Consider the following 144,179-nt stretch of genomic DNA (forward strand, 5'->3'; position numbering starts at 1 on the left):
TATTGCTCATTAACTCCACACATTGCAGGAGGCACTAAGAATATCAGTGAACTAACTTCAACTCCTTTCCTTCAAGGAACTCGCAATCTAACAGCATCAATGATAAATTAGGAAAAGGCAGCACTGGAGATAACCATACCCTATTGGGGCACCTCTAAACCAGTTTGAGGTGAGGTGCTTGAAAGACTCTCTAAAGGCAGGAGCAAAAAAATTGAGCAGGATTAACCAAGATGGAGTGAGTGATGTTGGGGAGGAGCCTTCATAGCGAAAGCCTGAGGTAAAGGGCTGAGTGGGGAGAATTCAAAAATGTAGAAATGAAGTGTCAGAGGTGCATCACTGAGGAATATTGAGAAGAATGTTCCCCTTCCAGTCCCTCTGCACAGAATTCTCTCTTGCATCTTTTCACTAGGTTTTGCTTCCAATGTCCTTCTGTGTCTACAAACCTGAACTGAGCTCCCCAACTAGGTCAAACCCCATCTTTCATACTTTCACAGCACCAGGTACCTGTCCTTTGCAGCAAGAGCATGCTCACATTGTTACATTTGTGTGACTGTCAGCTTCTGTCAGCTGCGTGATAGAAAGGCCATGTCTGTTTTCATTGCTTCCCCAGCATCCAGTTGATTTAACTCTCAATAAATGTTTGAATGAATGAATGGACTTAGGAGAACTAAATAAAAGCCAGGCTGCAAATGATCCCTAGATTTCATTGCAAAAATGCTGCTCCCCACTTTTGTTTCCTAGAAGGTTACCTCCTTTATTCTGAGCAGTTTCTGTCTTGCTCTCTCCTGACAGTCAGCTATTGATCTTGGTTCTCCTGGGTGTGTTGGGAATGGAAAGTCACTGATCACCATGTGCCTGTCAAACTTGTTTACCCTACAGCTTAGCCTTGTCTTATGACGTTGATTTCCAGCATTAGTTCCCCTCCTCCCCACTGGCTGTTAATTTCGAAAGTCTTCCTATAATTGGTACTCAACCAGCAGAATTAAACAATTTATTTCAACTTTTCTTGGTTTATTTTCTTATGCCAGTCTTTCACGCTTTTAAGAAAAATTATACCCAGAAATAAAACAGTATGTTTAAAACTTAAACTCAGAAGCAGATTGTAAAAATAGTTTCTATTTTTGCCCTCTCAGAAATAAGGCAAGTGTTTCTTGCCACCATGAGAGTTGTGTAAATTTTCCAATGGATGAGGAGACAGTTGAAAACTGCCACTCAGTGCTCTCTCCATTTGTTTTTATTATCAGTTATAATGACCCTGGTGGGTGTGAGTATGGAGGACAGCAGCTACGGTGCGCATGTGGCTTTATAAAAACCAGAAGCCAGCAATCTTGTCTAGCTTCAACTGGATTAAAATCCGAACCACCTGGTGTTTGCTTGCCTGGGGCTGAGAGTTCAGGCTGACATCTACTCATACCTACCTTCATCTCGGTTACTTGTTTCTAGTCTGGTCGCTTTAGGGGACTCTACTTTTACTTCCTGTTCTTACAAGGTTTCCAGTCACTGACTCATTTTGAGGCTGCGTCTTAGGAATCACATTCACTTCTGAAAGTCTTTCTTTCCCATCACCTCTGTTCTGTCCTGCCCTTTCAAACCCATTCTGCTGTCAGAAATCAGGCCTGGACCCAGAATAATGGAAAACTCTTTTTACTGCCTTCTTCTCTCACACGGCTGATCCTAAAGAAGTCAAAGCTGAAAAGCCAGGGAAAACTGACTTGATTAAATTATTAAAATTACAGATGAGCATAGGTAAAGCTCCGTTAAAGATGAGCTCTGGTAAACTATGACTTTCAACACATAATTTATGCTTTTATGCAAAAGGTATTTACTAGTCATGTCCATGGATGTTTTGACATCTGAGAAATAAAATACACCTGAGGTGAAGGAAAATGGGAATACAATTTTCAAGGACTTATTTCAATGTTATATAACCTCTAGGAATCTGCTCTGCTTTTATCTGGTTTCAAAAAAAATAAGTTATTCAATTTCAGTAACTGAAGAATCTAAAGGACATCTTTGTTCATTGCCTGAATCTGCAGGTCAGCCTGGCCTCAGATAGGCCTGTCTCTTTCTTTTCAAGGAGCCTGCTTGTGTAGAGCCCCAGGCAATGTGAATAAACCATCTAGTTGGTGTCTGAGAAGTGAGGAGATTTGACATCTTGACGAGTCAGAGAAAGTTTTGAATCTTTTCAGTCTTTTTTTCAACAATTCTATTTAAAAAAAGAAAGCAGAGATGCTGTGCGGTTGGGCTATAAAGCTTATGGGCTAATTTGGTTTATGAAATGAACCAAAGTAGAAGTGAGAAAAATTATAAAACTCAAGATATAAACAGAATTGAAAAGTTTGCCAAGGGCCCCGGTGGCACATCTTGTACTACCTTTTTCTCATTCCCTTGAAATTTACACACATTTTCAGAGCAACGGAATGAAGCAGATGGTCCACACAAGGCCTGAAAACATTTATATCTGTTGAATTACTATCACGCCCAAAGTATGGAGATCAAAACAAAAGGTGAGATATAATAAAATTTAAACACAGTACTTTGCATGTGAATAAACCAAGCAATACCTGTAGGTAATTCCTTGAGGGCCTCGTAATGGAAAGATCCCAAAATTAAACAAAACATCTTACAGGGTGGAAGGAGGCATTGAATTTATATATGGTACATGGGATAAAGACTTGGGAACCCCAGAGATTATTAGAGATAACTCCTCATGTTAGTACAGTGCTTTACAATTTTCAAAGCACCTCAATATTTACTTTATCTCATGACTACACGAACTTGTGAATCCTTCAAAATTCACAGAAGTAGTAAAGGTTATTATACTTTTTGAGGATCATTTAAATGAAGTCTCTCTTGGATACAAAGATGAAATTTAGTTCATGGTTTCTCTAAAAATCATTCTGTGCATATCAGGGGAGTGTACCATGAAAAGGACAGGAGATATTGTTTCTATATATCACTTAAACTCTTGGCACTTGATTTCTTCAACTCTCAAACAGGTTAAGCTACATATGGCATATGTTTTACATACTTCAACATGGCAACAACAGATTACTTTATTACGCACACATACAACCACACTGAAATTTTGCTGAAATCAATGGAAAACAAGAATGACTATTAATGACAACTCAATGAAGAAAATGGGAGGAAGGCTATGAAAAAAAACCCTCATTTGCAAAGTGGGCAGAAAACTGCTATACAATACTGTTTTCATGCATTACGTAGAATATAGCATTAGTTTTCAGAGAAGAAAAAAGAGAAAATAGAAATGTAGGGGAAGGTATTAAGGAGATGAAAAACAACCAGAGAGACTGGGAGAACGGTCCTAGAAGTAGCGCAAGCTCTTGACTCTGTTTTCCCCCCTAGTCTCCACTTCTGTTCTATTCCTGCTCTGTGACTGCTCTCAGTATGACTCTGAGACCCGGAGGCTTTGCTAGATTCTCCTGCTGCCTCCAGTCCCACTCACAGGGAATGGTAAGACTTACTGCTTTTTTTCCTCTGCTTCTGCTGTTCTGTTAAAACCCAGCCATCCCTGTGAGCAGCTCAACCACTTGAAATCTGACAACTGGAGAATTAGGGCTCCCTCTTCAGTTTCTGGAGTGCAGCTATCTGGAGGCGTGAATTTCCAGAAGGAAATGGCAGCAAATAGAATGAACTACCCAAAAGCTCAATAGTGGTCTTTCAAAATTTCATTGAATAAAATTAACAAGCAACTCCAGGAAGCTTTAAAGGAATTCAAACTCGAAATAATCTCCCAGGTAAAAGATGAAATGATAAAAGAAATGAAAGAGATTCTGAATATATCTAAAGAAAACACAGTTTAAAAATTGGAGGAACTAAACAAAAAGGTAGAATCCCTAGATGAGCAATGTAAGAAACAAACAGAATACACAATGCAGATGCACAGAGATATACAGAAAATAAAAAAACTCCACTGAAAGTTGTAAAAACTGCCTCAATCAAAGTGAAGATAGAATTTCAGACCTTGAAGACAGGATTGCAATAGTGAACAGGAAAAGAAAGATCTTTTAAAAATAACAAGGAATCAGGAAATAGCAATTCAACAACTGCAAGTTGATGCAAAGAAAAATAACGTAAGATTGATAGGGATTAATGAAAAAGAAGGGGACAGCATAAAGGATGTCAAGAGGATATTTAGAGAAGTAATAGCTGCAAATTTCCCAAGCGTGAGATCAGAAACCAACATCAGGATCAGTGAAGCATAAAGAACTCCAAATAGTCATAACCAAAATAAAACTACACCCAGACATATAATAATCACCATCCCAGAAATCCAACACAAGAATAGATTATTAAAAGCTGTCAGAGAGAAAAGACAGATCCCTTTTAAAGGAGGAAAACCTATCAGAATCACAGCAGACTTAGTACAAACAATAAAGTCAAGAAGAACAGGGAAGGAACTATTTCAGATCCTAAAGCAAAATGATTTCCAACCTAGACTGATGTACCCTGCAAAACTATCATTCAAAATTGATGGTGAAATACGATACTTCCATGACAAAGAACAGCTGAAGAACTTCATGAACACCAAGCCAAACCTGCAAAAAATATTGAAAGACAGTTTAGATACACAAAGGAAAAAAAAAAGTGAAGCAGACAATTAAACAGAACAGAAAGATAAAGAGGCAACAACAGAGAGATAACATATCAACAATAAACCAGCATTTAACAGTTATAACCATTAATGTAAATGGTCTCAATGCACCAATCAAAAGAAACAGACTAGCAGAATGGATCAAGAAACAAAATCCAACCATATGCTGTTTGTAGGAAACCCATCTAACCCAGAAGGATACTCACAGACTGAAAGTCAAAGGATGGAAAACAATACTTCATGCAGCAGGAATCCAAAAAAAAAAAGCAGGAGTAGCCATTCTGTTTGCAGACAACGTGAACTTTAAACCAACAATGACCATAAAGGACAAAGAAGGTCACTACATACTCGTTAGGGGAAAACTCCAAGAGGAAGAGATAACTATCTTAAATATATACACCAAACTCCAGAGCACCCAGTTATATAAAACAACTATTAACAGAAATGAAAACTCAAATTATCAGTAACACAATTGTAACAGGAGACCTTAATACGTCATTGACATCAAGGGACAGATCAATCAGACAGAAAATGAGCAAAGAAATAACAGAACTGAACCACACCTGCGAACAAATGGATTTGATAGACATATACAGAATGTTCCACCCAACAACATCGGAATACACATTCTTCTCAGCAGTACATGGATCATTCTTTAAAACAGACCATATATTAGCTCGCAGAACATATTTAAACAAATGCAAAAGAGTTGAAATCATCCCTTGCATGTTATCGGATCATAGTGCTCTGAAATTAGAAATTAATGATAAAAGATACTGCAAAAATCCCACAAACACATGGAAACTGAATAACACACTCTTGAGTAATCAGTGGGTCACAGAAGAAATTAAAGAAGAAATTAAACAATACTCACAAGAAAATGAAAATGCAGATACAACTTACCGGAATCTGTGGGATACAATGAAAGCCGTCCTCAGAGGAAAATTTATTGCACTCAGTTCCCACATCAGGAAAACAGAACGAATACAAATAAATAACCTAATGCTACACCTCAAACAACTAGAAAAGAAGAGCAAGTCAAGCCCAAAGCCAAAAGAAGAGAGGAAATTATAAAAATCAGAGCAGAAATCAATGCAATATAGACTAAGAAAACAATCCAAAGAATCAACGAATCAAAGAGTTGGTTCTTTGAAAGAATAAATAAAATTGATAAGCCCCTAGCCAACCTTATTTTAAAAAGGGAAGAAAAAGCTCAAATTCATGCAATAAGAAATGAAAAAGGTGAAATCACTACAGACTCTACAGAAATACAGAAGATCATCAACACCTATTTCGAAAACCTCTACTCTCAAAGGTTTGATAAAACAGAAGAAATAGACAGACTCTTAGAAACATATGAAGTACCCAAGCTAGATCAAGAGGGTATAAAACTGCTGAATAACCCAATCTCTGTTAATGAAATTGAAAATGTAATTAAGTCCTTACCTACAAAGAAGAGCCCAGGCCCAGATGGATTTACCACAGAATTCTACAAGAAATACAAAGAAGACCTAATGCCGACACTCCTCAAACTATTCAATGAAATCAAAAGGGAAATAATTCTTCCCAAGTCATTCCTGGAAGCAAATATTACTCTAGTACCAAAACGTGAGAAAGACCCAACTAAAAAAGAGAACTATAGACCAATCTCTCTAATGAACACAGATGCAAAAATCCCAATAAAATATTGGCAAATAGGATGCAGCAAATCATCAAGAAGATTATACACCACGACCAAGTGGGATTCACCCCAGGAATGCAGGGATGGTTCAACATACGTAAATCAATAAATGTAATCCACCATATCAATAAAGCCAAAAATAAGAATCACATGATCATTTCTATAGATGCAGAAAAAACCTTCAATAAGGTCCAACATTCATTCATGATAAGAACCTTACAGAAAATTGGAATAGATGGTCTTTACCTCAATATAATAAAGGCCATTTATGACAAACCAACAGCCAGCATCATAGTAAATGGCCAAAAATTGAAAGCCTTTACTTTAAAATCAGGCACAAGACAAGGATGCCCTTTATCACCACTCCTATTTAATATAGTACTGGAAGTACTAACCAGAGCAATTAGACAAGAGAGAGAAATAAAAGGGGTAAAGATAGGAAAAGAAGAAGTTAAATTATCATTGTTTGGAGATGACATGATACTCTACATAGAAGACCCCCTAAAGTCCATTGAAAGACTCTTAGATATAATAAATAAATTCAGTAATGTAGCTGGATACAAAATCAATACTCAGAAATCAATTGCATTCCTATACACTAACAACAAAATCACAGAGAGGGAAATAAGAGAAACCACACTCTTCACACTAGCAAGCAAAAAAATGAAATATTTAGGAATTACTCTTACGAAAGGAGTGAAAGACCTATACAGGGAAAATTATAATACACTGAAAAAAGAAATTGAAGATGATCTCAGAAAATGGAAAGATATCCCTTGCTCATGGATAGGAAGAACAAACATTGTGAAAATGGCCATTCTCCCAAAACGGTTATACAGATTAAATGCAATCCCACTAAAAATACCATCAACATACCTTATAAATCTAGAGAAATCACTCCTAAAATTCATCTGGAACCAGAAGAGACCTAGAATAGCAAAAGCAATTCTAAGCAGCAAAGGCAAGGCAGGAGGCATCACAATCCCTGACTTGAAGTTATACTACAAAGCAACTGTAGTAAAATCAACATGGTACTGGAATCAAAACAGAGACGAAGATCAGTGGAATAGATTAGAAGATACAACCACAACTACAAACACATTCAACCACCTTATCTTTGATAAAGGAGCCAAGCAGGTTCACTGGAACAACAACAGTCTCTTTAATAAATAGTGCTGGAAAAACTGGCTCTCCATTTGCCGAAAACTAAAGCTAGACCCATGCCTATCACCATGTACTAAATTAAAATCTAAATGGGTCAAAACAGAAACACTAAATCTATTGGAAGACAAATTGGGTAGAAACCTTGAAGACATAGGGGTAGGTAGAGAATCCATGAACAGGACTCAAACCGCATGAGAAATATTTCCCAGAGTCAATAACTGGGACCACTTTTTATTAAAAAATAATTCTGCATGTCAAAAGAAATCTCCAGCATAGTGAAAAGAAAACCCACAAACTGGGAAAAGATTTTAGTGAACTCCCTCTCAGACAATGGACTCTTGTCTAAAACATATAAAGAATTAAAAAAACTCAGACCCCCAAAATTCAAAGATCCAATCCAAAAATGGGCACCTGAGATGAATACACACTTCTCAGATGAAGAAATACAAATGGCAAATAAATACATGAAAAAATGTTCATCATCATTGGTCATTAGAGAAATGCAAATTAAAACCACACTGAGATTCCATCTCACTCCTGAAAGAATGGCCAGGATCAAGAAAACCAACAACAACAAATGCTGGAGAGGCTGTGGGGAAAAAGGAACTCTCCTACACTGTTGGTGGGAGTGTAGACTAGTACAACCTTTGTGGAGGTCAGTCTGGAGATTTCTCAAAAAGCTGGGATTGGAAGTCCCATTTATTCCAGCTATTCCACTTCTAGGCATATTCCCAGAAGAACTGAAAGAATCATGCCACAGTGATATATGTGCACCTATGTTTATAGCAGCACAATTTGTAATAGCCAGATCTTGGAAACAACCTAAGTGTCCATCAACTGAGGAATGGATAAAAAAAGTTGTGGTATTTCTTACATTGGAGTATTACTCAGCTATAAAGAAGGATCACATTGAGATATTTATCAATAAATGAGCACAGCTTGAGACCATACTCATAAGTGAAATAAATCAATCTCGCAAGCGTGAATACCGAATAGTTTCCCTAATGTAAGTAATGATTCAAATATATAAAAGTATGTGGTAATCATGATTCCCCATTATGTGGCCTTGAAGCCTTATAAAGTTTTCAGTTATTAATTGAAATGGCTTTATTCTGGGCTTCTTGATATGGAAATACTTGAAGCTATAGTATATGAAGTTATATTCAAATATTTCAAGGAAAAAGACAGACACTATGGTAACTACTATTAAGTCGGGTTATTTGGTGATGAAGCACTAGTTTGCTGAAACAGTCATGCTTTGACCTGTATTGTTATGTTGTTATGTCCTCTTTTATCTCAATCTCTCCCTTATTCATTGAAAAACTTATTTAGTTATTTTTTATGGTTTTTTTAATTAAGGGGAAAAATTTAAAAAAATAGCAGGATATATTATAGTAACTTTTTTTTGATTTCCTATTAACTTGATTTGAAGTCCTGTAATACTCCCACTATCTTGTTTTGACTGATTAGACTCTGTTCCATTCTATATGATAGTATCAATTTTGAGGGTATAGGCAACTTCTTTGAAGGCAATAAGATTCACTAAGATGCCCATTCTGGTTTGACTATTATCTCCTTTGGAAGCCTGTAATGTTTATAATGTTTAAGTTTTATCGGTCTTGTTCTCTACTGTTTTGTTCAACTTTATAATACCTATGAGATAGACAATTCTTTTTAAGGAAGCAAGAGGCATTATGGTAACCATTGTTGATAACCTTGTACTCTGTTTTTACATCATGTACTATGTCTATCCTTGGTTTTGACTGACAGCTTTGTTTTACCATATTTGACTTTATTCTCTTCCCCCCAAAAAAGTATTAAGAACTAAGGAGTAATAAAACCCAAAATGTGTAAATTTTGTTGTAAAAAAGAGAGGGAAAAAAAGTGCTCTAAAGGATACAACTGCACGTGTGTTTAGGGGTGTTAAATAGCTGACCATATTAATGTTTTTGGTTGGATCATTGAACACAACTGTTTGCAGTGTCACTGTTTGAATGTCCACTTTGTATGCTTTGATACTGTGACTTGAGCAACTATCTCTAAGATGATAATGTGTAATTTCTTACTGGTTTTTTTTTTTTTGTAGTTCTGTATTACTTGTACCCTTACACCACTTTGTTTTGTTTTTTCTCTTTTTCCTTTTAAATAAAATTTAAAAAAAATTTCATTGAACTTAAGAATTATCATGTTTAAATGAAAATTCTTATTTTATAGCTCAAGGTGAGATCAATATTCAACAAAACCTCTATACATTTCTGATACAAACATAAATGTATGACTATTTTATAACTAATACCTGCTGTGTGTGAATCTGGAATGTGCCCCTAAAATGCATGCATTGAAGGGTAGTCCCTAATGCAGTAGTGTTCAGAGATGGGGCTTTTGGGAAATTTGATCATGAGGGCTCATACCTCACCGATGGATTAACTCATTCATTTCTTCATAAATTAATGGAATAGAGAGGTGGCAGAAACTGTAGAAGATGCAGCATAGTTAGGAAACTAGATCACTAAAGGGCATGTCCTTGAAGGATATATTTTGTTGCTGGTTCTTTCCTCTCCCCCTCCCCCTCCCCCGTTCCTCCTCTCCCTCTCTGCTTCCTGGCTGCCATAACATGAGCAGTTTGCTCCACCAGGCAGTGCCTGCCATGATGTTCTATCTCAGCAAAGGCCCATAAACATAAATCCATGTGACCATGAACTGATACCTCTGAAACTGTGAGCCGAAATACATAGTCCCTCCTTTAAAATCATTTTCTCAAGTATTCTGTTGCAGTGTCAGAAAGCTAACATACTACTTAAACATGAATTCCAAGTTGAGAGATTAATTTTACCTCTGTCAGTAAGAACTTGAATCGGCAAGCATTGCCTATAAAGAACCAGTGAATCATGATGGTAAATATTAATAACTTATACTAAGCTCAGTGGGACTGATGTACAGGATATGTAATGGGAATGTTTTTATGTGACTGAGGTCCTTGGGCCACATTTGGCACAGTTTCTCTATCGGAAGAGAGCTTCGAAGATGTGTGATGATGTAACGTCTGAGTACATCCATTATAGTAGAAAGAGGCCTCTGTGCAAACTACACACTTCTTCACCTTCTACAGAAAAGATTTTTTTGCCTGTGTTTTCTTCAGCACTCAGGGAAAAATATTTCATTATGTATTGTTATTAAATATTCTTCATAAAATACCATGTTAAGAAATATCACACAGGGGATTTAGCTCAGTGGCATAAGCACCTGTCTGGCAAGTGCAAGGTCATGAGTTTGATCCCCAGCATCAAAAGAAAAAAAAAAAAAAAGGAGTACCACACAGATGTAGATTTTAGATTCTTAAAACTTTCTATTTTGAATCATTTCTTTCATTCAAGCCCTGCCTCAAATTTCATCCAGTTACATTCTTTTTGCTCATTATGTGAGCCATAGTAAGATTGTTTTAATAGAACATTTTGCTTTTTTCTCTCTTCTTTTTCAGCAATTCCCCACATGTCGCTTTAAGAAAGTAATTCTCAGGATTTACCTTAGTCATGCTCCTGTAACTTTTCCTTCAAAATAAAATATTGTCGATGATATTTCTTTTTCTTTCTTTCTTTTTTTTTTTTTTTTTTTTTGTCTTTTTCTTTTTTATCGGTACCAGGGATCCAACTCACGACTGCCTGCTCGCAAGGCAGGCGCTTATGCCACTGAGCTAAATCCCCAGCCCCTGTTGATGATATTTCAATACAGATGTTAAGCCATGTTCCTTCCAGATGCTAAGACTTGTTTTAAATGTGGATATGGGTGAACAAAACCAACCAGTGCACAACATTGTCCTGATAGAATTTATATTCTAGAGAAGAGAGACGAACAACAAATACAACTATGATACCTAGTGAAGGTGTCATGGAGACTTAATCAGGTGGGGGCAGTGGGAGGTGGAGGTTGGGCTTTGCTGTGTTGTCAAGTGGTCCAGGAAAGCCTCACAGGTGAGATTACCAGGAATGCAGGAATAATTCTGAGAGAGACAGAGAGAGATAGAAAGAGAGAGAGACAGAGAGAGAGAGAGAGAGAGAGAGAGAGAGAGAGAGAGAGAGAGAAAGAGAGAGAGACAGAGAGAGAGAGAGAGAGAGAGAGAGAGACAGAGAGAGAGAGACAGAGAGAGGATGGAGAGAGTGAACAGAGTGAAGGGTGAGGTGGAGAAACCCTGGGATTGGAGGGTCCCTTGGCATGGAGGTGCCTCATGAGCACGGGTCATGTGAGGCTTGCAGCTCATGGAGTTCACTCTGCAAAATGGGGAAACATCAGTGGCTTTGAGAGTGACGCAGTCTTACTTTCAGACCTTCTTTGTAAGGCCACCCCAGCTGCTGTGTGAATAGGTAGGCAGAAGTCAAGAGCGAAGTAAAGGCCACCTGGGGGTTTTTGATGGGGTGTGACTGAGGGCAAGGTGGACAGTCTCAGACCACTGGTTTGAGCACATTTTCTTGGGTTTTTTTTTTTAAGTCTCCCTCTAGCTTTCTAGAAACTTCCTTTTCCCTCTCCGTTATTACTGTGTGTGAAATAAAAACCCCTCTGTTTTGCAGGCTTTTTAAAGGGAAGGAATCCAGTTATCTTTCTTTGCTTGCCTTGAGGTGCCTAATAGGAGCATGAGTGACAAGAGATAAAATGAGACATCATGATGTGAAAATGATCTGAGACTCACAGTTTTTTGTTGCCAAATGACGACACAGCCCACATTTAAGTTTATAGCATAAAGCCTCATTCACAAGGGCTCAATAAACGGCAGCTTTTGCTATCAAAGTTAATATAACTATCAATATTGTCCACTGAGGTTCTCTTGTTCAGCAGAGATCTAAATATAATTGGTTTTTATCAGTCACTTCTGCAGCCTGTAGAAAAGCAAGCCTCTATACTATCACCTATAATAAAATCCAATAAGATACAACATAATAAAACTAATGGAGACAGAACAACAGCTTGATGGGACTTCAAACAAAATGATATTAAATCAGCACTAGCTATTAGGATGTCTTGTTTTCTTAAGAATACCTGTTCATACTATCACAGACAATAAAGTCATACTTTTTATAGGCAAAGAAATAATATAGAAACCATTGTTCATTTTCTTTTCTTTTCTTTTGTGTTTTTCGGTACCCGGGATTGAACTCACGACTGCCTGCTTGCAAAGCAGGTGCTTATGCCGCTGAGTTAAATCCCCAGCCCCTTGTTCCTGTTCACTTTCTTTTAGCTGGTTCTAAATACCCTGTAATACTTTCATTCTCTCGAATGGTTTCACACTCTCTTGATACGTTTGATGCTATAGTATATGAAGTTATCCTCAAATATTTCAAGGAAAGAGACACTATGGTAACTACTATTATGTCAGGTTATCTGGTAGTGAAACACTATGTTGCTTAAATTGTTCTGTTCTGACCTGTGTTGTTATATCCTCTTTTATCTCAATCTCCCCTTTTTCTAAAATTATTTTTTATTATTTTTTAATTAAGGGGAAAATAAATTAACAAATAGCAGGATATATTATAGTAACTTTTTTGTTTTCCTATTAGCCTGATTTGAACCCCTGTATTGCTCTCACCATCTTGTATTGACTGATTTAACTCTATTCTGTTTTGTTTGATAGTATCAAGTTTGAGGGTTTAGGCAACTACTTTGAAGGCAGTAAGATTCACTATGATGCCCATTCTGGTTTGACTATTATTATCTTCTTTTGAAGTCCTGTAAGGTCTCTGATGTTTAGGTTTTATTGGTTTTCTTTTGTACTGTTTTGTTAATTTTATTATACCTGATGATATAGGCAACTCTTTTTAAGATAGCAAGAGGCATTATGGTAACCATTGTTGATCACCTGGTATTCTGTTTTCACATCATGTACTATGTCCAGCCTTTTGTTTTGATTGACTCCGTTTTGTTTTGTCACATTTGGTTTTATTCTCTTCAAAAAAAAAGTAATAAGAACTGTGGGAGTAACAAAACCCAAAATGTGTAATTGTTATTGTAAAAAAGAGAGGAAAAGAAAGTGCTCTAAAGGATATAACTGCATGTATATTTAAGCGTGTAAGATAGATAACCATATTACTAAGTTTTTGTTGGATCATTGAACAGACTGTTTGCAGCCTCACTGTTTGAATATCCAATTTGTATGCTTTAATTTTGTAACTTGAACAACTATTTCTAAGATGACAATATGTAATCGGTTAGTGATTTCTTACTGTTTACTTTTTGAAATTCTGTATTACTTATACCCTTTTACTGTTTTTTTCTCTTTAAATAAAAAAAAATTAAAAGAAAAAAAGAAAAGCAAGCCTCCTCCTAGATTTCTGCCACCACCCAGATGCTTGGCTTTCTAATAAGTAGATCTGAGCTGTTTCATTGCTCTACTATCTTGCCTAAACATAGTGACGGCGAATTTTCCTAAGAAATATATACGTTTATATGCAATTCAGACTTCATGAAAGAGTTCATAGGGAGGTTAGAGATATTTATGTCATAGAAAATGTATTTTACCAGTCACTGACGGTATTGACATTCTTTAAATAATTCTTCATAAATGTGTGGATACTTGGGCTCCTAATTTATATTTGCTTCCTCCTGCCTTGAAGGACTGCTACCTCTTGTCCTTTTTCTCTTTTCCTTACTTTGATGAGCAAATGAACCAACTAAGCACTACCACTGAAATCTGCCTGGCCTCAGTGGGAGCCCAATGTCTTCTCTGGGTACCAATCAATAGCTGGGCAGGACTCAGGAGACTGGGGTGGGATTCCCGCAGGTGTAAGTGTTTCCTTCAAGAAGGGCTCTTCAGTAACAAGTTTGACAGAGTATCGTAGTTCAGTCTTCCTGGGTATTTCAAAGGGCACTCTAGCTCATTTCTATTGCCTGTCCTCTGAATTCAAAGTTAGAATACTCCTCTACAGTGTTTTTCTTGTGACATGTACATTTGGGTCTCTTAAATGGCTATTTTCCCTTTAACTTTCTGTGTTTAGCCAAGGCTCCTTTCAATATCCCACAGAGCAGAGCAGTTTACCTTAATCACAGTTCTCGTGAATAAGCTCCTACTGTGGTAATTTCAAGAATTTTGCTGTGGCTTGCTTGCAAATTCCAGTGAAGGTTCCACTTACACTGCGACACTTTTTGATCTTCTTTCTCTGTTCTTTATTACTATTAATTTTTGTCTCCCATGTGAGTACTTTTGTCTCTTTTTTTCTATTTTCCTAAAAGGATAGATAGGAACTTTAAAAATTTATTAGCATATATATATTTATGACATATTATTTTCATTTTTAAAGCACTAGAAAGTACTGTAACAGTATGTTTTCTAAGTAAGAATTATTCAGTTACACACATAGGAAAAAATGAAAATCAATTCTTTAATGTAATGCTATAATTGTTTAATAAAATATAATTATTTAAAAACAAGAAGTACACAGTGGGTGGTACATTTTAGCCAAGACAAAATATTAATATTATAAAATATTAAAGTGTTTTAAATTCATATTTATGGACTACTAACATGTGTCTGGACACAATTTTTTTCAAAAAGCATTTTGTCTTTTGTCCAAGAATAAAATAATGAACTGTCATAATTTATCATAAACGTCATAGTACATTTATGTCTTAATTATTATTGGATAAATTATTATAGTCTATAGCAGTAAGCCACACATTTTAATTAGTTATTTGGCAGGAAATAAAGTCAAAATATGTATTAAAATTCCAGAGTCTAAGAATACATTAAAAATTTCCATCATTTCCAGTCACAGAATTTTCTATTCACATCTACCTGCTGAGATGGATTGATAGCTGGTCCATCACTTGCAATACCTACTGACCTGAATCGGTGTGTGCTGAGCCTGTATGGCCCCCCTGAGGGATGTTTCTAACAACACGAAACGGAGGACTGGAGAGGAAGGAGAAGAGTTGTTGGTTCTCCATGGTGTTGTTAGTTCTCCTATTGTCCTTCGCTCTCCTGGAGGAGCTTGTCAAGTTTCTTTTCTGATGTTTCAGTATTTTTTTAGTTGTTGTTGTTCACTTTGGGGGAGCTCTGGTTCTTACTTCGAGTATGTCTGCTGGTTCCAGAGGGAAGATGGTGTGCTCTTAAAACTCCTAGAGAAGCTTGTCATGCTGGCTTCCTGATGTGAGGTGGGCTTTTCTCATTGTCACAGGAGCTCCAGACCTTGTCACTGAGGATGGCTCTGATACTTTTCAGGGAAACCCTTGGCCCTCTTTGAGCATTGCTTCCTGGCTCCATGCAGAACCCTCAGCTACTGGCACAGATCCTTCATCCTGCTGGCACAGACTTTTAGCTTCCACTGCTGACCTTTGGATCTTCCCAGTGCAGATCTGTGAAACAGACTTGCATGAGATATTTTCGTGGGTTCTAGGCCTCCAGTTGGACCCAAGTGGCATTTTCATGGGCTCTAGGTCTTCAGCTGCACCTATACAGGGCATTGCCAGAGAATCCAGACCCTCAGCTGAATTCTTTGGGTGTTAGTATGTTGCCAGATTCCCTGCACTCTTGTTTTTGTATTTAACTCTTTGGGTGACTATTACAAAACAATTCTGTAAATTATGTGTCCTGTATTGTCTCGTTCTCTTTGCAGACCCTGACTACACCACCTGCTCATCCTGGATTGCCATAATTGTATAGGAGCAGTGGTTAAATGGTTAAGCAATTAAGTTTTGCAGTTTAGACAACTCAAATTGAAATTCTAACTGCCTTTCACAGGCTGCATAGCCTTTGGTAAGTTATTAAACCTGTATCAGTAGCTACACCTATAAAATTGGTGTGATAAACAAGTGGTAAGTGTATTGACTTCAACTATACTTAGGACAGCATAAGAGTTTAATAAATATTCATCCATGTTAATTTATGAACTTTTCCTGGAATAGGCAGCACATTAAAAGGCACCGCTATTTGTCTACCCAACAGTCATTACCATTCCTTCTTTATTGCTGGCAGAATGCATCTTGGACAGCAGAAGTCAAAATATCTAATGCTCGGGGCTGGGCATTTAGCTCAGCGGCACAAGCACCTGCCTTGCAAGCAGGCGGTCGTGAGTTCGATCCCCGGGACTGATAAAAATAAAAAAGACCAAAAAAAAAAAAATCTTAATGCTCATTGTTCCAAACCTCTCTTAAACTGGAGCATGAGTATGTGACCAGACGATCAGACCTAGATTCTGCTTATGGGAGAAAGGTGAAGAAGGAGGTGGTGACGTTGAGCTTATATATATATATATATAGGAAAAAAGATTCTCTCTGAAAAAGAATCTGGGGAAACCCCACCCTTCTTTTCTATAATGGTGCCAAAGGCTGATGAAAACTCTGTAACCACCACTGGAAAGATAAGGATGGTAATCAAAAACAAAGGATACTACAGCTGAAAGGTACACAAAGCCCAAGTCCCAGGTGACACGGGTAACTGTTGGGGTACCCCTGTGGCTGCCAACTCTAGTTCTTCCTTTGTGATGCAGTGAATGTTCCTAGGGTACAGTATTTGGGAAGGCCAGCTTAGCTTTAGCTGAATATTGATTGTTTCCAGCAGAAACTGTTACAACCGATAAAAGGCACTCAAGAAAACAGCACTGACATTTCTAAAAGAGCCAAGTGTGGAAATATGTACATAAAGAGTTTTACTCTGTAAATTACACAATAATTTGAATAATATTACTGTACTGGCAGTCCTAGGCAAAATTTTGACCAAGTGATTGTCTCTCTTATACTAAAGAATCTTGTTTAACTGAGTAAGGCAGAATGGGCAGAGTCCTATTCAAAGATGTTTATCCATAATAACCAAGTTTATATTAAAAAAGGAAAAAGCTGATAATTTATGTTTTGAAAGCTTTTCTTAAAGTTTATACAAGACCATAACTGTGCTGCCATGGTTTCATATTTGTATCACTGAATTATTCAGCTTCTGTTTCCAAAGAACTACATTTTGTCTTACCCTGAATGTTTTTCTTTGTATTTGGCACTTGACAGGGCATCATTTTCTGAGCCTTCTTTAAAATATCTCACTTAATCTCAGATTACTTGTCTGGGGTGTATTTGGAATTTTAAACAATACTAGAATAATAAAATGCTGTCTGTTCTCTGTACAGTTACATGACACAATGTCAGACTAAACATACATTCTTATAGTCTTTAATTGCTAAATCTGAGACAAACAATAATGTATTTTAAAGAGGAAATTTTATACTTTGTATCAGTTTTCCTGTGAAAGCCAAAGAAATGGATACAGTATTGAGTTAAAATGTAAGAATAAGCAGTGTTTTCTGCATGGCATTAAAACAAACATACAATTATGTAGCATAATGCATGAAATGTTCCATACATGAGTTAATTTCCTTGAATGTAGACACCGAACAGATGCTACAGTGTGAGCTAAACTTGACATTGTTTAACTGGTAAAACATTCTTGATTTTTGCAATTTTTGGTAATTACTTGCATTATTAACAGTTTAGAGGGAAAATAGATTCGCATATGCTATCGTGCTTTTTTTTAAAATGAAAGGTAATCCTGAAGACACTGACTCTGGAAAATAGCTGGATAAGAAGAGATAATTGTTCTTGATTTTTGTATCCTGTACTTTGTACCTTAAAGCAGTCATTATTCACTAATACCTACCACTTGCTTACAGGATATTTAAGATGTCCATTGATAAGGACTCTGTTCTACAAAAATGAGCTGAAATACTACAGTAATTCTACTAGAGCTTAGAATTATTCTTTTTTTTTTTTAAAAAGAAACAAAGCTCAAAGAAATAACTTGCCGAAGGCTTACTGCTACATATGAATAGATTGATCTGACTTCAAAGTCCTTGCTGCTAACCAGTGTGTTATAATAGCAACTCCTTTCAATCCCAACCCTATCCACACCCAGGGAAGGACCTCTGTTCAATAACAGCGAGCATGTCGCTCAGTGATATGGAGTGAATGTTTTAAACTTTGTATTTTGAAATCCTAACCTCCAATGTGATGAAATTTGGAGGTTGAGTAATTAGATCATGAGAGTGGCGGCCTCCGGATTGGATCAGTGCCCTGAGTCATGACAAAGCTTGATATTTTTCCTCTCTTCCATGTGAGGATACAACCAAGAAGGCATTCATCTGCAAACACCAGGATGAGGGACCTCACCAGGAAGCAAACCGGTTGGCTCTTTATCATGTACTTTCCAGACTCATACTGTAAGAAGTAAATTTCTGCTAAGCCAGTGGTATTTTTGTTACAGCAGCCTGGATAGGACACCTACTGACAGTCCATCTAGTAAAAGTGATGCTGATTTGTTCTACTAGAGTTAGTCAGTTCTTCTCTGACTTACTCTGTGGTCTACTATCCTTGATGTCAGTAATGTCTACCCAATTATTTTTTAACACTTATAGAAAACCAAAATAACTAGAAGAATGTGAAATTGGTAAATATCAATTGATATATTTTATTTATATCTATATATGAATACAAAGTTCAGAAAAAGGACTCCCATAGATATAGTTTAGTTGTTATCAACAAAAGCATCAAGTTAATTTAACAAAGGAAAAGAAATTCCTAAATGATGGTAGAACAATGGATATATGTATATAACAAATTGAACTTTGAACTCTACTTAATTGCTTACAAAAATCACAACTTAAATATAATAATTTAAGAACTATGAAACTAGCTGAGATTTAGCTGGTGGCACAAGCACCTATTTGGCAAGTGCAAGCATAAGGTCAATCCGTGGTACAAAAACAAAACAACAACAACAACAACAAAGGCAAGAATCATAAAACTTCTAGACAAGATTATATAACATTTTCACAAATGTGGATTTGTAAAGCACTAAACTATAAAAGAAAAATATTATCAAACTATACTTTTCTTCTTGTCAAAAAGACACCTTTAAGAAAATACTCAAGATATAAATCGGGAGACAATATTAATCATGTGTCACAAAGTACACTGTAAGAATAAAGAACTCTTAAAATCAATTTAATAAAAAGACACGCATGAATCTGATGTAACTCAGGGCTGCAGCACCTCCATTGCCCAGCAAGTGAGAGGGCATGGATTCCATCCCTGGGGGTAGGGTGAGGCTGTCTGCCAACATATTGGGTCAAGACCAGCCCAAAGTACCTAGGGAGATCCTGTCACCCCAAACAACAACAACAACAAAACAATAAAAAGGAAAATAAATACGAGTAATATGTAAAATGGGCAAAAGGCTTGAATACTATTTCATGAAAGATACACAAATGACCAATAATTATCAATAGGTGTTTAACACTGTTAGTTACCAGGGAAATGACAATGTGCATCATGATGAAATGCCACAGTCCTAGAACAGCGAACATAAAAATAATGCCTCCAATAAATGTTGTCAAGAAGGTAAAGCAAATGAAATCTTCATATGAGGCTGGTGTAGCACTTTGAAGATGAGTACAGTATTTTCTTATAAAATTAAGTTCATGTATGGCTCATGACCAGCAATTCCATTCTTAAGAAAGAAAAATAAAAACATGTTTACAAAATGCCTTTTACAATAATGTCATGAATAGCAGCCTTAATTTACAATAATTAAAGGCTGCAAAAAACCTATCAACAGAAAATTCAAAATTGTATTATATTCATACAGAATACTACTCATCAATAAAAAGGAACACCTTACTAAAATATGCAAAATTTTGCCTCTTTATTAGATCTTCAGCTTCTTTTTTATATCTTGGGACATTCATTCTTCATGAGTTGCTATTATACATGCCACATAGGTAGAATAGGAGAGATTTTCAGGTACTGAATGATCTCGCCAAGTTACTAGAGATACCCTCAGGTGAAATATGGCTGAAAATTGATATCTCCTGAGATATCCCTATGCAGGAAGTTTACAAAAACTCAGCCTATTTGTCATTCATACATATTTGTTGCTTTGAGGGAGGCAATCACATTTTCTATCCAAAAGGTTGTAGTGGTGTATGTTATACTCAATGTATAACTACAGAGTTGTTTATTAGGTACTTGGTATTTTAATTTTTTTGGTACTTGGACTCAAACTCAGTACCTTGTACTTGCCAGGCAAGCACTATGCTGTTGAGCTATAGCCTTGGCCCAGGTACTTGATATTTTATATGCTATCAGGAATCTGTGCATAATATTCTGTGGGTCAAATCCACAGAAATTTTTTTTTTCTTGGTAAATAAAGTCTTACTGGAACACAGCCAAGAGCATATGCTTATGTACTCTCCATGGATTCTTTTGTATATATGTAGTTGAATGCAGTATGGTCCCTGTCATACTATTTACTACTCAGGCCTTAAGACTAACAATGCTGCTCTACATTTCCATTGGGTGGCAATCTTGTTTTTTTTTTTTTTTTTTTTTTTTATAGGTACTTAAAGAGTCAAATAATTTTGGGGGAAATGATAGTTCTGAGACAGTCTAGAATGAATGCCTTTTCTAGCTTACATAATAATGGAGTAAAAATATCCTCCTATTCAAAAAATTAATTATCTAAACAGATTTTAGGAATAAATGACTTTGCTTGGACAATTCAGTTAAAATAGTCAACTTGAAACTCTTATATACTCATTTACAATTCTGACTTTAGATTTGGTGAATGTTTTTCTTTGACTGTCATAAAGTTGGTGATATCGAATGCCAATGCAATTAAATATGTTTTAAATGGAGCTTAACTACTGATAGCAGTTATTTTTAAACTTATAACATATTAGTGGTTAGCAAGAGCTGATTAAACCAGAACCGTTCATGTTCTTTACCTGTACTCTGCTGGTCCTACATTCTTTTTTCTGAGAAAACTGTCTAGAGGTTATTTTTGACTTGCCAAAGGTCACAGTCCAGCAGTGATAGTTAAATGACAATCCCCAGCACCTTTTACCATTTGCAACGAAGGAAAAACTAATATAAAGAATTTTTTTTTTTTTAAATCTCATGAACTTTCTATTGGACCATCGTACTGGGGAGAAAAGGAAGCATTGCTGGAAGGAAAAAAGAGTAAAATCAATGGATAGAATCAGACACGGTTAAAATGCTCAGTTGATTGTTGCTCTAGATATGAACTAAATAGTGTATCAACATATATAGCAAGTATATACTTAATATTTAGTAAGTATATATGTTTACTATATCTATCTAGCTAGGTAGCTAGATAGACAGATATAGTAAGTATATAGTAAGCCTAAAAGTCACAAGACAGAGGCACCGAATGATTTTCCAAGTAAAATCTTGTTTTACTTGTTCAAGAATTTATAAATTTTACCACTTGGCCACAGCACACATAGAATGTGAGATTTTGGAGAATACCAATTGGATCCCTCATTTAACAGGAAAAAAAAAAAAAAAAAAAACCCTCTATGGCCTACATAAGGTCTCATGAAAAACCACCACACATTCAAAACGAGCTTTCAGCGTAGTGGCCTTGGCTTTTTCAAATCTCCCCTTTAGAAAAACCAAAACCAAGGCACTTCCAGATCTAGAGTAAGAAAATTCGAAACTGGCTTTATTCCCTTTCAGTTAAGCTCTGTTAAAATTTTCAGTAACTATGCACAAGTGCTACCCTTTTTATAAAACAAAAGCTTTGAGGAATTTACCACGGTAACGAAGGGGGCGGGGACAAGGCGCCCCTCCGGCACCGCCCCTTCACTCTGGCCAATAGCAGCACAGGCGGTGTTGGCTCCTCGGAACTCGGCCAATCGGCTGCGCTAGCTGCCAAATCAGCGGAAGGGGCGGAGCGGCCGTTGCCACAGAAGCCACTAGCCGGTTACTAGCTCCTCTTTATGTGCTGCTACGCCTTCGTGGGCACTCTTCCTTTGTTAGCTGTTCTAAGACATTTGCTTCTCACCTGGCGTCCCTTGCTGTTTTCCTACCCTTCCTCCTAACTCTACAGGCCCCTCTATTTCGCTCCCTCCTAATTGACCCAGGGCTGGAGAGCACAGGCAGGTACGCTGGCCGGGGTGCCCGTTACTATCGCCGAACGCCAGCCGCGGAGCCTCCCTCAGGCGCCTTGCACCCTGCCGAGGAAGGACGGCTCAGTGACGCGCTGACGTCATGGCGACGTGCTGACGCAACAGGGAGTCGGGGTGAGGCTTTGGGGGGTGAACTTATAGTGGGGAAGCTTGATTGCTGCCAGGCGGTTACTGAGGCGGCTCTAGCCGGGAGTTGAAAACCCAGATCACCCTGGCTGGTCCCAGCCCCTTTGTGCGCCTCCCCAGTCATTCCCTGGGGAGAGTGTGGTACCTGGGACCTTAGGACAAATGTTACCGCGAGATGGACTTGTCCAGAGAGTGGCCTAGTATTCGTGTTTCTTTAAGAAATAGTACTTTCTTAATTGCTCTGTTGGTTTTTAATCGTCCACTGAACTACCCAGTCGTTCCTTAATTAGGTGAGAGATGTGCCAGGTAGTTGTTGGTTCCTTCTCCAAAATCGTCAGGGATGGCGAACCTGTAGCACGCGTGCCGCAGCGGGCACGCAGAGCCCTCTGTAGGCTTAGGAGCCAAAACGCCCTGGCAGTGCTCCAGCAACAGAGCATCGGGTAACAGCCACATAGCAGGAGTGTCGCTGTAAACTAGGGGGTTTGGTTTAGAGTTTGGGTATTAGGTCTAAAAGGTTCTCCATCACTGCTCTGGGTTCTTACTGAAGATCCCTTTTTAGTGTTTGGCACAGTATGTTGGAAAGCGCCAGGGGCTGGCTTGTTTGTACTGTCAGCTCTGTCACAGCTATAGGTGTGATCTTAGGTCACTTAGCCTTCCTGGCTTCAGTTTCCTTATCTGTAAAATGGGGGACACTAATGGTCATTTTGGGGTACTTGTAATAAAGAATATAAGTGATGCCGAATACAAGGTGGTTGGTTCGTGGTGCTTCTTATTGTGAATAACCATAATCAGACTGGTTGCGTTCATAGTCTATTTCAAAGGCAGTTCCATATCATCTGATGATTTGTGATGTTTCAAATGTTTGAGTAGGGTCTCGCAGTAGTTTTTGTTAGTTACGATTAAAGGAACAACTACAGAAAGCACCAGACTGCCCCGTGATTCAGGGGATTGAGCTCAGCTCGCCACTCCTTTTTCTTCCTCCTCTTTCTCCCTACTTTTCTTCATCCCCTTCTTTTTTCCTTTCTTCTTATCTTTCTTTTTTCTTTTTTTACTTCTATTTTAAGACAAGGTCTTGCTGCCACATTTCCCAGGCTGGGCGCCATCTTTCTACCTGGGGATCCAACTGCCAGTACACCCAGCCTGTCTACTTCTCCGTAAAATTACTTAGATGCTTTTCTACTTACAGGAGAAATATGATCGTGTTTATAATTTTTTAAGTTATTAATATTTTTGTTAACTTTTTCTTATGCTACTTCCACAGTTGATGTCTACTAGTAGGTGAGGTTCTTGTATGTTGCATCCCAAGAAATGGAAAAAATGGCTTTGTTTATATTATTTGTTATGCTTGCGTATAGAAATGCACGAGAGATAAGCAATAATAAGATTGAAATAACATCTATCCACTGGGCCAGAAATCAGTGATTGTTTTCCCTTGGGCTCTGTGTTAGTAATTCTCAATGTATGGCAACCTTAATCATGATTTGCAAAAATTCTACAAATAATTAGGATTTGAGCAATTCTCAGCACCTATAAACATGTAAAAGCAATAAATAAAGGGGATAATTCAGACTCAGAGCCCTTAATGGAGATGATGAATATGCTGTATTTTTTTACTTATGCATTGCTTGATTCATTTTGGAGATTAAAAGAAAATGTTTTTTTATTTTAGAGTAAAAGCAAGGCTGGTAGGTGCTGAGGATTTGACTATAAGTCAGACATTCTTGAGATTCCAGTCTCCCGAGAGATAAATATTTAAACAAATGAATAAATTAAAGATAAATGTTGTACCAGGACCTCTCTTAGGGCGGTAGCTATTGCTACTGAACAAACCCATGATGAAGGTTTCTTGATTTCAGTGACTTATCCAGAGCACATTCCCCTTTATCCTTTAAGTTTGGCTTTTTAATTGAATTTTATATATCTGCATATGTTTATTCTATAAATAACTGAAAATGTGTATTTTCAGCATCAGAAAGGATCGTCTTGGGTTCTGTATAGGTTATGTAGCTGTTCATTTTGGATTTTGGTTGCTGACAGTGAAAAAACAGGAGCATTCCTTGGCCTGTGTCCTAAATATTTGACTCTGCAGATTATAGAACCATCAGAAAAAAATGCAGTTTTACAGATATTTTGGATTAGAAATGTTAATTCAATATTGTGAACTATTTTTGACCTATAATTTCATATCTAAGACTGAAAATTCTTGAACATAATGTGTTTTTGTTACATAATTGCAAAATAAATCATAACTATAAAAATACAGAATGCTTTAAACACAACTTTTGATTTTTAAAATTTTTTTATTTTAAAGAGATTAAGACAAAAGAGGACATAACAAAGCAGATCAGATTAGAACAATGCAAGTAAAACAGCATTTTACCACAAGACAACCCATAATTAACAGTAACTACCATAATATCTCTTTCTTTGAAATAGTTAACCATAGCTTCATATACGATAGTATCAAACATAACAAAACAGTATAAAACCATTCAAGAGAATGAAAGCATTACAGGGCTTTCAGAACCAAATAGCAGAGAATGAACAATGGCTACTATATTATCTCATTTTCCATAGAAAATTTGTTTATACTATCACACATAATAATATCCAATAAAATATAACATAATAGAACCAAAGGCAACAAAAAAAAAACAAAAGCATAGTAGGACTTCAGAGTAAGATGATACTAAATCAGCTCTGGCTATTCTAATGTCTTCTTTTCTATAATATAGCTATTTATACTATCACAGATAATAAAATCAAACAAACTAGGATAAAACCATTCCAACTAGTGAATGCAGACATTATAAGGCTTCAGAGCAATGTAATGGGGAATCATGATTACTATAAACTCTTATGTACCCTTACCATTTCTTACACTAGGAAGACTATACGGTATTTATATATGTGAGTTTGATTTATTTTGCTTTTGAGTATGGTCTCAAGTTGTGTCCGTTTATTTATAAATATCTCAATATGATCATTCTTTATAGCTGAGTAGTAGTACCACAGCTTTTTTATCCATTCCTCAGTTGGTGGACACTTACGTTGTTTCCAAGATCTGGCTATTACAAATTGAGCTGCTATAAACATGAGTGCATGTATATCACTGTGGTATGATGTTTTCAGTTCTTCTGGGAATATGTCTAGAAGTGGAATAGCTGGAACAAATGGGACTTCCAATCCCAGCTTTTTGAGAAATCTCCAGACTGACCTCCACAATGGCTGCCCCAGTCTACACTCCCACTAACAGTGCAGGAGGGTTCCCTTTTTCCCACAGCCTCTCCAGCACTTGTTGTTGTTGGTTTTCTTGATCCTGGCCATTCTTTCAGGAGTGAGATGAATCTCAGTGTGGTTTTAATTTGCATTTCTCTAATGAGTAATGATGATGAACATTTTTTCATGTATTTATTTGCCATTTGAGATTTTTTTTTATTTTAAAGAGATTAAGACAAAAGAGGACATAAGACGTAAGAGGACATAAGTTCTCTCATCTGAGAACTGTATATTCATCTTAGATGCCCATTTTTGGATTGAATCTTTGAATTTTGGGGATCTGATTTTTTTTAAATTCTTTATATGTTTTAGACAGAGGTCCTTTGTCTGAGGGACAGTTCACTAAAATTTTTTCCCCAGTTTGTGTGTTTTCTTTTCACTATATTGGAGATTTCTTTTGACATGTAGAAACTTTTTAGTAAGACGTGATCCCAGCTGTTAATTCTGGGAAGTATTTCTTGTGCGGTTTGTTTCCTGTTCATGAATTCTCTACCTACCTCTGTGTCTTCAAGATTTTTACCTAATTTATCTTCCAACAGATTTAGTGTTTCTGTTTTAATATTCCGATCTTTGATCCATTTAGATTTTAGTTTAGTATATGGTGATAGGCATGAGTGTAGTTTTAGTTTTAGTTATGGAGAGCCAGTTTTTCCAACACCATTTATTAAAGAGACTATCATTCTTTCAGCGAACATGTTTGTTCCCCTTTATCAAAGATAAGGTGGTTAAGTGTGTTGGCTGTATCTCCTAATCTATTCCATTGATCTTTGGCTCTGTTTTTATTCCAGTACAACGTTGATTTTATTACACTTGGTTTGTAGTATAACTTCAAATCAGGGTTTGTGATGCTTCCTGCCTTGCCTTTGCTGCTTAGAATTGCCTTTGCTATTCTAGGTCTCTTCTGGTTCCAGATGAATTTTAGGATTGATTTCTTTAGATCTATGAAGTATTTTAATGTATTTTCATTGGGACTGTGTTGAATCTTTATAACATTTTTGGGAGAATGGCCATTTTTATGATATTCACTCTTCCTATCCATGAACAAGGGATGTCTTTCCATTTTCTGAGATCCTCTTCAATTTCTTTTTCAGGGTATTATAATTTTCCCTGTATAGATCTTTTACTTCTTTTGTGAGATTAATTCCTAAGTATTTCATTTTTTTGGATGTTAGTGTGAAGGGTGTGGCTTCTTTTATTTCTCTCTCTGTGATTTTATTGTTAGTATATAGAAATGCTATTGATTTTTGAGTATTGTTTTTGTATCCAGCTACATTGCTGAATTTATTATATCTAGGAGCCTTTCAGTGGAGTTTTGGAGGTCGTAGAGTATCATGTCATCCGCAAATAATGATAATTTAGCTTCCTCTTTTCCTATCTTTACCCCTTTTATTTCTCTCTCTTATCTCATTGCTCTGGCTAGTATTTCCAATACTATGTTAAATAGGAGCAGTGATAAGGGACATCCTTGTCTTGTGCCTGATTTTAAGGTAAAGGCCTTCAGTTTTTGGCCATTTAATATGATGCTGGCTGTTGGTTTGTCATAGATGGCCTTTATCATATTGAGGTAAAGACCATCTATTCCAATTTTCTATAAGGTTCTTAGCACAAATGAATGTTAGACCTTATCAAAAGCTTTTTCTGCATCTATAGAGATTATCATGTGATTCTTACTTTTGGCTTTATTGATATGGTGGATTACATTTATTGACTTACATATGTTGAACCATCCCTACATGCCTGGGATGAATCCCACTTGGTCGTGGTGTATAATCTTCTTGATGATTTGCTGTGTCCTGTTTGCCAATATTTTATTGAGGATTTTTGCTTCTGTGTTCATTAGGGAGGTTGGCCTAGTTCTCTTTTTTAGTTGGGTCTTCCTCAGGTTTTGGTACCAGAGTAATATTTGCTTTCAGGAATTACTTAGGAAGAATTAGTTCCCTTTTGATTTCATTGAAGAGTTTGAGGAGTGTCGGCATTAAGTCTTCTTTGTACAACTTTTGATTTTTGTGTAAATATAAAATGAAGTCAGGGAGACACATTTGTGTATATTATTAGATTTGTGGAAACATAACCTTAATGGTTGCTAAAGGTCTAATTTATTTAATAAGGAACAATTTTAAAATTCATAAACAATTATATTTTAAGAGTAACATCTCCCAAGTTTGAATGAAAACAGTTAGACTGGTAAAGTTTGGAAGTACTGTCATTGTCTGTTGATTATCACCACAGAGTGTCCTGCATTGTGCAGGGAATAGGAATAAGTGCAATTTTGAATGATGCACTTTCAAAAGAATATCCTGTATGTGTAGGTTTTATTGTCAAATACTTTCAAAAGTATGTTAAATTTCTGTGGTTCTAGGCATAAATAAGATACAGTATTTAGTAAAACTTTGGTTTGTGAGCATAATTCATTCTAGAAACATTGCAATCCAAAGCACGTGTCTTATCAAAGTGAATTTCCCCAGAAAAAAATCAGATGGTACATTCCACAACCCAAAAGTAAGTACTCATATAAAATTGATTGCAAAACTGCAGTACACTACAAAATAATAAAGAAATTGCAAAATATAAAGAAAAATAATTAACCTGCACTTACTCTGAAGACCTGCATTGTTGGTGCCATGAAGACTAGAGAGGAGGATTATTGTGTAGAATGACTTTCACTAACAATCTTTGTTACCTATTGACTCAATGGAATCTATTTTCATTAACAAGAATTTCTTGGAAATGTGACATTGTATTGTGATTAAATAGATTCATTGCACTGCTACAGCTTAATTTAGATGGTGCTTTTCTACAAACTTTGCACTGCTTCCCACATTTTACACATCTCTTTAATTTCATTTGAAGTGAGGGATTTCTTTGCCTTTTTGTCTTTTTCCTCTACAAATGGAATCTCTATAACCTCCTGCTTTTTGGAGCCAATCACCCACAATCCTGCAGGGACAGAGGCTATGAGGGAGGGAAGAAAACCATTGGCTCAGTTGTGATCATGTGAGGTTTGGTATACTATTAATATTGCAAAACATTTCTTGTTTATCAAGTTAAAATTTATTAGAAATGTTTGCTTCTCTTGCAGAACACTCATGGACAAGTTACTCACAATCTGAGGTTTTGCTATATTTCTTATTGGTTGTCTAGTGGAACTGAAGATCATGGTTGACATATGGTTTATATGTCTGTTTTCTAGTCATATTGGAAGTGAATTTTATTGTAGTACTCTAAGAACTAGACTAATAAAGATTTCTAAACATTTATGTTAAAAATAGCGGGCCTTCTAGAAGGTAGAAATTGACAATCAATGATTATACTATGCAATTTTGATGCTATTTTGAGTTAGAGTGACAATGAGTAGGAGTTATAATTTTTATTTTGTCTTTGAAATTTTCTTTTACATTTCATTAGGATGTAATTTATCTTATAAGGATAGAAAATAAGAATCTACTGAAATAACTAATAACTGAAATGTTTCTTAGCTTTCAGCTTATGTGGAGTTGTTGAAGTCACCTATAAAGCCATTGACGGAATTTATGGAGAAGCCTACAAATCATGGCAGTCAATCAGAAGAACTCTTTGCCCATCTTAAAAGTACACCAGAGAAAGAACGTTTACCACAGGTTGCCAGTGAAAGTCAACTCAGCTGGTATTCTTATCATTATCAGGGGAAACTCATCTTCTCATTTTGGGGATTCATATTTTGTCCAAAATGTACATTATGAACAAAACATATTCTTTCAAAAGTTTTTTTAAGGGCAGGGGATTTAGCTCAGTGGCATAAGTACCTGCCTGGCAAGCTCAAGGTCATGAGTTCAATCCTCAGTATCAAAAAACAATGTTATTTTCAAATTTAAAATTCATTAAAATATATACTCTGATACAACTGTACAGTGTTTACAAGACTTTCAATCTTAATGAAACCAATTAAAAATGTTAGCCAAATCCATTAAAATTTGTAAAGTCTTAACTAAGTAAGTGAAATATTGAAAATATAGATAATGAGTAGTAATTCCCTATCATTTGGTATATTGCTATATAATAATGCTTGTCATATTTTGTTTCTTTAGAATGGGAAATACATGTTATTTATATGCATCATTATTCCTTAAAATATTATTTTCATTATTTATAGTATAGCCCAGTTTCTAGTTTAACTTGTAAATGAAAATGTTGTTTTATCGTATACAATAATTACTGACTTTCTGCCCATAGTTTTTAATGATGGGCAGGTGTCTTTATTGCCATAGTCTTATTTGGACTTTCACTTTAAGCCAGTAATACTAACAAAATCTATGTTTTGACATATCTTGTGAGATGTCAGTATTTTATGTTTTGTTCAAAAAGAGAAAAGCTACCATTTAAAGCTATAGTGCTTTCATGTCACTTGGAATTTTAATCATATTTAGAAAGTTCCTTTAAATATAGTTATATAGTGCACATATTTTCAATTCAAATAATTTTCAATTATATAAAACAAGTGAAATAAAGTGTAGTATTTTCAAAATTATACTCGAAAGTCAAACTCTTTTGAGCCCTCCCCCACTTTTTTGTTTTCAGTACGGGAGATTGAAGCTTGAATGTTGCCTGACTTCCCTAACTTTTCTCTACATTTGTTCCTGGGGCTAAAAACTGTTGTGCCCTGTCTCTGAGCTATTCTTCAAAGTTTTGAACACCTCATTCTGCAAGTTTTGGATGTGTGCAGATAGGTCAAGGTGCCTGTGGCTAAGGGTTTGGAGCATCATCTTGAATCAGTGTACCCTCTTCCCTACGTGTGAGAGAGACCAGGGAAGCATAATCAAGAGCACAGACATTAGCAGTTTTAAGTGGTAAAACACGTATTCCAAAGTCAAGCGGGAAGGATTTTGAGACATCTGGAAACTTTTAGTTTTTTGTGTCCCATTTGTTTAACTTATTTATTCTTTTGGAGCAAGTTTTTGTGAAGAACAATAAGTTTTATGCAAGGATTTGAGAATAAGGTCTACAAAGAATTTTTTTTAAAATTTAGAATAAGGGAGAAGGAGGAGAAGGAAAAATATACACACACATTTACATACTCAGTCTTATAAACTAGAGAGCGGATATTGATAATTACCAACCAGCATAATTAAGCATTACTAATGCTTCTGTGGTTTACATATCCTTACATTTTAAAAAATTACCTTCCATGTATAGAAAGTATAGAAAAATTATGCAAGTTGGGCAAAAGTTTCCACAGTTTCTCTGATAATTTATTACCATATTTTGTATAGCAGTTTGTAGAACTAATATTTATTCCATATTAACATAAAAAGTGTAGTATAAAACATAAAAAGTATGTAGTAGATTTAATTTAAATTTTATTTGTGCATATGAAATTAGCCTGAAGCAGGACATCCTAAATGATAAAAAGACTGAATTGGAGACAACACTTAAGGAAGCTGAGCTGGCAACCTGTTCTTTAGAAGCACTTTTACCATTATTTAAGAACACCATTGAAGAGATTAATTTTGCAAATGTGAGTATTGATCTATGACATCTAATAAAATGACAAGCTGGAATAATGCACAGAATGCATTAAATAAGATCTCACATTGTAAGTAGGTATGCTTACATATGAGTATTTGATACTAAAAATGGGAATTTATCAGTGTCCTTTATTCCTGTATCATTAACTATAATTCTTTCCCTAAAAGATACAGTAATCTCAGACCTGCGCCAGGTGAAAAGTGAAGCTGGAAACTATATTTGGGTTCTTGAGTCCCTAACCTTTAACGAGAGTATCAGTTCTTCTCAATGGTGAATTTAAAAGTAAATTTTCTAAGAAAGAAGATATCTTTGTTTTCTATCACGCAATTTGGAAATTTTACAATTTTGACATACTAAGGTTGGAGTTAGGAACAAAAAATAAATTGTGTACTATAACTTATTAGAATAAACACTGTAATAATTTTGGAGTTGTAAGCCCTTGTTTTATTTTAATTTAATGCACTATGTAATAGATCCTGTCTACTATTACTGTTAAGTTTGGCAGAATCTACTATTACTGTATGCAGAAGAATGGTTTTGTTGCTCGGGAAAGTTATTCTTCAATGGTATTACTTTAGAATGTTTACCATATTACGTCTTAAAGAACCTGTTCTTATATTTTGTCAGGCCCATGTTTCTGCATCCAAGTTAAAGAGGATTTCTGAACAGAAGGAGATATTAACAAAAGAGTTAAATACTTTTAAACATGTGAAACTAGCTTTGGAGCATCTTCTTATAAAGACAGACTACAGACAAGTAAGGCATCATTGCTGAGCACTCAGTTGAGAGTGATGTTTTCCACTTGAAGAATATATTATTTCTGTAGCTATAAAATTTAAGATATTGATATATTTGAAATGGAAATAATTCTTTGAACTTTCGTTTGAAATGGTAGTCATTAAACTAACCCCTACGTTTATTCTTCCATAAATAGTTCTTGAAAACATGACAGATTTTTATAAAAAACAGATTTTTATTTCCTATCCAAAAAACTTTCATTATTTATTGTTCTTCTTTTAGCTGCTTGTAATAAAATACCCATTCTTAGAATTTATGGTCCTGTGTACATTATATGTTTTATATATATATATGCTATTTTTAAAACTAAAAATTGAGATGTCAAAAATTTATATATGGATAGGATAGTATGTAATGTCTTCATACATGTATGCATTGTATAATAGCTAAACATATCTAACTTTTTATGGTGAAAATTCAAAACGTTCTAATATTTTGAAATACACAGTAGGTCATCGTTACCTGTAGTTACCCACTGTGCAATAGCCCGCCGGAACTTACTACTCCTAACTGTAATTTAGTACCTATTGACCTACTCTTCTCCATTTCTCCCCACTACCTTTCCTGGTTGCTGGTAACCACCATCTCAGCCTCTATGAGTGCAACTGTTCCTCGCTTATTTCACCTAGCATCATGATCTCGTTACTTCTATCAGAATTTCATTATGCTTTATGACTAAATATTATTGCATTGTGTATATGTACCCATTTTCTTAATCCATTCATCATTTCATGGACACGAAAGTTTCTTTTTCTTGTGAATTGTGATACAGTCATTACAGGAGTGCAGAATTTTCTTCAACATACTGATTTAATTTTCTTTGGATATATACTCAGCAGTAGGATTGCTGTAATCACAAAAATTGTTCTATTGTTAGGATTTTGAGGAATCGCCATACTGTTTATAGAATGTTTGTACTAATTCACATTCCTGTCAACAATGTACAAAATTTCCCTTCTTTACACATCACAGCAGCATTTATCTTTATCTTTTTGATCAGAGCTATTGTTCCTGGGGTGAAGTGATGTTCATTGTGGTTTTGATTTGCATTTCCCTGATGAGTAGTGGTACTGAACAGTTTTTTCATGTACTTATTGGCAATTTGTATCTGTTCTTTAGCTCTGTTTTTAAATGTTTATTCTTTTTTCCTTGGATACCAACCTCTTGCCAGAGCTATTTTGAAAATACTGTCTCTGTAGTCTTGGTTGTTTCGATCACTGTATTGAAGCTTTACATGTTGATATAATCCCATTTCTCTATTTTTGTTTCTGGTGATTTTGGGATCGTGTCTAAAAAAATCCTTGCTTACCGCAATGTCCTAAAGTGTTTTGTATATATTCCTTTTTTTTTTTTTTCTTTTTGGTTAAAGGCTTTATTAAGATAAAATTCACATACCATATACTTCTCCCGTTTAAAATATTAAATTTATTGTTTTTTTTAGTATATCACAGAATTGTACAGCCATCACTATAATCAATTTTAAAAGAATTTTTATCACTTTAAAATGAAATTCTGTACACCTCCTATATACCTGCGACCATAAAGGATCTTGAGGCAACCACTCTATACTTCAGTCGCTATATGTTTGCTTCTCCTGAATATTTTATATAAATGGAATTATTACATGTGGTTTTCCATGACCACTTTCTTTGAGTTAGAATAGTATTTTAAAAGTTCTTCCATATTGCAGCTTTTATGTACTTTATTCCTCTTTATTGCTGAATAATTTTGTATTTGTAGGTATACGTACACTTCTGTCTATCCACTCATCAGTTGATGGATTTTAGAGTTATTGTTGATAGAGTTTTAAATGCAAAAGTAATTTATTTATTAAATGGTTTTTCAATAAATAGGAGTCTTAATCTTTTGGCTATTATGAAAACAGCTGCTATACACATTAATTTATAACGTGGCATGGATATGTTTTTATTTCATTGTTTATACACCTAGGAGTGGAATTGCGTGGCACATCTTCTTCACACACACTTACATATGCACACACATGTACACACAATTTCCCTTTAGCTATCGAAGGGTATCCTTGGGTCAGGGACAGAGCTTCTCTACTTCCCCTGGTTCTGCACTGTATACAGGCAGAGTAGAGTCTCAGCCCTTTTAATCCAGCATAGCAATAGCAAATGTGGAATGAGAGGGTGTCACCTCATCAGTAGGACAAGCTGGTTCAGAGCCTCCCTGAAAACTAAAGCTTCACTTTAGCAATGCAAGAATCCAGTATGACTGTGATGGCCAACCTGTGGCACAGGTGTTACTGTGTTTCTCTTTTAAGACAAAAGCTGTTAATGTAGAGAATATAGAGGTTTTCTTTTTTCTTTCCTAAATGAAAACTTCAATATTCAGGTTTAATTGCAATGTTAAAACTGTAAAAAACAGGTAGATTTTGGGTTGCATTTGGCCCTCAGTCTTCAAAAGGTTTACCATCACTGGAATGTGGCATAGTCAGGTAAAAATATTTAAAAGAATAATTCAGTACTGTTTTCTTCTTTACTGTTTTTTCTCACTTGTGAGATAAAAGAATTACATAAGATCAAGATTTTTAACCTGAGAATCTTAGTTCGAGGTCTACGAAATTTCTGAAATTTAATGCAAAATATTGTGTGATGATTAGAGATAAGATCTCCACATCAATAATTTTTACTTCATTATGATTGTTACATCGTTTGAGTCTTAGTACAAATACACTTTATGAGATTCAACTGTAGTAAGCTGCAAAATGTTGAATGACAAAATCTTGACTCCCTTTTGCCTCTTTGTTATGAGGGCATTCTCTCAGAATTGTAAATATATAGTATTAGATAACAGATTTGGAATTAAAAAGTTACATGCTCATCAGAAATTTATATAAGCAAAAAATTTATAATTCTCTTGATATCAATAGTCAGTGAAAAGTCACTATTAAGCTCTAGTAAATTTATGTTGTTTATATGTGTAGTCTTTTGTTTCATTATTATGTATGTTTTGTTTGAGTTTGTGTGTGTGTGTGTGTGTGTGTGTGTATGTATATATATATATGTGTGTGTGTGTGTGTGTGTATTTTAGAATTAATGGAGTCATGGTACCCTCATTGTCTTACGTCTTCACTTTTGTATTTAACACAGTCTTATTGATATATTCTTAACTACTAAATATTTTTTAATAGAAAGGAATCTAAGCTCTGTGGACCCTGTGGCCTTATGAAATTATGTATACAGTTGTATACTACATGCATATATATGTATTTTGGATTAAAGAAATTTATAATTTGATGTTCTTCAGTAGAAACCTGACCTGCAAAAATGAATAAACATTCTCTATGGTCTCATTTTAAATGGCTGCATAGAATTTTGTTACTAATTTACTGTCTTTCTTTAAGAAATTTCTTTTTACTAGAATTTACAGTGTCTATAATTTATAAAAAGTAGTATGCTGAAGTTCTTTTTCAATAGGGGTTTTGTGATTTTTAAACATCATTGGCCTACATTTTTTAGAGGTATTAAATACTCTTGGAATGAATTTAATAAATTAACTAACTTCATAATGATAGCCAAAAAAGAATTTGAAACACTTAGACAAAAATGTGTTTGATGGTAACTCTCTTAGGAGACTGAGCTGTACATAATGGTCTATATTTATTTTTGTTGTTGTTGTTTGGTTTGGTTTGGTTGCAGGGATCAAACTTACGACCTTGTGCTTGCTGGGCAGGCACTGTGCCACTGAGCTATATCCCTGGCCCCATATTAATTTTTTGAGTGGCACTTATTCTGTTTTCTACTTGTTTTTATATGCAGAGGTATAGTTTGTGGACACTGAGTTATAACTTCCTTTTTTTTTTTTTTATAGACAGGAGACAATTTACCCAGTATGTTGCTAAAGAATCTAACTGATAATGAAAGTGAAAACATTGTAAGTGATTCTTCATTCTGTATCCACTACTTTTGACTTGTTTTGCTTGTATAAAATTAGTATTGTCTCAGCTGAGAAATTTCTTTTACATTGTTTTTTGAAGAATCTTAAGAAGAAGGTACTTGAAAAGGAGAACTATATTCAAGAACTTTCTTGCTTGTTTCAGAATGAAAAGGTAAGCAAATTTTGAGCTTTGGAACTCAGTTCACCATGTTTTCTTAATACAGACTTCTTCTTCCTTTCTTTACATCATGTTACTATATCCTTAAAAGTAAACAAAAGTATGGAACAAGGAAAGGCTTTTTGACAATTTAGATTATTTGGAATATTTTATAAGCTTTATGTGTTAAAAGGTAGCACTTAATTTTTCTCTGTTTTAAAAATTTTTTTGTTTTAGGGTTTTGTAGTTAACAGTGTACTTGGCATAAATCATCACAATTTAAGAACTCTGTATAAAAATGTGTTATATTTCAATTTGATAACAAATTAAGGAATTTTAGTGTTTGTAGGAGTATTTTAGATATACATATAATTTTTCTGAGGAGTAGAGATTGGAAATTTTTTTCTGCAAAAAATAGTTGTCAAGTGTCATTAAATAAAATGTGGGGGAAAATCTCCTCCCTAGTTTGCGTGAAATATGTTTGCAATGGGGGATCACTTTGTGGAAAGTATTTTGCTTTTATAAGCCTTTGAGATCTTCTGAATTGTAAAATTAAAAGTGTTGGTGGGAAATAGCAAATAACTTTTTGTTTTCATTTTTTCGTCTCTTTTAGGCAAATGCTTTGAAAGCAAACCGTTTTTCTCAATCAGTAAAATTAGTACATGAACGACTACAGCTCCAAATTAATAAAAAGGAAGCAGAAAATGATAAGTTAAAAGAGCACATAAAGGTTATAAATTCTTATCCATTTTTTATAGTTTTAGTGATAAAATTCATGAAATATTAGAAAACCATTCCAGAATTGTGGAATACGGTGATTATAACATAGTGCAGTGTGAGCACTGGCATGGAAATTCATCTAAGGTAAACCTTAATGGTAAGAATTCTGGTCCTTCTAAAAATTAGGGTTCAAATCCAAATATAAAAATGCTTTTAAAAGGGTTCAAATCCAAATACAAAAATGCTGTATTTTTTAGTATCATTCTAGGAGGAATTAGTTAAGATTGAATTACTTTAAACATCTTTTTCATGATACAGTTAATTTATGTCTATTGAGTAAATTTTATAAAAAACAAATATAAAGGAGAAAATGAAAACTACTTAAGCCATTAAACATACCAAAACCATTGTTAACATTTTGGTATGTGTGTTTCTAATCTTTTTTCCTATATCTATACATGTATACATACATATATGCATACCACAAAGCAGTCAACACATTTTTGTTATTAACCATAAAAATTTAAGTCTCAGTGAACCTGGCTTGTTATTAAATAATTTGAATAATTCTTATGTTGTACATCTTTGTAAGTTAATGGGATTATATGCAATTACAAGGTACAATGAAAGGAAAAATAAAATACAAGTGTAGGGAATTTCTGGTTTATTATTTTGTTGGTGGGACAGTCACTTTAAGATAAGAATTTAAAGTTGCTATCATACTTAACAACTTAACTGGATCTACCATTATATTTTTTTGCCAAGAGAATAAAATGTAGTGCTCTCATTTTTAGCGAAATGAACAGTTTTGCCCCATGGAGTCCAAGGACTTCTGCTTAGACTTTTGTGCTTCTAAATTACAGCCACCTGCCGCATGCGTTACAAGGCTGCGCCAGGGTTTACATATTTTTCTTTGAATGACAGAAAGCATTTGCTCTTTATGAGGACACTAAGTAGGTTTATGGTTCGTGTAAATTTTCTTCTTTTTAAGTCTCTTCACCCACAGAGCCCCTGTGTCCTTTACATTGATGTCACAGGACATCACAGATAAAATAGGTACAGTACTACAGTGCTCTTTATGATAAATACAAGAGAATACCGTCATTGTGACCTAATATACAGTTATTTACCTCAGTTTATTTTTCACAGTTTTAATTATTTTCTCAAAAAGCAGTTGGGAAAGTTTTGAAAATACTCAAATTTAAAAATGAAATGTTAAATGATTTTTAAAAGGTAAGTTTAACAGTTTTCATATATCTATAGCCATATCTATTTATTTGGCTATAGATATATGGTAATTTGGAGAAAGAACATCAGGCTGAAATCCAGAGACTTTGCCATGACATTTTCTTGCCTGATTTTTTCAAAATGCAAATGTTAAGAAATGATTAAAAGAAGTTGCTTTAAATTGCTGAGTTTTGTATAGTCCTCCCATTCATGTACTTTTAAAACACAGAGTAATCAGGGATTATTAGTATTTTATTTTTGGATTTAAGTATAAGAATTTTATTTTTTCTTTCTCAAGAATGAAAACAGTGAATTTAGCTTGACAGTATAAATCTCAGTTTTTTACTATGGAGTTTGTTGTATTTGGTCTTTTAACAATTTTTAGTTCTCTGAAAACTAAACAAATTTGTCGTTTAAAATCTTTGTAATATAGTACTTAAAGTTAGAATATCTTTTAATTTTAGAAAAGATAAGGAATGATTTTCTGCTTAATATACAGCATGCATGTAGTTCTTTTGCATTAGCAAAAGACCAGTGATAGACTTTAAATATGTCCTTTCATTTGGCAAAAAATAACCAAGGATTTACTGTGAAACTAAGAAAATATTTTGATGATTTTAGTATACTTCCTGATAGTTTGTCAGGTTAGGATTTGATAAAAAAAATAGTGAGAAAATCCAGGTGTAAGCTTTTTAAAAAAAATCTCTTAAACTGTCAAATGTAAAAGGATTTTTAACTTGTGTAGCAATTACTACATTCATGGGACAACGCTGACACCCTGTGGATTTTTAGAGAAATGACAGTTCTATTTCCTGTGGAGTGGCCTTTTCCCTTCCCTAGATACTTGCTGTCATGTTCTTGTTTTTTTCCCTAGCTATTCAGTGCAGTGTTTCATAAGAGTTTTTATTTTAGTTAAAAAAATTCTTTTTCAGTATTGAGGATTGAATGGGTGCTTAGTAAGCATTCTACCACTGAGCTATACGCCACCCCTTTTTAAATATTTATTTTGAGAACTGTCTCACGAGTTGTCCAGGTTGTTTTGGAATGTGCAGTTCACTTGCCTTAACCTCTCAATAGCTGGGATTATAGGCACGCAACATTTTCAAGACAATTTAAGAATGTATTTCAGTTTCTGATAGTTTACCCAGTGACTTTAAAGAAATCAAATCTAGACCCAAAAATGTACTTCATTAGAGAAAGGTAAAAAGCCTGCTTTTTGTTGGTAGAGTTGAAAAAACCCATCTTGTCCATGCCTCTTTTGAAATTGTTTTTATTAAGATGACTGGAGCGGGCCAGGGATTTAGCTCAGTGGCAAGAGCGAGGTTGTGAGTTTGATCCCCAGAACCAAAAAAATAAAAATAAAAATAAATTAAAAAAAAATAAAATAGGCATAAGAAACTAGAACCCAAATCCTGTAATAATTTCACATTGTTTTCAATATTACATATCGTTGAAAGTATAAAAGCATTAAAATTTCATCTTTACATATTTAGATATATCATACCCAAATACTTTCAATACAAAATCTTAAAATAATTTGAAATAAAAACATGAAAGCTCTTGCACTAAATTGGATCTGTTATCCACCTTGCGTAATATTCTTCAATTATGTTGCCAAGAAATATGTCAGAGATGGTTACACCATTTAAGATAAGCTCACTCAAAAAATAGGAGCCTGTCCTCACTGATCTTTCCCCCTCTACTGTTATTATAGGTCTAATAGTTATTGATTTATCTAAACATGTGTTTAGTTTTGGAATCAATCATTCCCTCTAAAAATTTACCACTCCTTGAGTAAAATAGTATTTTTTTTTTTTATCATCCTTACTGTAACTGCATTCTAGTGTCAGGGTGTGCTCTGTAATTCTAGTAAATTAAAATTTGGTAAGTCTATGTTCATCTTTACCCTTCATAATTTTGATCATATATTGTTTATGCTTTTATCTTTCCCATTAAAGAATGTATTTGAGGATCAAGCTTTTTATCTTTGAAACTAAAGAGTACTAGTATGTTTTGAGAGCTACCAATTCATTAGGAATTCTATGTACCTCTATTTGGATAATTTCCAGATTAATGTTTTTTTAAAAAATGTTTGGTAGCAGGAATCACACTCATGGTCTCATGCTTGCCAGGCAGATATTGAGCCACTGAATTAAATTCCTGACCCCCTCAGATCAATTTTTTAAATCAGTTTTTAAAACTAGTTCTATAGGTCACTCTAGACACACAGTTAAAATGTCCTAATTAATCACCGAAGTTTCAAAGAAATTAGTATTTCTATCAGAACCACCAATATTAGTCTCTTAATAATGGTAGAATTAGTTTTATGTAAATTTACATATTTTAAATTGACATTTTTTAACTGGTTACAAAGAAGCATTGGTGAAAACATCTTTGCATTTGTGCTTTTTATTCATCTTAGGACTAGCCATTTTGATAAAATTTGTGCAGAAGATGATATACCTGTTTTTATAATGTTTATGCAAATATTGGCGTTCTGAAGTAATTGTTAATTTTTTTTAGAACTTAGAAAGCAAAATAGCCACATGGAACTTGCAATTGAGAACGAATAAGCACGAGGCTGCAGCCATGAAAGAAGCAAGTAAGCAGAAAGCGATAGCTCTAAAAAAGGCATCGAAAATCTACAAACAGAGGCTTGAACATTTTACAGGAGATGCTGAACACCTCACTTCCCAAATTAGGGATCAGGTAGTACGAACATATGTTCTTTTTCAAAGATACACTTTATGTACTTGGTTTGTGTTGTTAATACCATGGTGCTTAATGTAGTAAGTTTAGCCTTCTACTGTTGATGCTAGAAAACTTTACTCATTTTTGCTTTAGTCTTTTATTTTGCAAGCTTACATAAAAATATTACATTTCTATTTTGAATTATATCAGCATTTCCTTGGCAGTTTTGTGAAAGGAAATGTTAATTATATTACACACACACACACACACACACACACACACACACACACACAGCTTCTAAGGCCAACTAAGGTAAAGCTTCATAGCACATCAGCATATTAAACATCCTAGAGAGGCCTCTAGAAACACAGTGCAATGAGGGTAAGGAACTAAGAGTTTCCCACATTTATTTAACCACAGAACTCTTCTTTTCCCCACAAAGCAGCTCTTGGAACTGGTTCTGAGAAATATCAGTTTGGGAAATGCTGATTTATGTTATTAGACCATATGATTTTATTCAGTAATTCACTTCATCTAACCTCTGTAATGCATTTAAAACCATATGCTGACGTAAACACACCATGTGAAAGATATCTTAGAGTATAGTATGGAGTTGAAAAATGGACTTAGTGCTTTGTTGTTTTTGACAAATTATTATATTTATTCAGTTACCAGCTAATGAAATATTTATTCCTTTTAATGTCTCACTAGTATCCCATCTCTTAAGAACTTATGTTAAGGCTTATAGGATTATTAGAGGCTCTAAGAAATGAAAACAGATTTGCATAAAAGCTTGTGCAAGCAAAACAACTTAATATTTTATAATCTCAAGTGTTAACATTTTAAGGACCTAATATTTAACCCACACTCATAAGCATTGAAGACTTGGTTCAAAGTCTAGAAAGTTGTTGACATGGTTGTTAACAGCCATGGTTGAAGATATTCCAGAGTGGGAAAATAGATTTTGAGTCTTTAACACTCTTGAGGGTTTCCTATTGAAATAGCGTCACCCATTCCCCAAGTCATGGTGTAGAAGGGACCCTTCATTTAACGCTGTGACTGGAGATAAGAACTTAACCTCTATAATCCAACTTTCCTTTCTGTGAAGTAGGGAATAATAAATCTGCTTGTTTTGCATGACTGTGGGTGGGATACATGAGAAAATGTGTGTCATAATATGTTGCGTGCCTGTAACACATTTTTGCTATGCTCTGCTCCTTTTTTTTTTTTTTAACTTTAATGCATGTAGTTTGTTTCATTTGTTTGCTGCTGCCTGTCTTTAATGTTCTTCCCCAACTCACCAGAGGTGGTTCTTTTTAAAAATCATTTAGGTACCTTTTCATTCACCATCTTCCCTGACCATTCTCTAAGAGCTAGTTCTTCAACAATTTAAAACACTTAATTTTTTGTCGTAGCATTTATTACAATCCAAAGCTCTCATTTGTTATTTAGTTGTTGTCCTCTTTTTCTTCCTCCCTCATTTTTTTAAAAAAAAAATTGTTATTTTCCTCTACTAGAATACAAGTCCTAAGTGACAGGAGTTGGTTTATCCCATTCACCTGAGAATATCACTATTTAAACTGTAGTTTTAAGTCCAAAACTTGAAGAGTTCAATAAGAGCTAAATAGCCATTCAGTAAAATGTCATCACATTTATTTATACATTCTACTTCAGAGATATCAAGGAGAATGAAAATTTGAAAGCTGCATAGTTTTTGGTCATTAGAAGGTCACTAATTACTAGTTTATAAGCAGCTTCAGTCCAGGGCAAGGAAGGGTAAAATGAGCTTTTGTTCTGTGTCTGTATTTTAAGAATGACTAAAAGAAGAAAGGGGGATTTTGCAAGTGCTAAGCTGAACTGATACTGATATTCAGTGCCTAGGGTCCAAGATTTAAGTGTAATTCTGACACTGAAGAATTATCCAACGTTTCCTGTGAAATTAGACATCCTTATTTACATCTAGTTATTTAGATGTGAGATTTCTTTAAAGCAAAGGTAGGCTACCTCAGTCCCTTCTAGGAAGGTGACAGAGCATCAGTTTCTACATTCTAGGCATGTCCCAGCTAATTATGTACTGTACTCCATATGAATTTTAGGTAACAATTATATATCTCATTTATAAATTCTTTTTTATAGGTAAAACATCTAAATATCTTAATTCATATTATAAATGTGTACTTGGTGATGTATATTATATCCAACTCCATACTTTGTATTAAATTTTGTCCTAAAATATGAACTAACTCCTTCCTATCAGAAATATTATTATACAAAAGTGTAAATTTCTGTCTTGCACATAGCAGATGCATTGTAATCCTTGTTTGCTAAAAGAAAGGGTAGAAGGAATCACAATAAATACTAACTGTTGCTTGGACAATTTCTGGGCCTTCTGATTTCTAATTCATTACTATCAGTGAATCATCACTAATTCATACTAGAAAACTGAATCCCATTCAGTTTGTTTTTCTCTGGAATGTAGGCTGGGGCACAGAGGCTACAATTTTTTAGGTGGATCTTTGGAGAGCTGTTTGACAGTTATTTATTGCATGTATGCTGCGTTCCAGACACTATCAAGGTCCAAGGAAATAGAATGATAAATAAAATAGAGAAAAATCCCTAACTTTCATTCAAAATAGATTAGACACTACTATTTTCAGCTCTTTGCCGGCAATAGCAGTGCTTAGTAGCTGGTGGAGGTGATGCCACCAGAGCTTACATTTTTGTTACAAAGATAAATCAAGCTGCACTATTGGATTCTCTGAAGTTGTGAAATTAGGAATAGTTTCTATTTATACTGTACATATTTATGGAATTGTTAGCATCTTCTGCACATGAAATGTAAAATGAAAAGTTGAATAATTGGGAAATTATCTTAATTACAAAATATTTGATAGTTACACTGATAAACTTTAAAATGTTAAGTTCGAACTGCCATTGTGTGGATATAAAATAATAGCAATGTAGGTATTTTGTTAAAGTTTAAAACTTTCCTATATTCAAAGTTAAACACTATACTTTTCTGTAATGAAAGTTCCATGCTTTATTAAAAGAATGTTTTCTTACTGTAATAAGTTTGTGTTTAGGACCCCTAAGAAAGCAAAATGTTTTTAAATTAAGAATACTTTCATGTATTTTTTAGGAAGCCAAGTTGTCTGAAACACTTGCTGCTTCCAATGCCTGGAAAAGCCATTATGAGAAAATCGTAATAGAAAAAACTGAGTTGGAAGTTCATATTGAAACAATGAAAAAGTAAGAAAAGAATTTAGATTTCTGTTTAGGAGAAGTATTTTTAGTTCTTTCCTCTTTCAGTGTTGGTATTTGGTTCTTCTGGATCTCATATGGTAAAGGTGCTATACTATCTGCATAATTTATTTTGCCACTTAAATCCTTTAAACTTTTCTTACTATATTATAAAAATAATAAAAAGTGATTACTCATTAAACCTGCATAAGTATTCCCATTTTGAAAGTTGAACTTGCAAAACCTCATCTTTGCAATTGAATGTTTGTCATTTATTAATTATAGTAAATGTTAATACTTTCTCAAGTTGAAGTGACATTTCTCAAATAAGAATGTGTAGTTCTATATAGGAAAGTTATAATCTTAACAAATAAAAGCTTTGAAAGTCCAAAAAATATTTCATAACAATAACTTAAATGCATAACAAAAAATGTGAGTAAAAATACATCTTGTATGCTTTGAAATTTATTATGGATAATCTAACAATTATGAACCCTTAATATTTTCATGTTGTATTATTTATTGTGCTCAGTTTTATCATTGAGAGCTAGCATGTACTTTGCGTCTAAACATTAATTGTCATTACCTTACTTGATTTGTATTCTTCAAACCCAAAATTATGTGTAAATAATGTGCATGCATACAGATAAGAGAGAGAGAGGGAGAGACAAAGACAAAAGAGATATGCTTATCTGGGATGATAGTTTTGGCAATTTATTGAATAGCAGAGGATTGTTGTATAATTTTATTGGCCTCATCAATGGATAATTATTTCTCATCAAGGCCACTCTGTTGGTAATCCTATAGATTAACTCTCTGCTTCCCTTGCTCTATAAATTCTATTAATTTTTGTAATCCCACATTTGAAACAATGCACCCTACAAAAAGGATTTTACTAATACACTTAAAATGCATTATTTGAATGGTAATTTCAATGTCTTCTATAAAAAGTTTACAACTTTTATTTTATTTTATTTTATGAAGGCAAATTGATAACCTTTTGGAAGATCTGAAGAAAGTAGAAGCCTGTGGAAAAAATTCATGTGAAGAGATTCTTAGAAAACTTCACTCAATTGAATATGAAAATGAAACTCTGAATCTTGAGAATACAAAACTAAAGGTACTGTGTTTTTAAGTGTGTATGTGTGTATTCTGTGTTTAGTGTAGTTAGTAAAAGCAGTTTAAAGAAATAGCAGAAATCGTAGGTTCTTGTATCGCATTGTCATTTTGTTTCTCAGGATATTATATTTTCATTAAAACAGGTAATTTCTAAATCTGCCCGTCTAATTTATTTGGATATGTATATGTCAACACATACACATACACATGCATATATATATATATATAGAGAGAGAGAGAGAGAGAGAGATAGATATATAATGCACATATGTAAATTTTTTTAGTTGTATACACAGATACATGTTTAAATTTCATTTAGCAGTACAAAGTAAGCCTTGAAACTTGAATAACTGTCTTTGTCTTAACTTTAAATATTTATTTAAAATCTTTAATTTTAGCAGTTAGGTAAGTTATTCAAAATTACATTAACTCTAATGCATAAGACTATTGCTAAGTACCATGGTTACGATAGTGTATAACCTCAGGCCTGGTCTGTTTGAAACCAGAAAGTATGTTCTTGGCTGCTTTATAACCAGAAAGAATTTTCCAACTGAGTCAAATCCAAGGGATGATTGGTTTGTATGTGTACCAGAAAAGAGACAGGGAAATTTTTATACTTTCTGAGAAAAAAGATATTTCTCAGTCAGCTAGAAATGTGTGTATCCTGATGAGACTGACTGAAGATGGCACCATTCAGTTCTGTAAAATAACTTGTGGAGGAAAAAATGAGAGCCAGCGAAGAATCATTTTTAACAATGAAACAAAGTTTTTGTGCACAGGATAAGTAGAATATTGGCATATCTGTAACACAGAATATATTTTTTTAAAAAATTGTGAAATAAACATCTAACATTGTTTTCCTTGCTTGTCTTAGTTACTTTTTACTTATTGCTGAGACAAAATACCTGAAGCCCAAAGTTGGGAAAGGAAAGGTTTCTTACAGTTTTTGGAGGTTTCAGTCCACACTCAGTTGGCTCCAAGGCAAGCGGGCATGGCTGGGCCACAGTTCAGAGTGGCTGCAAAAAGCAAACAGGAACCAGCAAAGAGCAAGACACACCTTCCTGCCATTACATCATATCCTGGCTCCACCCCTATATGGGTGGAGCACTGACACCATCAATCCAAGCGCTAGACAATGAACCAATCACAAATACATAATGCAAACTCATGAGGCCTGGGGGACACAGACATAAACCATGATATTCCACCCCTGGCCCCCAGGACTCATGTACATCCTTTATACAAAAGACATTTAGTCCACCTCCAAGAGTTGCCAAAGTCCTAACAGCTTCAGCATTGCTGAAAAGTCCCAGTCCCAAGTCTCCTCCAAGATCTATGGCAAACTCTTAACAGTAAGCCCTGTACAAATGAAACAAGGTTAAACATTTCTGAAATGCAAAGGCACAAGATAAACATTACCATTCCAAAAGTTACAAATAGGGGAAAATAAAGCATTGGAAACAAAGCAAGTCCAACATCCAGCAGGATAAACATTAAGTCCTAGAGTTCCATGCTTACTATCTGAAGCAATCTGGTTGCAAGCTCCAAAAGGCTTGGGTGATTCCACCCCCATGGCACTTCTGGCAATTCAACTCCTGCAGCTTTTTTCTTAACTCCTCTCTGCTTGCTTTTTGCAGCTTTCCTTGGATCTTCCACATTCCTGGCTTTTTCAAACTTCTGGGGTCTCCACTACACCTTTGGCTTCACACTTACATCTTCACAAATTGCCCTCTCAGGTGCACACTGCTTGGCCCACAGGCCCTTTGCAATCGAGTTGGAAGCCATCTTGCCCTCAGAATTTGTGCAATTTCCTTGCACCTAAAATCAGCACCTTGTGGATGCCGCCAAGGTTTGCTGCTAGCTGAAGCAGTAGCCAGGCTTTTCTCTCTCTTGGCTGTAGGGGTCAGTTGCCTGGATTGTAGGGCTCCGTTTACCTGATTGTGCCAAAAAGCTCCTCTGTGTTGCCGCCATTCTGGAAACTCATGTGGCCTCTGTTGCCATTCTGGAACCTCACGTGGCCTCTGTCGCCATTCTGGAGCATGGCATTCTGCAGCTTTTCCCTCTGAGCAAATTCTTTCACCTTTGCAGTGAGGCTGCAAAGGGTGGGGACCCACTTCCTGGGATGCCCCAGGGCCATCTTTCTTATCTCTCTGTTTCCCATCAACAATCAAAATCTCAACTTTACAATCCACAGCCTTCCTGGGATTTTCCTTCTGGCCAAACTCACAGCATTGTAAATTATCCTGCTGGGCTCTTTGCTCTCCATTTGAAACATAAGCTGGCTGAAAGCCCCCAACAATAGCATGCCACAGCCTCAATGTTCGATTGCTTTTTAATTTCTTTTTCATGATTAATCAGTCCATTGTCCTTTTTCTCAGTCTCAGGCAAAGTCTCTGGGCAGGAGCAAAATGCAGATAAACTTTCTGCCAAGCCATAACACACGTCATGTGGAGTCCAACAACCAATGCAGTCCTTCCCAGCAGAAACCTCCCAAGCCTGGTCTTTGCCATGAGGCTTTCTATCAGCCTTCTGGTCTCTGGAGCTCTGACCAGCATCTCCTCTACAGAACAGCCTAAGCTGCTCCAGCTCTATGCATCCAGGCAACATGTCCAAACCTTTCCAAACTGGGTCCACAAGCCATTTCCAAAGCCCCTCAGAAAACATGGTCAGGTATAGTCACAGCAAATGACCCCACTCCTGGTACCAAATTCTGTCTTAGTTACTTTTTTACTCATTGCTGAGATAAAATACCTGAAGCCCAAAGTTGGAAAAGGAAAGGTTTATTTCTTACAGTTTTTGGAGGTTTCAGTCCACACTCAGTTGGCTCCAAGGCAAGCAGGCATGGCTGGGCCACAGTTCATGGCAGCTGCGAAAAGCAAACAGGAACCAGCAAAGAGCAAGACACACCTTCTTCCTGCCATTACATCATATCCTGGCTCCACTCCTATATGGATGGAGCACTGACACCATCAATCCAAGCACTAGACAATGAACCAATCACAAATACACAATGCAAACTCATGAGGCCTGGGGGACACAGACATAAACAATGATATTGCTTATAATGATTTAATTTATCATTTATTCAAAATTACCTAATAGGTATACATTTATTTTGTGTATTAAGATGTCTTTATTTTAATTTGGATAGTGCTTGGGAAAAAAGGTCTTTAATGATAAAAAGTGCCAAGACCTTCTTGTGCTCTTAAAGAGTTAAGTGGTTTTGTTTTTTTATTTGATTTATTTGTTTTTGCATTAGAAATGTATTTATTTCTTATTGGAAAAATTATAATTATCAGTTGTTTTAAATTTATGGAAATTACATAAAATTGAAATAGACTCATGAATTCCTTTACAGAGAAGATACATGTTTAAAGGAATAATGGTTATTTTAAAGTTTATTTCCAAGATGAAAAATACAGACATCCAAATTTTTTTTGCCTTTCTGGATCTTTGTTTCTCTATGTTTCTAAAATGTTATCTTCCAGAGAATTTTATCCGTTGTAGATTTTGACAACGCAACGATGCATATTTTCTAGTTATTGATCTGTTTTTGTAGAAGATACGTAGTGTTAGGTGAATAATAATTAAAAGTTACTCTATAGGACAGAAACAAAGTCAGGAGATTACTGTAGTTAAGGGAGAGGGAGGGAGAGCCTTTGGTTGGTTAACAGGGTTGTAACTTTTGTCATTTTTGTCAGTCTCAGTCTTCTTTAGATCAGTGGGCAACACCAAGCTCATTAAAACTCAAGCCCATTTCATCCCAAATGGAGAGACTTGATTAATTTTAGTGGAACACTTAAAATTGAGTCTTGTTGCCTTTAGTGGTTAATGAATGAGTAAAGGGGGACTAAGAATGTGGCTCAGTGACAAGGTGCTAGCCTAGCATGCGGGAGACCCTAGCCGGGTTCATTCCTTAGTATTAAGGAAAACAGATGTAGAAGAGATGGAAATGGTGAGAATCTAAGTGATATGGCAAACAGTAGCTGCAAGGCCCTATTTTTCTTAATATAGCTTATTTTGTATACTATATTTTCTCTACTTCTTTTTAGGAAAGATTTTTTTTAAAAAATCAAAGTCACAAAGAAGTACTCTTTGCACTGCAACAGAATTGACTTCTTTGTTATACTGACATCATTCCCTAATTACTAGTATTTTAAGGGGAGCCTCACTGGACAAATGTAAAACAGATTATGTACCCTGCCTTCCTATTTTGTAAAATAAGGATACTGATTTTTACTTCTTTTCCTCTGTCTATCCTCTCCACTTTTACTTCTCAGTTTCCTTTTATATGGCCAATGTTAACATTGACAGTTTTTTCAGTATCCATGAGTTTGTTTGTTTGTTTGTTTGTTTGTTTGTTTGTTTGAGGTAGGGTTCAGGCTGGTCTTGACCTCACAATATAGCCTAGGCTGATTTGGAACCAGTGGTGATCCCTCCTGCTTTAGCTTCTACCAAAGTGCTGGGATGACAGATGTGTGCCACCATAGCTGGCTAACTGCTGTTGTTATAGGTTAATTCTAGATATGGACAACAGTATGCAATTGTTCTTTCACTCCAGACTCAAATAATATGTTTACAATGTATTTCTTTTTCAGCATTTCACTTTTTCCTGGACTTTGTAAATACCTTGGGTTGTTAATACTCTTTGCCTTTATCATGATCTTGTTTTTTCCCTGAAGCTCTTGTCACCCACATTTTGTTGTCTGAAGAACCTGTTTTCCCCACTTTCTCGTCCTGGAGAGACCTTCTTTCTCTGGTTTCCACCTGGACTTTGGATGGACTGCTCTCCAGGCCTGCTGCCCACGTGACATGCTGGGTCATTATGTACCTGCTTTTCTGGTTCTGCTGATTCTAGGACCCCATGCTGTCTACCTTGTTGCTCCTCATTTTGCTTGAACATATCTTCAGAAACCTCCCCTTTAAAAAGAGACAATGAGAAGTAAATATTAAAATTCTTACATGTCTAAAAGTACCTTTATTTACTCAGTTTGGCTGATGGGTTCAGCTGAATATAGCATCCTAGAGCAAGAATAATTTTCACTTAGAGTTTTGAGAACTTTGTTCTTTTGTCTTCTAGCAGTCAGTTACTGGTGGAGGAAATCTGTTGCCATTCTGATCTTACTTTTTTTCTCTCAAAGTTTTCGAACTGTTCCATCTTTCCGTATTTTTGAAGTTTCACACGTTTTGTCTAGGTGTAGTTGTCTTCTTAGCTATCTTGATGAGGATTTTGTCAGCCTAGTAAGTCCAAAAACTCATATATTTTCCTCTGAAAAATTTTCCTATTGTTTCTTTGGTAGCGTGCTCTCCTCTGCCCCTTTCTACCTTGGGTCTCTTTTCCTAGATGTACTGCTGACAATGCTGTTTGTTGACCTGCCAGGATTGATTGTCTTCAATTCCTGGCTTTTTTTCAACTTTTGTGAGATTCTTTGTTTATTATCTTATAATTTTTTCATAATATTTAATTTCCAAAAAATTTTTAATAGGGTCTGACCACAGTGTCAAATCTGATCATGAATTTCTTGGCCCAAGTGATTCTTCTGCCTCGGCTTCCAGTAGCTGTGATACAAGGCACTGTATCCAGATCAATTTTTTTTAAATGTTCTGTGAATGTTCCTGTCATCAAATGTCTGAAGATGCCCATCTGGATTGTTTTCTCAATTTTCTGTATCAGATTCCTAATTTGTTTCTTCTTGGTTCACTTTTTTTCTTTCTTTTTTCAGCTGAAAAAGTATGAGGGGTTTTTCTTTCTTATTTTGTTCTCTTTGCCCAAATGTCTGGTGACAACATTTAAAAATTTGCAAATGAGAGAAAAGAAAAACTAGTAAGAAAAGAGAAACTAAAAGCTATAATTTTCATATGTCGATGGTCTTTACCTCTGATGGATGTCACTTATCTTTCTTCAACTGTTGAGAATTCAGCAGTTTCCCCAATGCCCTCTAAAAAGTACATTTTTGCTGTAGGCACCAATGTCATCCCTCTGTTCTAGTTTTCCCTGACAGTTAGTTTGGATTCTTTAGAGAAGAACCTTCCTTGTTTTTCTTTCTTGGGAAGCAAACACCGCTTGACATCATGGCTCAGTGCACTCTGTGTGCCCATGAAGGTGGAGGCCAGTTCTGGGCCTGGAGTGTGCCACAGGGCAGCGGGAGCAATGATTCTCGGCTGCTCTGAGCCCAGACTTTGCAGTGATCCTTCTCAGTCCACAGTCTTCAGCCCTGTGGCTACCGGGATCTGTGCGGGCAGGAACTTCCTCCTTAGCTGAATCCATTCCTGCTTTACTCATCAGGCATCCATTTTCCAGAAGCATCAAAAATAGTTTGTTCTTTGTTGACCAACGGTCTGTTGACTTTATTAAACAGACTTCGTAAGATGAGGAAATGTGGGGTTAGTCCTCCACCAGAAGATTCTTTAACTCTATTTGCTGCTGGGGCATGTTCTCTGATAGTGCGCATAACTGAACCCTGTCCTCATTTTATACTCACTTTTCTCTGTGGATGCTAACATGTAGAACTTAACTGCTTTTGCTTGTGTGCATAATTTGACTTCTCTTATTTACTACTTTTCCTGATCCCCTGGATCCGGGACCAGGGAGTGCCTTTTATTGTCCATTTATTTTTGGTGCCTACTGCTGTGCCTGGAACGTTTCATAAATGATTGTTAGTAACAATAAAGGCCACTGTTTATCAGTCTCCCTTAGTAGAGGAAGTGATTTCATAAGTGCTTTACAGTTTTTACTGTTGATTCTTATGTCAGAGCTGTATTTTTCTCAGCTATAGATTAATATATTGATGTTCAGGGAGAGTAAATACCTTATATAAGATCACACAGTAATATTGTGGAATAAACAAGGTTTATATATTTAGATGAAGGAAGGAAAAATACTAGATGCAATCTTGTTTGTATTTTATAATTGCAGAATTATAATTCTGTCATCTTTTACATTATGTGAACTTTGCTAGGATGTAGTAGAAACTTACCAAAAAAAAAAAAATTAACAGTTCTAGAATTCTTCCTCTCCCTCTCCTTCTCCCTCCTCTTCCCCTCTCCTCCCCTTTCTTTTCTTCTTTCCCTTTCCCTCACTCCCATTTCCTTCTATCCTTTTTTCCTTTAAAGAGACTTCCTGAAGTCCCATATAACTTGAATCTTTCACTTACTTAGACCCATGACCCCATCAAGTTGCAGGGAAGACTTCAAGCTTATCCTGAGCTCTCGCCAATGATTATGAGCACTGATTATTTCCTGCAGTTGTTTGCTGGCTTCCTTATCTACCTCTATAATTTCCCAGTTTTCACACTTCAGAATGCTGTCCTTCTCAGCCTCTACACCCTTTCTTTCCTGTAAAGTGCAGTTCAAATGCTGCTTCCTCTCAGGGTCTTCTCAGTGAGGATGAAGCGCTGCTTGTAAGCCACCAACTTTGAGAGTCAAGTGTCCAGCGGTAGCGTACACAGCTTGTGCTCCATCAGTTCTGAATGAATGCTTGTCTTTGCTTGTCTGGAAAGAGGAAGCAATTTTATTTTTGTAATTTTTATATCTTTCCAAGAGAAAGAACTAGAAGTATATTTCACTAATAATAGATTTTAATCACATGATAATGAAATTACCTTACATTAATAGATTACAAAAGTCATTGAGTTCAAGTTTGTTTCTTTGCATATTACTCTATTTGTAATCCAGAAACATGCATTTTAATACATTATCTCCTGGAGTTTAGTTTAAGGAGAATAGTTATGTTATACACATGTTATTTATAGTGGAAAATTGCCTAGATGTCTATATTTTGTTCCAATAACTTTGGAATAGTTTTAAATTTTAAAGTTTTAAATGAAAAATAGCTTACTGATAATTGCTTGGAAGGCCTTCTATTAAAAATAACAAAAGTTTATTTGGAGGCATATAAAGTTTTATTTGGAAACTTAGAAAAGAAAAATAAAATTGCTCGAGGAAAATTTTTAAAAAATAACTCAATCTCACAATTAAAAGACATGTAAAACTACTATTTCAACATATATAAGTTTTGATATTGATTATAACATACGCAACTTGCAGTTACTGTTCACGGTTTGTTTTTGTTTTGTTTGTAGGTAGTTTGAGTCTTTTTTGCATACTTCTTTTCTTAGAATAAATTTTGAGAAATAGAATTGTATGTAAGGTATGATTAAAAATGAAGTGAGTGTTTAAATTTTAAAAAGTTATTATGATAAAAAACACACTGTCACTAATCTCCCCTCAAAATACTCTCCCTTGATTCCAACACACTGATCCCGTGATTCTTACTTCTTTCTGAAGCAGTTCTGGAGGACCTTTCTGTGTCTTTAGATACACTGTCGAGGCTGCTTTGATATGTCCTGAATCCATTCAAAACATTTCCTCCATGGTCATTTTGACTCGGGAGGAGCCAGAAGTCTCTTAGTGCCACATCTGGTGATGAAGGTGGATGAAGACATCCTGTAATGTTGTTACGAGCCTTCTTTCCTGTTGCATGCCAGTTGGCAGAAGATTCACCATATTTTTTATACACTTCATAAAAGGTGCTTCATAAAGACACTCATACAGGAAGTGGGGTGTGAAGTAAAGGATGAGATGAAAAATGATTAAGAAAGACTAGAGGATAAACTTCGGGGAACTGTAAACTTTGTCAGCAAATGTGCCTCAAATAAATCCAAAATCTGATCCCTTCTCAGCAGCACCCCCGGTTCCACCTCAGGTCCCACCATCCCTCCCTCGCTGCTGTCATGACTCCTCTGCATTTTCCTTGCATCTACCCTCGCCTTCTCCACTGCCTAAGAGATTTATGTTTCCTAAATTCATTTTCGCTGTCTCATACTGCATCTCATGGTCAAAGCTATTGTCCCTTGTGAGGATTCAACAGGTTGATCCAAATGCTGGCAGTGTTGCTTATTCTTAGCACTGTAAGTATCAAGTCCTCTGTCCTTGGCACAGGAGACCAGAGACTGCATTCATGGAATGCTGCTAGCATTGTGTCTTCTGTTAGCATTCATGGAACCAGGAGGCTAAATGGTAAACCTGCTGAGGGGTAAAATCTCAGACATTTAAAATTTGATATTTAAAAAAAATTATGCTTGGTAGAGTTTCTACTATTCTGAAATCAAATACTGTTTTGCCTGGAATCTTCAAAAGTGTTGATTTTTTTACATTTAATCTTTAATGCACCTTTTACTTCATTAATGTTGGATTGAAGCAGATGTAGTTAACCTATTTTTTTCTAATAGTTAAATAGTTATCTTTTATCATCTATTTATTGACCTATGTTTTCTCTATTGACTTAAAAGTCCAGTCTTTAGGTGGGTGTGGAGTTCTTGCCTGTAACCCCAATACACCAGGGGCTGAGGCAAGAGGATACCAAGTTTGAGCCCAGCCTGGGTAGTTTAGCAACTTAGCAAGTCTTTGTCTCAAAATAAAAATAGGTAAGACCAAAGGTATAGCTTGGTGTAAAAATCTTGTGTTTAATTTCCAGTAAAACTCACAAACAAAAAATCCAGTTTTTACCATATACAGTGGTACCATCATTTACAGAGGTTTTTGTTTGCAAACAATGTGGGTTTCAGACAGAAGCATTTGGCAAAATTTTGTTTTTGTTTGTGAACTATGTACTGGTGACAGGTGAGACCTTGGCCATCTTTTTTATGTGAACAGGAATGTGGCTGTCTTTTATTGAACCATAGAATGAATTAAGTTGGTCAGCTAAGGTACCAGTGAACTAAGTATAATTTTTGTGTATCCTTTTTTCTCTATCATTCTCTGTATTCATGTTTAATACTTGAATTGTTTCTTTTTAATAACTAGTAAACACTGATATTTTCTGCCTAGTATTCCTTTCAAAATTATATTGTTTTCTATTCTTCAATGAGTATATCCCAACTCTTTATAATTTTGGTTGAAACTGTAAAATTTTGGAATAACTGTTTCGGAGTAAAACAGTTCCAAAAAAATTTTCGGAATAAAATTTTGGATTAACTGTTAGGGCAGCAATTATTGACTCTTTCTCTCCAGGACAGTAGGCTATGTTCTTAGTCCTCTTTGTTCGGTGAGTTTTAAAAGTTTTTTTAAAAAATGTAATGTGCTGTGTAAATCTGAATTAAATTTGTTCACAAGTGTTATTCTGTAACTTTTCAAGCATTTTAAATTTTAGATGATAATTGTATGTAATAAAAATAATTGTTTTGTTACTTTTGTTGATGAATTATGTTTTTATAATTCTGTAAGACTGGAATGTAATGCATCCTAATGATTTATAAAATCTGTTCTCCATTTTTTTGTAGACCACACTTACTGCTTTGCAAGACGAAGTTGTTTCTGTTGAAAATGAACTCTTAGAACTGCAAGAAATAGAAAAACGGCAGAAAGACCTTATTGAAATATATAAAGCTCAGGTGACCACTGTGTGCATATTAATGTTTGTCAAAATTTGTATATTATTTAAGGCATCGTATTTGTTTATGATTCAAATAAACAGAACTGAAAAAGGTAGACTATCATTTTGTAATATAATATATCCCAAGCATACATGTTTTTGTTTGCTTTTGCTTTGTTAGGGACCAAAGCCAGGGCCTTGTACATGCTAGGGACGTGTTTTATCACTGACCTACATCCTTAGGCCCTGAAACATATCTTAAGATCCCAAATAGCTTTATAAAAAGGTAATTCTGACAATTCCCAATTGAAACCTGCCTGTGTATAAATTATAATTTCTTAACTAGATTTAGTATTAATTATGTGGGTATAATGTGAAATCTTAATGTAAAATCTTAATATTGGTTATACTTTTTGTCATCCTTTATGCTTAATTGTATTGTTAGAATAATGACTTTCCGCTTGGGCCTTTAAATACCAGTATATCCCTTTTCCCAATAAAGAAAGTATAGTTCAGATTTAGTCACATGAAAGACCTACAGAGAAAACATGATAGCATATAAAATAGAGCATATATTCATAACAATTTATAGAAAAGCTGAATGTTTTAGAAATGTAGTGTTCAAGAAAAACTTATGGAAAAAAAAAATGAGACTTACACAGATACATGATGAGAAACAAACTGGTCATTAAAGGTTTCGATTTCAGGCCGGGGATTTAGCTCAGCAGCATGAGCACCTGCCTGGTAAATGCTAGGTCGTGTGTTACACCCCAGTACAAAAAAAAAATCTCAATTTCATTGGAAGAGACTTTGAATTAAAGAGTAGTGACAGGTTGGGGATGGGGCTATATGTGGCATGCAAAAGGCCCTGAGGTTCAGTTCCCAGATCACCAGAAATCAAAAAGGAATAGTGAACTAAGGGTAAAAGCTTAAGTTGGAGCAAAATCTAGGCAAATAGGAAAGGGCTGTATCTCAATGGATTGATAGGAAAATGGAGATGAGACATTCAGTTAGTTTGGAAGACTTTGGGTCTGTTATTAAGAGGGTCATCTGAGTCTTTTCACCTGATTGTTCAGGAATAATCCCACAGCAAAAATGCTGTAGCTTAGATACCATATTCTAACTGCTAGAACTTATATAAAAGTACTCACATTTTTGGAGATTTCAAAATGACAAGAAAAATTACCAGAATGAAAACCATTTTGGATCAGAGACTGATTCCTTGAAGTGGCACTTGCCTGCAGATAAAGATCTCTATAGCCCAGAGCTTAAGTAACAAATTTATAACTATTATTGGCAGAAAACAGGTAAATCACAAAAGGATTATGGATTAGAGTAGAGCACTGAGTGATTCCATATTTAAAGAAGGAATAACATTAGATAAACATGATGACATTGGTAGGGATTAACATGGTTTATTTAAAATAAAAACTTTACTTTTTAGGTTTTTTCCATGCTGTAGCTCTAATAATAACATAATCTATGGTGCTCTAACAATATATTTTACTTTCAGGTACAAAAGTTGCAAGAAGCAGCTGAAATAGTAAAAAGCAAATATGAAAATTTGCTACATGAAAATAACCTAATAACAGAAACCAAAAATAAAAAATTAGAGATGGTAAGCTTGAAATTTCAAACAATAAAATAATTTTTAATTTTATGAATATTATAAAATTCTTTCATTTCAGTAATTTTTTTCTGGTTCATGTGTAGGAGTGGTCCATTTTCAATTTCTGTAGAAGTTTTCTTTTTCTCTCATCTGAGGAAGTAATATTTCTTCCAACCTTGAAAAGTTGTTTATGTGGATACTTTTTCACTTTTTTAAAAGAAATTTTGATGCATGGCGTAAATGTTTAATTTTCTGATACAAAAACATTTAAACTTAAAAAATTGATTATCACTGAGATTCGTTAGCCACCTTTTTTTCTGATTATAAATCTTTGGTGTTTAAAACATTACAAAGTAAATATTCTCTGCTACATGCACTTTTGGAAGAAAAATGATATCTTAAAAAATAAGCCACCATTTCTTTTCATTCACCCTGTTGCAACAGAATGAAGGCAATGCCAGTACTGGCAAGTAATGATGTTTTTGTGAATATTTCTAAGTTTTTCACTGAAACCGCATCCCTTTTTGGAATGTCATGTTTTGGTAAGGAAGCAGTGAAAGTTGTCGGAAGCTGACCCCTGGCTGGAGAGGTCAAGGGATATTAGTGTTCCGTTCCAACTGCGTATAATAAGGTTATCATCGCTGGGACACCCTCTGCTTGGGATTGAAAAAAGAGTGAAGCATCACTGTGAAGAAAGTGTCAGAGCAGGCATACTACCAGACACAGATGCCCATCGAGCGTGCAGCGTATTACTTCCTTAGAATTATTTTTCACTCATTTTTAGCTTAGCAGACCAGAGAAGACACATCTCATGTTTTCTGGCCTCTTTCCTATAAGACATTTCAATGCACATTTCCTCGTATCCTAGATAGCACCATAAGAAGCCCATGTGTAAAACCTGCTCCAAAGATGAAAAGATAGGACCCTGTGATTTCCAGCCACTGTGAGGTCACAATTTTTACTTACTGGTCTACAACCAGAAAAAAAATTTTTAAATGAAATTCTTTAAGTCTCCTGGTTTTCTCATGGACTGTTAAACACAAAGGCATGCTTTGTCCTGGTTTTATATTTTATGATCAGGATTGGCAGACACTGTGCAGAAACTGTAGTTGTTCCCTGTCTCAGGGAAAGATTCTCTCTCTTGTTTTTCCTGCTTTTGAACATAATAAATGTCATGTCTGGCTTTAAAAAAAAAAAAAACTAGCAATACAATCATTTGTTAAGTTTGCTTTATATTGCAAAAGTGCCACAGTGAAGAGCTATAGCAGGCAGGGTGATTAAAGTTAGAAAGATATTTTCATGATAAAAATGATGAAATATGGTCCAATGAAAACTGATGATGTTAGCTGTCTTGATGTAGTATATAGTAAGCCAATTTAAGCCAGCATGCATGGGGCAGAGCTGTTTTAATTTAGTTCAATATCTGAGTTATAATATTAAGTGACAGAAGTTGATGGTTATATTAGACCTGAGGGTGGACAGTGGGAAACTAGTGTACCAACTTCATTAGTAATAATATCTATTCTTGCATATAATAACAAACTTCAAAAAGCTTGCTTTCCGAAGTAGGTTTAACATCTCACCATGTGCTGCGTGCTAAAACTACCATATTTATTTGCTGAACAAAGTTTTTGAAAACTAAAGACCAACCTAGTTTTTAGTTACTTGTACTCATGTAGCAAAATCTAAATTAATACTCATTCATATTTATTTGGATGAATAGTTTTGACACCACTAAGCCTAAAATACTTGTTATGTAACAAGCATATATAGTATTTAAGATAGTAAGACTCTACATGCTGAAATTGTGATTTTGCGCTTATTTCCCCTAATGCCACAACTCAGATGAGAGGCCAGATGGAGTCTCATCTGCAGGAGGTAGTGCAAGTCCGAGATTCCTTGACGGCGGCCGAACAGAGGCTTCAGGAGAGTCAGGAGAGCTTGCAGCGCTGCCAGGCGAAGTGTGCGGAGCAGACGTGCACCATTAGGGAGCTGCAGGGCCAGGTGTCCAGTGGTCACTGAGTTCTACAGCATGTGTTGGAGGAATGCCTGGAATGACTTCACTATTTGAGGGCACTCACTTCAGGGGTTGAATTTGTTTTGTTTTGTTTCTACCTGCATCAGTGGATGTAACATTATTTCTATGCAGATAGTGTAATAGTGTTTTGCAGGCTATTTTTGTAGTATTTGATGGTGACAAATTAGATATTTAAATGGCTTATTGGGTTATTTCTGGCTAATCTATAATTAGACACCAGAGAGTTGGTAATAGTGTGAGAAAAGGAGCAAAGCTGTGATAACATGTTTTTGATTCACCAGTTATGGTGAATTATTGTAATTTATCTTATACCCATCAGAATATATTTTAAGTAGAATTGTGCATCAATCCTATTTAGATTATTTTCAAACAATTTTTTCAGTATATACTTTTTTTTAACCCATCAGAATAGGGATTGGGTGTGTCCTCTTAAAGCACTTAATAAATACTTTTGAATCAATTTTTTTCTCAAAGAAATATGTATGTCCGAGGATGGTAGCCATTGTTTTTCTTTACTTGCAAGCCAGTTTTAGGAAAAATTAATTTTTTGTCTTCCAAATATAATCTGCATCTTTATTTTAAAGTGCATCTTTAAAAAAAAAAAAAACTTGTAGGCAACCTTTTGGTTAATTTAATTTCCCAACAAGAGATTTTGTAGGAAAATGTCAAGTTACCTAAATTACTAGTTTAACATAAAAGAAAAGGTCTGTGATGATGATGATGATGATGATGATGATGATGAAGCTTCTTTAGCTATTTACATATTTTTGAAGCAATAGGAAGAGTATTTTGTCTTGGCAAGGACAAGCGTGGCTTTTGTTGATTTGCTTATTTTGATTCTTACAAGAACATGGTTTTTAGTTTTAGTTAACAACATCACAAATATTGTATACCAATATTTTTAAATGAAACAAAAGCCTGAGAAACCCCCAATATTCAATAATTAATATTTTTTTTAAATTTTTCATATTTTAACTTAATAAAACAGCTTTTTTCAATAAAGAATTGCCCAGAGTATTTTAATTATCATTACTCAGAAAAAATTTTAGTTGATGATTTTCCTACATAAACAGTATAATTTTTAAAAACTAACCAAGAATTTAAGAAACTATATTTTAACTACATATCATTTCTTGGTGCCTTTCTGTGTAGAAGTAATATTTATATAATCTTGGTCTTTGTGGTTGTTCTAATGATAAAATATGTAGATTTCTTCAGAGTTGATTATTAAAAAAAGCAACAAAATTTTTTTCTTTTAGGTTGATGGAAATCATAGTCTTCTGACAAAGCTTTCTATTGAGGAAGAAAATTATCTTATTCAGTTGAAGTGTGAAAACCTTAAACAGTAAGTATTAAATTTACTTAAAATTGTTGCTATATTTTTTCCCTACACACTATAATTTTAAAGTATATATTTTCTGTAAAAAGAAAATTAGAACAGATGGATGCAGAGAATAAAGAACTTGAGAAGAAGCTGGCAACCCAAGAAGAATGTCTGAAGCACAGCAATCTGAAGCTTAAAGAGAAATCTGCAGAATATTCAGCACTGGCCAGGCAACTGGAAGCTGCTTTAGAAGAAGGCAAACAAAAGGTACAGATGGCCTTTATTTAGAAACTTTTTCATAAATTCACTGGAGTTTTTTTTTTTTTTTTTTTTTTTTGTCTTTTTCCTTTTTATCAGTACTGGGGATCAAACTCACGACTGCCTGCTTGCAGGGCAGGCACTTATGCCGCTGAGCTAAATCCCCAGCCCCCTGAGTCCTATTTTTTAAACAGCGAGTATTCAGACCTACAGTTACTGTTTTTATCCTGATGACAGGGTAAAGGGAACAGTTCCATTTTGGTTTTTTACCTACTTTTTCTTTAGAGCAAAACAGAGTTACTTCACCAAATAAGTGGTGATGCGGTAAGGTAAAAGGCAGAGATGGAAAATACTTTGAAGGTGTAACCTCCTTCCTGACTCCCTCCCCTTTTTAAAATACATTAATAAGTTGAATGTGCATGTAACTACAAATTGAGGTTTTGATGAGGATCTACTGCATTGTAAAACTCAAGTTCTTGTTGACAAATTTGTTGCATAGATACATGTAAGAATTAAATTCTAGTTAAATTCATTGGGTTAGTTTTCAGCTTTACTCAGCGCCTCCTTGTGTGTCAGGCACTGTGCTAGGATTTGAAAGGTGAATATAGAAAGTCCTCACTTTTACAGTAGAGAGTGAAACGAGAACCAGCAACCATCATCGCACATATAGAAGCTGTAACGGAAAGTGTGCTCCCTTCCATATGCATCAAGAGGAGTAATTATCTCAAGTTGGAGGTGAAGGAAATTGATTCAAAAAGACCTTAAAGAGGGAGTAAATTTCTCAGACAGTTTGAAAATCTAATCTTAAAAGGGTGAAAAGTGGGCTTTGGAGTCCAACAAGAATTAGATTTGAATTCTGCCTCTGACGTAGAGTACCCAGCCCTTGGACAGATTATTCCTCTGAACTTTAAATTTTTTCATAAAAGCAGATGATAAGTTTTCTCATAGGACAAATGACACTAAAACTTGATCATCACTACCTGATGGACTCCAATGTACATCTCTACCCAGACCTCTCCCCTGACCAGAACCCAGTTCCACTTGGCATCTCTCCTCAGAACAGACATCTCAGACTTCCCTTGTCTAAAACCAAATCCTTAATTTTTCTTTCCAAATCCTCTTCTATGGTGCTCCTCAGGCCCATTAATGTTAATTTGATGAAAGATAAAATCTGATATCCTTGAAAAGTGACTCTTACATCACATGTCACATATATATTTTGATTTTTTTAAAACTCTTGGGCACTGTAAGCTGAATTTCAGAGATACGTCATTAAATAAAAGTCAAATAATGAAGTATATTGCCAGTGATAGAAATGTAATTGCAGACTTTTCAGCCCCACCAATTTTGGGAAAAAAAATACCAAGTGGTGATTTTTACCTTAAATTAAGTGGGCGTTGAAATTACAAAGGGCACTCAGATTCCTTCCCCAAAGAACCCAAGGCTCTAGAGGCCTGTCTGTCCTGCCCTTTCTCGCGCTGCGACAGAGCATGGACTTTCTGGTTTCTTCCCAGGGAGGACCATCACTGCTCCCTCACTGTTGTCCACACTGGGGCAGTGTCAGGGGCACGGATGATTGTCCTGGGGTCCCTTTCCCCTACAGCTTAGGTCCTGCTAGCAGCCATCACTCAGTCACCTTTGACATGTTACACAGAAGAAATCTTATATTAAGTCGCTTTGTAATAACTTAGAACTGAGTCCATAAGGTTAGGGTAGATAGTACTCTTTCCCACTAGTTCCTGCTCCTGGATCAGTGACAGCCTCCACTGTCATCCTTGTGGCCTCCACCCCTCATTTTTACAAATGTGTTCCCACATAACCCAAATCCTTGAGGAATATAGCCAAACAATGCTTTCTGTTAAAGTAAACAGACAGATGTGAAAATTCAAATTCAAGCCACTTTGGAAATAAGTGAGTGAAAAGCCAATCTGTGAGTGCTTGTGTGTAACATGTACATCATACCCTCTATCCAAATGTATAATCAGTGTATAACAACTTTTAGTATTCCACTGCTACTCTGGGCACCATGATAAATATAAATACTATTGAAAAAGGTAGTTAGTTGTAGTATGTTCCAATTATGTTGTTGGTGAAAAATCCTGATTCATAAAGCAGTGACAGGGTGTACACCTCTTTTGTCATAAGCTAATTTTTCTTATACTTACACTGTAAATACAAGTATAGATATTTATCCTATTTGTGCTTCTTTGAGGTAGAATATTTTTAAACATTTCTCAGTCATCTGACATGAAATTAATATCTATTTGGGAAAAAAGTACAGTGTGATTATGCCAACACTTCAAGCTGTATTTTATAAACACATTTAGTTACTTTACTCTCTTAATAACAATTACAGGTTTCTGAAGAAATAGAGAAAATGTCATCTAGAGAGAGAGCTTTGCAAATTAAAATATTAGACCTGGAAACTGAGCTTAGAAAAAAAAATGAAGAACAAAACCAACTTGTTTGCAAAATGAACAATGTAAGTATTTGTGTGGCTTAACATATAATCATAAAAATGAGTAACATTTAACATTCATACCATGTAGTTTAGTTAAAATAAAGTACAAATTCAGACAAATCAAACCTATTGTTTTATTGATAATACAAAAATAAAGAAGAGAACATAAAAGTAGAAGTGTCAGAAAGAATTTATTATCCCTCTTTCCCGTAGCATCCATTGTTGCTCTCCTCCGAGGCTCCTCAACCACTTCCCTGCATATTGCTTTTGCATGACAGTTGCTTAATGAAAGTTATGGCCCTAACCTACTCGTTTGCTTCATGTTATGAATTTTTCATTTTTTAAAGATAAACATAATTTAGACTATTAAATGAGTTAGGTTTTATATCTGTCTTGAATAATGAGTATTATATCATAGATATAATTTGGTGTTAAGTCAATATTCAGTACTGTTAAATCTGCATATGAGATGAATGCTTTGATCTTCTCAGCCATGAAATGAGAATAACAAATTGCCGGTGTTTAATTAGTCTTCTAATGTTTTTTTCCTGAATATGCATGAAATAATCAGCACAAGATACTTCTGAAGCTAGCATTAGTCGTGATTAAGTTACTTAATAGCTATCTATTTGTAACAACATAAAGAATAATGATACTTTATTTTTCCAAAAGCTGAAGATTCTGTGAAAACTTTTTTCTCATATCCACGTTTCTAAGTTGGAAACCTAAAAGGCTCAAGTGGTAAATGATTTTGGCATGCACTATTTAATTTTGTTGTCATCAAACGTTTCATGATGACTAGCCAGAGCATGGTGGTGCATGGCTGTAATCCCAGCACTCTGGGAGGCTGGCAGGAGAATCATATTTCAGGCATGGCCTAGGCAACTTAGTGACTTAGTGAGATTCTTTCTCAAAAATAAAAACAAAAAAAATTAAAAATAGCTGAGGATGTAGCGGATGTAGCTCAATGCAAAAGCCCCAGAGCCAGTTTAAAAAAAAAAAAAAATGTGTGTGTGTGTGCACCAGTTAAAATCTAGTATTGTAAGCTTTCGGTGGATAGTTCAGTGTACAGTCAAGTGCTGCATTGATTTCTAAGCACCCCACTGAGTTCTAAGCACCCAGAGAGCCTGTCTCATAGTTGACTTTGCTCCTGATGTCTTCCACAGTGCTCTGCTCACCCTGCCCAAGTACTCTGCCAGGGCTGGAGAGGGTGCACAGACTCACGGGTGACTTGAACAGTTTAAGCCAGGGCAACCTTCCTGAAACCTGAAATGTGTTTGAAACCTTGTGTTTTATCTTAGATCCATTCACATTTTCCATTCTACCCTACTTTCTGTGTTACTTTCTCTTCAAATAGTTGAGTAAGATTAATGCTCCATAAGGATTCACTGTACTCATTCTGTGGCTTTGTGCAGCCAGGTCTCATCCCATCCACTTCTCCTGGGGTGGGGGTGGGGTTCTGTTTCATCAAGTAGCAGCGACTGTTGAATACCTACTCTGATAGGCATTACAGGTCTGGCTTTTCAGGAAGACTGCGTTTTGGTTGGAAGCTAGATGGTACTAGCATCCTTTCTCTAAAAGCATTTGCACTGAACTGATCTACTTAGAAATTTATTTGCAACTGAAGTTAAAGTATGTGTTTTAAAATTGTTTTTTCCCAAAGGACAGCTATAATACTGAGTTCTTTTTCTTTTTTAAAGGATTCTGAAGGTAAATAAGTTATGTTATCAAAACTAGAATTCTATCAGTTTTTAAAACAGCAAAGAGTAACCTTATGGAATAAAATATGAATTTTTTGGTAGAGAAAAGTACAAAAGTTAGAATGAATTTATAACATAATAACTAGTGGAAATTAGTTAGGTTAATTAAATAAAACCTGCTTATTAATATGTTAGTTATATAATGATTTGGGGCTAAGTAAATGTTTCAACAAACTAAATCACAGTGGAGATTAACCACATTTATGCTTTAATTGCTAGTTTTAAAGAAAAGTGAGTTTTAAGATATGTTAATGGGCAGATCAGATGTAAGGATTCTTTCTTTAAAAATTAAAAACAATGTCATTTGTTGCCTATATGCAGTTTATATTTTAACTCTTGCTCCTTGATATGATACCATTATTAATTGTATTTCTCCTTTTTTATGCAGAAAGCACAACATCAGGAAGTGTGTTTGAAAGAAATGCAGCACAGCCTTGAGAAGTCGGAGAATCAAAATGAGAGTATTAAGAATTATTTAGAGTTTCTTAAAACATCTTATGTTACAATGTTTGGATAAATTGTTGAATTTTTCTTCTATATGCAGTAGGCTTTTATTAAGTCTAAAATGTGATTAGTTAAAAAAATACTACTGGTTGTTACATTTCATGATTTATGGATAGTAGTATTAGAATTTTTATGTAAAGACACTTGAAACATAATTTATTGTGTAACCAAAAGTTTACATGACAGCTATTAATATTCCTTTTTGCTGAATAATCCTCATTTAGCTCTTGAAAAATATATTGGTTTTTTTAGAATTGTTTCTCACATGTACACAGAAGTCAGAATCATTCTTTGTGATACCTATAGCTACGACTCAAGTGAATTTTTAATAACCCAGGCCAATTATGAGTCAAATACATGATTTCACAATAATATATATAATTGTCTTATATTGTGGTGCTATGCAAATATAATAAAAATATTCTGAATTTCAATTTTTAATAATGGTACAATCACATACTTCCTAAAAATACCAAATGTGTCAATATATTTAGTATTGCTTCACGTATATGCTGAGTTGCCTTTATAATTTGTTAGATTTTTAAATACAAAGTTTAAGTAATAGCTATTCAATGCCAACTGATGGTGACAAATGCATTAGCGTGCATTGTGTCTATATAAAGAACAGACATTTAGGCTCGCCATGAATTTACAGCCTCTTTGTTCATTATGTATAAGGGATCATCTGATACTGTTGTACACATCATAAAGCCTCTTGAGTTAACCAACATATTAAAGGAGAACAACTTGTCCTATTCTTCTCCTGATGATTCACATGGGATAGACAAAATAAGCACTCTTAATACCAACAAGCTTTAGGATAAGATCTTTATTATTGGGATGAAATAAAAGAGAAACCAAGAACTTGTTTCCTGTAATCTCCCATGCTGTGTGCCAAGGCGGGGTGCTAAAGGGATGGATGTGGCTCACCAAGGATCAAATGGTAGTGACTCTTCTTGGACAGTGACTTCAGAGCTATTTTTATCACCAGAACACTTGGATCTTAAAAGGTCACTCAGAGAGGCAGATCATGTACTACATGGTCCCAGCCCAAGGACTGAGACAGCTGTCTCTCCAACCGAAGCGTTTTATCTTCTCTGATCAAAAATTAGAGCAGGCTCCCCATTTGTCCCTTCACTCTGAAGACTGCCATTTCATGTCAGAGGATGACTTCCTGGTGACCCAAATGCTTGATAGTATTTTTTTCTTTAAAATAGCAAAATATAAAATATCAGAAGCTAGTCACTTTTTGCATAACAGTTGCTAGCAAGGTTTAATATTGCCTTTTTAAAAACTGTAGTACTTGTGATACTAAAAAGATGTCTCATACTCAGATGACCCTTTCTTAATTCTAAAGCAGAGCGATCCTTAAGATACACACACATGAAAGGCTTATATATTTTCTGCTAGACCATGATCTGGAATTCAAAGGCAGAACTGTATCTTAGTCACATTTATCTCAGTGTTACATAATCTTTGCTATAGAGTGGTGCCCCGTTGATGCTGATGAATAGATAAATGGATGGGTGTTGTGAGACAAGTACTCAAATTCTTTTCAGTATGAAAAAACTTTTAAGTACAGAGGAATTAACTATTATGGCAGTATAAAACTTAAGTTTTAAAACTGGCATTTGAATTCAAGTCTTCTGAATCCAGAATTATTCTGTGACAAGCGATGGCTTCAGGGTGTAGCAGTGGCCATGGCAGCAGCTTTGCAGTTGCTTATTCAACACTTGTTAAATGTGATGCATGGGTTAACTCACTTTTCAGGAAACTAAGACACTTACCATGTTCCCTCTGGCTTCTACCCAAGGGTGCATGTGTGAATATCCCATCAGTGGCTTGTGCCACCTAATGTGACAGTCCCATGCCTCCAATGGGACAGTCATGCATGTACCACCAGTGGTTCAGAGCTGCCCAGTAGCATGACAAATGTGAATGTTTAAAGGTAAAATAATTTGACCCAGGTTCCATATCTAGACTCTCTGTTCTTAACTATCATCATATTACCTTTGTATTTCATTTCATAAGGTGATGCTTTCTTTTAACAGTAATTTATTTGTCTCATTTATTATTGCTTTTTTATAGTTCTTAGGTTTTATTTTTGTTAATGTAATTCGTGTCTGTGGCATTTTAAAAATTGGTACCTGCAATGTTGGAGATAAGTTTCCTACAAAGTCCTTAAGGTTGGTACTGAGTTGACAGTAACAAACATGACACAGAAGTTCAGCAACTTCTGTGCTTAATGTCCCTGTGGGAAGCATTAAGGCTTCAGTACCTGCAGGGCCCCAGAGTGGGTGCCCTGGTCTCCCTGAACACTAGGTGTTTCTGCTCCCAGCTTTCCACTGTCTCGGGAAGCTCGTTTCCCATAGTTCCAATAGGTTGCTGCATTTTCTCTTGGTGCTGGATAGTCAGATTGTAAAAGATGCTGGATGTCAAGTTGTAAAAGATTTCTTTCATTATCTATGTTACTTTTGCACCTTCCCATGTTCCTTTCTTCTTCCTAGTTCTGGTCTCCATGTGACATAGCCTTTTTAACAGGCCATCTGTCACTGTTTCTTGTGAAGTATTTCTTCACTCTGATTTTTCTGACCACTTGTGTGGTTTTTAAGGCCAGTCATTTTCTTGTTGCTGGAATGTTGAATTTTTAATTAAAAACTCATGATTTTTTTAAGTTCCTGAAGTCTTTTAGTTCTGTAATTCCATTATATTTTCATTAAAATTCTCTTCTGTCTTTTCCATTGGTTCTACTTCAGTAAGCATCTCTTATTTCTGTTCTGCTGGTCATCTTTTCTTCCAAGTTCCATGAATGCACTTCAGCTTTCTTGCCTGCTCATAGCTGTGGTTCCCTCAGCACCTGCCAACAGCCTGTTCTGCACATCTGCTGAGCAGTAGCAAGCTCAGTGGTAAAAGTTATGATGACTGTGTTCTCAGGGGCATAAGAGACCTGTTACACTGCTGAGTTTCTAGTGAGGAGCTGTTTTGTCCTCTGACTTACTCAGTCACAAGCAGCAGTTCTTTCCCTAATATCAACACTGAAAGCACTTCAATGGGCAGCGCCCCTCAAGTGTTCCAGGTAGCAGATCAGGTGCAACAAACAGCAGTTGAAGTCCTCCTTGGAGATGAGCTGCAAGTGTGATCTGCAGTTGTAAAATGTGCAGCAATTTAAAGAAGGAGTTTGATCTGTCTGCTGGCTTGTTATTCATGGTTTTTATTCTTAGAAACACCTCTCTGTGTATATAAGCCCACATATGTTGATATGTGCATGAAAGAAGGTATAGACACCTACATGCCTTCATGAGAGTGGGGAAAAGAGTAATAATTTCTCCTATGTGTGCTTTTATTTTATTTTACTTATTCTGATGAAATTTAACTACTTTTGCAGCAATTTTTGTTCTAATCCCATAAACTTTAAAGGTCAGAAGAAGGGTATGATATGTGTTAGAGAATGGGAGAGAAGTGGGATTGGTGAGAAGTTATAGTCCAAGAATGAAATACTGGAATTTGATTTTCAGAGGTGCAGGAGCTGGACAATGAAGGGAAACTTACTCGCAATGGAAGTGAAGCTCAGTGAAAGCCAGGATATAGAGTAATTAAGAAGCTTTGGATGGCAAAGCTCTCTAGAATGTGTTAGGAAATAGGGTGAAGCAGAAGAAAAAGCATTTTGTTAAATGTGAGCGGATGGATAGATGACTTTGATAAGGAATGAACTTTGAAAGTTCTATCCAATGTTCTGACTATTCTTAGAATAAAGCCCAAAGTCCTCACCATGGCCCTCAAGGCCTGCATGATCATGGCCAGCCCACCACCCCCTTTCTGTGGGACTCCCCAGCACTATTCCTCCTTACTCGCGAGTACCTTGAGAAGCAAACTGCTTCCTTCCTTCCTGGTCTCCTTTTAGGATATTTTTTGTCTCACTCTTGACCTGACTAAATCCTGCTTGTTCTCCCATACATCTTCCTATGCTTTTCCTTCATAATTGGCAATAACTTTTCTGTGGTTGTTTCTCATTATCTCAGAGATTTTGACCTTCAGAAGGATGACCAGTTTTGCCTTTTATCTAAGTGTGTGTTATATAGTGGACACATAGTATGAATGAGTGGTGATACTGCTGTTAGTTTTGAACTTTAAAGCGGGGAGAGAGGATTTGCCTGAGAAAAGATTGGATCTTCCCATCACTGGAATCTGGGAGAAGGATTGAATTTCTGCCAGTAAGGCTGCAAGCAAGCATCCTTGATGAGGGGTGAGGTGTCCTTTCTGGCAGAAGCAGAGATTCAGTGTACTGGAGACTGGTCTGTAATCATATGTCTGCTTCAGAGGCCACAGTGGAAAATGTTGATAGATTTGGCGGAGGGACTATTTGGAAGCGGTAATGGGTATCTTAACAGCTGCTTGCTTCCAATAGTTCGAGAAGGTTCCTCGTTAGCTCCCTTCTTCCTTCCCTCTAGCCTCCCTTCTTTCCTTTCCTTCTTTGTCTAAGAATAAAAATCCATGTGCTATCTTTTTTTTTTTTTGATAGTACTGAATTGGGGAAGTTGCCCAAATTCCATCTTCAAGTCTATTGTACCAAATGCCTAGGATTAGCAAATACATACAAGACATTTACACTGAAAACCATAAGATAGTAAAAAGAAAAATTTTTAAAAATCTAAACAAGTGGAAGAATATATATTCATGAATTGTATAGATACTAGCCATTTTTAAAAGTTGATAGAAATCTATAAATCTCTATCAAAAGCCAGTTTTTTGTTGTTGTTTTGTTTTTACTAGGCATTGACCTCTAAAATTTACATTCAAATAAAAAGAACCAAGAATGATTAAAACAATCCTGAAAAAAAAAAGACTACAAGATGTTGTAACTTATTATAAAGCTACAGTGATTAAGGTAGAGTAGTACTGATACAAGCATAAGACAAATAGAACGATGGAACATAATAAACAGTTCCAAGTCAATTAGGTATTCATGTGAAAAAAATTCTAAGCTCCAAGTTCCCACTGTACACAAAATCTATTCAAGATGGGTTGCAGAATGTAGCAAATAGTAAAACAAAGCTTTTAGAAGAAAACAAAAGACCATTTTCAATGGCTTACGGTAGGGAGAGATTTCTTAAGCAGGGTATAAAAGGTGCTAACTCTAAAGGAAAAGATAAATTGGTTTATATTAAAATTGATAACTTTTGATCCTTGCATATCACAAGAAAAGTAACCCTCAGGAAGGTAAAAATATATGAATTTTAGATACTATATCAAATACATTTATATTCATATTGTGTATATCAAAAATTGATATATAAAACTCATTTATATTAATTAGGACCTAACTTGAGTTTTAACTACCTAAAATATTTTAATATAAATGGCTAATCAAATAAGTAGATAGAGAAATAAATATTACCTTCAGGTATTACCTCCATTGCTATCAACTAAATGTTAAATAAAACTGCTTCTAAAATTATTTATAAAATATTGGTATAAGAATATTAAAGGTTCATGATATCAGAACTGTTCATAGCATTCTAAATCTCTTCCCATTCTCGATATGTACTTAAACTAAAGTTGAGAGATTATGACTTAATCAAAATTTGCTTGAATGTGTAATGACAAGATTTGGTTATTATTAGGTTTCAGTCATTGCCTAAACAATAGTTTCTGCCATCATTAATTATTCTTTTAGCATTAATGCCTAAGTTGCAAATTATTGTAACAAATGCCATGAATAATTCTGGGTTTCAAGAAGGCTCAAATTTTTTGTGGTATTTTGACAAACCGGCATTTGTTCTGGATAATAATTAAATACAGACAAGCATTGGTTTGTGTGGCTATTCACTGTAGAAAGCTTTATACCATTTTACATGTTATGAAAACCTGAGACTGGGATAATTTCATTGCCTCTTCCTCATCCTTTTTGATACTGTTGTCATAACATTTTATTTATTTAGGCTTTAATAAACCTCAGACACATTCTTATTGAGTTCTTAATTATTGTTCAAAGTGATCATAAATAATAAAAATGTATATTTACCTTAGTACCATTTCCAGCACACTATTTAGATCCATATTTGTATTTGGTCTTACACTCCTTTTACCTGAAAAATTCCCTTCAATATTGTAAGCCTCCTAGAAGTAAATATTCTAAGCTTTCATTTTTCTGAAAAACTATGGTATTTTTCAAATACTTTATCTAGCTAGGAATTGTGGACTGGGAGGATTTTTTTCTATACCTTAACTTACTCTTTTCTTTGGAATTTCACACAAGGAATATGCTTTAAATACATTTTTTTCCTCTGTATGTCCTTCTGTATATACAGCTTCTTTTTTTTTTTTCTTCCTTCATCCTCGGCAACTTTTAGTATTTTCACTTTAGTTCTGGTTTTTAACAGTTTAGTGGTTATATTTAGGCTTTTCCTTTCCTTATGTTTACATAGTTTTCTGAGTTTTAGATTTGTGGCTTTTTGTTGTTTGTTTGTTTGTTTTACTAATCTCACAAAAAAATTCAGTCACTGTCTCTTGTAAAGTTACTGCTATTCTATTCTTTGTCACTCTTTCTGGAACTCTAATTCATTTTTATGTCTCTCCATGGTTGTTAAATCTTCAGTTTTGTTTTTCTCCCTCCCTTTCCCCCTTTACTTCCTCCTTCTCTCTTTGTATTTCAGTCTGAATAATTTCTGTTGACTTACCTTCAGGTTCACTGATTTTCTCCTCAGCTGTATCTTTGTTAATAAAACAATTGAAAAGCCTACTTATTTCTGATACATGTTTTACTTTTAGCATTTCTGTTTAACTTTTTTACAGTTTCCATTAGTTTGGTTAAATTCCCATTTGTATGCATACTGTATACATTTTCACTAGTTCTTTTAACATATATTAATTTTAGTTGTTTTTATATCCCTGTGTGATGAGTAACATCTGAGTCATCTCTGGTTTTATTGCTTTCTCTGGATAATAGGTTATTTTTAATTTTACTTTGTTGTACTTTGTTGTTTTAATTATGCATTTTATGGATAGACTACTAGAGGACACACATATAATATCTGAGCCTGGAATTGGGCGCATATCTTTTATCAGGCTACTGATAGGGAGCAGTAAGGTTTCAATGTTTTTACTGTTATCTGTAGAGCCTACGAATTGCAAATCTCTTGTAGATACTTTTTGCCTACTGTGGGGTTTGAGCATGTCAGAGCTTTTTTTAGTACTTCTCCAGTTTCAGTTTTCAGGAGCCCTGAAAATCTGCATCATATAGTGATTCTCTCTCCACTGTCTTGTCCTTCTGCTAGGAGAGTCAACAGACTGTCTCAGTTTTTCTGGTCCAACCTCAGTCTTCAGCAGTCATTTTAGCTTGTGCTTCATAGATGGAGGTTTCTCAGGGTTCCCTTTCTTCCCTAGGCATGGTAACCAAATCCAAACTTGTTTCTGTATGTGGGCGGATGGGGAGGCTCTAACGTGGGAGAGCAATTTTCAGCATCTCCCCATGTGATTTCTAAATTTTCATTACCTCCTCATGTGATTTCTAAATTGTAAAACTGTGTAAAAATATCCTACTATGTTTTTGTTACTTTTGTCTTTAATTCTATCAGCTGTTCTGTATCTACTTGGATTCAGGTTCTTTTGTACATACAGAGTTAGAAATATAATCCTTTCTTGGATTAACAGGGATGGATTGATCCTTCCCTTGTCATTATCAAAGTTTTTTTAATCTTTAATAATACTTCTTGCTTTAAAATGTTATCTGATATTAATATAGTCAGTTATCTTTTATTTAGTGTTGCATGGCATTACTTTATTTTTTTACTTTTTCCCATGTATTTACATTTTAGATATATCTTTTATAAGCCACATATAGCGGCTTTTGATGATTGGTTTGAGTTTTCTGTTTCTTTTTCTTTTTTGCTTACATTTCGTTTGACAATCCTTATATTTTAATTAGAATATTTAGTCTTTATATTTAATGAAATCTTCAGTGTAGTTGGATTTATATTTATCTTACTATTTTTATTCCATGTGGCCTGTTTGTATTCCTTTTCCTCTCTTTTGATCCCACTTCTGATTCAGTCAAATGTTTTGTGTACCATTTTCCCTTTCATTAAAAAGGTCATAGAATCTCCAAATGATATATGTCTTTAGAGAATGTATACCTTTCACTAGAGCAGGTGGTTTTTTTTTTCTGTTAATATATTGTATAAGGAGAGACAAATAACTTTATCCCAATATTATGGACTGAATTATATCACTCCAAAATTTGTATGTGGAAGGCCTAACTTGGATATCTCAGAATGTGATTGTGTTTGGAGACAGAACATTTAAAGAGTTTAGTTAAAAGCAGACCATTAAGCCCATCCAAATACACCGTAATCCAATCTGATTGGCTTCCAATAAGAAGAGGGAAAGATACTAGGGAAACAGGAAGAGAACAGAAAGAAGACCACATGAGGGCAAGAAAAAAGACATCCCATCTGTAAGACAAGAACGACTTCAGGGTAAACCAAACCTGTGACTATGGTGATTGTGGACTTTTGGCCTCCTCAACTGGAAAAATACTCTTTTGTTTAAACCACCTTGTCTCTGTTACTTTGTTACAACAGCTCTAACAAACTTATACCTCCAGTTAGCTAATTTGAAACTGAATTATTATCTTCATATCGCATAGGTCATCTTTATCACCAATATTCCAATGTCATGTTCCTTTTGGGTTTAGAGTTGAAAGCCTGATGAGTTCTTTCCTCTTTAGCACTGACGGACCACAGGGTCTGTTCTACTCCTCGCAGGTTTTCAGGTTAAGATTTTAGCTAGTTGCCCCTGACAATGTGCAGAATTCAGGAAATGGCCATAATGAGAAAATAAACTCTGTGTTTGAGACCTTACTCTGATTTTTTCTTCATTTCCTTTCAAGCATCAAACCTGTGCCAGTTTCTCCAACCCATCCCTGCCCCAGGAGTTGCCTTCTGCCAACGGCCATGCCTGGATTCTCAACTTGTAGTTATGTCCAGAATTGGCTATGACTCTCTCAGAAAAAGTGGCTTCGGATAACCATCACTCTTTCCTGAGCTGTCAGCTCTTGCCTCCAGTGTCCAACGACTTCTTTCTGTGGTAGATCTTTGACTTTCATCACTGTACCGAATCTGCATGAAATTGTGCTTGTTTTTGAGAAGTTTTCTGCTTAGATCTTTAGTCTACCACCCTGCATAATTTGACAAATATGTTGAAGGATAAACCACCATGCATTTGGTTTTCCTCTGCCTCCAAATTTGTCACTCCAGCCATATGAGGTCTCCAAAACCTCTGCCAACACACTGAAGTGCTGCAAAAAATCCTCAGCTCACCTCAGAATTTGGTTCTTTTCATCTTTGTTGCTTCTATAGCTCTCTTCTTTCTTTTATAAAAGATTTTTGTGTTTTATTTGCACTCTTGTTATAGAGTGACCAACCATCCAAGTTTACTTCAGGGATTTTTTTGGACTGTATGACTTTGTGCTTAAGCTGGGACAGTCCTAGGGAATTCAGCATGATTGGTGTCTTGGTTTCTTTTTCATTGCTGATACAAAATACACAACACTGACAAGTTAAAGGAGAAGAGGTTTATTTTGGCTCACAGTTTACAGATGGTTCAGTCCATAGTCAGCTGGATCTAAGGCAGGATGGCATAGCACAAGAGAAACAGTCTGTGGTGGGGGAGACAGAAAGCAGCAATCAAATCAAGAAAGCAGCAGCAGTCTGCCTTCCATCTTTCCCTTTTATTCCTTTCAGTCTGCAAGGCTACTGATTAGGGCCCCCCATACCCAGGGGCTTCCCATTTCCCACACCAGAACAATGCTAAACCAACCAGTAGACTAACTTATTTATCACATTTACATACCCTAGATCCAGCCACCTCTGAAAAGCCCCACTTAAGAATACATGAGCCTCTTGGCAGGGCATCTAGATACAAGCTGTAGCACCTAGTGAATCTAAAAGTCTGCCAGGAGGCTAGATGGCTGCAACACTTAATTCCTACTCAGAATCAGTTTATTTAGTATGAAATAAATGTTCTTCACAGTTTTATAGAGAGTTATTCATACTGCAGCACACATACAAGCAGTGGAAAGGAATGACAGGTTCTTCATCCCTATCAATTGATATCTAGTTAACACTGTTCCAATGGGAATGATTAATGACTCAAAATGAGATTTTTTATGTCTACATTTATATCTCCTATTGAAATTGTCATGGTGGATTGTATTGAAAAAATAGGGGAAAGGAAAGTAAAATAGGAAGATGCTGACTTCAATTGCACTTTTAACTTACAGTTGTGCACTATAAGGTGCGGTAAAAATTTGTAGTTTCTTCTCTATACCATCATTTTAAATCTAAGGAATTAAGGAGATTCACATAATGCATGTATAAGGACTCATTATGTAACAGAGTCCATAACTGATACTAGTTAAGACTTACTTTCATTCCTTACAATAGTACATCCTAATTTCTTATTTTTAAAGTTAAGTGTATTAATCAGTGCTCACTAGAGAAACAGATTTCATGTGACTTACACATATACATAAGGATTTACAAGATTGGCTCAAATGGCTGCCCGTAGAGTCGGGGGTGGTAGATTACAAAATGTCTGCCTGTGCCCCGGGGACCTAAAGGATCCAGTGGAAGGCCTGGAGCTCACTGTAGTCTCCCATGCAAGTCCACATAAGACTAAAGGCTTGGAATGTCTAAAGTGAAGGCAAAGATGAGCTTCTCTGAAGAAACAAAAGCAAAATTTCTTTCTTCCATTCTCTTATTCAGGCCACAAACCTTTTGGGTGGTGTCACTCACAGGCCAGGGCGGGTTATTTTCAGGAAATCCCTTCAGCCACACCCAGAACTATACTGACCCAATTTAGTTGGGTCTTCTTTTCTAACATGGACACAATTAACTGTCACATTAAATAAAATTATAGTTTTAGTTTAAAATTTGACATTAATTTTTAAGAAAATTGCTATTAGTACATATTTGCAATGCATAATGATTATATTCAGTGTGGGGAATTGGTCCATGTTCATAATACATTTCAATTCTTTTTTCTTCCCCTCCACCCATTTTAAAAATTATTTTTATATCATAATTTCTTGAAAATCATGACATATTAAAAAACATTAATGTTTATGTAAAACAGTGGTAAAAAGGAGTTGCTTCCTAGCCAGAAATTTCTGTTCCAGGGCTCTAGCCAACACAGTTATTGTCTAGCCCACTGCACTTCATGAGTTTGGTTCATTATCTTCCTATTCATTTGTGCTTTAAGAAACTCACTACTAGTATTTCTCTCATGTTCTGGGCTTTCTATTGCAAAAGACCCTGTGAACATTTGTTCATGACATGGGGAGAACTGGGGGCACCAATCTAGAAATCTTTGGGTCTGAAATGATATATACATGAGGCAGATTCCTTATACCCTTTCTCACATGAAAATTTAATTGATTTGATATGATATTCTTTTATGGTAAGAAAAGTATGTACAGAGAACAATGGGTTATAATTAAAGAAATCTTGTTAGGATTAGAGTATAACTGGATAACATAATCATGTAAATACTCAAATTGGAGCAACTGGAATGGTCAGGATAATAAGATTCCCTAGGCTGGTGGTAAGAAGCTTTAACATGAGGCATTGTTGTGTGTTAGCAGTGAGCCTTATTCAAAAAGATTAGTGTTTATTGAGCCAAAACCATAGGAAATGGTAAAGGCTGTGATCCCAATCATGAAACCCAAGGACATTTCCTAATCCTAAATAGTCAAAAGAACTAGCAACCGCAAATCATTAAAGACAAAAAAATCCAGTTATGATTCTCCAACTTCTTATAAGGAAGTGATTCTGCAACCACATACTTCATTGTTTGAGTTTGGGATTTCTAGAAGAGATTTTTTTTTTACCAAAATAATCAAATTGCCTATATTATTAATTAATAGATTGATAAGGAAGTAAGGAATTAGGTGTATCGTTAAATAGGTAAAAGTGTATTTAATGTTCAATGATTTTAAAACAATTGGAGGAGACAATATAAAAGGTTTACTTACGTATTTATAGCTGTCAGTATTCATTGTATAGTTTTCTTCCAATTGCTTCTATGTATTAGTAAAGTTATTTGTGAGTATTGTAAGTTTTTTATATCTATTGGCAGTTATCAACTTCTAACTAGTAGTTAATAGTATACATGAAAACTAATTTTTACTGTGTATTTAGGTACATTAATTTGTTTTGACAGTTTTCCAACTGATTCTTTTGCATTTTCTAAATAGGCAGTCTAAGGTTATAATTAACAATACCATTAGTAAGTCTCAATTACATTTAAGGTATTTTTACAAATCATTTGTTCATAGCAGGGTCCAGACAAAACCCACACATTGCATTTGGTGAAAATGTTCCTTATAAATCTAATTGTCCTCATCGTTTATTTGCTGGACATTTATTGAATCATTTTCCCTGAAGAATTTGGTTTATAGTATGCTCATGGATTTATTTAATACGTTTCTTCATCTCTATTTCCTGTAAACCATTAGTTGGGTCCAAAATCTTGATTGAATTTAGGTTTAATTTTTTTTGGCAAAATATTTTGTATGTGGAGCTGTATACTTTCAATTGCATCACATTTGAAGCAACATAATGTGTGGTTGTCATGCTTTTATTAATGTCAAAATGGATCAGAGGTTTCAAATGATGTCACACTGCTTCATAATTAGATCATAATTAGACCTAATGCATTCAAGCAGCCATTGAGGGTCATTGCCAAAATCCATTATTTCACTAAAGGATCCTAAAATGCTGATTTTTCTAATTCTATCCTTAATAATTTATCTTTGTTAATTGGTTGTTTTTTCTGACATACAAACTATAAGGGAAAGGTAAGATAAACAATTCAGTTTATAGCATTATGTGCTAGCTAGCATCTAGCAGTCTCTAAAAGTGACATTTAAGTTTTGTTTTTGTTTAGATAAATTTTTATAGAAATGGAATATACATATTTTTTCACTTGCTTTTGTGCATTGTGGTGACTTTTAAATTTATTTTTAATAGTGAAAATTTTTATTTATACCTGAAACAAACCTTTGACTACTTAAAAGTGACTGGGTATATATATATCCAGGGTGTGTGCATGTCTTAGGTACTTATTTTTTGTTTGAGATTTTGGTTTCTCTGTCTCTGTCTGTCTCTGTCTCTCGGTCTCTGTCCCTCTCTCTGCATGTGTGTGTATGCACATATTTAATATATACATTTATACATATATATTTAAGAACTTTTATTTTTTATTCTATAGTAAAAATGTAGTTCATAATTTCTGCTGTTTTGAATTCATTGGGTATCTTTGTCTATTATTAGTCTGCATATCTTCCCTATTTTGTCTAGTTTGCCTATAAAATTAATTTTAATGTATGTTAAAGTCTACTGAACATATGTTTCTTCCCACTTTTTTATAATTAATATTTATATCCTACATAACTTGATGATTATTTAGATATTATCTACCTCATTGAAAGGAAATTTGGGGAGATTTCATATTTAATTTTAATATTAAATTCTTGGTAGGTACCACAAATTTGAATATATATACTCATATATATATTCTTTTATATATCTATATGTATCTATCTATCTATCTATCTCTATATATATATCTTTGTTATACACTGCAAATTGTACTACTTTAAGCAGCCTTTATTATCTTGACATGATTTTTTACCTTGAATTATAATTTATAGTATAAAGTTTGTTAACTCTACATACATTTTCATTTTATTTAACTAATAAATTATACTTGTTTTATTGTTGCATCCTCCTTTGTCATTTTGTTTTAGTACCTTTTCTGAAGATAAAGAATTTGGCACTTTTCCAATTCTCTCTGTTCAGACTGGCACTTACTATTTATCTCACTTGTTTTTATAAATCATGTGCAAAGTAACCATTTGAATTTATATTGTTAATTGATTTCATGCTCAAGGTCAATTCTAATATCAACACCTAATTTTTATTTTTGGTTAGGCTACAATTATTTTAGGGATGATTTAAGTTGTTATCAAAACACAGTGAATTATTTAATTTTTTAAAAAATTATTACAATAAAACGCATTGCCATGGATCCCCTTCAGAATACAATCTCTCACTTCAAAACACTTATCCCATCATTCTTGCCACTTTTTGAGGCAGTTCTGCAAATTTTCGTTTGTAAGTATCTTGCGGCGTGTACCCAGAACTACAGCGCACGTTGCTGCCGCGCGGCATCCAAGGGAAGCACTGGCGTGCTGGCTGGTTTGTCCAAGCACTTATTTACCAGATCCAGCACTGTGCAAGTTCAGTCCCTTCTCCAAATGCAAAGTGACCAGAAAAGTGAACATTTTGAATAGATTCAAGACAGTGAGCAACCAGGACAGTGCAACTAAAAAGTCATGAAAAATGACTTCCACAGCTGCTTCAGGAAGTAGCAAGACAAAGGATGTGTTTGAAGTGAAGAATATTTTCAGAGTGATTAATGGCATTCTCTTGTACTATAGTAACTTTTTTAAAAACATACTTTCCCCATATTTTAAAACTTCTATTCCTATTTGCCATTGCTGTATTTTTAGGAGTCTCATATCCAGGAATTTCCTTCCTGCCTTCATTCACCAAGGGAAACCTAAGTAGAAACTTGAGTGAGATTAAATACCAGGGTGATAAATATTTCCTCTAAAGTTCTGTAGATATTTCTGTCACTTCAGCCAGCAGAAAAGATGTCTGAACTCTTCGATTCATATCCTCTGTGGATAATGTAAGCGTTTTTGCTGGATTTCTTTGGATTCCTGCTGCCCCTGTAGCTGGTGTCCCTTTAACCCAGTTTATCCCTGAATCAGTGACATTACATCATCTGATTGCATTTAATGAAGGTCCAAATATTTCACTCTGTGTATTCTTTTCTAGTTAAAGTGAAATTTTAGAGGATAAAATGTTGTGCCTGTGCTCCTAGCCTGTATTTTCAAATTCTATCCAAGGAGGGGCATAATAATATGGTCACATTGTTGTTTATGTAGATCACGCTGACGACCACATAGGAGAGAGTAAGAGTAGATGAGAAGAAAGAAGGAACACTGCAGAGTGGGAGGCCCAGTAGGAGATTTTGTGCTTGTCTAATAAATATAGGACGGTAGTAGTAGGAATGATAAAACGGGGTCAAGTTATGAATTATTATAATATGAAATCCAATGAACTGGCGGCAGAAGGGATCTGTGCACTGCTGACCAAGTACCTAGACAGCGCCACCAACTAAAGTACAGGAGGAGGAGGAGCTGCGGTTGAGAGACAGCCAATTTACTTTTGGATTCTATTTAACATTCTCTCATAGGAAAAACTAATCATTGTTTGATTTTGACTTAAAGATTAATCAAACAAATGATTTTCTAGTGTATTTGTGTGTGTGCTTGGGAGGCAGTGTAATATTTAATTAGATCAGAATTTTCCAACTTGTTCTTTGCTATTGTATTGTTGGTTATGAATTAAATTTACTTTATTTCTAATTTATGTAATAATGTAGATATTGTGTATTTGCATCATATTGACTCTATTTTTGTAGGAGCTCTGTATTTATGACAGGCTGAAAAAGCCATCAACATTTATAGATATAAACAAGTGCTTAGTATCCAGTACTGATACTAAAAGCCTGGAAATTAAATGAGGCTTTTAGTACTTATCCTAAAACAACTACAGCGACAACAAAAACTCCCAGGAAACCCTTATTCAGTTACAGAGTTGACTGTCTTAGTCAAATTTCAATCATATTATTCATCATAAATTGCTTTTATTCACAAACACTTTCTAAGTAAACTATAATGGGGTAACTCTAAGACTGATTAATAAAAATATTAAAATTTTATTGTGGAGAAGCTGAAGATGTATTTGATATTTAATGAAGAATTTAGGTTTTGATGTTTTTAGGATCAATTTTTTTTTAACTGCAACCAAAAAATGTAATCTTTAGAAGTCTTCCTGTTTTGTTGGGAGCCGCAGCCCCGAGCCCGGTCGCCTCACTTGGCGGATGTGCGGCCTGTGGTAAAGAGCAAAGCCTGAGGTAGATTACCCCTCCCATCGAGCACGTTAGTTTCCTGCTTACCGCGTAAGCAACCCGCTCAACAATATAGTCTGCCTGGCAACTGATGATGTTAGCCAATCAGCTTGCCTTGCTCACTTTAACATGATTGGACACTGTATCCGTATATATACTGGTGCCATCCCTGGGGGGAAGAAGAAGCCCGGAAGTAGAAGCCCAGAAGGAGCCGCGGAGAGCGGACCAAAGGAGGCTTCGGCTGGGAGCGATCCCAGGGCAGGCTGTACGGAGAAGAAAAATAAAAGAAAAGGTTGTCCACTGCCAGACTTTGTCGTGTGTCCTTCCTGCCGGCCGGGAGCGGACATCGACATTTGGAGGCCCGCCCGGGGACTGATCACCCCCGAGACGTGACAGCGGACAACGCTCCAGTACAGAGCTGCGAGACAGGTGAGTTGGGGATAAGCCTGGGCTCTGGGTGGCGCGCACCTACAGGGCTTTTAGACTCCCCTCAGGCTCACGCGTAAGTGGCGGATTCCTTGGGCCTCACGCGGTGAGTAACATATTAAAAGATGGGAAACATGCTAGGTAGCAACACTAAGAGCGAGGGTGGTTGTGGAGAAAGCTCTCAAGAGCTTACAAAAGTACGCAGGGTATTTGAGCAGGCCCAGTCAGGGAGCTCCCGAGAGGGGCCCGTCAAGGGGAACAAAGATGCTAAGGAGAAGGACGGGGCTCTAGCCTCGGAGTCGTCTGACTCCGAGGACGAGGGAAAGTTGAATGGCAAGGAGGCCAAACAGACCAGCTGTCAGGAGCCCAAGTCGCTCGATAAGGAGTCACAGGGTTCTTTTCCAGCGTTGCGCCGCGAATTGCGCTCTGCTCAACCTGGTCTGCGGAGGAGTAGAGAGCTCCTGAGCGCTCCCCGGCGCGAGAGGGAGGCGATCCCTCGCCACGAGGCGGCCGCCTGGGAGCTCCCTCCCCTTTCGCCAGAACAGGAAGTGATGCACGGGCCCCCATTTTCCGCCCAATCACGGCCGCCGTCTTATGCTCCGCCGCCGGCGGGTCGGTATTTTTACAGGCGGCTTTGGCAGGGGGGACGCTTGTCTCATGAGGTACATCCACCTGGGATAGATAGTGGCCCCTACGGGATATTTCCTGTACAAGTAGCTATGGGCCAGGGACGCAATGTATGGGAGCCTTTTGAGATAAAGCAGATTAGAGAACTTAAAAATGCAGTTACAACCTTTGGGCCGACTGCGCCTTACACCATTGCCATGCTGGAGAACCTGTCTTCTGGGCCCCTCACCCCCGCGGACTGGATTCAGCTGTCAAAGGCGTGTCTGCCCTTGGGTAGTTACCTGGATTGGCGAGCCTGGTACGCAGAGTTCTCTGCAGAGCAGGCTGAGAGAAACGCCAATTGGGGAAACCGGGGGTGGAACAAAGAAATGCTTATGGGAGAAGGTCGGCACGCTGATGATCAGACTCAGTTCCCCGGCGCTGTCTATGAACAAATCAATGCCATAGGGCTCCGCGCCTGGAAGCAAGTAAGTGGTGCCGGAACAGCCTCCTTGTGTCTTTCAAAAATAATTCAGGGTACCACAGAGCCATTTGTTGACTTTGTGGCCCGAATGCAAGATGCTGCCGATAAGATATTTTCTGATCCGGGAGTGGCTCGACCGCTGGTAAGGCAGCTGATTTTTGAGCAATGTACAAAGGAGTGCAAGGCAGCGATAGCTCCTCATAAGAACAAGGACCTCAACGCCTGGATTAGGATATGCAGAGAGATAGGGGGGCCGCTCTCCAACTCGGGAGTGGCTGCTCTCCTGGCCGCGGCTGTACAGCAGAGGGGACCTCGCGGGTTAGAAGGGGAATGTAAGGCTAAAGGGTGTTTTGCCTGCGGGGAGCCAGGACACATTAAACGTCAATTGCCCCAACAATGCAGATGCTAGGCCTCGCCCTAGGAATGAAGAACCATATGTTTGTGGGCGATGCAAGAGGGGATCACACAAAGCTGAGGAGTGTAGGTCGGTCTTTGATGCTCAGGGCAACCGTATTTGTGGACGAGATGCTAGAGGGCCAAAAAACGGCCAGAGGGGGCCCCCTTCACAGGCGGGCCCCCGCCCCGGAGACAGGACAGCTCAGGATGGCAGCCTTCAACAAGGGCCACCCCTGGGTCAGCAGGTGTGGACCTCAGTGTCGCCTCCAGACTTATACAGAAGGTCACCATTAGGACGGATGGCGTTAGGACCCTAAATGACATGCAAAAGCTATTGGGAGACATTAATTGGATTAGGCCATATTTACATATACCAAATTCAGATCTCAAACCCCTGTTCGACCTTCTGAAGGGAGACCCAGATATAGCCTCCCACAGGAGGCTCACTCCTGAGGCAAGAGCTGCCTTACAGAGAGTGGAAAAAGCCTTAGGTGGGGCTACCTTACACAGAATTGAACCAGGGCGACCCTTTGATGTCTGTTTGCTACAGACTAGTCTACAGCCTACAGCGGTGATTTGGCAGAAAGGACCACTACTGTGGATACACCCTAAGGTCTCACCTGCAAAAGTCATAGAGCATTACCCGGAGGCAGTCGCTTCATTGGCCCTTGAAGCGCATGATAGAGCTGTCCAACATTTTGGCTCAGGACCACAAGCCATCCGAGTACCCTATACCGCCAGCCAGATCAAGACCCTGGCTGCCTGCATAGATACATGGGCCATTCTGAGATGTGTTTTCCATGGGGATATAAACAATCAATACCCTAAAGACCCTATCTTGTCATTTGTCACTCAGCACCCTATAATTTTTCCAAAGGTTACTGCCTCTGAGCCATTAGTCCCAGCAACTACAATATACACAGATGGCTCCAAGACGGGGATAGGCGCCTATGTGATCCTAGGCAAGCCCCCGGTTACCATACAATTTAAACCTGATCAGCCTCAGGTGGTAAAACTACAGATCGTTAAAATGATTCTTAAACGGTTCTCAAAAGCCATTAACATTGTCTCCGATTCTAGGTATGTGGTCAATGCTATGCAAGTGCTTGAGACTGCCGGTTTAATTAGATCCACTTCCACAGTGGCTGGGCTGTTCCTGTCTATCCAGACATTGCTTCAGAACAGACACCATAAGGTCTTCACCACCCACATAAGAGCACATACATCCCTGCCAGGGCCTATGGCACAGGGGAATGCGGCTGCTGATACTGCCACTCGCCCGTTATGGATTTTTACCTTACTAACACCAATCGAGCGAGCCCGTGCCTTCCATGATAAGTTTCATGTCAATGCCAAAACACTAACAAACCATTTCCATGTTTCCAGAGCAGATGCACGAGATATCGTGCGACTATGTGACTCCTGTGCCACATACAAACCTGCCATACCGATGGGAGTAAACCCTCGAGGTTTGATCCCTGGTGATGTTTGGCAGATGGACATCACACATATACAGGAGTTTGAGACTCTTAAATATGTTCATGTTTCCACAGACACCTGTTCTCACGTCATATTCACAACAGCAAAAACAGATAAAAAAGTGTCTAATGTGATCAATCATTGCCTGGCGGCTTGGGCCGCATGGGGCAAACCAAAAATATTAAAAACTGATAATGGACCAGCCTATATAGGCAAAGCCTTCAATGAGTTCTGCAAAATGATGGAGGTTCAATTAAAACATGGTATCCCATACAATCCCCAAGGTCAAGGAATCATTGAGAGGGCTCATAGAAGCCTCAAAGAAATTTTACAAAAACAAAAAGGGGGAGTAGGCCAAGGCCTGGCCCCAAAGGCACGATTATCCATGGCACTATTCACACACAATTTTTTAAATTTAAATAATGATAATCGCTCCCCAGCTGTGGAGCACTGCAACCCTTCCCCCAACCATAAAGGGTGGGTGAAGTGGAAAGATGTCCTGACAGGACAATGGATGGGCCCGGATCCAGTGGTCAGCTGGAACCGAGGCGCGGTTTGTGTTTTCCCACAGGAATCGGGACGAGAACCACTGTGGGTACCGGAGAGACTGACATGGGCGACAAAGCCCTCGACTGAAGATCAGACCTGCCCTACCGGAGATCCATCACAGACCAACCAACAAGATGAATAGAAATAGCGGTAGCCCAAAATGGACAAAAAGATCCTCAGGCATATGCATGGCTCGCTCGCCTAGCCTACGACCGAGTCTAGGGGTGGTGAGCTTCCCACACTCCTCCTCTAAAAAATTATGACATAGCTGGGTAGGAGAGTCAATGACGGGTAAGAGCATACTCCCCCGGTGCGACTCAACCTAAGCCAGGCCCTACCCCATCCTGCACGTAAGCCGCTGGACTGTTAGACGCTGCCCAGGTCTAAATTTCTCTCCGAGGGGATTTCTTTACGGAGAGAAAATGAGTGCAAGCTTGTGTGCATCCAGGTTCCGTCCAGTTTGTGCCTGGCCCTAGAAAAAGGACGAGGGCCTCAGGGCCTTGGCAGACCATGGGACGGCCGACCAGGGTCTAAGCCAAGGACCTACGGTGGGCCTACGCATAGGGCATAAGCCTCTGCACCCAGTCCAGAAAGGGCTACGATGCGCACATTCATAAAAAATAAAAAAGGGGGAGATGTTGGGAGCCGCAGCCCCGAGCCCGGTCGCCTCACTTGGCGGACGTGCGGCCTGTGGTAAAGAGCAAAGCCTGAGGTAGATTACCCCTCCCATCGAGCACGTTAGTTTCCTGCTTACCGCGTAAGCAACCCGCTCAACAATATAGTCTGCCTGGCAACTGATGATGTTAGCCAATCAGCTTGCCTTGCTCACTTTAACATGATTGGACACTGTATCCGTATATATACTGGTGCCACCCCTGGGGGGAAGAAGAAGCCCGGAAGTAGAAGCCCAGAAGGAGCCGCGGAGAGCGGACCGGTAGAGGCTTCGGAGTGAAGCCCGGAAGGAGCCGCGGGGAGCGGACCAAAGGAGGCTTCGGCTGGGAGCGATCCCAGGGCAGGCTGTACGGAGAAGAAAAATAAAAGAAAAGGTTGTCCACTGCCAGACTTTGTCGTGTGTCCTTCCTGCCGGCCGGGAGCGGACATCGACACTGTTTGAGGTTAATTAGATCTCAGAACTGGGTTTTATTTTCAAACATGTTTATTAATCTAAGTGAAGCTACTTTTCAAGTTTTAGTACATGCAATTCTTATTAAAATGACTTACTTTTGTTTCTTTAGTGACTTTAGGTCTTGCGAGGTTTTTAACTTCATGTTATCACTATCAGTTTAATTATGAAAGTAATGTTTTTATTTAAAAATAAATGCAAGTGATACCAAAGAATATGGTATGAAGAGTATTTCTTCAGCTGCTTCTCATTGCAGAATTTATTTCCCAAATAAACCACTGTTTATTGTTAACTAATCATACTGTTTAGCCTTTTTAAAAAGTCCAATTCTTTGTCTTTTTGAGACAGGGTCTCGCTATATGTTCAGGCTGGCCTTGGGCTCATTTTGTAGCTCAGGCTGATCTTGAACTTGCCACAATCCACCTGCCTCAGCCTCCCAAGTGCTGGGTTTACAGGAGTATACCACCACACCCAGTGAAAAAAGTCTAATTCTTTAAAAAATTTAGTCAGTGGGAGACATAGAATATTCTAACAAGAGCTAAGTTGTTAATACTTTTAAATATTGGTGACACACACACCTAAAGATACTAAATAAAATTTTAAAAATGAAATTAAACTCTAGGGGCTGGAGATTTAGCTCAGCAGCATAAGAGCCTGCCTTGCAAGCAGGTAGTCATGAGTTCAATCCCTGGTACCAATAAAAAGGAAAAAGACAAAAAAAAAAAAAAAAAAAAAAAAAGAAATTAAACTCTAACAATAATAAGAATGTCTGCTTGGTGCCCAAATGGACAGTAAACACTTTTTTTTTGTAATTTATTTTCTATTATCTCTTTTGAATAAGCATATAAACTATACTTTTACAAGATGTTTTCCCTGGTTCTAATAGGTATATCAAGTTTTACTATTCATATCAAATCAATGTATAATTTTGGTGTTCCTAGTGCTATTTAAAAATGAAAAGTATGGTTTATCAGTGGTATTTTAAATGTTTTTCATGTTAATGAAATCCTTTTAAGGCCATGCATTCCAATACTCAAGTTTTAGAATAGTTTGTATACACCCAACATGCAAGGCCATGACTTTAATCATTTCCTCACCAGAACTTCAATTATGCCAAGCACTTTTTAATTATCTGCAACCCACAAGTCTATTCTTAGTAAAAAGTCTGACTTTTACAGGGGTAGTATACTCCTCTGTGGCAACACTCCACTTACCACTTAGCAACCCCACCCATGAAAAAGCCCCATGAATTAAAAGCTACTAAATTAAGCGTGTATTTTTAACAGCTTCAATTTTAAAGTCAATTTTGGCATAAAAGCTGCAACCTTTTTTTGAAATACAAAAATGCTGTGTTGGCATTTCATGGTATTGTTTTGGGGTTGTCTCTTTTACAAAACTAATGTATTTTCTTATGACATCCTTTTCCCCCTAAGGGAATATATTTTATATATCAACTTGTATCACTTTTTGTGTTATCTTTTAAAGCAAATTTTGAAACAAGAACAATGATAGGAAGAGCACTTATGTGTCAGGCAGGTCCAAGGGTACAGGGAAAGCATAGGCACTAGATGGAGTTCATTGCACAAGTCAGGAAAAGTACCAGCCTTCGTGGACCGGCCACTGTGTACGGAAGGCAAGTAACTGGACACCGCACAGGTGAGAGAGACAGAGAACTGAAGCAGAGGCAGGTTCAGTGTTTCATTCATAGGTCAAAACCTGGAATGTAAATTTGAAAATTAAAAGTAAACCAAATAGTATGATTATGTTATCATTTGTACTCCTAGTAATGGGGAAACCGTCCCCCCCCCCCCAATCAATAGGAATGTGTAGACTGCAAGGTCATTTTAGGAAATACTTATATAACAGCAATGCTTAGAGAGATACTCAACGCATACTATCATGAAATATTTTCACTTAGCAAATAGCAAATGAGGAGCTGCCATGAGTAAAAGGCCCCATACTTCTTTCATAAGTAGCTCAGTAAATGATTGTTTCATTATCCAACAAGGAAAATGGAGTGACCAAAATCTGAACTTAAGATATGAGAAAGCTACTGAGGGCCCCATCAACACCCTTATTTTTCCTTGTCTCCATTTATTGTAGAGAATGAATTATCTAAAAACTCAATTCTTTAGCTTGCTTAGGTAAAAGTTGCGAGAAAAAGATGTATAGGCTACTAATGCTGCGTGGACTCTGCAGTACGGTTCATCTCCTAAAGTGAGAAGAGAGACACACAGAGTCCGAGACTTTGAAGGTGTTCTTGTGCAGCCATGTTAGCTGTGTACTGCCTGCTCTGGACATATTAAGGGATGAAATACGTGACTATCTTTCTTGTTTAAGCTATAATTTTCTGGAGTTGCTGTTATTCTTAGCTGCATGTGAGTGAGGAAAAGAATTAGTTAGGCAATAAGAATGGTGGTGGACTTCATTATTGCAAATTTTGGTGACCAATCTCCAACGTGGCCTATGATTCACACTTCCTTTGTACTCTGTGCAGTTCTTTTCCCATCCTCTACCAGGGTCAGTTTGAGCAACAGGATATGGCAGAAATACTGGTATGTCATTTTCAAGAATAGGTTTTATTATTTTTTATTTTTTTTAGACAAGGACTTGCTATGTATTCCAGGCCAACCTTAAACTCACTATGTAACCTAGGCTGGTATCAAACTTGCAGTGCTCCTCCTGCCTCAATCTCCCAAATTTTGAGATTACCTGGCCACCACACCCAGCCAAGATTAGGTTCTAAATGTCTCCCCCACCATTTCCTTTTTCCTCTTATTATTTGTTTTAGGGAAAACTAGCAGCCACATTCTGAGAGACCCACGTATGAGAAACTGGAGCCTCTGTGGTCTCTTCAGAAGACTGAGCCCCATGGAAAGGCCCTCAGTTAAAGCCACCCAACAGGATCCCACCCAGAGGAAATAAATGTTTTTTTGCAGCTGTTAAATGTTGTGGCATTTTGTCACTTAGCAATAGAGGACCATAAATAAATGGCTTAATTATGGTGTAATTTGAAAGGATTCAACTCACAGAATATTGGTTTAGTCTTTGATAGCACATTTTTGGAACAGGAATTGGATATATTCTGCATGTATTGGGAAATAGTTTTCCTCTTACTAAAATACATGACTTGATGTGTTTGTTATTAAAACTCTTGGCTTTCTTAATGTTTAGGTGTTACCAATCACTGAATGCTTGTCCTGGATTGAATTCATTTTGCAAGTCAGAAGATTTCCCAGCTTTCAGAGAACTGTTTCTCTGGTGTGAAAGGCAAATAATGGAACAAGTAAAAAGTTCAGATAAGGAGGAAATGAAACAATTAAATGATAGACTTGGGGTATGGGTGGCTAGATTTTGAGAAATGCTAACTTGAGGAGGGGATATTTTTGTTGAAACATGACTGGTTGGAAGAAGTCAGACATATAAAGACAATGTCAAAGAGATGGAGGAGAGGATACAAGAGACATGAAATATTCCTAGTTTCTTTTTGCTCATTGCGGAGACAAAATACCTGACATTCAAAGTTAAAAGAAGAAAGGTTTATTTAGCCCACAGTTTGTAGAGGTTTTAGCCTGTAATTCACTAGCTTCAAGGTACAGCAGTGTGGCAGAGGAGAACAGTTATGGCAGGCAGAAAGTAGCAAAGTAACAAGCAAGGGAAGGGAGAAGCCTCTCTCACTTATATGGTATGCAGGATACCCGCCCTAAGGCAGGTGTGGCACTCATTGGACCATGAATCAATCACAAACTCTAGATTCAGCCACCTCTGAAAAGACTGCCTCTCATTACTGCGTGCAGGGAGGCCATCCAGACACAAACCGTAACAAGGTGGAAATTCTTAGCTTGTATGAGAAAAGCAGGCCATTGTGGCTGAAAGAGCAAATGAAAAGAGTGAAAAACAAATCCAGGTTCTTAAAAGTGGCTTCTTATTACAAAATTAAAGTTGACAGGATCAGGCCTTATAGACCATTGTAAGAAGTACAACGGAAAGACAGAAAACCACTGGAGCATTTTAAACAGTGCCACATCCTGAGTTTCATGTTTAAAACAATTCCTGGCACCTTTGGGAAAGACTCGATAATAGGACAAGAGCAGATGTGTAGACCAACTTTGCAGGCAGTTGGGCTGGACACAGAGTAGGAGTTACATGATGAGTGTGACTAGGGGATGGGTGGGTGAATGTGTCAGAGCCAGTCAAGAATGATTATCATTTGGTCAGATGACAGCGCTAGAGATTGGAAAGGGAATCACGTAGACAGATTTGTACTGTATTTTGGAAGTAGAAACCATAGAACTTGACAATGAATTGGGAAAGTGTACCTGAAAAGGTTGCAAGAACAGACAGTCTCAAACAAATCACCATTCTGGTTTAAGAAGCTGGGTACGGAACGTAAATTTAAAAGCTAGGGAAGCATTTGGAGGAATAAACCTAGAAGACAAAACCTCCGGTTGATTTTGAGCTACCTATGTTTTCATGTGGAGTTGTAACTAGAAATGGATATTTGGTTACATTATTAATAAGAATAGAAGATATAAATTCAGGAATCATCATCATAGCATGGATTCTCATAATCAGGTTTAATGGACTGTGAAGTCACGTCAAGCTGAGAGGACTCATCATCACTGAGATTCAAATGGGTAGATGTTACTTAAATTGTGATATTCAATAAAATCTAGCTCCAGAAACAAGGCTAGTGGAATTGAAAAACACTGCAATATTTGTAATAGTTCTTTAACTTGGATATTGGCAAAACAGACAGACTTTTAAGCAGTTCTGAATAGTTTCCAGGTGTTGATGAAGTTCTCTTTCTTTTTTAAGAAATTGACAGAATTTTATATCTGAAATTCATCTTGGCTCAACATTCTCACCAGTGTTAGAGTCTAGTGGCTTTACGAGTCTTAGAAATAATGGTTCTCATTTCAGAGATTGCAGATCATTTTCTTGCAGTTGTATTTTAAATATGAGGTATTTTCATAGAAGAATAAAGTTGACTCACTGCTTGTGAAAACCATTGAGTGTGCATGACTTTACTTCTTACTGCAGTCAATTTACAAAAGAGAAAAATACAAGAACTCTGTTGCTCAAGGTCAAATAATGTACACTGTGTTTAGTATCTGTTAGCAATAAGGAGTTACTTCGCACTTCAATGACAATCTGAATTGTCAGATGTGTTGAAATTGCCATGTCTGCACACAGCTTCCTTACTTATCCAAGTTAAAGTGAGTTGCATGCTTTTCCTGATAGCTAAGAATTTTCACTTGAAAGAAGTCCAGTTTTGCAAAAGCTCTATAATAATAAAAGCAACTCACTTACTGGAAGGCCATGTAGATGTCTGAGTCACCAAATGAGAAGTAATTTCACTGCCAGTTAAATATCATGAAAGTGTGCAGAATTAGAGAATAGCTAGCCAGCTACCTCATAGATTCATCTAAGACACTAAAGCACCATTCATGTGCAATCTAAGGGCAACTCTAATAAGTATGATGATTTTGAAGTGGTGATGAGTATAGTATTCAGAGATATCTGCAACAACTGTCACATAGAAAAAATATCTGTGGGAACTATTGGTGACAAGCAACTTGTTCACTTAAACTAGTGTCATTTTTTGTTGACATTCATGTTGAAGGAAATGACAAATGTCAGAAGTTAGTAAAAATTAAAATGTGATTTATTTTTACTGTCTGTATTGATGCATGCATTCACAGATCCCTGGTAAGAACCCTTAGTTTAGGTATAAATTAAAACACCACTGGGGTATTCAAATATTTAAAATGCTGAAGTTTGTGAAGGAAACTTCATTCTCTTCTCAGCTTGAATTTAGAACAAATTGAGAATAACAATGTATAAATAAAATAGAAAACTGAAGACTTTATTGCTAATGCAGTTGAGTTAGTCAGCTAGCATGTGCTGCACGATGAAGCTTAGTTACAGCTTCGTGATGCTTTCATCATATAAAAATCACCTGTGTCCTAACCAGAGAAAATCACTCTGCATATTCATCTGCATACAGACTCTTGGCCACCTTTCTATAAAGTCATGAATTTGGAAGGTGTAGTTTTATGTTTCTAGCCCAGAAAAATGTTTTATACCTGCACTTTGGTTTTGTAAGTAACCTTGCTTCTCTGATATTTCACCCAGTGAGAATGCAGAACACGTTGGTTATTCTGCTGAGGTAACCAACTCTATTCATCAGTGTCTACTCAGACAATCAGAACCAGAGAGGGAATGGAGTACAGAAAGCCTGGCACAAACATGTTGGAAGGACTGGCAGGGTGTCCCGTTAGAGGTCAGTCCTTTCTAGAAATCTTCATAGTAGAGCAGGAAAAGCAGAAAGAAAAGTGCTGTTCCCCAGCTCCCATCACTGTTGGAGTCCTGAAACTGCACGGACCCCACTATGGCTCCACGCAGGAAATAAGGAGTCAGCAGTCTGCTCTTGCTTCTGTTTCAGGGCTCCAGGATCTGCCAGTGACTGCCGGGAGCTGACAGTGCCGGTCAGTGTTGCAGCAGTGTCCTGTATTGCTGAGGCTCTTTGTGCTCCTTCTGCTCTCCCAACGGTGCTGCCTGAGCGGATGTTCAGGGGCTTGCCTGATGCTGCTGCTGTCCCAGCTACCATGTGCATCCGTGCTATTTCCATGAGAGAAATCCTCTTTGATTCCAGTCTTGGCTCACCTTCCAGTGGCAGATGCTTTCTCAGAGAAAACTGGAAGGCGCTTATGGAAAAGATGAGCATGCAGACTTCTGGTCCCCTACAATCATGGGGAAGAACAGGAGGGTGAATAGAGCACAGAAGTGATGACCAAAGAACAACCCAACCTTCAAAATGTGTTCCTTTCCTTGGAATGTCACCCTTTAACATGCTCCTCATGTTTTCATTCTTCACAATTAATAGATACCCATTATTAGTGCTCTGGTCAAATTTACCTGCTCTTGTTCTTCCAAACCTTCCTCCTCTATCTCTCAACTAGGATGTGGTGCCAGCTGGTGGCTTGGGGTCTTGTCACTTGATGTCTTTGGAAGTATCAAGTCATTAAGCTGGCAAGGATGATACGACCCTCATTTCTTCTTTAGAAGAGCCCTTCACTCTGTCACCGCACGTGGATCCAGCTCTTGGCTGCTGGGTGGCCTGAGATTTCTGCATGGCAGATTGCTGCAGATCATCTGTGGGCCTGCTTTTGAATGTGGCTATGACTTTTCTTTATATTAAAACCATCTTGCTGCTATTTTTGATAGAGAGGGAAGAATGTAAGGTATGAAATCACAGAGTTACAGTAACGTTAGCTCAGTGAGTGTCCTTTACAATCGTCCTGTTTATTGAAATGCATTTAGTTGATTTGTTTGAGTTTTCTGGGAAAGAATGTTACCCCAAAATAACTGCTACTATCACTTAATCAGTACTAACTACATGGCATGTACATCCTACCATGTGCTATGTATACATGCAGTACTCAAAAGTGGCCAAAATCCCTTGTGTCTTTTTGTGGAGTGCTGGCTATTGTCAAAGAGAGCCTCAGGGGATTATGTGATCCCAGGAATTGGCCCCTTGACTTTCCATTGAGGAGATTGATTAACAACTTTTTAGAGGTAGCTATTAAATATGAACAACAACAAAACAAGGCTAATCATATTGTTTGCCTTATGCCAAACACCAAAATAAATTTATATGAATTAATTTCAGTAACAGATTTTTTAAAAACTGAAATAAAGAAGATTCATTAACATGCTTAAGGAATTCTATGCTGTTTCTAGTTGTTTACCTACTTTTCCGAATGCAGTAGTCCTGCATATTGGTTGTACAGTAGAATTATCTGGAAAGCTCTTTAAAATTTTGTCATTAAAGTATCTTAAGAGTTCCTTGGGTGATTCTAATATGTTGAATTACCTTGTAAGTGAGTCTGTGACCACTTAACTCCCTTTCCCCAGCTAATGCTTAAGTGACTGGGGCAACTCTGCATCGCGTTTTGGTTTTTTTGCTGTAGCCTAGAAAGGGAGGGATGGGGCTGAGAACAGTGCTGTCTGAAGCTTGAGTGTCTAGATGTATCCAGGGATGAATGTTTGAAAAACAAGCTTAACTGAAAGGCAAATCATAACAAGAGCACAGCAACTTAGGAAGCATTTCAGTGTTAAGTAAATCAATTCTAATGCACCTATCCACGAAATGAATCGGAGCTCCTGTATAGTATCAATAACACATGAAAGTATTTGTTAATAAAGAAAATATTCCCTTCCTGGTACTTAGAAAGTGATTTGGATAGTCTATCAATATCTTTTATAAACACCTCTATCCCTTTCTCACAGAGGCAGACAGTGACTTAGCCATTTGGTCCATATGTTTCAAATAAGGGATACTTAATGTATAGTATGCAGCATTATTAGAAAAAAATGTATCCTGCTTTTTTGGAGCCTCTGACTATTTTTACTTGAAATTTTCATACTGTTTCTCCATAGTCCTTCTATCCAATTCTCCGTCAGTTCTTTTTATTCATAACTCAGACTGAACAATTTTGTCTGTTCATATTTTATATTCAATTTAGTAAGAATATATAATGAATAAGTTGACTAAAAGAATATTTAGATTAAGTTTAAAATATTCAGCTTAAGTGAGTTATAAGATAATATGAGAGATAATGTAAATGCCTTATACACTTTTTAGATAATATGATATAATGTCCTTAATTGTAAAATTTTCTGAATGTAATCCACTTTTTCTTTGATTTAAAGGAAGTAGTTTTTTGTGCCCTATGGAACTTACTTTGCTGTTAAGGACATTTTATTTTATAGTTACATTGGTCAACAATTGCAGTCTCTGAGAATAAAGAGAAAATATATTTTTGAAACTAAGTAAATTGTTAAACTCATTTTGTGTGATACAAGTTCTATTTAGATTGCTCTTATTTATTGTTAATGGACAGAAGCACAAGTTTTTCAAAGGAGGTGAAAATTTTAGGTATTTAATGTATAGACAGGTTTTAGAGTTGAACATGCCATTAAGTCATAAGGTTTTTATTAAACACTGGTGCTGTCTAATACCAGTGCAATTTTATCGTTGTTGCAATCCTTGCTCTCATTCAGCCTATGTGGAACAGAATTTAACAGTGTATATACTGTGAGAGGAGACTAAAATTCTGTTCTGTGGAAGTTTTTACTCAATAATGAATCTATGGGATTCCTTTGTTTCCTCTCATAGTGGAAGTTTGATATCGATGGTGAACCATTCATTATAAAGTCCTCTTTGAAAAAGAACAATTTTCATGTTGTTTTAGTTTTCAAGTGAATATTACTGCTATTTCAAGGATTTAGGCATTTCCAAATCTCAGGAAAACACAGGTACAAAGGATTCACTTGTATTAGAAACCTTTCAGTCACAAGAGAATCTGGGAGTCAGGAGCAGTGACCCACACAACAAGCCTGAGGGGAGATTGGCGGCAGAGGCCTGACCAAGTCCAAGAGTGGTTAAAAGTCTGGGCCTCCTTCCAGCACTTGTGGCTCTGAGTTCACCATCAGGGGAGAGGGTACAGCAGCTGGGGAGCTTACTTCACCTGGAAACTGGCAGAATGAGCTGGGAACCATTCTGCTTCTTCCCACGCCACCTTTGAGTTTACCTGTCCCCGACACACCCTGTCTTCCATCACTCCTATTCCACTGAACGTCATACTGGTTGTCACTGTCCCTCCTGTTTGAAACAAATCCCATTTCTGTGCTGTGAATCCCAGATTTTAGGGTCATTTGCATACGAATTTGTAGCTTGACCAGAGGGAAAATGCCTGTAAATTTGGGCCAAGGAGGGAGTAATTGCTGAAAAGATTAGGATTTAAAATAAGAACCTGGCATTAGGACAATAGGAAAGACTCCTTGAAAGCATCATAGGAATCAGTAAGAACCAACCCTTCCCAGAATCGAGGATGTAAAAGTATAAATCTCCTTGGAAAAATACGTTGATTTTTAGAAGAGAGCCTCAGGATGTTCTGCTTATTCAGGGCTGGCTAAGGAATGTTTTTCTAAGTTCAGTTACCAGGCCATTCAGAGGCTGAAGTCTTGGTCCAAAGGGAACAGGTTTCAGTTGGTGCAGGCCTTGGTGTCCTCCTCTTACTGCTGGTGTTTAGGCATGTAGAATACAAGTGTCATGGAGTCACAGAGGCTCCGTCAAAATTCCAGAAGAAGCCTGAAAGGGGTTGGGGGTGTCAAAAACATTATCATTGCAGCCCCTTCCAGGAATGGTGAGGGAGCAGTGTTTGAAGGCCTGAAGCAGAGACCCAGGAAGTGGGAGATGGAAAGAACACAGGACGTATGCTGAGAACAACTGCAGGCAGTGGTTGGACCCAGCTAACAAGAGTGGTTATGTGGGCTGCAACCAGCAGTGCTGTTGGAGTCGGGCTACCCTAACACTTTGGAATTCATCTCTCTCAACAACTTGCCCCAAGTGCTGGAAATGGAGTCACAAGATTGTTTGACCTGAAGTGCTTCCATCTTGCTTTGGCCCAGTTCTTTTCTATTACCTACTTCTCCCTTTTGGAATGGAAATATTTATTCTGTGCCAGTACATGTTGGAAGTATTAAACTTTCTTTTGTGAAAGTAACTGAGGAGACTTTGGATGTGGACTTCTCCACAATGCTGCACCTACTATGACTTTGGTAACTCTTATTGAGGGACCATCTGTGTTTTATATAATGAGATGGACTCGAGCCTTTTGGGGGCTATGGTTGAAATATGATTTAGACCTAAAATGTCCCTCAAATTTCATACGTTCAGAGTAGGGGACTGGCTGAAAGAGGTGAGTCACTGGGGATGTAACCTAAAAGAGTACATTCTTATCGCTGGTTCTCTCTCTCTCTGTCTCTCTCTCTGTCTCTCTCTCTGTCTCTCTCTGTCTCTCTCTGTCTCTCTCTGTCTCTCTCTCTCTCTCTCTCTCTCTCTCTCTCTCTCTCTCTCTCTCTCTGCTTCTTGGCTGCCATAGATTAACAGCTTTCTATTGCTTTTTCTTCCACTATACCATTGCTGTCTTGTAGTCTATGGACTGAACTCATTGAAATCATAAATCAAATAAATCTGTCCTCTTTTAAGTTGGAAGTGTCTGGTATTTTGTGTCAGTGACACCCTGTCTTCTGGTCCCTCTAGTGTCCTTATAGTCCATATATCCTGTAAACCCCTGCCCAATTCCAGGCCTTTTTACTGTTTCCTACAGCCTGGGATTCTCTCTCCTCACTCTCACATGGCTGGTTCATTCTCCTTCTCATTCCTCACAATTTGGCATACATCATATGTGACCTTTGGGATGCTATGTAACTTCTCTGTGTTCCAATTTCCCACCTACCAGAAGAAATAATTACACCTAAGGTTGACCTAAGCACTAATATTCATGTAATATTTCAAACAAGGTTTAACATTTTGTAGAACATAGGTTTCATTATAAGTTACTTTTTGTTATTGGCATTGTCTCCATTTTTTCCCTCTTTTGTGGCACATATCAAGAGCTTTGATTTCTACTATATGTACACACCCATTATGGGTAGCATGGCAAAATAAAAAGCCCAAAAGAGCAAGGGTTTTAATGTCTTTCATACCTTGTTTGAGCATGAAATGTGGCAAAGCTGAATACATTAGTCATTTTCAACAACTCTCTCTACCTCATTCTACATTTACCATTATTGACCATGCCTTTCTTCTTGAAATCTCTTTTCCTTCCCTTCTTGTGTTCTTCTGACCATGTCTTTAAATACCAGGAGACAAGTCTGTGAGAATTCTGGACTGAGCAGGAGCATAGGAGTGTGCACACGAGAGAGAGGTGAGATACTGCATCTTTATACAATGAAGGTTCTAAAGGGGTTCTAAATAGTGCTCTGGAAAAAGGAGGGATGCTGCTCATTACTGACAAAAGGAACCCTGGCATGAGCCAATGCGAGGTGGGGTTAGCCACAAACTTGGGCATATTTTTAATCTAAATATTGTCCTTCAATACAAACAGGATATGGTCTCAGCCAATAATTATAAGCTATATTATTTCAAAGTACAGATATCTAAAATTCGTGCAAATATATAGTCATAATTTATTATAGGAAAAGCTATGCAGAGGTGTATGAAAGGTACTATGTTGACAATGAGGTGAGTGGGACCAGCTGTCTGGATTTCCTAGAGTAGAAAAAGCAGTAAAAATGGGAATTGAACTTTGAATTTATTAAACCAACTAGCAGAAGACAGTTCAAGTTGATGAAATAGCACATACAAAGTTAAAAATTTTCTGATTCATACATAATATAGAAGATGGAGCTGACATGAAAGAACTTATCTCTCACTGTCTTCAGCCACAAACTTAAAGACATCTTTAGCATCTTTGGGATTGTTATAAAACAGATACAACTTTTGGAGGAGAAGGCATAGTATGGATTGAAGATTAATTTTTACTTTAGATTAAATTGGTTCTCATTGCTCTGTTTGAGGGAGCTATTAAGTATTGAGACTTCTAATTACTGAATTTCAACTCATGACAGTTTTAAGAGAGAGAGAGGATGGATGAGTAGGTAGGAACATGGATGGGTGAACTGGCTGGGTGAAAATAGACAGGAGTGAAGCAAATGTAAAGAAATCCAATTCATATTTGGGGGTAGTATTGCTTTACTAAAGTTCTACATGGGCAAATTATCTGGTGCATTGGTGTTATAAGACAGGCACACATTCCTATATACATCAAACTCACATTTTATTATAATAGCAGTTGAATATCTGCAGCATTTTAGAGATTTTTCTAGGTTGTACCCACAGCACAGTTCTAGAAATCTGAGACCTGAGACAGTTAAGCTTCTCATGACAACACAAAAAGTAGAGTTGGAATCCAAACCTATGTTAACTTACATTTAAAGCTTAGGGATGATTTTTATTTTTGTCTAAGGACACGATCTATTTCTTTACTGGCTTTCAAATCTAATCAACTGTCTACTTCAACAATATCTCCAACTGTTGTAGTATGAAAAGAAGCTAAGAATGACACTTCTGTTTCTATGATTCCTCTCCTTTAGTATTAGTGATCTTTTTCTGTAGCATTAAATGCCATTCTGCAACTAAAATTCTGTCTTCTGTGCCTAGCACAGCAGTCATTACCACAGTTAATTTACTGCTGGCATCCTTCTGTTGCCTGCCTGTCCAGAAAGAATTATCAGTTGTGGTTTCTGTCATTTGCCACTGAATACCTCTAACTGGGTTAAGTATAAAGAAAATTATTACCAGTTATTAGATGGTTTATAAAATTACCAGAAGGATTAAAAAAGTTTCTCTTGCCTAAATGTCTAGGAATAAAACCAACTTTCTAGAATTACTGAACATTTGTTTGTTTGTTTGTTTTGTGTGTGTGTGTGTGTGTGTGTGTGTGTGTATACCAGGGATTGAACTCACGACCTCATGCTTGCCAGGCACACGCATAAGCCACTGAGCTAAATCCCCAGCCAGAACTATTGAACATTCTCATGGCTGTTTTCTTCCTGACACTTCTGCAGGAAACAAATGATGGGGGAATTCGATACATTATTACAACCAGCAGGTATAAAATGGAACCTCCCACTCTTTTTCTTTCCTCTGGACCAGATTCATGAGCAGGCAATATATAGAGAAGTTCAGAGTCCAGCTTAGAAGAGTCCATACCTGGAGTTTAAGGCTCTGGGATTACTTTCTTAAAATACTTATTAATTTATCATTAAATTTTAATGTTATAAGTGATGTCCTTAGGGACAATGGAGTATACACTGAATATTAGAGATTCAGTTCCTTCCTCTTGCCACCTCCTTCTTATAGGTTCTCAGTGCGCAGTCTCCAGCCCCGTGGCCCCAAGTTTCCTCTATTTGGTGACCACTGTGACCCCACCCTGTAGAGGACAGTGCATGAGTAGGAAGAGCCCTCTACCCTAGGATATATCCAAGAAAAGAAGGGGAACAGAATTGCTGTCCTTGTCCCAGGCTGGTAGCATTGTGGGGTAAGTGTTAGGTGACTTGACAGAAGGAAGCTTTCTACCTGCATCAGAAAACTAGAGAACCTGGATCTGGGCATGCAGTTCGGTGATGCTCTTAGGTGTGGTTCAGTCGCTGTGAGTTGGTGTGGTGGGCTGTGGAACAGAGGTTCCTGGCTGAGATCCTGGAAGCATCAGTCCTGTGGTTGGTGGGAGGGAAACCTGTAGCTAGAGGGCTGCATGTGTGCTAAGCCATGGACGTTGGGAATGATTTATATTCATAGTGCACATCTCCATGATGCTGAAAAAATAATCCTAAATAGCAATGTTATACTAAGATGCTAAAAATTAAAATAATTGATTAAAAGATAATTAACAAAAATAGTTACTTTAAAATATAGTTATTAGTAATATTGTCATTCTGTACTGAGCTCATTACCCTAGTAACCAAGCACCAACCACATAGTTATAAATTAACTGACCACGTCGTTCTGCTGTTCTGTAATGCGTCATCTCCCCCACTACCTTAGTGACCTGTGTGCAATGTCAACTTTTGTTCCCCTTGTAAGAGACAAATGATGCTGTGTCAACCATTGTTCCCTTTATGAGAGACAAATGTTCTTGACATTGGCAGACCAAGGGCTATGAATTGGCTAACCACCCATTGTAAAATGCCTCTGACCTCAAGCAAAGGGGAATAAAGGCCCACCTTATTTCTGTTTCTCATCACTATGTACTTAATGATCAATGAGCTAATCATAAATGAACTATAAAAATCAGTCAAAACTCTAACTCAGTTGCACAGCTTTGCAAATTCCATCTGCACTGTGTCGCTGGGCCAGCTAAAATAAAAGTGCTTCTTTTAAAAAAGATGTCTTGCCCCGTTTGTCATTATGGGGTCTTGCCCCGTTTTTCATCATGGGGCCCTGTTTTTTGAGTGGAGTACAACAAACGACAAAACAAAACAGACTGATTTCATGACAAAGAATAAGGGAAAAGAAAAAAGCTGTTTTCCCTGATTTTTTTGTACAAGAATACTCATATTTTTAATTTTATACCTAACTCCTGCAAACTTCATAGCTAACCAGGTCTCTCCTTCATTTAATTTGAATCCAAACCTTTGCCGCGTGACTGGTGGAATCCAAAGCACATGTTAAACCGACTTTAGTGAGAGTCTGGGAAGTTAGTTTCTAATTTTTCACCTTAGCAATTCAGGAAATAGGTTGGAATGGATTATTAAGTAGGACAACCCTCTTTATCTGCCATGATTGTTTACATCGTGACTCTGGTAAAAGAATGGTGCCTTGGGTTGGTGAGATGGGCTAAATACTACTGAGTCACTCCTCTGTGTCCAGCATATGACAGCGTCTCTCACAAAGCATGATTGTAATGTTTGCATAATTTAATTACAAGTCGCCCATTTATATGTTCTGCTCATTCAACTATGCATTTAATGACTTACATTCTCTTACCATAGTTCATATTAGCTGGAGATGTTCTTTAATAGTGACAAATCCATTTACAAAATGTAGTTGTTGGAGAAAAATGTTTATGAATTCTATTTGGTGTTTTTTTCATATTCTATTCATAGCTAATATAAGCATAGTACTGTATGTCCAGTATGCTGGACGTTAAGTCACTTACTAGTAATAATGTTTATCTTCCTACAGAAACTACCAAAGGGAAATTACATTCCTTCTCGTCTTCACCTTTCAGTTTTTACAAACTGGAATTGATTTCAAAGGGAACAGGCCTGGCTGAGGTATATTAAGAGTGGGCAAACTGCAGAGTCTATGGAAAGATTAATTTGGTTTAAAAGTAGTAATTCTGAACAGAATCAAAGTTACACTTCTTACCATCTCCAAACCGGAAAATATTTCCTCCAAAATGTTTTAATAGAAATGATTTTTGGATTAAGTATATACGCATCAAAATATATCTTAATTACAAAGATAAAATATTAGAGTTTGGACCTGAGGTTTACCAGTGTAAATTGTGTTATTATAGATTGAATGATGAAAAGGACAGCTAGATGATCTGATCAACTGAAAAAATTCAAGCAGAAAAGAACATCCTTGACTGTCCAAAAAATGGTGTTACTTGGAGGGCTTGCTCCAAAAATTCTTTCAACATCATAGGATAATTGTCTCTATCCTTAGAGCCCTGCTCAGGGACTTCGTCATGGAAATCTGCCCCGACATTCTGACAGGTACTGAGATAGGTCCAGTGATGAATTACTCTGGGAATCAGTGAACCAGTTGTGCCTTCTAACTGGTTGTGATGGTCTGAAGGCACAGCCTGGAACTGGGGCCAAAGCAGGGAATAAGGGAATTCCAGATTCACTCAGGAAACAGGAAATAGAGAATATTAACTTTCATTCTTCAGGGAATCCTGGCTTCCACGACAATTTAACTGTAGGATTTACCCTAATCCGTTATGCTTCTATATTAAATGGCTATATCTACAAAGGATATATATATATATACACATTTATTTATACTATAGCCAAATTATATTGGCTACAATACAACTATAAATTATAACAATAATTTTTATGCACTCCAGAAATACACAGTAATTTTTCTTGTTTCAAAATCTGTCATTTAATTATATCTATAAAGTATCTTTTTACCATATAAGGTAATGCTCACAAATTCTAGGAGTCAAACTCTTGGGGGAAACATGACATATATATATATTCAAACCTAATAAACACCTATTTATAAACCTAATATATACAGATATATAAACACCTATTAAAAACCTAATATATTTACCCAAACCTAATAAACACCTAGTTTTTAAATAATATTATAAATGTACACATATAGTTTAGATATTAATTTTTAAAAATTTTTGTTTTAAATGAGAGTGGTTTGGACAAATTTCCGGTAACACAATTTCTGCTTTTAAATGTCTAGACTAATTTACAAGTCTCTAAAAATTTAAGGGTAGGATTTGAGTTAACTTTTATTGTGGTCATTTTGTATATTATTGAACTTTCTAAATCATTTTGTGTTTCTGTACATTTTTGATCAGCTGTGTGGAAGTTATAAGACTTTAAATTTGTAGTGATTCAACATTGTTTAGTGTTTATCACCCTGGGGACCAATAGATTATATTTAAACTATATTGTGGCTTTTTAAGACGAATTTACAGCTGAGATCACTTATCATATCTGATCTTGAGCACAGTTATTGAAATATTACCTTTTCTAAGTGGAGACACAGGGAGCTTGTTTCAACCTCTAAACTTAATTTTTACCATTAATTTTTATCTTTTTACAGCTTTTTAAATTATCACATAATGATTACATTCTGATTTAAACTCCAATACGTTTATTCCACCTTTTACCTTACTGTGACATTCTGAGTACCAAGTATCTTACTAAACAGTTTAAAATTAGGGTCCCTCGTCTGCTAACTGGTGAAAATACAGTATAACCTTCAGAACTCATAAACTCTCTTGGACTTGAACTATTTTCTGTGGTTGTTTGAAATATTAATTACTGACACATGTGACTATCTGTTGTACTTGGCATTCTAGTTCTTTCAGGGGCAACATGTCTGAAGTGTACCTATCACTTCTCGTGAGCACAGCCTCTATGCCAGTTATCATGTGAGCGTGTCCGGGGAATATAAAGATGTCTAAGACTTGGTCCCTATCTCCTCTGGACCATGAGCTCTGGACTAGCACTGAGTCTTTATCCTCAACCTTAATCTCTAGCATCTCTGGCACACAGCTCACAGGGCAGCTCACAGTTAGCTCACATCTCTTCACTGAATGGACGTTTATTTAATGAATACGTCTTTGTTTGTTACACAGTTTTTGAATGTACAGTGTAGAGACTGATCTCATTATGTTATAAAGTAACTAAGATGAAATGGTAGTCCCCCTCTAGGTGGGGACTAGGGGGTTAGCTCAGTGGCATAAATGCCTCCCTGGCAAGCCTGTGGTTGTGAATTCAATCCCCGGTACCTAAAAAAAAAAAAAAAAAAAAAAAAAAAAATCCCTCTAAGTGGAGATATGAACAGGATGCTTTGAGACCCCAGAGAAGATAGCCACTGACTTGATCAACAAGAGTCATCAAAGGCTTTGCAGAAAAGCAGTCTGATGAGTAATAACCTAGAGAAAGAGTCCAATTCACCTATTAAGCACTCCTCTGGATTTACTTGTTTCTTTTCACTGTAGTTTTGAAGGACGGGCTTTCACTGGGCTCCATAATAGCACTTGAAAGAAAGAGTGTTGGGTTTGTCTCTGGCCCAACTCCTTGCTGCTTGTGCTGGAAGGAACAGAGATACGTGATGTGGGGAGAGGCACCAAAAAGTCAGCAGAGAGCTCAGCTTTTACAAGAGGCAAAGGGACTGGGGGAGGGAGAGATGGGGCAGAATGTTTGGGGATCAGAAGAAGAAGGAAATGGGACAGTTTATTTCTAAGACTATGAAGTGATCATATTTGGCAATATATTCTTTGCAAATATGTGTTCCCTGAATGCATCCTCTTTCTCTGACCCACAACTTCCCTGCCTCTGGAATCAGCAACATCTTCCCTTTTCTAACCCCAGGAGGTCTCCTCGGTTTCTCTCAGCCCTTTCGGGCTGCAGAGGCAGAAAGCGGGGAAGAGACAAACTAAACATTCCTTAAAATGCTGTTATGAAAACAAAATGAAAACTGGTCAATGAAAAGTTTACATAAATTTTTAAAAGCTATTAAAACTATCCCATCCAATGTGAATTTCTATAAACTTTATAAATAGTTCAAAAGAACAAGAAAGTTTGGCAAATCAGTCTTTTGGAAAATTGGCTCTCTGTAGTTGATTTTTGGTAAATTGGCCCAGAACTGGTTTTGAAGAATTAATATGTATTCACCTAGCAAAAATGGGAAAGTAGATGTTAGATATAAAGCCTAAAATTAGAAAGATAACTCTGGCAGCAATAGGCATATTTATTTCTTCACCAAATGTATTAAAGTACAGAAACTGTCCTTGTAAAATGAGCAGTCTGGCCCACGTGGAGATTGTGCTGATCTGTTTTGTGTAAACTTATGCTAGATTTTTGGGTTTAACCACCACACACACATGCTTCAGAGAGACTGTTAGATTTTGGATATAAGATACAAATAGAACATAGAATGACGGTAATTAAAATTAAGCAAACTTCATTAGAAAAGCCAGTGCTGATTTAATATCATCTTGCTTTGAAGTCCTACCATGCTTTTGCTCTTCTGTTTCCATTGATTTTATCATGTTGTATCTTATTGGATTTTTATTATGTGTGATAGTATGAACACATTTTTTATGGACAATGAGATAATATAGTAGCCATTGTTCATTTTCTGTTATTTGGTTCTGAATATCTTGTAATGCTTTCATTCTCTTGAATGGTTTTATACTATGTTGTTATGTTGATACTATTACATGTGAAGGTATGCTCAACTATTTCAAAGAAAGAGACATTATGGTAGCTACTATCATATCGGTTTGTCTTGTGGTCAAATACTGTGTTGCTTAAATTGTTCTGATCTGCTTTTTTATGTCTTTTGTTTAATCTCTTTAAAATAAAAATAAATAAATAAAAATTAAAAAATAAAATAAAGCAAGTTAAGCATTTATCTCAAGATGTTAGAAAAGATCCAAGGCATGGAAAACATTGCAGAAGGAGGACATATATTAAAAATTAAAGAATAAAAAATAAATAAAGTGATCAAAAATTGGTAAGTGATATAAAGAACCAGTTCTTATAGAAGCCCAATAAAATAGATAAATCTTTGTGAAATCTAAGCAGAAAATAAAGATCAGAAATGCAAATGTTTTGAATGATAGAAAATGTGCAATCATAAATATGAAAAGTGTAAGCAAGGGCCAGCACTTGGGAGGCTGAGGAAGGATGATTGTTGCGATTTGAAGACCAGCCTGGGCTACAAAGTGAGCTTAAGGCCTGCTCGACCTGCATAGAGACCCTGTCTCAAAAAAGATAAAAAAAAAAAAAAAAAAAAGGAAAGAAAAGAAAAATGTAAGTAAAATGACTACATACAACTCAGCTTTTCAAGAAAACCAAAATAGAATTGGTTGTTTAATCAAAATCAATTTAAGAAAAAGAAAATATTTTAATTAACCAATGATAGAAGAACTATAAAAGCTTTAAAAATTAGTTTCTCTAAACATATCAGATCCATTAGGTCTCTCTGGAAAATTCTATAGCTCCTCAACAAAAATGGCATAAAAATAACAAACTGTATAGCCTGATCTCAGATAGGAGAATTAAAAAATATCAGAAATAAATTGCTAAAATGGGCTGGGGTGTAATTCGCTGGTAGCACTTGGCTGGCATGTACAAGGCCCAGGTTCAATCCCTAGCACTGCAAGAAACCACAACAACACAAAATTTAAAATCTGTTGCCAGAAAAATTTGTGTGTTGGCAGCACAGATCTGCAATTATAGCACTCTGGGAGGCTGAGGCAGGAAGGTCATAAGTCTGAGCCCAACTTGGGCTAGAGCAACTCAGTGAGACCCTGTCTCAAAAAGTCAAAAAGGGTTGGGGATATAGTTCAAGGCAAAAGCCCTCAGTTTAATCGTATGTTAAAATATTGTTGGGCCAGGGATTTAGCTCATTGGTGTAAGTGCCTTTCTGGAAAGCACAAGGTCATGAGTCTGATCCCTTGTACCAAAAAATAAATAAAAATAAAAAATAAAAATAAAATAAAATTTTAAAATGTTTGAACTATAAAAAGCACAGAACATGTAAATAAAATAGTAGAATATTATAACATACTCTGATTCTGTGGCATTTTTTCTCTGTGATTCAAGAATAATTTAAAGCAGGAGGTCTATTAATACAAACATATTAATATGTCAAAAGGGAAAAATGTAAAAAATTTTTTCCATAGATACAAAATGATGAAGTTTACCATTTCATCTAATAAAAAGTCATGGAAATAAAAGATAGCTTGCTTAACATGTCAAAAGACTTTTGCAAAAATCAGTAATTACCAAAACAAAAATCATGTCTATTTCTAAAATGTAGAGGCATTCTCATTAATGTGAGATATAAAACAAGGAAATAATAAGACTACTGAGAATATTTCACCTGTTTCCTTCGCAGACATCTGATAGGCTCACACTATCCTCCACCATTTTGACATTAATATTTGATGTGGCTTGTTTGAGATGATAGGTTGCAGCCAAAAGTGACATGTGTGACAGATCAGAATATTTACCTCTAGCTGGGGCCCTTTGCTTCTCCGTCATGCATTGAGATGGGATTTCAGCTGGTTTGAGTGCAGAGTGTCGGTGCTGAGCTGATGTTCACCAGTCTGTATTGAGTCCATAGGAGGGGAAAACACACCTTCACCATAGAAAGGTGCTGAAAAAGAGTGCCCTCTTTACCTGAGTGGAACATGCTCCAAGAAGTTCTGTAGATGCCTAAACTTGAGAGTACCACACACTGAATGTATTATTTTTCCTTTACATATACATCTGTGATAAACTTTAATTTATAAATCAGGCAAAGTAAGAAATTAATAATTAATAATGAAAGAAAGAAATTGTAACAATATACTGTAGTAAAAGTTATTTAAAAGCTATGGATTATTTAGTTTTAGAATTTTGTATTTGATATATTAAGACCATGACTGTCTGCAGGTAATGGAAACTGCAGAAAACTCTACCCAGTAGTCAGCACTATACTGCGGTTGTCTGTTACCACAGGATAACTTAGCCTTCCCCGACTGATAAGGATACCATAAGTAACTCTTTTCCACCTGTAATACCACCCCAAAGGAAAAGTTTTTTAAAAAACGTGATACAGAAAACAATAATTTTCAAGACAGTAGTCATTAGCTACAAAGGACAGCGATTCATCAAAGACAGGAAACAGTATGATCCCTGATGCCCTGACTTACTATCTTGAGAGAGTTTCACTAGGAATTTCCCATAGTGGAGATTCATGCAGGATAGAGGACTCTGTGAGTTTAAGAATGAGAGGGCTGAGAGTCCAGGAAAACTGAGAGTCCAGGAAAACAGTCACAAAACAGGTTACTAGAAGAGTGGCAATCTGCAGAGAGATGACTTCATAGATCTGCAAAGAGCTCCTGGTAAGTAGTTAGTGGACTACAGAGAAAACTTGTTTGGGAGGAAATTGACTAAATCTGGGGAAGAAATGTGTGTCTGAGGCACTCAGCCTAACACAGGCCTTTCACCACCAGGATGGGAAAATGTCATAATTCATAGGACACTGAGTATCACATACAAAAGAGTCTCATCTGGTGGATGGTTGGTAAGTAGTTGTAATCTAAGCATTGCTCTAGATTAGTCTAACAAGAACTATAAAAAAAAAGGGGGGGGGCCTGTCTCCAAATAACTTAACTGCATCTCAGAAAGAAAAGCTAAAGAATATATAACTGGAAGTCAGTAAAAATTTGCAAGTCAGGCAAGAAAACAAAACAAAAGAACATATTTGGCAAAGTAATCATCCAGTTGAAACTGACTTAGAACTAACCCAGATGTTAGAATTAGGAGGCAAGAACAATTGTCATAATTACATTTCATATGTTTATAAAGTTAAAAAGAAACATGGAAGATCTTTTTTTTAAGAAAGAGATCCATAATAAACTCTAAAAATCAAAGCTACAGTGTACAAGATAAAAAACATAGGATGTGAATAATGATAGATTAAACACTGAAGAAGAAAAGCATGGTAAACTTGAACAGATGGCAATAAATTCTATTCAAAACACAGAAGAGAATAAAAAGAAGATGAACAGAGCATTAGCAAGCTGTAAGACAACCTCAGAGCTCTAAGAACATGTGTAATTGGGGTCTCCAAAGGTGAGGAAAGGAGGGACAAAACGATAAAAAATAGAATCTTAAAAATTTCCAAATTTGATGAAAAGGCAAAACCCATAATGGGGGTGGGGGATGGGATGTTTGATTCTCAGCAGTGCTCTGGTAGGCTTATGGCTGCCTACTAGGGAAGTGAGTGGGTTGCTTTGTTGCCCAGTGCCCTAAGTTCCAACGTGGAGAGGATCTCGGGAGATGCTGGTTCTCTCCCTGGGTTGCCCACTGCTCTCTTGAGCCATGGCTGCTTACCCTGGGTTTTTTTATTTTGAAGAGAATAAAACCAACCAAATAAACAAAAATGGGAACAATATTGGATTTCAAAAATAAGGGAGAAGGAGATCAACCATAGTTACTGTAATGCACATTGTTATCCTCTAAATAGATGCTCAGCTCACCAGACACAGGTATGCAAAGTCAATCAAATAGCATGAACACTAAATTGTTTCTTCAGTTACCATCATCTCAGAAACTTTAGGTGCATGACTTCTAATTTCCTCTATGTCTGTGTCTCTGGACTTGCTCTGGGTAAGATTCAGGCATGCCAAATTAATCAAACATTATAAGCACTAAGTTGTCCGTTCATTCAGTTGCTATCATTTCAGAAATTTCAGGCCTGAGACCTCTGATCTCTTTTGTGTTCGTGCCCTCTGGACTCACTCTGGGTGGGCTGGAGGTCTGAGATTGCACCCTGCTCCTTCGCCCTGACATTTTCCTGTGTTGCTCTGAATCAGCTGGCGGTGTTTCCTGCATGGACTGCCGGTCCCATGGTGCAGGGAATTGGGCTACACACCTGGGCTCCTCTGATCTTAGGTTCCTGGGGTGGCAGAGAAGTGCAGAATGGCTGCTCATGGATGTTTCTCAGTGTTGGCAGAACCCCAGGGTTATGGCTTCCTCTCTTCCAGGTCCGTGGCAGCAGGCTCACCAGGGGACATGGCCTCCCTTTACCCAGGACCTTAGTGGCAGGGTCACTACGGGGAAAATTGTTTCTTTCTAAAGATTTGACCATTACATTTCTAGAGTTCTAAAGTGGACAACAGATCATAGAAAGGTACCACTTTAGACTCCTGCTTGAAACCAACAGCTTCAGCAAGCTGCCAGCCTTGATTCAGAGCTATTACTGAGATTTTTTCCCAATTTCCAGTTTTTGTTTCCAACTCCTTAAATTCTCTTTCATATTCATTGATTCTTTCCATTAATTCCTATCCATTTTTCTTTTGTTTACTTTGTAATTTCTTAAGTGGAATGTTAATTCATTTAGTTTCCATCTTTCACATTTACAACAGAAGCATTTAAGGCTGTGATTGGCTTTTAGTATTGATGCAGTAGTTTGTAGTTTTCTTAAAAGTTTTTATATTTTTCCAACTTTAGTTTTGCATTTCTCCTTTGATTCAAAAATTATTTACTTGAAATTATTAATATCAAGACACTGACTTCTTTCAAATTTGATTCATTGTTACATAGTGATGAACCATTTTACTTCTGTAAAATCATTTTTACTTTTTATAATATATTGAAGTCTTTTGGGGGGTCTTAGTGTATCATTAGTTACTGTGAATGTCTCATAGGCACCCTGTGCATACTTATTTAGTTATTTTCTGTTTTATCTGTCACAACTGGAGATAAATGAATGAAGTTCTTAGTAGTTTTTATTTCACCTTGTGTCTCACTGGTATTTAAACAGAAATGATTGTGACTGATATATCTTTACTGTGAATTAACATTGGTATTAGAAAATTCTTTTTTAGCCTCATTTAGGTTGAATTCTACCTTCTTTGTTACATGTAATGCTTGTTTTCTTTTCTTATTTTCTTGTTTTCCCTTCCTGGTATACTGTTGTCCTATTTTGTTGTTAAATATTTTAGTTTAGATTTTATCATTTAATGATAATATAGAGTATGTTAAAAAACTAATCTAAAATCCCTTTATTTTTGACTTCTGCTCAATTACAATTATTAATAGAACAAAAATGTTAGAGTTTAGTTTTTTGTTATTTTTTTAAATTTATAGAAAATTTGTTTTTAAGTCTTTCACTATAAAATGTTTTTGTTTTACATTTTGCTTTCTGTATGTTACTCTATTGATATTAAGAAAGGGTTGTAGCTTCATTCTTGTTTCTTTTGTAATTATAGTTTTATTTGATATCTTTAGATCCTCATAAATCTGTATTAGTAAACATTCTCCATAAAAAACAGAATCAATAGGATAGATGAGTAAACAGATATATGGCCTGATTAAACTAATCTTAAGAAATTAGCTCACATGATTATGAATGACCAGACATTCTAAGATCTTCAGCTGTCAAAAGGAAAACCTAGGAGAGCCAATTATATAGTGTTAGTCCAAGTTCAATGGCTTGAGCCAGTGGAGCCAATGGTGTTAGGGTGTTAGGGAAAGTTTGAATATAAAAGATTTCAGAACCAAGAAAGCTGATATGGTGAAGTCTAGTTTGGGTCCAGTCTGAAGACAAGAGAAAACCAATCAATGCCTGAGCTCAAAGACAAGCAGAGAGGAAGTAAAATTTCCGTTACTCTTCCTTTTTGTTCCATTCAGGTCTTCAACAGGTTGACTGAGGTCTGCCAACACTGGAGAGGCAATCTGCTTTCCTCAGTATACTGATTCAAATATTAATATCATCCTAAAACTCTCCTAGTCCAGAATCATGTCTTACAAGTGTTTGGCACTCCATAGCCTAGTTGCATTGGCAAATATAACTAACCAAAGCCAGCTTATCTCTTACCTGTGAGGCATGCTTACACATCTCCTTAATCTTCAAATAAGGGTAATAACACAGTCATATTCTTCCTACCATGATATAACTAGGCTGTGTAGATCTGTGAATGCACTAACTCCTTCCCCAGCAGAGGAGGTAAAGTTCTTGAAGGATGTTTACTCTTCTCCTGGATAGCCCATTACTTAAATACTATGATGTAAATGTAATAGCACATAAATACTATGATATAAAATCAGTGCTTTTTTACATGGTGGGAGAATGATAAGGAAGAAAACAAAGATAGTTGGTGTTGCATTATGTGGTATATATATTTTTTGTGTGTATCCAGGCTTTATTTTGTGGCAAATATTTATTCCACACAAACAAAATACATTTTGTCATGTGTTTGTATTCCATCCATAACAAAATAAGGAGGAAACACATATCAATGACAACTTTCATTTTCATGATTGCTCATGTGGTGGTTGCAGATATTTTTAACTTTTATCTCTGTACTATTTATCCTGCATTGCCTTCGTCTTGAGTAAGCACATTAGTTAGTTAATTTCATTCCTGGTAAATGACTCAAAACTTCATTCTAAAAGGTCTTGAGACACTGGTTATGGGAACCACTTGGACAACACTTTTTGACTACAAAGCAGTTATCTCCATTCTGGCTAAACCTGGCTCTGTAGCCGTGTACTGATATGTACCGAGCTGGCTAGACTGTTTCCTTTTCCCTTTAATTGGCTCTAAGCAATGTAGATAGGGCTTGCCGAGGTGCTGATGTATAATCCTTGAAGCTAGGCTACAGTGGATGTTTCCCCGCCTTCTGACTCCCATCAAAACATGGTTGAGCTGGGCAGGAAGAAAGTCATGGCTCCAAGCTGGATTGATCCTTAAAATAAGAAGCTATGACTTCCCATAATTATAGGCTATGATCCATGTATAATTACATATTGGTCCTTATTCCTTCCTTCCTTTCTTCCTTTCTTCCTTCCTTCCTTCTCTGTCTTTTGTCATTTCCTTCTCTAAACAAAGCCTGCAACCAGATTCATCACCCTAAGTTCTGCTCACTGGGAGGACTTCTCTTCACTGCTGTATTTCAGGAGTGTCACTGAAAGGGGCTGCAGCTGTCCAGTTTTGAATGGTGTCTGCATGTTGTGCAGAGCCATCTGCAAATCAGGCAAATCCTCTGTCAGCTGATCCTAGAGAGCTTCCCAGGGGGCCATAGGTGTAGGCTAGATAAGAGTCAGCAGTGTCACATAAGGTCTGTTAACTTTTATTTTACTGTCTGCATATGACTCTATCAATATTAAAAAAATTTTGCAATTTTGTTCTTATTATTACTTTTATAATTTTATATTCTCAGTTATTCATATTTGTCATTTCTTGGATCCAAGGATTGATCCTGGGTCTTATGCTTGTTAGGCAATTATTCACATCTTTAGGAACAAATTTTCCCTTATATGAGCAATGATATAAATTAGAACTTTTCTCTATTCTCTACCTCATGCCTATAATCTACCTTAAAAATTTATATTTGTGATGCAAAGTTTTAATACAATGTTATTTAATGTACATTTAAAATGATATTCCTTTACCCCAAATATTCTATATGCTCGACTCAGTGTATTATCTTCTCACTGTTTTTCCCATTTCTTTTCCATATTTTCTAGTGGTATAACTTCTGCCTTGTTAGGGCATACAGTATTTATGTTTGTATATGTTGCTCAAAGTATATTTTTAAGTGTTACTTATATACAAATATGCATTTATATCATGTATTAAGTCATTTATGGATGAACTTATGAGAATAATTTGTAGATGTTCAGCTATATATCTGCAATAAGTAAAATTAAGCAAAGGCATCAGGAAATTATAAACTCAATAAAACAAAGTTGAACTCAAAGCCAATGATTTGAAAAGAAAGATGGACAAAAATATTTTTCTGGCAATAATCCTTTTCATTTGGCCTTTCTTGTTCTCTTTCCAACATGAAAAAATCAACCAAGAAATCAAAAAGCAGATATATGGTGTCATCAAATCCATGTTAAATCCACATATGGTTTAGAAATATTTGAGATCTAGCCATATATAACCAAAAGCAGATGCTTAACTTCTTCTTTAGTTGACTGTACCAGTATTATTAACTCTGTTAGATGATATTAAACGTACTCTCAGTTATGTCCATGAACATATACCACTGTAAATTAACATAGTACCCCAAAACTGACATCTATTTCTCCTTTCAGATCTCAAGAACTCAAGAGTCAACCCATGGTCAACTGGTTGTGTTACACATCAAGAGTGCAGCCACCTTATTCTTATTCCTGGGAACCTCTGTAAATAGTCTCACCTACAAAGGTGTGAGCCCCAGGCCTTTAAATATTGGATGAATGCTAGTGTTAGTCTTAATTTCTGTTGATACTTTAACAGGTGGAGTATTTCAAAAAGAAGTCATAGAGTTAGTGTAATTTCTCTATTTTTGCAAAGGTGACCTCACCTTTCTTAGCTTTCAAAATGTGAGAAATTACAGCTTCTCTGCTAGCTGAATGAATTCCAAATCATTTGAATATGAAAATTAAATGAGCAATTAAAACAATAGGGAGGTGGCACTATTTAATTTTGAGTAGTAGCAAGCAGAGCAGATGAGAATCTACAAAACCACTTGTATTGGCAATAGAAAACAGTGAGAGAGAACCTGTGATATGACTGTAAAAACCATACTTGTCTTTATTCAGCTCCATACTGTGAAGTGCTAAATGTCCGTTAATTATACAGCACAGTTGCCAATATATCTTGATATTTGATCTAACACCTCACCTAGAGAGAATGTCAATGTTGACTATATTCTTGGACTTGGTTTCTTGAATAACATTAACACCAGCTGTGTCTGCAAAGATGTTCAAAACAGCCATACTTAAATGCTTTAAAGCCTAGTAAACAGGAATTCGGGGGAGCCTAACAAAACTTTTACCAAATGAAACATTTGATAATGGACAAGCTTTTCAGCAAATTTTCAAATAGAATGGTGACTAAAAGCTTGTGAATAGATTTTTTTTTCTTTTTTGGTCCTATGAATTTTGATAGCTTGACTTTAATCAGTATCTCTTTGAAACTTTGACTCTGATTTTCAAAAATAGCTAGATTATTGTTGCTCAAACAGGCCTACCATTTGGGTGAAACTTTTCTTTTGCCTTGGATTTGAACGATTGGGCTTTGAACATCTACCATATTTCTTAGAAAATGCTCTCTAGTGAAAAACTCACTGTCGCCATATCAAAATACTCTGACCCATTTTTTTAAGAAACAAACTTAATGTGTATGAATATTGAATTGTAAGTTACCAATAGAAACTAGGAGTCTTTCAGAATCTTTGCCTTCTAATTTCAGATAATGCATGGGCTAGAAAGAGAAGGACAAGCAATGTTTTAGTTCCCAAGATTCTTAAAACCTGTGAATTGAGTCCCCAGAAATTCTCTTACACCACACTTGAAGGTGAAAAAGACAATTTGGGAATTCAGGAAGATGGCAGCTTGATAGGTAGCAGGGTAGAGAGCCTCTCTGAGAAAAACAACTCAGACACTAGAATTTAACAACATGGAGAAGACCAGACGAAAGGAGAAGGATTCACATGACCCAGGAAGAAACTGAGGAAAAAGAAAAAGAAAGAAAGGAAGGAAAAACATGGAGGAAAGGCTGGAACCAGACGCGCTCACTAGGATCGGTCCAGTGCTGTGCCGGGAGCGCCGTGGAGTGGACGATTCACCGTGGCACTGAAGCCGCAGCTGCCAAAATTGGGAGTTGGTGAGTCCGGGACACTTGGCAGGAGGACACTGCACAGCATAGAGTGTAGCCAAGGTGGAGAGCTGCATTAATTCATGGTGAGTGCAGGAAACTGGCTCTCATGGTGGGTGTGGCCAGCTGGAAGACATATTGGAGTTGGGCAGGACTGGCCTGAACCTGGAACTGCAGTGATGTCAGTCAGCCACCTCTGGTCCAGAGAGGACTGGTGGGATCTGCCTGGGCTGGGTCACGCCCTGTTTGGGACTCAATAGCCAGGGATGAAACTGTCCCAAACCTGTGACTTCTGCATGGCACAGACTAATGTGCTGAAGGCACTCGCCAGCTGACTGGCTCAGAGAAGAGGAGCTAACCCGCATCCTCCCTGCATGCACCTCAGGTAACAGTAAACTGGGGAAGGCAGCAAGTTTCCAGGCAGCACACTTTAGAAAAACCTTAAGCAATAGGGAGAGGGCCTGAGACCTCCACCATACACCTGTCTGAAAGAAACCAGAAACATGACAAGAGAAAGAAACAAGAAAAAGCCTCCAGCTGCTGACCCTGGGAAAGTAAGTCCAGAAGAGGCAAATACAGAAGAGATCCAGGGCAGCAATCATGCAATACCGGCCATAGCATTAGCAGACATATAGAAATACCTTTGTGACCTCGTAGATTAATTTAAAACTGAAATTCTAATCCAAGTGAGGCAAGATATAAAAAGATTAATAAAAGAAATTCTAAGCACCTCTCAAGAAGACACAGATGGAAGAATGGAGGAACCCAGAAAAAGAAGACAAACATTTGACAAAGAATATAAACAAAATCTAGAACACATGAAACAGATCCAAAGAGATAATCAAGAAATTAAAAACTCCATTGAAAGCTGGCAAAATACCTTGACAGAAACTAAAGTTAGCCTTTCAAAATTTGAAGATATATTTGCAATGTGTGATCATGAAAGAAAAGACCTCTTAAAAATAACAAGGAAACACACCTGCCTTGCGAGCAGGCAGTCATGAGTTGGATCCCCGGTATCATAAAAAAAAAAAAAAAACAAGGAACCAGGAAGTAACAATACAAAGGCTAGAAGATGACAAGAGGATCTATAACTTAAGAATAAAAAATGTGAGTGAAGAAGCAGGAGTAAGCACAAATGAATTATAAAGGCTATTCACAAAAATAATTAAGGAAAACTTCCCAAGCATAGGAAAAAGAAATGATATCCAGATAAATGAGGCCTACAGAACTCTAGCCAACTACAACCAAAACAGATCCACACCCAGACATATAATAATCAAGATCCCAGAAATTCACTACAAGAACAGAATATTAAAAGCCATCAGAGAAAAGAAACAGATTACTTATAAAGGAAACTCCATCAAAATAATGACAGACTTCTCAACACAAACTATCAAATCAAGAAGAGCTTAGAGTGAAGTAGTCCAAGCCCTGAGAGAAAATAACTCCAACCCAGATTGATGTACCCTGCAAAACTCTCTCTCAAAATTAATGGAGAAATAAGATGTTTCCATGACAAGGAGAAACTGTGGGAGTTCATGACCACCAATCCAACCCTATAAAAAATATTGAAGGACATTCTAGAGAGAAATAGAAAAAAATACCAGGATTCCAGCAACAGTGGCAGAGAGGTCTCAATTAACGGGGCAGACAGTGGCATGAAGGAGAAAAGTGGACAAATAATAGCAGAAAAATAGAATAACAGAGATGAGGAAGAGAAGGTTGGCTATAATCTCTAATATGAATGGCCTTGATACACTAACAAAAAGAAACACAGAGTAGATCAGGAGACAGGATCCATTGAGATGCTCTGAATAGGAAATATACTCAACCTGAAAGAGGATTAATAAACCAAAGTTAAAGATGAGAAAATGATGCTCTATGTGACAGGGAACCAGAGAGAAATAGGGACAACTTGTCCAGCAGCTGCAGATAGGTTGGAAAGTCATGACACTTTTGTGCAGTGGAGAACTACTCAGCTATAAGGAAGAAAAATCTCGTGGCTTTAGTAAGTAAAGGAATACAGCTCAAGATCAAGCTCAGGGGTAAAAAGGTTCAGCACCACTCAGATAGATAAGGGGTTGCCCCCCCCTAATCTAAAAACTAAAGGAGTTATTGGGACCCAAAATATACAAAGCACCCTGAGAAAGGGAAAGGGGAGGAATTGCCTAAAAAAGGAAGGTAGAGGACATTGTTATTAGTGTATCAGAATTTAAAAGCCACATTAATCTTATTGCTGTTTAGTTTGATTTTATTCTGTTCCAGTCTGTCTACTCATACTAGATTTCTCTAGTATTAATCTAATATGAGAGCACAGACAGCTGTCCCAAAAATAGCAGGACATACTATGGTAACTATCATTAATTTCCTATTAACTTAAACTGAAGCCCTGTATTACTTACATTGTCTTTCTATGACTGATCTTATTTGAATCTGGTTTGTTAGACCGCTGTTTTGTCTTGACTGATTTTATTTGAATTTGGTGTGCTTGATAGTATCAAGTCTAAGAGTAGAGGCAACTACTCTGAAGATAACAAGAAGCAATAAGACACACATTACAGTTTGATTATTATCTACTTTTGAAGTCTTACAATATCTCCAAAGTTGTGTTTTTATTAAACTTGCTATGTAATGCTATGTTCAATTATATTATGCCTGATGATATAGACAATTCTATTGAAAATAACAAGAGACAGCATAGTAACTACTGTAGATCACCTAGCATTGTAGTTTTATATGTCTTTTTCATTTCATGTTTTTCTAGGAATTTGTTTTGTTGTCATGTTTTGATATATTTTTCCCTATAATACAGAAAAGATAGGTTTACATATATAGATTCACACATATGTAGAGTTTCTAAACAGTTTACAGGAACAGATTATATAATGCACTATGTAATGAACAGATACTCTGAAGGAGAAGAAACACTAAGATACCTAGTGCTAATTGTGTAGCATTATGATATAAAATCCAGCAACATTATTATTCACATTTCAGAGTGATATTAGTCTAGTGTCTTACTTTAATTTCAACATACATAAAAATATAGACAGCTATTTTGAAGAGAACGAGACACATTATGGCAGCCATTGTTCACTTCCCCCTTGTCTGGTCTTAAAGACCTAAAAAACCTTCATCATCCTGTTCTTAGTTTAGTACTATAATGTTCAGTATGTATTCACTGTGTGTGAAGATGTGGACAACTATTTAGAAGAAAACAAGAGACAATATGATAGACAGTGAAGATCTCCAGTGGTCTTGCTTAGAAATCTGTGTTTCTTAAAATTGTTTCCTTATGATCTGTTTTGTTCTGTTTAATTTTACCCTCTTTAAAATAAAAAAAGAAAAAGACGACTTTGACTAAATATTCAGTCATTCATTTTCAATAATTACAATTAGTGATAAGAGTATTTTAGTATCATTGCATTTAGTACAATTGCACTTAATATTTAGAATATATCATCTTTTGTAATCTTATAACAGAAGTGTAATTATTCCATTTCACTGATCAATGAAATTTCAAGAACATTGTTGCAAAAATTTCAACAAAATTATTGAGATCTATCTGTAAGGCTTATGTTCATAAACATGCTTCCCCTAAATACTTTCATCTAAGCATGCTATCTATTTTATTAATTTTGGCTTTGTAATATTGTGGCATGGCAGAAATTCATTACTTTAAAAAATTTAAGAACCATAAAGATTTAAGTAAATACATATGGACTGTGTGGACATTTGGAGAACAAATGTTTTCAGGCTTTTTGTTGGAATTGCAGCTTCTTCTGATACAAATATCTACACACACACACACACACACACACACACACACACACACACACACACAGTCCCCACTGAAACTGGCCAAAAGCTAAAGTTGAACTCTTCTAATATCCAGTAGATGATGATATTACACAAACATCTGTTTGACATAGAAGCATGTGAAACTCAGTATAAGGATGGGAAAGATGTACAAAAACAACCAGCCAAAGTTTGTGCTGTTTCCACGTGGTTAGTTATTGTCATTTCATCAAATCAGACTCATCCCTCCCAGAAATAAAGTTGATTCTTTGGATAAGAGAATTTCAAAAGCCTGCATTTGAGTATCAGCAATCAGAGAATCTGCACATTTACAATTTGTTCACATTTCATGCAGGGGTGGTTTATTTTCCTTGGATAAGTGTATTTCTGATCATAGTGTGTTGAGGGTGATTTGAATTTTAAAATTAATGTGGATTTTAATTAATTTGAAAGGAACATAAATTAGTAATAAATATTTTATGAATTAAACATTTTATAGAATTGATACTTACATGAGATGCTTCCCATAGGTGTTTGATTTGATTTGATTTACTATGTATTTTCAGTTCAATCTAGACATCTATTAAAGTTTGCTGGTCAATGGTTATATGCAGGTACATCATTGATGCCTAAAGCTAAGCATGTATAAAAGTATGGCTCAATAAGCTATGCCAGCATATAGATTTTTCTTCTAAAGTGGGTATGAGAGGCATTTCAGTTTCATTCACATGCGCATGCGCACGCACACACACACACACACACACACACACACACACACACACAAATGAGGTTCAGATGATTTGTATGGACATGGAGATCATAGGTTTCTCTAATGACTTAAGTATTATTGGGTTTCAATGAGTGCTTTTTATGCTACTGTTTTAAATAATATTTTTGGTTATCCATTTGAAAGATAAGTCATCTTAGTTTCATAACTAATTTGAAACATAATGGGTTCTCTCATTTTTAAAAAAATAGGTAATAATATCAGAACTGTTATATATTTTTTAGAAGTCATAGATAGTATCATTAACTCTTAGGCAAACTTATGCTATTTATGTCAATAGGCAATGACTGCATACACCAAAATCTATACAGTGAATCACGGTTTTTGCTGCAGTTGTTAAAAGAGAGAGTATTAAAAGACTTAACCTAATAAATTATTAATTCCTTCAACTTTCCCTGTTCATGTTCTCTTATCAATGAGCCAAGAAGTATGGAGAATTAGGAGGTGGAAATTATAAGTAGGAAAATCTTTGACTGACTAGCACTTGAGCATGTTCCAGAGATTTTTGTGGTGCTCTACTGCGTGAAGCAACGTAGGGTCAGGAGGCGTGTGCTAAGCTCATTGTCTTCCTGGATGTTTAACAAAGATTCACATTTCAAGTCTGTCTTCTCTTAGAGGGTAACTTCTGTATATGATAAAAATAATTATCAAATTAAATAAAAGTTTTCTCTCAGGAATCCTTGTGGTATTTTGTAAGGAGTCAGACTGTTCTTATAAAGATCTTTGAAACAATGTAGACATCTGTCCTAGGTCAAGTTAGTGTCTGAAACTTTCGCTGGTCTTCTGTAACATGGAGCTACTTCATCACAAGGTTGCTATGGGGATTAGATGAAATTGTACATCAACAGTACCAGAAATACAGTGTGAATTCACTGTATCTCTTAGTTCTCAGAAAAATTTGACAGTAGAAACTGTTTCTGGAAACAGAGGGTCTTCAGAAATCTTGCAGCCAGAGGGCACATCACAGAATGGCAGTATAGATTGAATGCCATCACCCCAACATTTATCCAAGGTATCCGGTAGCTTTAAGAGGCAAACAAATAATGGCAAGGATTACGTATTTCAGAAGCCTGCACCACTGAGCCAATGGAAAACTGCTATTGTTGGTCAAATTATCTTGCTTATGAGAGTTCTGACTTCCATCATGAAGATTAAAATTTGAGAGTTCACAGATGTGCCCTCATGCACTTCTCCTTTTTCTTTTGAGCAAGATTCTCTTTCACCAGCTCCCAAGTCCAGCGCATTAGATAATTGTTCCAGAACTTGGACATGCTTGAATTATTTTATGAAAATCATTTTGAGAGTTGAAATATCAACTGTTCTTTCTTGAATTTCCATGTAACTTGGTGTCTAATTTGTCCACTACTTTTCTTCTCGATTAGTGCCTTGGTAGAGGATTTTATTTTTTGTCTTTTTCATTTTTATCAGTACCAGAGATCGAAATCACGACCGCACACTTGCAAGGCAGGAGCTTATGCCGCTGAGCTAAATTCGCAGCCCCTTGTTTTGTTTTGTTTTGTTTTCATTTTTATCAGTACCAGGGATCGAACCCATGACTGTAGCATATTTTTTTAAATGAAAAGTTTTTTAATGTCCAATTCAAAAAGGATTCCTTTGTTCTCTCAGAATCTCATTCATAAAACTAATTCTCCAGGAATGAATTTATCAAATAGCATTATGTAATGCTAGAAATCTAACTTTGAAGCAACAGAAACTTTGCTTTCAAATGATTGCATTTATAAATATTAGATTAAAAAAATCTCCCAAACAGTGCTTTCAACCCCTCAGTAAGACAGGACTATTTCCTTTTGGTTTATAATGATTTCGTTTGTGTGTTTAAATATTAAATAGGCTAGTTTTGAAGGATTTCAGTATTTTTATTTTACTTTGCCTTCATGGAAGTAAGACCTTAAATCAAAGTTACCATCAGATAAAAGTTTTATTTTTAACTAACTCACAATGAAAGAACAAGTGCAAATTATGGTGGGTTGCATTAGACTAAATTAAAAGTATGCTGCATTATTGACTCACTTGGAAATTCTTCTAAACTGCATAATTTGCTCAAAATCATTAGCTCCCTTTTTTTCAAAGTAAACAATCTCTGCCTGTAAATTATACTGAGTAACTGCATGTGATTACAAAGTAAGTATAAATAGAATTTTGGTGTGTACTAACGAACGCAAGCTTTGGTTAACACACAATACCTTTTCATTTGATAGTTGGAAATTGATACCTACCTGGCAGGAGTTATAAATATTGGAATAAGCATTTTGACAACAAAGCACTTTGAACATTCAAAGTAGTCATGCAATATAACTGGATCCTGCTTCACTCTCCAGATAAACATGCGCTCTTGCTGTTGCTTGTTTAGCTACCAAAAAAGAAGCAGCAGCAGCAAGCAGCCACTTTTAGGAAGAAGCCGACATAGTGTGGCACTTTGCGGGTGGCAAGAGGCAATTTCTGTGTAGTTGTTCCCTTGCTCCTGGGAGTCGCAGGCCCCATCTAATGTATCAAATGCTTGGGCAGGGATAAAAAACAGGAGCTGTGTTTCTGTATGAAAATAATTTGTATCAGCGTACCTTTCAAGAACAGCATTGTTATAATGGATGTTAGGCCCCTGGTTTCAGCCTAAAATCCTTCAGCCTTTTCTCCTTTCTCTTTCCCTTCTCTCTCATTGCCTTCTGCTTTCTTGCTTACTCTGCTTTCTTTCTTTCTTTCTTTCTTTCTTTCTTTCTTTCTTTCTTTCTTCTCTTTCTTTCTCTTCAAAGAAAGAAAATTTACAATTGTGTCTGGAATTTTTCTTACTACAGTACCCAGAGAGAGACTAGCTAACGAGACCAGTCTATGGAAGGCATGAGTCCAGTGCCCGGCACATGGAGGTATTCAACAATGGTAGCACTTAGGTCGTAAGACAAAAGCCCCGCTGTAGAGGAAAGTCTCTATATTGGTGCCAAACTAAGATTTTTCAATTCATGTTTGAATTAGTTTTGCTAACTGAATTCTCAAGAGCAGAAGTGAAATCTAAATATTTGCCTGGATTTTATAATCAAGTCTATCAAAAATGGCAGTCACTTGCTTGCTCCAGTCCCTTTAGTAAAACTAAAACTTCCCACCCATGGACTGTCCTGTTCCATCTGCTGTCCACCGTTCACTGTTCCTGCAGCTTCACTATTTAGCCTGGCTTTGGTTCCCACTTTTACTGCCCTCGGCTGTGTCTATTTGTCAAATCCTTATCTTTCATGATATTTTCGTAGCAGTTGACACAGCAAATGCTGCTCCAGCTTGAAACTCTTTCTTGGTTTTCATGACAGCTGTGGTCACTCCTTCTCAGCCTCTTCCCAAGCTTCCTCCTCCTCGTCTTGACACGTAAAGGCTGTACACTCAGTTATCTCCTCATTCTACACTCTCTCTTAATAATCTCTCCTTTTTCCAAGGCTTCAACTACTCCCTGATATGTTACAAATCTGGTTCTTTGATAAAGAGAGTATTAAGTTTCTACATCCAAACTTTCAGTGAACATCTGGACTGGATACGTCAGATACATACCTCAAGCTTATATGTTCAAGAAAGAATTCATAATCATTTTCAGACTTGCTCTTTACCACCCTTTTGATTAAGTCAAAATTTTGTAGTTTTTCCTTTTGTCACATAGTATTTTATGAATAAATTCATTAAAAAATTTATGACCTTATATTGTAATTGTCATTTTTTCTCTGTCTTCCTCATGAAGACTGTTACCGTATTGCCCAAATATCTAACATATTGCCTCTCATAGGAAAAGTAATTGCAAGGTCTTAGCATGTAAGAATACTACATGATGTTCCAAACTAGTGCACTGCCTTCTGTTTAAATCAAGACACTAAAACATTCACTTGAATTATAAAGTCATCCTTAACTTTAATAACTAAATTAACTGATGTAGCTCTTTTCATAAGTAATGGATTTCCTTTCATCTATTTCCTTGTTAGCTATTAAACATTAGAAAATCTTTTTTAAAAATATAAACTTTAAGTGTAAATGGCATCCACTAAAATGCACTGAATATAAGTATATAAATATACACACTTATCAACTCAATCAAGAAATAGAACATTTCTCTCACTCAAAATATTTTCCTCCTCTCTCCCTTTATGATTTCACTTTAGAGAACAAAGCCCTGCTTTGTGTCCCTACAAGTTAATTTTTCCATTCAAGAATTTCTTAGGCATTGAATCAAATAATATGCTTTCATTGGCTCATATTTTTTTGCCATTTATCTACATTGTTGCATGTATCAGTGGTTCATTCTATTATCTACTGAGTAGTCCTCCATTGTAGGGATACAACACAATTTTCCAATTGACCTGTTGACAGATATTTCCATGAATGTTACTATGTAATTCCTTATGTAACCATACGCTTTTTCCTCTCTTTTGGGTAGTAGCATAATAAAATTCCTGGGTCAAATGATAAGTATTTGCTTAACTTTATAACTTTTCTAAACAATTTTTCAAAGTGCTTACACCATTCATTTCTCTGCTAGCTAAATGTGAGAATACCAAAGGCCTTGGATCCCCTCCTATACTTGATATTATCAGTTTTTAAAATTTTAGTAAGTAGTGATATTTCATTGTGATTTAATCTGAATTTTCACTGTGGTTAATTGTATTAAAGATTGGTTTCTATTATGAAGCTTGATATTAATTTCTTACAACTTAATATTGTGTTAGACATTACTTAATTAACAAGATAAACGTTACAGCATAATCCTTTGTAGCGCAGTAGTGGTATCATAGCTTTGGAATTAATAGTGATTTTAAATAGTACTGCCACTTACTAATACCTATAACCTGGTATTGTTTTCTGATTTAAAAATAATAATCATTGATCTCCTAACACAGATCCTCATAGAAGAAGCTCAGTGAACAGCAGCAGTAATTAGGAACCTAATTATTTTACCTGTATCCATACTTAACCATGAAAAGATGTGAGCTGGCAAACTGCAACACTTCACTGAAAGAGCAATGTGAATGCAAATAAAAACACCAATGCCACTTATTTCTAAAAATGTGTTTCAGGAAATGATTTTCATAATTCATTGGAGGATGAATTGTGTACTTTCATAGAGACCACAGAATAATTTTATAAAGACCGCAGAAAATATCAATCAAATGAATTAGAAAATTATTTGTGAAAATAATACAATCCAAGAATTTCTATGAAATTTTGGGATTCACTTTGACTAGACATTGTCTTTTGGGGGACAAGGACTCCAATGCTTCCAGGAATCTCACAGTGGGCTTCTTGTTACTGCTCAGAGAGTTCTCTTCTGATTTCTTACAAGGAGTGGCTCAGCCTCCTACCAGGTTCCATTACTATTTTTAAGCACAAAACTATAATTGGCTTTTTTTCATATTATTTAGTTGATTTTAAAGGTTAAGTGCATTACAATAAAAAGTTATTTACAAAAATAATTTACTTTCTTGTCTCGTCCATCACTTGGAAGATGTAAATTTCACAGGAGCTGGTATGTATCCTATGCAGTTTATGTGTTTGTCAGGTGCTGAGGCCACAGATATGTGAAGGTATTCAAAAACTATCTGATGAATGATCAATTAATAAATCAATACCAACAGCAATTAATATCAAATATATCTGTGATAAGAAACATGATATATTAGAGGAGCTGTAAATTGTTTAACATAAAGGCTATACTTAGTGCTAGGGGGAATAAAAACAGCTTTCACTTAGGACTTCTGTACCTAGTTATAATTCACTTCCAATATAACAGTCTTCTGAGATCAATACTATTATTATCCCCAATTTATGGATATCAAGGCTTAAAGCCTGGAGAGTCTAAGAGCAAACACTGGTTAATGACAGACCCAGACTGACAGACTCCAGACCACTGGAAAGGCGCTCAGAGGAATTTGAACTCTATCCTGTTAGTAATGTTGGGACATTGGAGATTTTACACAAGGAAGTGATAAGAGCAGATCTGTGTTGATTTGTGTGTTAGGGAGATCTTCGGGCGGGCGGTAGAGAAAACAGGGAGGAAAGGGCAAACAAGAAGTCAAGCAGCCTAGTGAAGAGGTTCTTGATATACTCCCAGCAAGAAATCATGGCAGCAGTTTCAAAGAGTGGTAGATATAAAGGGTTCACTAGGGAGAAGCTAAAACTTAGGAGCAACCGGCTGTGGGTGTAAGGGAAGGGAGGACCTGCGGATGAGTCAGGGGATGAGTGTGTAGATTAGCTGTCTGTTATCTTATATCCTTCACATACTCCCCCTTCACAGTACTTATCCTGGGAATCCCAAAGCCAAGTTCCTTGTGTCTACTGTTCTTGCATGACCTGGGAAAGCCTGGGAGTCAGCAGCCATAAGTGTTTAGGCTGACGGTAGTTACTGAGATCACGCTGCTCTGTGCATGTGAAACACTAGCCATGGAAACAAATCAGGGCAGATAGCTTCCTCCTATCACACTTCTGCCTTGTACACTTAATTATATTGTCACCAAATTACATTATCTCTGCATGTCAAGTCTCATTCCCCTCCAGTGAAACCAAGGCGAAGATCAGGGTTCTGCAGTGTGTGTGTGTGTGTGTGTGTGTGTGTGTGTGTGTGTGTGTCTGTGTGTGTGTGTGTGTGCATGCACGCATGCGTATGTTCCTCAAAAGATACTTCTGAGGCCTTGCTCAGCCCAGAGTTGTTCCAGGTTCATTATGTTTCCTTTTTCTTTTTCATCATCCCATGATATTTGTACATATCTATGAAGTACAGTACAATAATTTGATGCATGTATACAATGTGTGAGGACTAAGTCAAAAATAAACACTAATCATTTCTGTATTAAGAAAACTTGGAGTCTTCTAGTTGTTTTGTAATATATGATAAATGATTTGAACCTGTGATGATCTCACTATTCTATAGAACACCAGAACTAATTATTCCTATCTAGCATTTTGGTGCACTTTTTCTAACCTATTTCTATCCTCCTTTCCTCTCCCGCTGGTTTCTAGTAATAACTATTTTCCCTGCTATAAAATTGATTTTTTTTGTTTCCACAAATAATTGAGAACATGCAGTATTTGCTTTTTTGTGCCTTGCTTATTTGACACAAATTACAAGATTTAATTCTAACTGTGGATGGATAATATTCCACTGTACATATGAGTTATATATAGTATTATATATAATATTATATATAATATTATCAGTTCACCTATTGATGGACACTTTGTTGATTCTATATCTTAGATATTATGAAAATTGATGCAATAGGAGTAAAATATCTCTTTGACACAACATTTTCTCTGGTTTCATTTTCTCTGGTTATATGGTCAGAAGTGGCAATGCTGGGTGAAACGGTAGGTCTATTTTAATTTTTTAAGGAAACTCCATCCTGTTTTCCATAAGGGCTGTATTAATGTATATTTTAGGCAACAGCATAGAAGAGTTCCCTTTTCTCCAAATTGCCCAGATTCTTAGATATGAATCAAGCCAGGTTCTTACGTAGCAAACTAGATGATCCTAGTTTGTATTACAATACAAATTCTGGGCAAGAAGAGCCTGAAGTTGAACTCTTTTCTAAGTTGTTTTGTCTTTCCAGCCAATTAGATGGCTGAAAGGAAATGCTAACCATCAAATAACAGTTCCAAAGGAAACCTCCCAGTTCAATGAAAGAGTGCATCTTCCTTACCAGGGGAGATGCCGTGTCATAAGTGGATGTTTTGTACTCAGTAAAAAAAGGTTGGTTTTAAAACTGTTAATGATAGAACACATGGCATAAATTATACCGTAAATGCTAAACAACTCTGAAATTATAAACATTGCTTAGTCAAAGTTTTTCTTTTAATGATGCCCTGATGTCGCTGGCATAGCCTGGTGATTTGATTCAGTGTTATTTTACTTGAAAGGAGGAATTTCTTTTCCTAAAAAAGTCTCCCTAAGAAAAGCTGTCTTTCTAGCTCACTTCATGAGATATCTTGCTTCCATGGCCAGTGTCCTGTCTTGCCTGGGTCAGAGACCAAGCAGTATGAGACAGAAAAGAGGGTTAGGAAGAAGAGGCGTACGATGAGGAGAAACTGCAGGCTTGGTTCTGACATATGAGTAGGCAGGAGGCTGAGTTGAGTTTGTGGGAACTGTGACTAAATCAAGACTGTTGGGACTCTGAGCCAACATGCTTGCAGCCCAGTGCAGAGTTAGCAGTTAGTTCATAAAGCCTGCCCTCATTTGTCAATCAGCATAGTTCTCTGGGAGGGGGGCTTCAGAGGGGTGTTTTCTTAAATGGGAATAATATTGACATCATTTACATGTGACTCTTATTAAACACATAGTCTATGTCAGGGACTTGGTCAAATATTTTATGTATATATTATCCTTTTTAATCTTAACAACTTTTGAGGTAAGTACTATTATCTCATCATTAAACTAGGGCTCAAAGAAATTAAACTTTGTCCAAGGTCACACAGTGAGTGTTAGAAGCCAGGATTCTAACCCAGATCAGTCTGACTCAAAGCTTGCACAGTGAATTATAAACAGCTATATAATGTTTTTTCTGAGAGGATGAATTAATGAAATGTGTATAAAAGAGTTGGAAACAGAAAATGCTATAGAAGTGTTAGTGATGGCTCTGGAATCTGAAGAGCAGACATATTCCATCTGTTAACAACTGAATATTAGATTTGTCGGAAAGATGCATATACTCCAGTTTTTGGCACATATTGGAGAACCATGCTGGAGATGGGAGACAGAAGACTAGCCCATCTACCTCCATCATTTGAGAACCTCTTTTTTCAAAATCATCTGAAATAAGTAGTCTTTGTTCCTGAGTCTGATTTGGCTAGAGCCTCTTCATCATAAGCATTTTTTGTTGTTGTATGTTGATTCCAGATTACATGTTTACTCCAGCATAAACAAAGTTATTGTTCAAGTAGGGAAAGATTAAGAAAGTAAAAATTATTTGATTCAGCATATTCCCTCTATTGGGAAGATGTGTAACTATCCTTTAGTTAGTGGGAAGTTAGCATTGTATTTATAAACAACAATTCTCTGTGCCCTGAAAAGAATAATTTAAATGAAAAGTAATATTGCTTATCTAACTCCAGAACAGAATTGTCCCTGGCCAAAAATGGGGTAGGTGATTGATCAGGCCAGCACACCTCTTGAGTTTGACAAGTTCCATCACATGGCAATACTTTAGTGCAAATATTCCAGTAGTCTACTAGTTTGTTCATATGATAGCTTTCCCTGTGTCAGGTTCTTTCAATAAATATTCATCCATATTTTCTGTGCAAGGTTCTGTGATGTTTGGGAGATAAATAGACCCTGATCTAGAAGGAATTACAGTATTCTAGGAGCTGTAGTACAAAGAATCATCAAAGGATATAAAATGCACCGTTAGAAAAATCTGAAGAAAGTTCTAAGGTAATGCAGGAAAGAAGACCTCCAAGTGCTTTTATTTGAATCATGGAAAGTAGATGAGAGCCAGGGTATCTTGTTTTTATGTTACTCCAATAGTAGGCTTCCGAGAAATAAGTGGTGAACAAATTTTGTTTCTAATTTCCTCACTACTAATAGCAGACTACAACATGTCAAAAACAATACAAAACAAGTATTTTTCCTCAAGAGTTTTAAAGAATGTCAAACTTGGAACCACAGGACCAATCCTAGGTATCGTGGCATGGTGAGAAGTATCTGCGTTCCTCCTTACTGGTATCATCACATCTGGCACTGGGAAAATTCAAAAGTTTTAGTTATGCATCATACTGAATATTCACACAGAGACCCATGACTATCAAGAGATTTTCTATTTTCAAAAGAATTTTTTATGAGACACATTGAGGTGTCATGAAGATAACTTAAATTCCATCCCTTAGCAGCTGTGTGAAAAACTGTTATTTTGTTTTGCTGAGCTTTAACCCCCTGCACACATAATAAAAAGCCACTTAAAAGGTTATGTACCATTTTCCAAGCCTTTAAAAATATTTTTTATTTTAAAGAGAATTTTTAAAAACAATAAAAATAATAGAGAATTTCAAAACAAGATGATAGGAAATTACCAATGGTTATGCTACATATTATTGTTCTCAAAATAGTTGCTCAGTTTACCTGGTATAGGCATACAAAACTGGTTAAACAAGATACACACTAACTATTCCTTTGAAAGAGCTCATAGAATGAGTAGTGCGATCATCTTAGCTGTCATCTGTATAATCTTTTTCCCTTCCTTCTTTCCTCCTTTCCCCCATCCCGTTTGCTCTTTCCTTTTGAGCAGTTTCTTTCCCTTTCACAATATCTATGGTATCTTTTGGATCTCATTTACTAAATGTAACATAGTCAGTGACTAATATTTAAAATTCTTTCTATCTAGTTATGATGATTTGCTTTCTCAAATACCTTTGGTATGAAAACCTCAATAAGAAGATGGACAGAGGATAGAGTCTTCTTTAGATTTTGGGGAAAAGCTTTTACAGTACAACTGTTTTAACATGTGAGTTTCTTTTCTGTCCATATCACATTTTCTGCATTTTCTAGAATAGCAGCTCTGATAATGTTTCCACAGTCTTGACTGGTGCCATGTAGAACAATGACCTTTGAAAAATGATGCTGTTAAGTAATCACCAGCAATTTATAATTTAGACATGTGACTTTCTCTCTCTTTCTACTTGAATGTGAATATTTTACAAAGGCTTTGTGGAGAAAAAACATTTTTTCCCTTTTTGAATATGAGAATTGGGACTCAAGCGTCATTCCAAACCAAATTCCAATGTGGAATTATAACCCCTACCTCTGAATGGAAATCATGGAGCCCCTTAGCCAGAGTGGCAACTGGCAGTTCTACCTTGCTCTCCAAGGACACACACAGCGGGATACCGACCAAGAAAAAGAACAGGGGATGAATATGAGGGAAAATGCTAAAACCATCTGGACAGAGCCGTGTTCCTATTCTGCTGGTACAGCAGGATCCTTTTTATCTGGAGTCCAATCTCACTCTCATGGCTACATTTAAAAGAATAAATAGTGAACCTTGTTACTGTCTTTTAGAGCGTTCATGTGGTTTAATGGAGGAGACATCAGATTTGGGGATGGGGGTTCAGGAAACATAGTTCCATCCTGGCCTCAGTATGATGCTCTAAACACTTTGAATGCAAACTGCTTTTCCTCTTTGAGTATCAGCAGTATGACTGTAAATGAAGATACTATGCAGGATCCACTTAACAGGTCATGTGGGATAAACATGCCATAGTATCGGGATTTCACCCAGAGGTGAGACCAGGCCTATCTCTTTCAGATATTGAGACCGGAAGGCTGTTGAAAGGTAACTGCAACTGTCCTGAAGCCTACATTTCACCAGTCCTCTCTTGCTTTCTCAGAGCTGGATGTTGTCATAATACTTCTCTGGTGGTCTATGTCTCCCACTGCTATCTTCAGATGGTCCAGACAACACTGACAGTGCTTCCTATTCTGATGGTGCAGAAAGACAAAGTTGTTACCACCGAATTCCTGCCTACTACTCGAAGAGCCATGGTGCCAGGATATTGACCCTGGGGCTACTGGATGCAAGCCCTTTGCCAACCACCAACCTGTGGACTTGGTCATCAACAAGATTCTGCAGCTCTAGTTCAGAATCCCAGTGGTCACTGTTATTCTCCAACTGCAGCCAAGATGATTCTTTTGACCTTTCCATTCTCTGAAAGAGAGAAATTGATATAAACCTTTATACAAATATATGAGTTCAGGAGTTGGTTATAATGAGATTTAAGTAAAAACAAAGAGATACAAGGAAACAAAACAATTATCTAATAAAGTAAAATTGAACAAATACATTTTCTACCTGCATAGAGATAACAGATTTCTAGTCACAATTGTGCGACAACATTATCATTGTGGTTTAGCGTCCGTGTGGTCCTTCAGAGGGCTTGGTCTACAATATAGTGGGCTTAGTCAAAGATAGTTTTGACAATAACTGGGGGAAATGGCTTGGTTCCTTATTATACCATCTTCTGTTCTTTCTTCTTATCATTCCTCCAGAATGCATTTATACATAATGTAATCTTCAAAAGAATGTAACTTATAACCAGTACAGGCACAGGTACAAATAGAAACTGCCTCAGTATTTACTTGTGGGTTATTTTCTACATTTTTTCCATTTCTAAGTCCTCCCCAAAGTCCAATTTTTTTGTGGTAAGAGAATATCTTCCTCTTTAAGTTTGTAACGGAGCTACATAAAATTCTCCAGACACATGTTTAAAATGTGTGGTCAAACTGGCATCTTTTCTTAGAAATGGCCAGTGATGGAGAATTTTCAAGTTTGTCTGATGATACCTCAAAGAGATTTTTTAAAATGGAACATTAGGACCTCAATTATGAATTGTTCCCACATTTAGATCTGCTCAGTAGACCTCTTAACTTTAAGCTGCTTTTGTTATTAATGAAAAAAGTCATTTTTTATATATGAAGTCTGGTTCTTCTTAGTATTTTGACTTTACAGGAGGATTTAATTTAGAAAGCTAACCTGTTGAATAAACTGTCCTTCCTGAGCCCATTAAGAAACTAAGGGATTTCTAGAATATGTACTGTAAGATTAATTTATATTTCTCCCAAAAGTTGTCATATTCAGTAAGTTTTGCAATCTTACTATTAATGCAAAATTTAAGCAAAATCTAAGAAGTTTCCCTCAGCCTGGAATCCTTGGCTTTGTCGTTCCAAGATGTCAAGCACTGCTGCACTCAGCAGGAATGAGAGATTAAAGCAGCAAAGACACAGCTGAAGATTAAAAAACAAAACAAAGCAAAACATTGAACAAAAAAAATTAATGGAAAAGTGAACGACCCAGGCAGGAGAGAATAAAATTCTACATATCTATAAAAAATATTTTAAAGGAAGGAATTGTAAGGAGTTAGGCAGTCTATTTCACAAACAAGACAAAGTCAAAATTGATTTGCTTAAAAGTCCACAAAGAGAAACTAAAGTGCAAGCATTAGGAACCTGGTCCTTGTCATCATACGAAAACTGGGATTCAAATAGCTTCTCTCATTCCGAAAATGAATGACACTAGATGTTTGTTTGCTTTCTCTGTAGTTCTTTGCTCATATGAAATAACAGTTGGAAAATAAGTCCTGTCCTAGAGAATAACTGTGATAATTAACAAAAAATAATTTTTACAAAACTTGAAATAGCTCCTGACATTTCTTTAGTGTTCGATAAATAGGAGGGAGTCCAGGAAATTTCAGCTTTATTACAACTAAGAATTAATGAATGATTTTCTTATCTTTTAATAATTTAAAAATAATGCTAACAAAATAGAATTTCATGCCATAAAATTCACCTATTTTATGTGTATAAAGTCTCGGTAAATTTACAGAGCCACACAACTATCCTTAACATCTATATAGTTCTTTCTTTTAGTTTGTTTGTTTTTGTCTTTTTCTGAGACAGGGTTTCACTACGCAGTTCAGGCCGGCCTTGAATTTATTTTGTAGCCAAGGCTGCTCTCGAATTCGCAGTCATTCACCAGCCTCCACCTGCCGAGTGCGGTGATTCCAGGCGTGCGCCACCACGCCCGGCTACATACAGTTTTACAACATTGTCTTCACCTCATGTTCATTTGAAGTTGATCTCTGCCTAGACAACTACTGCTATGCTTCCTGTTCCTACATATTTGCATTTGAGAAGCGATTTTACAATAAGCCATCATTTGCATCTAGATTCCTTTACTCAGCATGTTTGTGAGACTCATTAAAGTTGCAGCATGCATTAGTTTCTTATTCCTTTTTACTGCTGAATAGATGTCCACTGTATGGATACATGACATTTTGCATATCCATTTACCAGTTCTTTCCAGTTTTAACAAACAGCGTTTATTTATACATCCATACACACAGCATTTGTGGACACTTACTTCCACTCATTTTTCTTAGAGGAATTGCTGGATTGTTTGCTAAGTTTGTAAATGCCAAACTGTCTCTAAGCTTCTGCACTATTTTATGTTTTCGTGAACTGCATGAGTGTTCCAGTTTCTCTACACCATTGTCAATGCTTGACATTCTTTGTTTTCTCTCATTATAGTGGGTGTGTAGTGATTTTACATTATGGTTTTAATTACACCTCTCTAAGAAGAATGACGTATAGTCTTTTCATGTGTTTATTAGCAATCTATATATTTCTACTGGTAAATCTTTTCATGCTTCTTTCCCTTTCTCAACTAGGTTGTTTGTACTGTCAGGTTGTAAGAACTCTTTACATATGCTAGAAATACATTGTTTATCAGTGATTAATTTGCAAATATTTTCTCCTAGTGCAGTTTACCTTTTGTGCTTAAAAAGACACAAAAAAGATAGTTTTACATACAATTTTATCAATTTAAATGGATAATTGTGCTTTTTTGATCCTATCTTAGAAATTTTGCTTCATCTAAGGTCACAAAGATTTTTATAGTTCTATTACTTAAATTCAGTCTTACGGTTCATTTTGAGTAAAATTTGGTATGTGGTTTCAAGCAAGACGCTAAGATCATATTTTTGTGTGTAGATATCCAATTGTACCTGAATTATTTGTTGAAAGATCATAGCATTTTTGATTAAAACCAGATGATCACACATATGAAAGTCATTTCAACAGTCAATTCTGATCCGTATGCCTATACTTACAAGTGTCTCAATTAATATGGAGTCTCCATTTCCATCATTTTACCAGTGCACGGATTACTGTAGATGTAAAGTTCATTTTGAGATCAAATGATAAGGAAGGATGAATCTTCCAAATTTGTTCATTTATTTTTTCAAAATTTGTTGGTCAATGTAGGTCCTTTTCATTTTCATACAAATTTCAAGATTAACTAGTTAATTTTTATTGAAACATCAAATAAGATTTTGATAGAGATTACTTTGCCCTATAACGCAATTTGAAGAGAAATTAGTCCCTTGATGATGTGAAGTTTCACAACCAATGAATGTGGGCTGTCTCTCCATTTATTTAGATCTTTTTCAACTTCCCTCCGCAATGTTTTATAATTTTTAGTATAAAAATGTTACACTTATTTTGTTAAATTTATTTTTAACTACAGTTGTTCCTCTGTGTCTGTGGGTTTTACATCCATGGGTTCACTCAATTGCAGGTCATTATTTCCTTAAAAATATATACAACTACTTACATTGTACTAGACACTATCATTCATCTAGGCGTGACTTAAAGTAGATGGGAGGATATGCATAAATTACATGCAGATACTATTCCATTTATATAAGGGACTTGAGCATCCTCAGATTTGGGTATCACAGAGGTTCTGAAGTGAAATCGCCAATGAATATTAAAGGATGACAGCATTTTATTCTATTTTATGTTATTGTAAATGAAATTATTCTCTCAATTTTATTTTTCTGTATTGTAAATGAAATTATTCTCTCAATTTCTGTATTGTAAATGAAATTATTCTCTCAATTTTATTTTTTAAATTGTTTGTTGCTAGGATAGAAAGACAATTGACCTTTTGATATTTATGTTACTATGAATTTGTAAACCTATTAATTCAAATGGAGTTTATAACAAATTTACTGATATTTTCTACACAGTGTCATGTTTGCTGCAAATAATAGCTCTAATTTTCCCATTCAACTGATGCTTTATTTTTTGACCTTATTTCACTCACCACTATCTTTAGTACAATGTTGAATATAAGTGTTCATAACAGACATCTTTGTCTTGTTTCTATTACTAGGTGTAAAATATTCTGTTTTTCTTTTCTTTCTTTTTTTTTTTTTGTCTTTTTCTTTTTTATTGGTACTGGGGATCGAACTCACGGGCGCTTATGCCACTGAGCTAAATCTCCAGCCCCAATATTCTGTTTTTCAACATTATCATGATGTAGCTGTGTGTTTTCTTTGAGGCTATGTGTTAGACTGAGGATGTGTCCTTGTATTCTTAGTTTTCAGAGAGTTTTTTAATAATCAAAGATGTTGGATTTTAAAAAATGCTTCTTATGTTCCTTCTGAAATTATCAATATTTGTTGTCAATATTTGTCTGGAAATATCAATATCTGAAATTATCAATATTTCATCTTTTATTCTATCAATGCTCCTGGCACCTTACATTAATTGCTTTTCCTATGTTAAACCAACCCTGCATATCTGAGATGAATTTGGTTGTGGTATAATTTCATATGGTGCTGGACTTAATTTAACAAGTGTTATAGCTATATCACGTGAGGCATTTGATCTGTAATTGTCTAATAGAGAAGACTTGTTTTCTAAGTTTTGATGTCAAATTAATACTGATCTCATAGAATTAAATGTGAAGTATTCTCTATTTTTTGGATTGGTATTCTATCTTTACTTGGTAGAATTCACCAAAAAAGCAGAATGACTCAAGTTTTGTGTTGCAATATTTGTAATTGTTAATTTTATTTGTTTTTATCAATCTATTTATGTTTTCCATTTTTCTTGATTCAGTTTGGTTGCATCTTTCTAGAAATGTTTACACTTCACCTTAATTGTCTAATTTGCTCACGTGATGCTATTCTCTTCATTTCCACAAGGTCAGTAGTGATGTCCCACATTTTTTCCTTGATTTTGTTCATTTCAGTGTTCTCTCTTTTATCTTAGTCAATCAAATAAAACTTTATAAATATGTTGACGTTTTCGAAGAACCATTTGTTTCCTTTACTGTCTCTGCTTTGTTTTTGTTTCTATTGCATTCATTTCTGCTCAAATCCCTCATAAATTATATTCCCCTTACTCTTCATTCCTCAGATTTTGAAATTCATAAATGATAGCTCTAAGTGAACCAAATAGAATCCCAGTATATAATGTTGGTCCTTGTGCATATACTTTAAGTCTTCTACAAAGGGTTTTTTAAATCCATGATCTTCCAAATTATTATTTTGCCAAGTGTGAAGTTTTAATGTAATACCCACTCCAATTATTCAGAAAACCTCCTCCAACCCTTTTTTCCCACATATGGTCCAAACACATCTTCTCTTACAATGTTGTTTTGGAGAGGTCTTTTCCTTGGCAAGAGAGTGGTGGTGGTGGTGGGGATCCAGCAAAGAAAAACATGATCTACAATTCACAAAATAAAGCATCTTTAACTTCAAATCCCTTTTTTACCTTCTCATATATACATAAAAACTGAAAAATAAAAATTGAAAGTTGGCTTGCAGCTTTGCATACAAACTTGTAGAGAAAATCTAAACTTTCCTATATCCTTGTCTCTCTGGAGGGTTGTTAAGAGACGTTAATGAAGTCGATTTCTATCAAAGTCTTATGCTTGATGTAGAGAAGACAGAAAGCAACTAATACTCTTTAAAGTATATTTGACAACTGGCACCAGAAATGTGGCAAGATGTGGTAACATGTATGGTCTGCAGTTTGTGAGTACAGTTTTTTTTTTTTTTTTTTCAGAAAGCCCTCCAAATGTCCAAAGTTTTTCCAAGCAAAACATCAAAGCAAAGAGCACAACCAACTCTTCTTAGGAAAGTTTCAAAATCACAGACCTAAATTGCCCTCTGGAAAAATAGTTCCTTGCAAATTGAAAATTTTAGTCAAACTAGTTAGATGCCTTATAACCACTCTGTCTGATTTCTTCTCTTTTGTTTAGCCTCAAGGAGAATTTTTAATGTTTTTAATGGATTTTGCGATTTTACCAATGGGTCAAAAATAGCTGTTATCACTTGCCTACCCCAACCCATCATGGTGGCACAAGATCTGCATGCTACTAGCAGTTTACAGAAAACAACTTCTGTACCCAGAAGAGGGTTTCTAGAATTAATGTACTATGAGTATACAGGTGCCTGAGAGATGCTTGGTTGTCTCCTCAGTAGTTGAGTTCCTGGGTTTCTGCTCAACTTCATGATTTCTTTTCCATGTCGTATCTTCCTCATTCTTCCCAGATCCCATCCTTTGAGAGTTAGATCAAGATCCTTGTTGCAACATGGACAGTCTATGAGACTACTTATTTTCAGGTTCCTGTCATCCATTTGAAGATGCATCCCATCTCTGCCTAGATGATTTTGGAATATTACCACTAGCCTAAATCAGACTAGTGGACCACCTTTGTGATGTGGATTGAAACACCCATACACTCCCCTAACAATCACTGGCTACTCTCGTCTCCCTAGCAGCTCTCAGCTTGGTATGGGACTTCTTACTAAGGCCACACAGAATGTGACTACATCCAGACAGAGTTTTAAGGATCTGCAAGGCAGAGGCCTGCAGACTCTTTGGGGAGAATGTGCTGATTTTTTAGGAAAGTCAATGGGATTAACAGTCCTTGTTTTCCTCTTTCAAGTTTTAAAATAAAATTGGAGAAATCCTTCAAGTTTAACAGAAAGCAGAAGATTTCAGTTGAGAGGTAATCATCTGCTACTGAATCTAATCACCCCACAGATAAGAAAGCCAACTTAGAATCCAACATTCTACTGTGCAATATTAAGTTTCAGTAGTAGCTACACATGTGTAACCAAACTAGGCACTGGTCCCAACAAACAAATCCCAGAATGTAATCAGGGAGGTAGGATTTGCTGAAAGTAGAAGCTGGAAGGAATTAATGACAAGTCACAAGTAACAGAGGTTCATGCCAGGAAGAATGGAATCTAGCATAAGAACAGGGCAGTGAGCACCAGAATGTCTACCCTTTCTGCTGTTCTTCAGCTTTGTTCTGCCCGACGCTTAATTTGTAGAAGCTTGGCATTTGATGGAGTCCTTCAGTAGCTTTCAAAATAAAAGGGACATGGCTGTAATCCGAAGCAAAATTTCCAAGACAGCTATCATAAAAGGCCAACACTTGAGAAAATTTTGTGGTGAATTTTCCAAAGAGGAATTTGTGTGTCTGTGTGTTTCTTAATGAATCTGTCTGCTTCTTTCTTGAGTACTAACCAAGGGAGCATCTGCATGACAGAAGACTGAACAAGAGGCCTAGTAGAAGCTTCCAGGGGAATACAGTAAATTTAAAGTATTTTTGTCCCTTTAAAAAATACATCTGGATTAACACAGGGCTCATTTCAAAGGTAGTGAGACACTCAGCTCTTAATAAGAGACAAACCGCTCCCTTCCCTTAAAGATAACCTTGGAACATCCCAAAAGCCATCTCCTTCCAGTTCCTACTATCCAAGTGCTACCACGTTCTGCCTGCCACAGTGGCTGTACCTCTGCCAGTCTGTGATCTGTCATGCATTTTGTTACTATTCATAGTCACATGCAGGTGTATGCGATCAGTATAATGCCCCTCCAACTCTAACTCTTTAAACTACTTGCTGAAGACCTCACCAAGGTAAATAGTGAGCAAAAGCATTTAATAAATCTGTCGCATAAAACAGAGATCAACAGTTTCTTGTCTTGTAGAATGATACTCCATTAAGAATTAAAAGGGATCTCATAGATCATACAATCCAGCCCTCACTGTGACAATTCCTCGAGAATACTTCTAGTTTAAATAAATAGTGAAAATGTACATCTTGAAATTAGGTGTGTTTCAAATCAGCTATGCATATTTTAAGAAAGATGTAAATTTCTTTTCGTTGGAAGGCTACCAAACTGGAAGTTTCCAACTGGCTGTGCTCTTTTTGTTTCTTTTTCACTGAGAAATGGCTCACACTCAGTTTTTATACATGTTCCTCCTAATTAAATTATAGTACATCAACTGCTGTATTGATCTCCCCTTTCCCCCTAAAATTTGGTCAACTGCTGTATGGAAATTTTTTTAATTTAGTTTTTTTATTCATTGGACAGATCTTAATTTATCCAGAAACTTCCACAAAGGTAGACTCTTGAATATTTCATGAATTGCTATCCACCAACTAGCTCTAATCTTAAAGTAAATCTTAAGGATCTGGGCATGAGTTTCTTCATCTGCAAAGAAAGGATATATGACTCCTTTAGTGTTTCTCAAATGCCTTTTTTCAGGAACTCTTCAGGAAAAGAGAAAACTCAGTATTCTCCGAGATGGAAGTTAACCTGCTGCAACTCTACATTTTCTTTTATATGTCAGATTTGTTTCTTAAGAATATAGGAAAATTTGCAAAGTATTCTGCTATATGTTCGCAAGTTGTATAGTAAAAGAATGCTTGCACCAATCTTCTAGTCAAATCAAAACTCAAGAAACCTTGTTTATTTAATGATTTTGTGTACCCCTGGTAGAGAATAATACTCCTCTGTTTGAGCTGCATGAGTACTATCTTATACTGTCTATAGCTACATGTTATAATCCAGCTAACACTGATAGAATACAGAGTATAAGCAAGGACAAGCTAGACTCTGGTCTTAGAGTAGGGTGCTATATGTCATTGCCATCATGAGTCTGATGGTTTGTCATGTGCTGGGCTTAATGGGTAGATGACATAATTCCCTAGTTCCCCATGGCACATAGGGTAATTTTTGGATTGTGACTCCTAAATCTCAGAGAGTTTTAGTGGCAGTCCCGTCTTATCTACCTGAAGGGTAGACTTGGAGGAGTTATTTAGTGTTCTCTAGTCCAACAAGTTTTGCTTCAGTTGCTCCATGTCCTGGAAATGGAGCTACAGGATTTAATATCTGCTTCAATTAGTTTTACTCTTGCTTTGGTGCCATTCCTTTCTATTCCCCTCTCCCTCCCATTTGCAACAAGAGTCTTCATCCTGTGCCATTGTATATCAAAACTTTCTTTTTCGTTTATCCTGAGCTCTACTGCTAAGAGTTTGTGCTAAATCTCGGAGAAGGTTTTGGGCTTGGACTTTTCAGCACTATTAAAAGTGTTAGGACCTTGATAACATTTAAATATGGACTAAATGTAACATGCATAATGAGACATGCATGGGTCTTTTGGGGATGAGGGGTAGAATGTACATTTTATATTTAAATGTACCCCTAAATGTTCATGAGATCATAAGCAGGATCTTTGGAAGGTCTGACTTCTATTAGGAGGTAGAACCTGGTCTGAAGAAGTGGGCCTCTCTGGACAAGACCTACATCTCCCTTCATGGCTATTTCTTTAGCTCCTTTTATCCTGTCATGTGAAGTGAGCAACTTTCTTCTGCCTGGGGCCTTCCATTGTGCCTCTAGCCATGCAAAGACTGAAACCCCTAAAAACGTGAGCCAAAATAAACCTCGCCTGCTCTAAGTTACAGGTGTCAAGTACTGTGCTGCAGTGAAAAGGGAAATGACTAGGACATTTATCTAGGTCAAAGATGCAAGGTCATTGAATTTTTTATTATTATTATTTTGAAGGTAGTAAAGTACAACAGAACAAGACAGAACAAAGCCAACTGAGACAGTGTAGTGAAATTGGTACAGAACTTCATAGCAGGTTACCAGGATAACAGCAATAGGTATCACAGTATATCTCATTATCATCACAATAGTTGTTCTTTCAATCATGTATACCCCAATAAAATGAAGTACAGAACATTATAAAACTTATCAAAACAGAATATTGAATAGCACAGTACCATTAATCAGAATAAAGCAAAATAGTAGTAAAAATATTTGCCTTCAAAAAGATGGTAGAAATCCCCCTTATTTGCTAGATTGTATATGGTCAACCTCCCAAGAGATACTCAGATCTCTGGTCCCCATTTGCTAAAGGGAGACAAGAGAAGTGGGATGTTTGACTCTAAGCCCGTGCACCAGTAAGTTCACTATTGCTTAACAGGGAGACAGGCTGATTGCTTGGTTTCCCAGCATCCTAAGTTCCAATATGGTGCAGATCTCAGAAGACACTGGTGGTACTCCCCTTAGGGGGGCCGTAGCCTGCCACACCACAGCCGTTTACAGGGAGGCAAGCTGCTTCGCAAGGTCATTGATTTAAGACTATTCCAATATATCTATTTAACCCTATAAATTTCTGCTTCAGTATTGTTTTAACAGCATCTTACAATATTTTATATGTGGATTTTCCATTGTCATTCAGTTCAAAATACTTTCTAGTTATTTTTAATTCTTCAACTATGGATTATTTGGAAATACGTTATTAGCTCTGAATACTTGGGAATTTTCCAGATATCTCTCTGATGGTGGCCACCTTACTTACATGCACTGGTCAGTAAGCAGCTGAGATTTTTGCAGAGCTCCATGGTTCTCTGACTGAGCAGCTCTCTCTGGTCTTATTTCCTATGAATTTGCCCCGCCTTGTTCTCTTCAGGTTTTTAACATCATTCCCTTAACTCAGGATGCTGGTGTTTCTGCTGTTCTCTCTCCTGGTTCCACACCCTAGAAACTCTGTTACAGAAAGCTCATCTTGTTTCCCATCCCTCAGGTGCCACCATCATTTGGCAAGTATTGTACCTGAGAGTTGAAACAAATCCTAAACCTGTTTCATGTTGTCACGTACAGCACAGGTTTGTGAAAAGTAAGAGAACTGATGTGTAATGGTTAATTGTATGTGTCAACTGGACTAGGCTATGGAATGCTCAGATTGCTGGTAAAACAATATCTCTAGATGTGTCTATCAGAGTGGTTCTGGAGAGATTAATCAGTAGTGAACAATCAATGGACTGAAAAAAAGTGTATCACCTTCCCAATGTGGATGAACAATGCATTCAGGGCCCAAATAGATCAAAGAGGCAAAGAATGGGTGAATTTGCTCCCTGTTTGATCTGGAACATTAGTCTAATCCTGCCCTTGAGCATTGGCTCTTAGTCTAATGGGCTAGAATTACATAACCGATGTGTGTGGGGCCTCCACTTGCAGATGGTGGATCATAAAACTTCACAGCCTCTGTAATTGTGTGGGCCAATCCCACTTAATAAATCGCTTTCTACCCATCTCTGTCTTTATGTCTGTGTCTCTATCTTCTCTGTAGCTTCTGTTTCCGTGGAGAACACTTGCTAAAATATAATGTATGTAAATCATGCCTTACAGAATGTAAGCTCTGTGAGAGTCAGTCACATTTGGTAAATAGTAAATCATTACCCATGAATTAATTTAATTTATGATTATTTGGGGTGTGTGTATATATATATATATATATATATATATATATCAAAAGAAAACATAGCTATTCATAATTGCTAGGCTATAAGATGCTTTATTATGTAATATACGTACAACTCATCATGAGTTATAAACAAGAAGAACTGAAAGCTCCCTTCATAGATTTGCTCAGAGTGAAGAAGCTTTCACTTTATTGCTAAGTCAACATTGCAAATAAAGGGCTAAATTCAGTGAGTCCTTTCCAAGGGGTCACTTCACTGCTTAATGAAGTGCTCAAAAGAGTGAATGTCTTATCTAGTCATCTGCTTATCAGACACAGCTAGAGCAACAAGTCCACTTTGCCTGCCAAGCCAAACTTCAGGCAAGGTTAGGGCCTCTCTTCCACAGGAGGGAAGAATACAATTTGACATGATTTGGGCAATGTACATTTCGATTGGCTCACAGACCACTTCACATCTTTGTTGTGAACAGTTTGGGAATCTACAGCCACATCTGAGGCTACATAAGGAAAAAACTCTGTGTGTTTTTCTTTTATTGTTGTTGTTGAATGAACTGTGCAAAAACAGGAGGAAGTTAGTTGGCTCTTTTTCTATGTAAGAATGCTGACTTTCCAATCTTTAACAAAGACATCTCAAGCTTTTCCTTCTTAAATGGCCCAAGACAAAAGGTTGGGGTCATTAGCGGGACAAAATAATTATGGGCTTTTACAAAGAGTAAAGAAATAAAACAACCTTAGAGGATTGGATGGCATTGAAAGATACAGTCTTGAAACAAATGGCACACTTACTGGCACAAGTCAATGCAATATTTTCAATCTGATCCTGTAAA

The 144,179-nt window shown here is 36.3% G+C and overlaps 1 protein-coding gene and 1 non-coding gene across 7 annotated transcripts; one reads left to right on the top strand and one right to left on the bottom strand.

Moving 5' to 3' along the window:
• Positions 1-22,167: 22,167 nt before the first annotated feature.
• Odf2l (outer dense fiber of sperm tails 2 like) lies at positions 22,168-74,363 on the top strand. Of its 6 annotated transcripts, none has more exons than XM_003479058.5 (17): positions 22,168-22,531; positions 29,299-29,465; positions 31,178-31,313; positions 31,952-32,080; positions 35,960-36,022; positions 36,126-36,197; positions 36,796-36,912; positions 40,653-40,838; positions 43,960-44,069; positions 45,045-45,180; positions 55,460-55,570; positions 57,065-57,169; positions 59,006-59,164; positions 60,458-60,543; positions 60,627-60,789; positions 63,137-63,262; positions 65,390-74,363. In XM_003479058.5, the coding sequence occupies exons 2-17, from the start codon at positions 29,353-29,355 to the stop codon at positions 65,516-65,518; spliced, it is 1,941 nt and encodes a 646-aa protein (XP_003479106.2). In that variant the 5' UTR covers positions 22,168-22,531; positions 29,299-29,352; the 3' UTR covers positions 65,519-74,363. The 6 variants fall into 6 exon arrangements, with proteins under 6 accessions (XP_003479106.2, XP_063113360.1, XP_063113354.1 ...); XM_063257290.1 differs by having other exon boundaries at positions 29,299-29,439; XM_063257284.1 differs by having other exon boundaries at positions 22,168-22,391.
• A 35,988-nt stretch (positions 74,364-110,351) lies between these two features.
• LOC111754339 (small nucleolar RNA SNORA2/SNORA34 family) lies at positions 110,352-110,488 on the bottom strand. Its single transcript, XR_002789042.1, has one exon. It is a non-coding gene; the product is annotated as a small nucleolar RNA SNORA2/SNORA34 family (small nucleolar RNA).
• Between the last annotated feature and the right edge of the window lie 33,691 nt (positions 110,489-144,179).

This window comes from Cavia porcellus, unplaced genomic scaffold (assembly GCF_034190915.1).
Source record: "Cavia porcellus strain 051 isolate PalLab524CR breed Dunkin Hartley unplaced genomic scaffold, mCavPor4.1 scaffold_1, whole genome shotgun sequence".
Lineage (NCBI taxonomy): Eukaryota > Metazoa > Chordata > Mammalia > Rodentia > Caviidae > Cavia > Cavia porcellus.

Excerpts from the sequence above, each read along its gene's own strand:
- Odf2l (XM_003479058.5), top strand. The coding sequence starts at position 29,353 with ATGGAGAAGCCTACAAATCATGGCAGTCAATCAGAAGAACTCTTTGCC. Across the intron at positions 36,023-36,125 it reads ATAATGAAAGTGAAAACATT|AATCTTAAGAAGAAGGTACT; the intron begins GTAAGTGATTCT and ends TGTTTTTTGAAG. Across the intron at positions 36,913-40,652 it reads AGTTAAAAGAGCACATAAAG|AACTTAGAAAGCAAAATAGC; the intron begins GTTATAAATTCT and ends AATTTTTTTTAG.